The sequence below is a fragment of the Tasmannia lanceolata genome, unplaced genomic scaffold, assembly GCF_043159265.1.
Source record: "Tasmannia lanceolata isolate RefF3 unplaced genomic scaffold, GAP_Taslan_0.1 ptg000019l, whole genome shotgun sequence".
Classification (NCBI taxonomy): Eukaryota; Viridiplantae; Streptophyta; class Magnoliopsida; order Canellales; family Winteraceae; genus Tasmannia; species Tasmannia lanceolata.
The window spans coordinates 8,702,150-8,829,253 of record NW_027518696.1 but is presented as its reverse complement, the minus strand read 5'-3'; the positions used below and the strand labels follow the sequence as shown (position 1 = coordinate 8,829,253).

The window sequence follows — 127,104 nt, the reverse complement described above, 5'->3', positions numbered from 1 at the left end:
TTTCTGCGGGTGTTGTCATATGCGAGGATACCAAGGGTTGATTCGGCAAAATCAGTGGGACCGAAACCCAAGGTAATGGCAGTTCTTAATGGACACACATTCAACGCAGATCCATTATCGATCAACACAGATGGCACCTTCTTGCCTCCACAGATAATAGTGACATGAAGAGCTCTAGTATGATTCCGACCTTGAGGAGGCAGCTCCTGATCTGAGAAACTAATGGCCCTGGTGGCCTGGGTCAGAGCGACAACCTCAGCTAGTTGCTCTGGAGATATTTGTGAGGACACCTGTGTGGTATTCAATTCTTTCAACACAGCCTCTCTGTGTTTCTTCGATGCTATCAACAACCCCCAAACAGATATAACAGCCTGTGTTTTCTTCAATTGCTGCACAACTTCATCGTCCGGGTCTTTCACATATTGCGGCTCCTCTCCTCGAGCTAATGCCCCTGGATTCTCGACTCTCAATTCAACAGGTTTGAAAATTCTTCCGCCCCTTGTCACATGTCTGACTTCACTTAATTCAGGCTCATCATAAGTGATAATTTGAGGGACTTGTGGCTCATAGGTGATTACCAAGGGAGGTACAAACTCCCTCAGGTATGATTCATCACAGAAGACGATTTGGGGTTCAGGAATGGGTTCTAAAGCACATATGAGGGTGAGAGGGTCAAACTCAGGATCTCCTATGGTTATGGCATTAACGGCAGCGGGAGGATTAGCATGACCGGGTAGCGGGTTTTGGGTGACATTGGGTCTTGGCTGGAATGCAATGACTTTCTCATCAATAAGTTTCTGGATTCTATATTTCAAGGCAATGCAGTTGTCAGTAAGATGACCAGGACCTCTGTGGTACTCACAGTGTAGGTCAGCTCGCCAATTTGCAGGTAGAGGATTGGGTGGAGGCCGGATGGCAGGTAGGGTTATGCGACCTGAAGCCAGACACTGCTTAAGCACCTCTGAAGATGGAATGGGGAGAGGGGTAAATTCTACCCGGGTTTGTTGCCGAGGTGCGGTTGCGGTTTGAGCATAGTCCATTACTAGAGGTTCTTGGGACCTAGAGGATTGAGCACTGGAACGGGAAATGCTATTGACTTGGGCTGGAGGGGACTTTTTGAAATCTCTGGGGTTTGGGTTGCTACGGTTGAATACACCTTGAGCCATAGCCTCTTCTATCTGGGTACCTGCCACTATGAAGTGTTTGAAGTCTGGATAGTATTGCAAAGACATGTGATATTGGAGCTGGGGGGAAATATTTTTCATGATTATCTGGACTTGCTCTTCCTCAGACGGACGCTCCATCATCTGAGCTGCTAATCTCCTCCATCTTTTCACAAAAATCAGAAAGGATTCCCTCGAGTCTTGCTTTGTTCTCTCTAAATCCTTTCTGGTGATTTCTGTCCCATCATCATATTTGAACTGCCTGATGAATTGCTCGCCGATATCCTTCCATGTCCTGTAACGAGTTTTGTCCAAGACCATGAACCATCTTCTAGCAACCTTGGTTAGGGAAACTGGGAACAATTGAGCCATTTGCTCAGGAGATAAGCCTTGAGGCTGACACATGATGGTGAACATTTGCAAATGTGTGATTGGACAACCCACACCATCATATTTGTCGAAATCTGGCATTTGAAAATTAGCAGGAAGGCGGATTTCGGGAAATAGAGTAAGATCACTGGGATTGAAACCACCCTGGTCTTGAAACTGAATGTCTTGAACTTTCTTGGTAAGAGTCTCTAATTTCTCCATAACAGACTTATCAACCATGAACTGAGAAGGCTTACTGTGGTCCTGACTGTACTGCTCTTTTTCCAGATCTTCTTCAATTTTATCAGTAATGGGGATAAACGCCGGCTGGGCAGGTGCGACTGAAGTAGCTGTATGGTGCATGGGCCTTTTATCTTTGGACAACGATTGTCCGAACTTCTCAGAAAGCTGAGCCTTGATAACTTGGTTCTCTTCCTTGAGCTCTTGAAGCTGCCGGAGAATCAAGGTAAGAGTATCGGTGATAGCAGCGAGTGGAGGACTGTCCTGGTTTTCTGCCATTGGTGAGGATGAGGACGGGAAAGAAGGAGATACTGGGGTTCTCAGAGAAGGTGGCGGGGATACAGATTTCCTCTGCAACCGAGAAGAGACCCGAACCCAAGGAGTATTAGGGTTAGCTATGGTGTCTACGGCCCTGTAATATTTGAAAGACATATTTAAAATCAGAAAGAAGTAGACACTGATGTATGCATAGACGAAGATACTGAAAGAAAAAGGTGAACTTTTATTGATAGATCATTAAAGCTTGAGTACATGGTTCGATCTTTCAAAGATAGAATGATAAGAGAAAACATGACATTAAGCACTCTTTCTAGACTTCTTCTTTGGACGACTATCTTCCTCAACTGACTCCTTTAAAGATTTGATGACTCGAACATCCCAAGCAGATGAAACGGCTTTGACAATCTTGGGCTTGAAATCCTCAGGCGGATAGAAATGACGAAGGGGAGGCACAATGGATTGCTCTCTTCCATACTGACGCTGAATCCTGGCAGGAATATAAAAGGAAGTCTTTTTGAGGCCAAGAAGGCGAACGTAGTTAGCTTCTCCAGTATTGAAGACAGCTTCTTGGATTCCAGGGATTTGCCAATAAATCTGATCTTCATGGCGAGAACTCAACCACTCAGCCCAATCGCCTTTATGATTGAAAGAAACATCATGACGCCATTCACTGAAGGTGTATAACGTATGATCAAAATGCACAGGAGCTGCAATTTTTAGCTTGTGGCATAACCACACGTGAAGTAATGCAGGACATCCTGAGAAGGACCCAACAAAAGATCGAACATAAGAGCCTGGACCTGAGCTGGCACGAAGACGAGCCATCTCATCCAATCCATTAAAGGTTTCTGCAAGCATAGTAGGAATTGGATTGGCGCCACGATCCATCTGATCAACGAGGTCCAAGAGAACAGCTGACGCAAAGCGAGAAGGCTGGACAGTGAGGAACCTAGCAAAGGAGCAGAATCTCAGAGCACGACATCGGGCTTTTTGAATATCAACAGCACCAATATGCCCAACAGGAGGGTAAATATCAATCAGTTGTTGCATGGACACTTCCTGGTCTTTGATGAAAGAGTTCATGGATTCATCTGGATTATTCATCAAGCGAAGGAACAAAGGACGATAATCCGACACACAAGATGGCTTCACTAGAGGGCCATCTACAGGATATTCCAATAAGGCACACCATTCTTCAAAGGTGGGACACATTTCTTGGTTGCCAAAACGGAAGACATGATGATCGGGATCCCAACACTCTGATGCAGCATAGAGTAATCCCCAATCGAGCTTGATGGTAGCCACGTAACCGAAGAGATTTTTCTCTTGCTCCCTTATGGCATAGATATGGGATTCTCTTAATGTACCACGGATCCAATCAAGAATTGTACGAGTAGACATGATGCCTGTAAGCCAGGAGAAAGGATACAGGAATAATCAGGATTACATGAACATGAGATTGGGATGAGTTCCTGCCAGTATAAAGGAAGTATGGATACACGATCGAATCAGATAATAGAAGATTAAAAATCGTACGATCGAGATGAGAGGAGATAGCATAAGATTGTTTTCAACGGATGGATCATGAATGACTAATCCTATGAGATCTTTGGAAATGAATGGGATTTAAATCCTAACCCCAAAGGGAAAGTTTTTTAATCTTCGCACATTTTATCAGTGTTACCTGAAGGCATCAACCCTAATCCTAATCTAGCGGAGTGGAGATAGGATCTCAACTCATGACTTTGTTTGTGTACCTAGGACCGATCGTAGCCATTGGAAGATGGACTACGGCCTAATCTAGACACAAATGGGTAGGATATCCTGAACTAGGCTCACACATGTGGTGAACATGTGTTCGTATACTGCATGCATGTGTGGGTTAATCTAGGGGTAAGGCCAAGAGTTCCCTTAGCGCGAATCCATGTTCGATATACTGTACCAGTGTCCGGCGTATCAGTACGTGAACAAGAGATCCGTTTACGCACCATAAAGGTACTAGGCTAAGGGTGGAATGCTTCTCTAGCACAGAGGCACCAGGTGATGAAATCCCAGTCAACCATGCTAGATAACACTCCGGGTTCCTAAAATAGGACGTGTGTGCATGTGAGATGCAAGGGTTTAGATGCAAGTGATGTAAGTGTGTGCAATAAGTTCGCGCAATCTATGATGCCTTCAGGTTTTGTTAAATTAAGTTCGAGTAAAATGTGATGAGAAAATAAAACGAGACAAACTAATCTAACAAATATAGAGTTTTTATGAGCCAGTTAAATTAAATTCAAATGAATTATCTTTTGAAATTTTAATGAAGTTAGGTGGTCCCCAGCAGAGTCGCCAAACTGTGGGACCCGATCCCGCGAGAGGGGTGGGGCGCGAGCCGCCGCGCTCTCTCTCTTGGTCTCTCGTACCCACGCGATTGGCGTGTGCATTTTAATGTTGATTTGAATTAATCTTTCCTGTGAACTTGGGATCACTAAGGCAATCCGAATTCCACACGAAAGAGACTGACAGAGTCGCCACCTAGATGTGGGATCTAGGACCCGTAATTAACCAGAAATCTAGACTCGCTACCTGGTTACGAGAATGGAAGGTATGGGGAGTTATCCGCCACATGCACCATTCCTGCCCGATAATCGGTCTTCGATTCCAAAAGCTAATTCTTTTAAATTTATTTTAAATGGCTCATTCAACTCTATGTTAATGTGCGAACTAAGTGACATGCATCCTATGATCTAATTTTAATGTGAATCCTAGATGTGTATCTTGATTTATTAATTTGTCTGGATTCATTCTAAGTGAAAGTTCTCCTAGAATTCTAATTTCATGGAAAATCCTAAGTGATTTGATTAAGCATTTACAAGAAAATTAATATACAAAACACCACAATTTGTTTGTGGTGCCGACTCGCGGGTGGTATGCCATCAGACATCCAAGCTGCCTACGTACCCAAGCCTTACTGGGATCAGAGTCGACGTAGTTCGGTGCACCTAAGCTAAGCTACTTATGCCTAACTCAACTAGGACACCGACCTAGACAGAATTGACTGTTTCAACAGTTTTGAGAGAAGTTATTTAATTCAAGTTGAGGATTTTATTATCTTAGGATTTCATCTGAGATGCTATATGATTCTTATCTAAATGCAAATTGTTCCTTAGACTAATGCAGGTTTGCCTACATCCTAGTTTACTAGGCTTGTCTTAAGGAAAGATTGGGTGACTAGTGTGACTAGACCTATGGCACGGTTGTTATACATAACAAACGTTCGTGATGAGGCTGGACTCCTAACTCTAGGACTCCCTAAAACCTAGGACACGACCTGACACCAGGGTTCCTAAATTGGGCTCTAATGGTTCTTAGATCGGAAACCATGATCCAATGGTTCCGAAAGACACAAGATAAATCGATTTGAGTTCTTGAGGTTAACGAATTTCAGATTTTAAGGATTTTCAGTTTTTGGACACTTAAGGAATATCAATGGTTCTAGGGTTCACCAATTTCGGCCCAGAATGGCATCCAAAGGAGGGAATCGTGCGCTCTTTCCTTGTGCAATTTAGTACTTAGGTTATAGCATCTTATTGCCTGGCAAATCTCAGGATTTCCGTGGACAGTAACCTCGGAGCCAATAGCATGTTATAGCTTAAATATTCAAATTGTCAAAGATTGATTGCAATTGGGATACGATTATGGATACACTGGCCATTTTTCCAGGGAAATCTAAAGATCCTAAAATTTCTGTTTCAATGGATTAAGGAGTGAACATGTGACAGAATTTTAAAGTTCTTTGGAAATTTTCACAATGATTTTTAATTAATTTCGAATTTTCAATGGATTTTATCAATTTTAAGCATATGAGTGATTTTACAAGTGAAATTATTGCAAACAAATTCGAAATAAGTTGAACTTTTTACAGCAGCAAGATGGGAATGTATGTAGCTTACTGTATGAGTTTTGCAGATTTTTACATTAATTTCACATTTAATCTTGATTAAACAATTAAATGACCAGATTGCACAATTAACACAGAAACTAGTAGAAATATAAATCTAAATTCTATGAAATTTCTACAGAAATAAGATATGAATATAAATAGCATGCAGTGAGATTTTCATGAATTTTAGAAATTATTTACTACTGACTTCGGATTTTTCAATTTTCAGCCCAGATTATGAATTAACACTACACCACACATGAAACCAGATCCAAATCACTTGAAACTTTTACAGCAGAAAGAAATGTGAAATATAAGACTTCTGTAAAAAGTTTATGAATTTTAATGATGATCTGATGTTAGTACAAATTATCCTAAAATCTGATAGTTTTCAAAGAAAACATTAAATAATATACCAAATAAACTCCAAAAATCTTTACAAATTCATGGTAAAATGAATCAGTAACATATTATTTTCCCACGAAATTTCAGTATTTTTGGAATCTGTTTAGTATATCTTTTAGTTTTCTTCGTTAAAAATCATGTATACCAAATAATTCTGAAAAATTCCGAGAACATTGTACCTACCTGTGATGAGTTCCTTGCCGAATCCAAAAGCCGAAAAAAACACGAGAATCCCGCCTATGTGCGATCGCTTCCGCTCTTCTTCCTCTTGATCTTTTTTTTTCTTCTTCTTTGTTCTCCTCACTTTGAATGGGGAGAGAGAGAGAGAGAAAGGGTTTTTGTTTTTAAGAGAGGGGTATAGCAACTTTGTTAGAACACATCATAGAAGAGAAATGAGTTGTCCCTTTTACTCTCCCTCATTGAACTATTTATAGCAAAGGAATGGGAGGGTGGTGGCCACCATTGTGGACTTATTCCATGGTAGGTGGCCACCATTGTGGACATATTCCATGGTAGGTGGCCACCATTGTGGACATTGAATTTTGACATGTGTGTGGCCCCATGCATGTTTTTTAAAGTCCTTTTGAGTAGGTAAAAGATAACCCAAGTGGGTCCCATATGTGACCAAATTCCCAATTGTGCATAAAATCATATGCCCCACTCCAAAGTATGATTTGAACCGTTCATTTGATGGGCGACAACGTGATTTAATTTGTGCTCCGCTAATCAATCCTATGGGCTGATCCAAGCCATCCAATAGATCAAAATGTGAATATGTTACCCCATTTTTAAATCACTCCCATTTGATGATCCGAACTGTCCATTTGATGGGCGACAATTGATGATCTTGACCGTTCAAATAGTGGGCTGCGATGTGATTTAATTTGTGCTCCACTAATCAATCCTATGGGCTGATCCAAACCATCCAATAGATCAAAATGTGAATATGTTACCCCATTTTTAAATCACTCCCATTTGATGATCCGAACCGTCCATTTGATGGGCGACAATTGATGATCTTGACCGTTCAAATGGTGGGTCGCAATGTAAATTGGTTGTGCCCCCTCAAATCATTCCTCTATGACGATCCAGACCATCCAATTGATGGGTCCCCTACCTAAGTAGGTTGTGTCCTCCTAAATCATTTCAATGGGCTGACCTGAGTAACTCAACCTGATGATCATTTCAAAATTGGTTGTTAAAACGACTTCTCTGAGATCTTGACCGTTCTCTTGATGATCATCTTTAGGTGTTGGATCGAAGAAGGTTTAACACTTATTTTCATTGAAACAATATGCGGGCCCCTTGATTGATCCAAATTTAAACAAATATCCGATACGGGCCCACCGACGGTCCAAGCTCCAATAAATGTCCAATGCGGGCCCACCGAATGGGTCTGAATTCTCCCCTAGCTTGGATTCTCCTGAATAACCATCCTCAACACTAGCGAAAAGAAAAATGCGGAACATTGCAGAATAGATCGGAAAGATTGAGAAAGCATAAGGGACGAACACGGGAATGGAAAACACTAGAATTCGACAACATCACACTAACTTCTTTGTTGATTAAAACGAATCAAAATGGGGTGTCTACACTTCCCTGCTTAGGATCTTAGATTATTTTCTCTGTTCTTGGGGCACTATCTTTCTTGTTGTGGTTTGTCTCTTTGAGACGCCAGTTTCTTGTTGTGGATCGTCTCTTTGAGGCGTTAGTTTCTTGTTCGGGGTTTCCCCTTTGGATTTAGGGCTTTGCCCTAGTTTGTGGTTGTTCTTGTGTGTTCCCTGGAAGATTGAAAACATTTAAAGGTCCTGAGCATTGGAAAAGCTTTAAAATCCAAAAGCATTAGAAATTTAAAACCCAAAAACATTTGAAAACTTTAAAAATATCAAAAACATTTAAAAATATAAAAAACCTTAAAAAAAATATAAAGTGTTGAGTGTTTCTTTTAGAAGCGTAGTTTGAGAGTTCGTTTCGAACTACGTTGGCTTGATCCTCTTCCACGAGGTACGTAGTGCAGCTTGAGATTCTTATCTCAGGTCCAGCCAAACCTTTGTAAATAAATCATTTACCCATTTTAAGAAAAAATACCAAAAATCTTCAAAACCTTGTTTTCAACAAGATCTTCCTCTAGAGTTAGTAGTTTGTCCTAGATAAAGAGTTTTAGAGTTTTGAGTTTGTCTTTGATGTGTTGTGTGGTTTGTTTGTGTTTGTGTTAGAGTTAGGAGTTTGTCCTAGAGTTATAGGAGCGCCTCCGTCCGGTCAGTTGGCGATCCACATCGCCAATTGATGACTAGGTCTAAGATGCGATAGATCCTACTGTTTTCCTTAGGATATACAGCCTAGCTACACATAGATTATAGGAACCACCTGCATTAGCTTAGGGCTAACCTGCATTTAGTTAAGGCATATAGGGTATCCTAAAATCTACAATCCATTGGAATTTAAATAATCACATAAGAAGCTTTAAGAACTAGTCCGGTCTTTTAGATCGAGTCTAGGATAGAGGTCTAGATGTCTTAGGCATCATAGCTTAGAATAGGTGCGAAGAACTACGTTGCCTTGATTCTCGTGGAGGCGGGGATACGTAGGCTTCTTTGGATGAACATCAGATCATCTAAAGACTCGGGCCTAGGTATAGATTAGAGTCTTAGGGTTGTATAGTATCGAGTCATTTTTCTATGTTTTGCAGTGTTTTCTTACTTTATTGCGCAGACCTTATACTTTTTGGTGTGTCGTGCATGTGTTTGTTCATCAGAACTTAGACACCCATTAGGCATGTCACTTATAACCTAGCTATGCTTAGGTGACACATGTTTCTTTTATTTTATCTTGTGTGCCTTTGATTTCATCTCCGAGACATGCATGATTAGATAGACGTCTTCTCGGAGATATTCATTCCCATTCCATATGATTTTCGCCCAAAGCTCTTCAAAATTATTAAGTAAATGGCATAAGAGACCAGGTGTTTGCACTTGGGCGGATGAGGTGCTCTTTAGACCTTCCGAATTCGTAACCAGGCACGAACCTTATTTTATATCTCTGGTTATCCGTTGCAACAGAGCATAGTATGGGATCCAGGGCCCATTTGCCTTTTCCTTGGATGGCGACTCTTCTTTGTTTAAGGTACGCCTCGAATCTGGGCTAGTCCCCGAATCGAGAGGTATCTCACCTTTCATATCGCCACTCATGCTGTGAGAGGCACTTCTTTCGAGAGTTCCTTGGTAGAGCTCTCCATTCACGTGGATGATCCTGAGACTTAGTGTGGGGCCCGTTCCCCGCCTCTCTCTCGGATCGGGGTCCACACTCACTTACAATTTGCGGACGACACCCTTTTATTTTGTGAACCTAATAAGGATCAAGTGATCAATTTGAAAGCTACTTTAAGATGTTACAAACTTATCTCTGGTCAAAGATCAAATTTTCACAAGTCTAAAATGTATGCCCTAAATATTCCCTCGGCTGAGGCTTTAGAGATGGCCGGAATTTTAGGGTGTGATCTTGATTACCTTCCCGCTTCTTATCTTGGTTTACCTTTGGGAGTTAGTAAACCTGATAAAACTGTTTGGGAACCGATAATTGAGAAGATTGGGAGAAGGTTGGATACTTGGAAGAGAAATATTGTGTCTAGGGGAGGTAGGTTGGTATTGATTAAGGCTTTTCATGTGTCCGGTTAGTGTTGCCTTGCGTATTGAAAAAATCCGGCGTAGATTTTTGTGGGGTGGGAATGAGGAGAAGAAAGGCATCTCTTTGGTAAACTGGAGGGATGTATGTGTACCTATAAAGTTTGGAGGTTTGGGGATTAGGAGGTTTAGGGAGTTTAACCATGCCTTATTGGGGAAATGATTGTGGAGATTTGGGGAAGAGCAGTCTAATTTATGGGCTAAGGTGATCTGTAGTAAGTATGGATGTATTCCGGGTGGGTGGGAATGAAATGACGAATATAAGAAAAATGGGTTGACTGCGTGGAGAGATATCTTGAAACTAACTTGCTCCTTTAATCTAAAGGTGAGGTTCAGGGTCTATGGTGGTGATAGAATTAAGTTTTGGAGTGATGTGTGGTGTGAAGAGGAGCAGTTAAGGATCTTGTTCCCTAGGCTGTATCGGGTGGCTGTTAACAAAGAAGCCTTAGTTTGTGAATATTTTGATCGTAGTGGTGGTAAGTTGATATGGTGTCCTACCTTTAGAAGAATCCTTTTTGAGTGGGAAAGTGAGGATGAATCTCAGTTGCGGCGGCTCCTTAACAAGTGCTATGTAAAACGTGGGGGTGAAGACAAAAGAATATGGACGGTGGAATCATCAGGCATTTTCTCTGTTAAATCTTTTTATAATGGTTTGATGCCTCCTTCTGTTCCTGCATTTTCAGCAAAGGTATGGAATTTTCATTGCCCACCTCGGGTTAGTATCTTCGGTTGGGCCGTTTGTCGTCAAAGGATACTGTAATACCCGGTTCCAAGTAATAATTTTTTTTATATATAGTTGTCCTTATCAAATTAGGTATTTGCTTTCTAATGGGTGTCACTATCAAATCGTGTATCTCATGTTTTATTAAAAGTAGCTATGCTTTTAAACAAATGCCATAAATAAAGTAAGGACAAGATTTTTGTGTGCTCATTAGGGATTTCAATTTCGGTGACTAGAAATTGAATTAGAAGTGTTGTAACTTTTAAAGGCCATGATGATTATTGGACTAGTAAGGTACTGTAGGATCCAAAATAGAAGTTCTTAAAGAAAAGTGTAAAGAATGATATTCCCATATCAATCTTGTTTATAAAGGGAAAGTAGGAGAGATGACCAAATCCGTTAGTGCCTTCTTTGAAATTTGGATGGCCATGATTTGTTGCCATAAGAATAGCCAATTAATTTCTTAACTAAATATAGCATGGTGGGCAAGCAAGGCAATTTGGATTGGTGTGTTGGGTTGGCCATGGGGAAGGAAGGCAAGTTACCTAACCCAATTAAATTGCTTACCTTTTTGTCATATGCAAGGAAGGAAATTTTGCCAAATCAAATTTAATTGTTGCATGGTCGATCAAGGCAGTTGCCTTTCTTACAAATCAAGCCTTATGGAAAAATGAGTTACCTAGCATGTATGAAGAGGATTGACTTTGGACAAGAGACCATTGTTGGTCTTTTCTCTCAATTGAAGATAATATCAAAGACTAGATTAGTTCTCTTTCAAAGCATCATTTTTCCCCTCTTCCTTGAATGACAGCAACCACCTTGTGTTGTGCCCTCATCTACATCATCACCTATAGTTTAATGCTATTGGATTCTAATCCAATACAAGCAGCCCCTATTGCTAGTTGTTTCAGCCTCGTCCGCCATTCATTTGCATTGTTTAGCCTCCTCTCTTTGGGTTCTGAAATACCTTGGCAGTTCCGTGTCCTCTTTGGTGGGAATTGCAAGAGGAAGCTTGTTGTCTTTGGACCCTCTATCTCATACCTGTAGTCACCTTTATCACGACCACAATTGGTTGTCACCTTCCCTTCTCAACCGGGAAAAAGCCTACTATTGCTTGGTCTTTGCAGTGAGAGGTGAGTAACCTTCCACCTCAACAGTCCGATAACTCTAGGTTTCATTTCATCCACCAACCTCTTTCTCATCTCTCTATGCTTTAGGGGGGATCTTTTTGTTAATCTTGAGACTTAGCTTCAAAAAATGTAATTTGTCATAAAAATTAACAAATCCCTAGCCATTGTTTAAAGGTTGCATTTTAATTTAAATGTCTTCTTTGGACAGTACAAATTGATTGTAAAAGCCCTCTCAATTTCCACTATAGCTGAACATTAAGTTTTCATAAATGGAACCAAAAGTGAATTAATTTCACTCCATAAGGCATTTGGCTACCCTAGGCATGAATTGGACGGTTCAGATCATCATGTTATGCCTTATGGCTATTCTCTAATAATAGAACCAACATTGGTTATGATGTCTCCAATTGAGCTATGGGTACTAAAATGTCCAGGAAGTTGAATTCCTTAGTCTGACCTTTGGCTTTTATCATAAACTATGGAGCTTAGTGGTTTCGGTGATTATATTTGAACCATATCTGAGGCCTAAATGATTTTTACTAGTTGATATCTTCTAGAATAAAATCCTTACTGGAATTTGGTGCTACATAGGGTGTTCGACGGAATTCCTTAAAGAAGTTGATCCTTCTCTAGACTTGGGTATTAACTGAGCTAGTGGTTACACCTGCATCAATCTTGACTTTGCAAAGTAATTCTTGGAGATTGCGCTTAAGGTAGGTGATCCTACCCTATGTCAGTGTATTACGTATATTTCATATACTTAGATTTGTTGCAAGCTTTTATTACAGTCCATTATATGGAACTTGTTTTGGAAAGGTTTCTCACTGATATCTTTTAGCATGTCATACTAAATGGTTGAATTGTCATTATCCATGAAATGCTTTAGTCTTAACATGCTTTCTTATTTATACAAAAAAAAGAGCTTTGTAACTAACATGATTTTGGAAACTCAAATTCATGAAACACTATTGAAAAGCATTCTATTTATGACATGGTTTCAATGGATTTGAATGGGGGAGCCCCCCATGGTTTGAAACGTCTACAAAATTTATGGCACGGTATTGCAAACATTAAATTGCTTCTCTCTATATTTGTACACAGTCTTGGTATGGAATGGATTCCGCCAGTAAGGTTGATCTCTGGTGGGGATCTAGTGCCCAACCTGCCAGTGGGTGAGTACACTGGACGTTGTGGACCCCGATCCGAGAGAGGCGGCGGTGAGGGACGTGTGCCCCACGCGCTAAGGTCTCTAATGGATCATCCACGTGAATGGAGAGCTCTACCAAGGAACTCTCGAAAGAAATGTGCCCTCACAGCATGAGTGGCGATACAAAGGTGAGATACCTCTCGATTCGGGGACTAGCCCAGATTCGAGGCATACCTTATACAAAGAAGAGTCGCCATCCAGGGAAGTAGGCCCTGGATCCCACACTATGCTCTGTTGCAACGGATAACCAGAGATATAAAATAAGGTTCGTGCCTGGTTACGAATTCGGAAGGTCTAAAGAGCACCTCATCCGCCCAAGTGCAAACACCTGGTCTCTTATGCCATTTACTTAATAATTTTGAAGAGCTTTGGGCAAAAATCATATGAAATGGGAATAAATATCTCCGAGAAGACGTCTATCTAATCATGCATGTCTCGGAGATGAAATCAAAGGCACACAAGATAAAATAAAAGAAACATATGTCACCTAAGCATAGCTAGGTTATAAGTGACATGCCTAATGGGTGTCTAAGTTCTGATGAACAAACACATGCATGACACACCAAAAAAGTATAAGGTCTGCGCAATAAAGTAAGAAAACACTGCAAAACATAGAAAATGACTCGATACCATACAACCCTAAGACTCTAATCTATACCTAGGCCCGAGTCTTTAGATGATCTGATGTTCATCCAAAGAAGCCTACGTATCCCCGCCTCCACGAGAATCAAGGCAACGTAGTTCTTCGCACCTATTCTAAGCTATGATGCCTAAGACATCTAGACCTCTATCCTAGACTCGATCTAAAAAACCAGACTAGTTTTTAAAGCTTCTTGTGTGATTATTTAAATTCTAATGGATTATAGATTTTAGGACACCCTATATGCCCTAACTAAATGCAGGTTAGCTCTAAGCTAATGCAGGTGGTTCCTATAATCTATGTGTAGCTAGGCTGTATATCCTAAGGAAAACAGTAGGATCTATCGCATCTTAGACCTAGTCATCAATTGGCGATGTGGATCGCCAACTGACCGGACGGAGGCGCTCCTATAACTCTAGGACAAACTCCTAACTCTAACACAAACACAAACAAACCACACAACACATCAAAAACAAACTCAAAACTCTAAAACTCTTTATCTAGGACAAACTACTAACTCTAGAGGAAGATCTTGTTGAAAACAAGGTTTTGAAGATTTTTGGTATTTTTTCTTAAAATGGGTAAATGATTTATTTACAAAGGTTTGGCTGGACCTGAGATAAGAATCTCAAGCTGCACTACGTACCTCGTGGAAGAGGATCAAGCCAACGTAGTTCGAAACGAACTCTCAAACTACGCTTCTAAAAGAAACACTCAACACTTTATATTTTTTTAAGGTTTTTTATATTTTTAAATGTTTTTGATATTTTTAAAGTTTTCAAATGTTTTTGGGTTTTAAATTTCTAATGTTTTTGGATTTTAAAGCTTTTCCAATGCTCAGGACCTTTAAATGTTTTCAATCTTCCAGGGAACACACAAGAATAACCACAAACTAGGGCAAAGCCCTAAATCCAAAGGAGAAACCCCGAACAAGAAACTAACGCCTCAAAGAGACGATCCACAACAAGAAACTGGCGTCTCAAAGAGACAAACCACAACAAGAAAGATAGTGCCCCAAGAACAGAGAAAATAATCTAAGATCCTAAGCAGGGAAGGCTCTATATGACTGAGTTAGTCTCTAATGGAAAAACTCCTAACTAATAACACTAGAGAGGAGGAACAAATGAGTCAGAGACTCTCTAATAACACTACCGAGTCAAAGACTCACTCTAAAAGAGGAGGCCACTCTAACATGAGGCTAGGTAAGCCTCCTAAAGGGGAAACTCTCTACATGAGACAAGGCTTGTCTCCGAGACACAAATGACGTAAAAAAGGAATAAAAGACCCTGTGCATATTTGGCAAAGGTAAAACACCCAGCCGGGCCGGACAGCTACCTAGCCCTAGGGTGCAACAAATGTGCAACCAGATACCCATATAGGATAGGGGTATGAAGCCAAGCCGAGTAGGGTGTTCTCCCAAAACCAAACGACGCACAAAGAGGAGGGTTAGTAAGAGAATGAGACTGGGCAAGTCTCCTATATACAAAGGAGGGGTATGCAACTTGGACTGAGCAAGTCCCCTAATAATGGGCTTGGGCTATCGTCTTCATCGCCCTTTCAACGAAAGGGAATTCTAATATCAAAGAATTTTAACAAAATCTATAAGACTGAGTTAGTCTATCAAAAAGAGAAGAAAGGGTTATCAGATAATCGCAAATTTTATTCTAAGAATAAATCAAGTGCTAAGCAAAGAAGAATTTTCAAGAATATAACAATCATAAAATGGTAAACAACATTAATTAGTCCAGACCAGCCGCTGGATAGCCTAATAAAGTAAAAGTAAACAATATCAAACACTTCTATTCCCAACCATACACATCACCCCAATATGGGGACTCCAATGAAATCAGATGATGCTAAAGTAATCATCTGATATCAAATACACATAATAATATTTCTACATCCCACCTTGAAATCAGACAGTACTCATATCGATAATATCGAATAGAGTAGTCATCTGATCTCCTTCTTCCTATCTAAACAATTTATTTAAATAAAACTTCTAAAAAATGGGCTTAGGCTAGCGCCTTCATCGCCTTATTCTAAAAGATAGCAAGCAATGATCCATAATGAACAGCAGCTATATATTTGTAAAAACAATCAATGGGCAGCAGCTATATATTTGTAAAAACAACCAAGGGTAGCATTTATGTGCAAGAATAAACTTCAAACAATGACCCTCAATGAACAGCAGCTATATATTTGTAAAAACAAATAAGGGGCATCATTTATTATAAAATAATGTGCAACAAGTAATGAACTATCAATAGATAGTAGCTATATATTTGTGAAAACAATCAATGGGCAGCATTTATTATAGAATAATGTGTAGCACGTAATGAACTATTAATGGACAGCAGCTATATATCAATGGGCAGCATTTATTATAGAATAATGTGCAGCAAGTAATGAATTATCAATGGATAGCAGCTATATATCAATGGGCAGCATTTATTATAGAATAATGGCAGCAAGTAATGAATTATCAATGGATAGTAGCTATATATTCGTGAAAACAATCAATGGGCAGCAGCTATAAAAAAGAAAACTGTTCCTGACATTTTTATCTCTTGACAACTATGAAGAAGGCTGCTATACGAAATATAAAGGATGTTATTATAAGCTAAACTTATGCGAAACAAGGGTTAGATTGTGAGCCATATCAATGCAGAAACAGTACAGAAATATACAGAAAATGAATTGACTCAGTGCCAAAAGAGTGCAGAAAATGAGCTGACCATGTGCCTAAAATAGTGTAGAAGATGAGCTGACCCAGTGACACAATAGAGCAAAAGTGTGTAAAAAAAAACTATGAGGACAGCAACCGTGTGCTCATGAAACAAATCAGTGGTATAAGATAATGAGCAACAAGCAAAATTCAGTTTTCCATCATATGAACACAATCAGATAACGAAATAAAAATATGTCCAGAATAACAGAATGTTGACTCAGGTTATGGCAACTGATTCAGATTATGCTACAGCTCCTTTCACCCCAACAGATGTGAAGACAGACATAATTTCAAATATTTTACATTAATTTCCAAAAGAGGTCCTAAAAATCAATTTTTCGAAAAGGAATAAGTGCTTAGTGCCTAAAAGTGCTCTCTCTGTGATAAAGGAAATACCCATCTGAAAATCTTGACACTCTGTAACTTCTTTCTCTTATTTAAAGAGAAAAATGACTACTACTGGAGATCTAGCTCAAAATAGAACCAATCAAGTTCAACGATCATCAGGACACGAATGATTAAAGAAGTAAATAACTTGAATCAATTTGAATCAATTTACAAAGGGACAAAACATGAAAGATAAAAGTATGAATCCTTTAAAACAGCTAATGAATGCTTTTAATTGGGACACAATAGTTAGGATATTAAATGACTTGTCTGCATTTTCTTTAACTATTTTAATGACCCAAACTTCAAGCTATGATTCAAACAGTTATAAACATAACTCTAAAATCCAACAAAATAAATAGGGGTCTGAACATATGAATGCATTACCTATGGTCATCTCTTTTAAGTATATGTATGAGTATCATGATAAGACAAGTTTAAGTTTAAAACAATATGAACCTGATGACATTTGAGAATACCAATTTTTGTGCAACTATGAGAAACTTATAGCACATCAAAAATCAGTTTTCATTCCTCTATTTGAACCTGATAGCATGACAAAAACAGAGGGCCTCAAATCAAAAAATAAAATAAAAATTGGCAGATCAGCAACTAGTTATATTCCCTTTAAAAGCATAAAATACTAATTAAATGATGGCCTACTCTTACCATTTGCATATACTGCCATCGCCAAATGACCAGTTATAAACCAAATCAAAATTTTAGAATCTCTATCATATTACCTAGAGTTAATTGCCCAAGAATTAGACAAGTTTATGATCAGTGTTGAACTTGTGATGAAATATTTGTTTTATTTACAAGGACAAAATCAATCTCACAAATCAATCTCGCTAATTATCCTTCTTTATTAGAAAATGACAATAACAAAGGTAGATTCAACCAATCAAGCTAACAGATCTTAAGATTTTTGAAAAGAAAACAAAGGAAATGATGAAATTTTAGGATTTCTCAATAGAAAGCAGAGCATATCTTGTATTACAGATTCTGATAGAACAACAAAACCTAGAATTTGATGAAGAAAGGCTTGCCGGATAAGAAAAGAATAGGTTATAACTCCGGCGAGATAAAAAACTAAATTCTAGCTTATATATATATATATATATATTTTATTTATTTATTTACTTATTTTTATTTTATTTTTATATTTTTTTTTTTGATCAAACAAAATATAACTCATTCAGAGAAACAGAAATTCTATCACTTATTAAATATTCATTCATCACACAGCACAACAGAGGATTAAACTCAAGAGTAATAAATAAATAAATAAAAAATAAATAAAAATACCTTTAGGATAGATCCTCTTACTTTTCCTCTCTTTCTAATCTCAGATAATCTGAATTTCTTTCACTTCCGCTCGGATCTGAGCCCTTTGACCCTTTTTTTTTTTTTAGATCTAAGATCTAAGATACGAGATCTCTCTCTTTAGCTGGAAAAATCTCACCAGAAGCCGACCGGAGTATTGTCGGATTCTAGCCGGAAAAGAAGGGAAAGCAAAATTAGGGTTTCAACTTGAAAATTATCTGTATATTCTCCCTCTCTTTTTCCTTCTGCAGATCTAAGGCTTTCACAACCAGATCTATAGTTTAGAAAACCTAGATCTAAGAAAAAAATGAGAGCTCGAAGTAGGGTTTCAGCTTTTTGAAATTTTAAACAAAAGGGAAGATCTGCAACAGATTCGTATCTGAGAATAGTAGATGAAGAATGAAAAGAAAAGAAGGTAAAAAAAAATAGTCTGCTGGAGCTTGATCGGAGCTGACCGGAGCGTGAGCCGGAGAAGATCGGAGAAGAAAGGGGTTTTGGCGAATTTGGGGATCTCTCCTCTTTCTCTTGCGAAAATTCCTTTTTCCCTCTTTTCTAAAATGAGATAAAAAAAACAGTATTTAAAGACATTTTTGAGACTTGATATTGGCACTCCACTTGATGGGCGCGCGATTTTGCGCGTCCTATTCGGATAAAAAAAAATACATTATCTCAGAATAAAATCGCCCCCCTCTCAGGATAAACACACCCCCCTCTTCTGCTTTACACTACAACTTCGCCTGGGTTCGTTTGCTAGGCAAACGCGCTCGGATTCTGACGAAATTTTGCAGGGGCTTAGCTGGGACCCTAAGCTAGCTTGGGGTGAAATTTGGGGTTCTATCTCATTTATTTGATGAGGCTTTGCTCAAACATGAAGGGATTAGGGCACGGTCAAAATGGAGTGTCTACAGATGCCCCTCTTTGGCAGAGCGTGCTTGTCGCGCGAATGTCAAAGCTGAACTGACAACACATTTTGACTGGCCCAAGATTAAAGAGTTTAAAATTTATGATGATTTTTTTTTTTTTTTTTTTTTTTTTGAATTTTGAAAATGATATACATGGTGAAATAGCCTTTCACCAGACTCTGACTCTGCAAACGCTGGTGAGATAGCCTCTCTCCAACTCTTAACTCAGTACATATTGATGAGATAGCCTCTCTTGCAAAACATTAAATGACAGATTTGATTGTAAATGATCTTGAAATTTGGAGAGAAAATGGATTTGAATGCCGTGTAGAAACGGACTTGAATGCCGCGTGGAAACGGACTTGGAATGATTTGAATGCCGTGTGAAAACGGACTTAGAATGCCATGTGAAAATGGACTTAAATGACTTTGAATGCCGTGTGAAAACGGACTTGAATACCTTGAATGCCGTGTGAAAACGGACTTGAATACCTTGAATGCCGTGTGAAAACGGACTTGAATACGTTGAATGCCGTGTGAAAACGGACTTGGAAACCTTGAATGCCGTGTGAAAACGGACTTGAATACCTTGAATGCCGTGTGAAAACGGACTTGGAAACCTTGAATGCCGTGTGAAAACGGACTTGGAATGCCATGTGAAAATGGACTTGAATACCTTGAAATAAAATCTTTCAAATGATGAGAGAAATGACCAAACTCCAAATCGCGGAGCCATTGGCAAAAACATCTTTTAAAATCTTTCAAATGGTGAAAGAAATGACCAAACTCCAAATCGCGGAGCCATTGGCGAAAACAGCTTTTAAAATCTTTCAAATGGTGAAAGAAAGGACCAAACTCCAAATCACGGAGCCATTGGCGAAAACAGCTTTTAAAATCTTTCAAATGGTGAAAGAAATGACCAAACTCCAAATCGCGGAGCCATTGGCAAAAATAGCTTTTAAAATCTTTCAAATGGTGAAAGAAAAGACCAAACTCCAAATCGCGGAGCCATTGGCGAAAACAACTTTTAAAAATCTTTCAAATGGTGAAAGAAAAGACCAAACTCCAAATCGCGGAGCCATTGGCGGACATATATTTTTTTTAAATGAAAGGAAAATTCATTGAAACGATTGAAAAAATGACCAACTTTGATCGATTTCACAAGGTGAATAAGTCATTCTTTGCTAAGAATGATTGAAAATGCATGATCTTCGCCGAAGATAAAACTCAAGGAACTTGAAGAAAATTTCAGGTATTGACCCTTTTAGAATGAGTGAAAAATATTTTGCTGAGGATTTGACGATTGCAGGAGCAAATTCTAAACTCCGCTAGGGATAAAATTTTCTGAAAACTTGACTTTAAAAGAAAATAATTTGATTGAAGAGATTGGCTCAAAGATTGTACTCAAGCTTCTCTGGTTTTCATTTGCTGAGAATAGCTATCCTAGTTATTATCACGCTTGATATCTTTTATGACGTAAGTCATAAAAGATGCCCCTAGTATGAAATACTTCCATAACAGATTCATAAGAGAGCAAAACACAGGAAATGGTTAAAAAAAATTTCATTTCATTGAACATCTGAGGTTACAAAGCTTTCAGATTTACAACAGGCTGTATCTGCCCGACAATTGCCTTTCAATTCTGACGATCTCTGCCATTTCATATGGGCTTGAAAGCCTGCCATATGGACTGGAGAATCAATCATTTTCTGAACTTCACTCTGCTGCGCATCACCCTTGAGGGGATACAAATTCCTCATTTTTATTTTTTTATCACCCCAGCCTTGGGAAAGATACTAAATACACAGGACTTTGGAGTTTAAACTTGACTCGACATAGAAAAGACTTGGACAACCAGCAAACGGGGACTTCGACGGGCACAATGACTTAAACTCTAAGAGAGACTGAATCTGCTTCTTAATCTGATAAGTATTTTTAAAATGGTATAGTCTACCACTCTTAAAATCTTTTGAAAACCGTATTTAAAGATGTTTCATTCCTTTTTCCGGTATTTCCACCATGGTTATTATTCCCTTGGATTGCTTAGTCTTAACCCCCTTAGCCTTGAGAGTGTCAGAAGAATTCCTGTCGGTGCTTACTCAAACTTTGAAGTAGTGCCGCCGAAGAAATGAAAGTCTTATTGGCTTTCAGAGGTTCTGTCCTTTATGAAGTCACTGCCATGACCAAATTGCCTTTTCAGGTTTTCGATTTGGCGGACCGCACGCCTTAATTTTTGTCTAAGCCGCCCTTTCAGGTTTTCAGCTTAGCGGGCAAATGACCCTAACTTTTGCCTAGACTGCCCTTGCGGGTTTTCAGTCTAGCGGGTCTAATACTCCATTATTATTATTTTTTTCTTTCTGTTTCTCTACAAACCTGGGCCTAAGTACACCAGAAGGACTTTTAGGTAGGCTTGGGTTCAATCAAGTTAACATTTGGTAAGTTTTCATGTATTTGACCGAATCTGGCCTTCCAGACTGCCTACGTATCCCCAAAGAAATGAGAATCAGGTCCGCGTAGTTCGCCCATTTGGGTTTCAAAAATTGTTTGTTTTGTTTCTTTCTTTTTGGAAGATTTGAAAGTCTTGAAGGATTTGACCGAACCCGAATTGATCAGGCTACCTACGTACCCTGTAAAGAGGGATCAGGTCATGACGTAGTTCAGGTTCAATATCTTTTATGACGCAAGTCATAAAAGATGCCCCTGGTTTAAGTTTATCAAAGAAAGAATATTTTTATTTTTAGGCTCAAAGTGTTTGCAAATGATTTTTGACTTTGAGGTTGTTGGCTTTTAAGCTCTGATCGATCAAAGACGACCTCCTGGTGTATTTAAGCATAATACTTCTTTAGTTGGTCCAGGTTTGTGGGTTCTGTTAATTTTTCTCCATTTTCATTGAGGAGTCTTACGGCTTTTCCAGGCAGGACTTCATCAACAATATAAGGACCAGACCAATTTGGTCTGAACTTCCCTCTGGGATCAAACACCGGTGCCCTGTAAGACTTCAAGACGAGATCTCCTGGTTTCAGGTCCCGGACCTTGACTTTCTTGTTAAAGGCTCTTTCAATTCTTCTCTGATACCCTTGGATGTGATACAAGGCTCTCAGCCTCTTTTCATCAATCATCTGCAATTCCTGATATCTGGCTTTGGCCCACTCAGACTCTGGCAGATTCGCTTCCATCATAACTCTTAGAGACGGGATTCTCACTTCAACAGGGAGGACTGCTTCCATTCCATACACCAGAGAGTATGGAGTTACACCTGTAGAAGATCTGATCGATGTCCTGTAAGCCCATAAAGCAAAAGGAAGCTTGTTCGACCAGTCCTTATAAGTCTCGGTCATCTTACTGATTATGACCTTGATATTCTTATTTGCTGCCTCTACAGCCCCGTTTGTTTGCGGTCTGTAAGGAGATGACTTGTGATGCTTGATTTTAAACTCTTCGCACAGGTGCACTACCTCTTTCTTGAAATGAGATCCATTATCAGAGATCAATTCATGAGGTACTCCATATCTGCAAATGATATTCGCACGGATGAACTTCGCAACTGTATTGGAAGTTATGGAAGCATATGAAGCAGCTTCTATCCATTTCGTGAAATAATCAATGGCCACCAAGATGTACTCGTGCCCACTTGACGATTTGGGATAGACTTTGCCAATGATATCAATTCCCCATACTGAGAATGGCCATGGCGAGGTCATAGAATGCAGCTCTGACGGAGGCACATGAATAAGATTCGCATAGACTTGGCATTTATGACATTTCTTCACGAATGCAAAACCATCTGTTTCCATTGAGGGCCAATAGAAACCAAGTCTAAGGATTTTCCTTGACAGCATCTTACCATTTATGTGAGGACCACAAACACCTTCATGTGTTTGCTCTATGAGCTCTGCAGCCTGATCTTCATCAACACACAGAAGCTGAATACCGTCAAATGACCTTCTGTACAACTCTTCACCACAAATGATGAAGTTGGCAGCGAACTTCTGAAGAGTTTTCCTCTCTTTGCTGGAAGCTTCAGGCGGATGCCCCTTGCCTGAAATGAAATTTCTGATATCTGTATACCATGGTTTTCCATCTGGACACCTGGCAGATATTTCAATGGCATTCACATGTGCTGGAGCCCATTGCAACCTTACAGCTAAAGGTTGAACCTCCATTGTAGCAGAAATGTCCAACATTGATGCCAGAGTAGCCAGGGCATCAGCAAAGTGATTTCTTGTCCTCGACAGATGAGTGAAGGTGACATTCCTGAACTTTTTGACCAGAGATTCGAGATAAGTATGATATGAGATCAACCTCGCCTCTTTTGTTTTCCAATCCCCATTTATTTGACAAATGATCAGGATTGAATCTCCGAATACGTCGATGTCTTGAATTCGCAAAGCCAAAGCCGCCTCAAGTCCTGCGATGCATGCTTCATATTCTGCCATGTTATTGGTGCACTCAAATTGCAACTTGATGGATAATGGAATGTACTCCTTCTTTGGAGATACCAAAACTGCCCCTATTCCTTGACCGTGATTATTGACAGCTCCGTCAAAATACATAAGCCACTTGGAACTCGGAGTCTCTTCTTCAATGTCCATGATCTCCTCATCAGGAAAATCAGCTTTCAGAAAAGCATTCTCCTCAACAGGAGCATCAGCCAACTGCTCGGCGATGACCCGTCCCTTAATTGATTTCTGAGTGACATAAGTGATGTCAAACTCAGACAACAATAGCAACCATCTGGCTGTTCTTCCAGTAAGAGCGGGTTTTTCGAACAAATACTTTAACGGATCCATCCGTGAGAGCAAAAATATCTTGTTCGATAGAAGATAATGTCTAAGCCTTTGAGTTGCCCAGACTAATGCTAAACACGTCTTTTCCAAGACAGTGTATTTGATTTCATACTCTAGCATTTTCTTACTGATATAGTAGATGGGCTTTTCTTTCTTAGACCCTGCCTCCAGCTGAGCGAGCATACAACCCATTGCTGTATCTGTGATGGACAAATACATCAACAACGGTTGACCAGGAATGACTGGGGACAAGACAGGAGGCAAAGACAAGCACTGCTTGACCTTTTCAAACGCTTCTTGACATTCTTCATTCCATTTCTTAGAGGAATTCTTTTTCAATAACCTGAAGATGGGTTCACACGTCATAGTTAAATGAGATATGAATCTCCTCAAGTACTGCACTTTGCCAAGGAATCCACGAATCTGCTTTTCTGTCTTTGGTGGTTGCATTTCTTGGATAGCCTTGATCTTCTGAGGGTCCACTTCGATTCCTCTTTCACTGACCATGAATCCAAGCAACTTCCCTGACGTGACCCCAAATACACATTTATTAGGGTTCAAGCGGAGCTGAAACTTCCGGATTCGCTCGAAGAACTTTCTCAAAGCGATTGTATGCTCTGGCCGAGTCCTGCCTTTGACAATCATGTCATCTACATAGACCTCGACTTCTTTGTGAATCATGTCATGAAGAAGAGTAGTCGCAGCTCTCTGATAGGTGGCACCAGCATTCTTGAGACCAAATGGCATTACTCTGTAGCAATATGTCCCCCACTGAGTAATAAATGCCGTCTTCATCATGTCCTCAGGCGCCATTTTGATCTGGTTATACCCTGAGAATCCATCCATAAAGGATAAAAGTGCATGCCCAGCAGTATTGTCAACCAGGAGATCAATGTTCGGAAGCGGAAAATCATCTTTCGGACTGGCCTTGTTCAGATCTCTGAAATCGACACACATCCTGACTTTCCCGTCCTTCTTGGGCACCGGTACAATATTTGCAAGCCATTCAGGGTATTCAACTACTTCGATGAATTTCACTTCGAGTAGTTTCTTAACCTCATCATGAACTTTCAACTCCCATTCTGTTTTAAGCTTTCGGAGTTTTTGCTTCTTCGGCTGGATGCCAGGGATTAGAGGTAATTTGTGTTGGACAATGTCCTCACTCAATCCTGGCATGTCGTCGTAAGACCAAGCAAAAACCTCCTTAAACTCTTTTAGCAAGGTGATTAATTCTTCACGCTCCTCAGGAGATAAAATTTTGCCAATTCGTATTTCTCGAATTAAGGTTTCATCACCTATATTTACGGTTTCAATTTCCTCTTCAAGTGGTTTAGCGCGGCGACTCTCCTCTTGTTGAATCATATGCTTGATTTCAAGGGGAGTTTCGTCGGCTACCTCATTAGACGGGGAATCTTGATTATCATTATTAGTTACTTGATCAAGTTCAGAAGCAGAATCAACAGAAGAGACAAGTACAGGAATATAAGCAAAAGAGTCTTTTATTTCGTCAGAATCAATGATTACATCAGATGACTCGCCCACATCAGGCGTTACAGACTCTGAAACAGAATGAAAAAATAAGCCGACATCAGTATCGACGCGATGAGAAACATGTACAGCCAAAGAATCAATGAATACGCCCTCAGACTCGGACTCGACACCACCAAGGACTGACTCGTCACCCACTCCAGAGGTAGACCCGACTTCTACAGTACCTGCATCAAAAGAAAAGTTAGAAATGACAGACTCTGGGATGGACTCAGAAACTGACACATACTTTAAAATAACTGACTCTTTTGAAGGGACTGGAATGTACTGAGGGATTACTTGGGGTATAACCTGTGAGGTCCAGTTATCCAGAGGTCCCTTGGCTGGGGTGATATAGTCCTCTGGGTTCAGAAAAGGTGCATCTCTTCCAATCATAGCAATGACTGGTGCCTCAGTTTGAAACAAAGAATTCAGGAGTTCTGGCTCAAAGTTCTCAACCCAGTCTGAGTCTGGTTCCTCTGTCACTACTGCCTCTGCAATCTGCTTACTGTAAAATTCTGCTGGCAGCTCATCTGCGAAGAAGATCTCAAGACCAGGCAGCTTTAGCCCGCTCTCATCATACCATGGCTCTGAAAAACCGTAATAAGGGCAATCAGCTCCTTCTTTCCGGAATCTGCCATTCATTATCATACTGAAGGGTCCCATTGGAAATTCTAAACCCTTGCGGCGACACTCGGCCCATTTAAACATGTAGGCTCTCATTTCCTGCACCTCTTTGCGAGTCGGCTTGTATCCCAACCCAAACAACCCATCAGATGCTTTCAACTCGGGCCGCTCAATCGGGCCCTGCATATTCTTCCCCAAACCTGCCCCTGGGAGATATCCAAATCGGCGCATCATCTTGACTACCCGAGTATTGGTGCTAGAGAGAAACATAATTTCTTCACTCATAGCCTCTTTCATGGTGATAGCCGAAACCTCCACTGAAAATCCTGTCAGACTGATATCTCTTGTGTTTTCAGTAACAAGCTCTTGAGATATTTGTCCAACTTCTGGCTCGGGATCTCCTTTGACAGTGATCACCCGATTGTTTCGAATGAATTTCAGTTTTTGATGAAGTGTGGAAGGGATAACTCCAACCTTGTGCAGCCAAGGTCGACCAAGCAACAGACAAAAAGAAGTCTTGATATCTAACACCTGAAATTCAATGTCAAAGGTTTCTCCTCCAATGACAATCTCAGTAGCCAACGTTCCAATAACGTCTCTTCGGGTTCCATCATATGCCAGTATACCCTGCTCAGACGGAATGAAGTCTTCAGGCCCAAACCCCAGAGTAGTGGCAGTGCTCAAAGGACACACGTTCAAAGCTGACCCATTGTCTACCAGTACTTCAGAGACTTTCTTCTGGTTGCAAAGCAAGGTAATTTTGAGAGGACGAGTATGGTCCTTCCCTTCTGACGGCAAATCTTCGTCTGAGAAAGACAAAGCTTTTGAAGCTTTGGTCATGGCTACCAGGCCGACCAACTCATCTGGAGTAATCTCAACAGATACTTGGGACGAGTTCAGCTCACGAAGTACACCCTGTCTGTGCTTCGGCGATGCCATCAACAAACCCCAAATTGAAACATTAGCTTGGGTTTTCTTAAGCTGATTCAGTAGGTTATCTTCCTCTTCATCAAGTCTTTGTTTCTGCCTCTGACTGTCAACCCCTCTTGCAACTTCAGCGGGATTTTCAACTCTAAGCTCAGCTGGTTTGAAGACTCGCCCACCCCGTGTGACGTGGCGGAGTTCATCGCACTGATCGTTCAATAACAACAAATCTTCATCATCTATCTTAAGGATGTATGGGGTTTGTATTTCTTCTTCCTCATCATCACTCACCCTTAAGACATACAGAGATTCGCTTTCTTTCTTTTCATCCTCACACTGGAGAATGTAGGATTGGTTTGATGGCCCAGCCACATCAGGGTCATTCCAGGATAAGACATAGGGTTTTTCAGATTCTGAACACTGATCTTCTTCTTCAAATTTCCAAACATAGGGTTCTTCGGATTCCACAGCACATATGAAGGAAGCCGGATCAATGACAGACTCCTCGGCGCAAATGACATTGACCGAGGATGGAGGCGGCATTGCATGCGTAGGAAGGGGGTTTCTAGTTACATTTGGTAACTCGATTGACAGTTCCTTCCTATCAATCATGTTTTGTATTTGGTGTTTCAAAGCTAAACACCTATCAGTGATATGGCCTGTGTTACGGTGGTAATCACAGAATTGATCTTCTCTCCAGGATCTTGGCAACGGGTTGGGAGGAGGTTTAATGTCAGGCAACTTGATTTTCTTGTCCTTCAATAGCTTCTTCAAAGCTACGGACAAAGAATACGGAAGGGGATCGAAATGACGAAGAGGCTTCTGCTCCATTGTCGGCCTTCTTACTTCAGTAACTACTCTGGGTGGGGGCGGCCTGACATAATTGACATTATGGACCTCTTTCGGCGCCATCACAGGTCGCTTCCCTTCTCTGCCATCAGATGGTACTCTAGATCTCAGGCCTTTAGCCAATGCATCTTCTATCTGAGTCCCAGTCTTAATAAGATGGTTAAAATCAAGAAAATATTGGATAGCCATATGGTGGTAATATTGTGGTGATAGATTTTTCACCACAATCTTGATCTGATCCTCATCTGACAACCGATGAGTCATTTGGGCAGCTTTCCTTCTCCATCTACGGATGAAGGAAGTGAAGGTTTCATTATGGCCCTGTTTCAAAGCCTTCAGATCTCTCTTGGTCACATCGATCCCCTCCTCCATGGAGAACTGCTCGACGAACCTATTTGCAATGTCTTCCAAGGTTCGGATCTCTTCAGACTTTAGGCTCAAGAACCATTTCTTAGCCACTCCAACAAGGGATCTAGGGAACAGAAGAGCAACTTGATCTGGAGATAAACCATGTTGTTGAAGGAGCGGAAGGACAGACATTAAGTGGCTTCTAGGACAACCTGTCCCATCGTACTTATCCATGTCCGGCACCTTGAATCTAGGAGGTAGTGTGACTCCTGGGTATAACATAAAATCTGCCATGTTCAACTTTTTCGGGCCTTGGAATTTTATGTTTTCCATTTCTTGGGCCAGCCTATCCATCCTATCCGATATTGCTTTGCCCTTATTGGCTCTATCTAGATTAGGATGACAATTCTCTTCTTCATACTGCTCATTATCAAGATCGTCTTCGACGTTCAAGACTGCAGGCCCGGCCATTGCAGGAGGGGGAGGAGGTATAACTGATGGGTGCTGAGCTACATGCTCTCTGGAAGTAGACTCTCTGTCATTTTTCAGACGGGCTATCTCTTCATTCATGTTATTCATCTGTTGAAGCATAGCCTTCATCATCTCACTCATCTCAGCTATAGCGTTTCCAGAGTCAGCCATCTGTGCAATAGGAAATCGGACAGGCGAAGGGATTTCCTGGAGATTGGAGAAAGGTAATGCAGGGGAGGTAAAAGAAATTGGTGAGGAAGAAAAACGACTCAGCCTGGAATCAGCGGACTGACGGGACCAGGTTGATTTTGAAACAAGGATTTTCTTAGGAGCAATGGTTGCTCAATCAAGAATCCCTGAAATGGAAGTATAAACACTAGATTAAAATTTTGACAATCGAGATAAACTATTTTGATCAAACAATGACAAAAGAGGCAAAAACACACTTTCATTAATAAAATTCAAATTGTGATTACAACGGATGAAAAAAAAATTAATCTCTAATCACAACTGGATAAACAGACTGACAAAAATGGGAAATGCAGAAATCAGAATAACAAAACATGATACGGATCTTCAAGGCTCCTCAATCCGAGCCCTCCGACTTGCGGGCTCTTCCGATATTTCTCCACGTCGGAATTTGCGAGATAAGCCTAACCTCCTTTCTATATTTTTGTTTCCCCAAGCAGCCACAATGGATCGGATAAGGTCAGGAGTGAGATCTTCACAAAGAGGAGGGACTATGATTCCGGGAGGACACGGAATTCCCGTAATCTGGTGGAGAATTCGCATGGGTGCATAAAAGGAAGATTTCTCGGTACCCATGAGGTAAACAAATGAATGCGGGTAAGTGCTAGTAAAAACATGGAAACATGAATGACTTACCCAGCGAAACTGATTCTCCTCTACATGTTGCAACCAATTGTGCCATTCATCGATGGACTTAGGTTGATGGGCTATTGGTTTCCAGGTATGGAAATTCTTCAGGGTATATGGATTTTGGCTTTGTCGCTGAAGAATTTGAAGTTTTTCACTAAGCCAGACATACAACAACTTGACACATCCATAGAAATTGTCCTTGATCTCTTGGGAAGCAATAAGATCTAGTCCCAAGAAGGTCTCTGCTAACATGGTAGGGATAGGATTCCTCCCTTTGTTAATTTGGTCTACCACAGTTAACAAGGTTAACGGAGCAACACGAGGGTTTCTCCGAATGACATATCGCGCAAAGACACTAAAAATCAAAGCATTGCGTCGACAACTCTGAAAACGAGAGTTGGTAGGATCGACGTTTTCAGAAAAAAGGGTGATGAGGTTTTGAACTTGTACACACGTATCCGTTAAGCATGAAAGTGCATCAACGGTTTGATTTTTGAATAGCTTGCAAAAAATGGAATGAGAGGAATCTATGTTCGAAGATTGTATCCAAAGTCCATCTGTTGGGAGCTCTAATAAAGCACACCAATCTTCGAATATAGGACAAAGCTCGAATGATCCAAATCGAAAAACATGCAGATTAGGATCCCAGGATCTAGCGGCTGCTTGGAGAAACTTCCAATTTATATCGGAAACACTCAAATGACTGAAGGCACAGATGAACCGATCAGCCATACTCCTATCCGAGGATTCTAGCGGAAGAGCCCCAATAGTCTCGCTTATCCAGCCTTTCAACAAATTATTCGCCATGATTTAACCTAAACACAAAGAATAGGATGGGATAATTAGGGAATGGAGAATAACTTGGAATAAACAAAGAATAAAGATGGACTTAACCAATAATCACAAGAAGGATATAATTGGCGACATCAAATGTTCCATTGATGATCAAAGATGATCAGAAACTCAGGGAAGAGACCACGGTCATAAAATGACAAAAGTAGATCATAGACCGGATCTAAATCTGAAAGGTGGACGACAAAAATGTACGATCAAGAAGATCAATAATGATAGACTATGGTCATAGAGACAGCAGACAGGCTATCAACCATATCTAAGACAGGACGAACAATAATCTGAGTAATACAACAAAAGAATGGATAAATGAGGCTTGAATTTAAAGGATGAAAACAGGTAATACTTATCATCATTAGGTCAAGGAATAAACCATAGCTATGAGTGTGACAGGTAGAAGCCACTAGCTAGGTTTAGATCTGAGAGATGAATATACACGACTGATTGATTCAAGCTAGGAATCTCTACTAGAAAGTAGGTCCTAATCTTATAATCAAAAGATATATGGACAAAATCTCCATGACTAGAGCAAAAGATAGGCCACGACCATGAGAGGGCAAGTAAAAGCCACTGGTCGGGTCTAGATCCGAAGAACGGACTGATATGACTAATTTGATTAGATAAGGAAGCCTCACTAATGAGTAGGCTCTAATCTGATAATCAAAATATAGATATATACATATATATCCTAACCAGGGGCACCAGCCCTAAATATGATTCCATAGAGTCAAGAAGCTTGACTCAAGACAGACATGTGAGTGTAGGACTGCGATGTAGTCACATAAGGTGAGCTACAATAATCTAAGAAATAAGACATGGCTCCTAAATCTAAGCTCCAACATGTGTGAGCAACACATGTTCGTCCTTATATGAATGCAATATATATATAAGCACATGCAGATCCTAATTGGGTTTTACTAAATCAACATATATATCCATGTACATAATATATGTAAAATGAAAGTAGAGCTCCGGACTCAATCAGGTACTATGCATATGATCCATACTTTAAGTATATAACACAAGTACACCGAGTGTTATATACAGTATGCTTCATTGCTCACCGGCTGCTGTAAACACAAGTACACCGAGTGTTTACGACTGCAGCACTGGCGCATAGCTTGGTAATAGATACAACAGCACCATCTGGATAGTGATATCCCATGAGGCACGCATTATATCTATCCCGTGGAGCCAATAATAAGAAAATCAATAAAAGAAAATGAAGAACAAAATGATGTATGCTGTGCAATGTGTGAATCCCTTGTTTTAAGCACCTATCTGGTGCCCCTGGATTCTAAGCGATTAAATTCCCATTTATAATGATTTTAGCTCAAAATTCTTCAAAATTAATAACAAATGGCATTTTAACAGAGTTAGGCAATGTTCCAAGAAATCCCCAGCAGAGTCGCCAGCCTGTGGACCCCGATCCGAGAGAGGCGGCGGTGAGGGACGTGTGCCCCACGCGCTAAGGTCTCTAATGGATCATCCACGTGAATGGAGAGCTCTACCAAGGAACTCTCGAAAGAAATGTGCCCTCACAGCATGAGTGGCGATACAAAGGTGAGATACCTCTCGATTCGGGGACTAGCCCAGATTCGAGGCATACCTTATACAAAGAAGAGTCGCCATCCAGGGAAGTAGGCCCTGGATCCCACACTATGCTCTGTTGCAACGGATAACCAGAGATATAAAATAAGGTTCGTGCCTGGTTACGAATTCGGAAGGTCTAAAGAGCACCTCATCCGCCCAAGTGCAAACACCTGGTCTCTTATGCCATTTACTTAATAATTTTGAAGAGCTTTGGGCAAAAATCATATGAAATGGGAATAAATATCTCCGAGAAGACGTCTATCTAATCATGCATGTCTCGGAGATGAAATCAAAGGCACACAAGATAAAATAAAAGAAACATATGTCACCTAAGCATAGCTAGGTTATAAGTGACATGCCTAATGGGTGTCTAAGTTCTGATGAACAAACACATGCATGACACACCAAAAAAGTATAAGGTCTGCGCAATAAAGTAAGAAAACACTGCAAAACATAGAAAATGACTCGATACCATACAACCCTAAGACTCTAATCTATACCTAGGCCCGAGTCTTTAGATGATCTGATGTTCATCCAAAGAAGCCTACGTATCCCCGCCTCCACGAGAATCAAGGCAACGTAGTTCTTCGCACCTATTCTAAGCTATGATGCCTAAGACATCTAGACCTCTATCCTAGACTCGATCTAAAAAACCAGACTAGTTTTTAAAGCTTCTTGTGTGATTATTTAAATTCTAATGGATTATAGATTTTAGGACACCCTATATGCCCTAACTAAATGCAGGTTAGCTCTAAGCTAATGCAGGTGGTTCCTATAATCTATGTGTAGCTAGGCTGTATATCCTAAGGAAAACAGTAGGATCTATCGCATCTTAGACCTAGTCATCAATTGGCGATGTGGATCGCCAACTGACCGGACGGAGGCGCTCCTATAACTCTAGGACAAACTCCTAACTCTAACACAAACACAAACAAACCACACAACACATCAAAAACAAACTCAAAACTCTAAAACTCTTTATCTAGGACAAACTACTAACTCTAGAGGAAGATCTTGTTGAAAACAAGGTTTTGAAGATTTTTGGTATTTTTTCTTAAAATGGGTAAATGATTTATTTACAAAGGTTTGGCTGGACCTGAGATAAGAATCTCAAGCTGCACTACGTACCTCGTGGAAGAGGATCAAGCCAACGTAGTTCGAAACGAACTCTCAAACTACGCTTCTAAAAGAAACACTCAACACTTTATATTTTTTTAAGGTTTTTTATATTTTTAAATGTTTTTGATATTTTTAAAGTTTTCAAATGTTTTTGGGTTTTAAATTTCTAATGTTTTTGGATTTTAAAGCTTTTCCAATGCTCAGGACCTTTAAATGTTTTCAATCTTCCAGGGAACACACAAGAACAACCACAAACTAGGGCAAAGCCCTAAATCCAAAGGAGAAACCCCGAACAAGAAACTAACGCCTCAAAGAGACGATCCACAACAAGAAACTGGCGTCTCAAAGAGACAAACCACAACAAGAAAGATAGTGCCCCAAGAACAGAGAAAATAATCTAAGATCCTAAGCAGGGAAGGCTCTATATGACTGAGTTAGTCTCTAATGGAAAAACTCCTAACTAATAACACTAGAGAGGAGGAACAAATGAGTCAGAGACTCTCTAATAACACTACCGAGTCAAAGACTCACTCTAAAAGAGGAGGCCACTCTAACATGAGGCTAGGTAAGCCTCCTAAAGGGGAAACTCTCTACATGAGACAAGGCTTGTCTCCGAGACACAAATGACGTAAAAAAGGAATAAAAGACCCTGTGCATATTTGGCAAAGGTAAAACACCCAGCCGGGCCGGACAGCTACCTAGCCCTAGGGTGCAACAAATGTGCAACCAGATACCCATATAGGATAGGGGTATGAAGCCAAGCCGAGTAGGGTGTTCTCCCAAAACCAAACGACGCACAAAGAGGAGGGTTAGTAAGAGAATGAGACTGGGCAAGTCTCCTATATACAAAGGAGGGGTATGCAACTTGGACTGAGCAAGTCCCCTAATAATGGGCTTGGGCTATCGTCTTCATCGCCCTTTCAACGAAAGGGAATTCTAATATCAAAGAATTTTAACAAAATCTATAAGACTGAGTTAGTCTATCAAAAAGAGAAGAAAGGGTTATCAGATAATCGCAAATTTTATTCTAAGAATAAATCAAGTGCTAAGCAAAGAAGAATTTTCAAGAATATAACAATCATAAAATGGTAAACAACATTAATTAGTCCAGACCAGCCGCTGGATAGCCTAATAAAGTAAAAGTAAACAATATCAAACACTTCTATTCCCAACCATACACATCACCCCAATATGGGGACTCCAATGAAATCAGATGATGCTAAAGTAATCATCTGATATCAAATACACATAATAATATTTCTACATCCCACCTTGAAATCAGACAGTACTCATATCGATAATATCGAATAGAGTAGTCATCTGATCTCCTTCTTCCTATCTAAACAATTTATTTAAATAAAACTTCTAAAAAATGGGCTTAGGCTAGCGCCTTCATCGCCTTATTCTAAAAGATAGCAAGCAATGATCCATAATGAACAGCAGCTATATATTTGTAAAAACAATCAATGGGCAGCAGCTATATATTTGTAAAAACAACCAAGGGTAGCATTTATGTGCAAGAATAAACTTCAAACAATGACCCTCAATGAACAGCAGCTATATATTTGTAAAAACAAATAAGGGGCATCATTTATTATAAAATAATGTGCAACAAGTAATGAACTATCAATAGATAGTAGCTATATATTTGTGAAAACAATCAATGGGCAGCATTTATTATAGAATAATGTGTAGCACGTAATGAACTATTAATGGACAGCAGCTATATATCAATGGGCAGCATTTATTATAGAATAATGTGCAGCAAGTAATGAATTATCAATGGATAGCAGCTATATATCAATGGGCAGCATTTATTATAGAATAATGGCAGCAAGTAATGAATTATCAATGGATAGTAGCTATATATTCGTGAAAACAATCAATGGGCAGCAGCTATAAAAAAGAAAACTGTTCCTGACATTTTTATCTCTTGACAACTATGAAGAAGGCTGCTATACGAAATATAAAGGATGTTATTATAAGCTAAACTTATGCGAAACAAGGGTTAGATTGTGAGCCATATCAATGCAGAAACAGTACAGAAATATACAGAAAATGAATTGACTCAGTGCCAAAAGAGTGCAGAAAATGAGCTGACCATGTGCCTAAAATAGTGTAGAAGATGAGCTGACCCAGTGACACAATAGAGCAAAAGTGTGTAAAAAAAAACTATGAGGACAGCAACCGTGTGCTCATGAAACAAATCAGTGGTATAAGATAATGAGCAACAAGCAAAATTCAGTTTTCCATCATATGAACACAATCAGATAACGAAATAAAAATATGTCCAGAATAACAGAATGTTGACTCAGGTTATGGCAACTGATTCAGATTATGCTACAGCTCCTTTCACCCCAACAGATGTGAAGACAGACATAATTTCAAATATTTTACATTAATTTCCAAAAGAGGTCCTAAAAATCAATTTTTCGAAAAGGAATAAGTGCTTAGTGCCTAAAAGTGCTCTCTCTGTGATAAAGGAAATACCCATCTGAAAATCTTGACACTCTGTAACTTCTTTCTCTTATTTAAAGAGAAAAATGACTACTACTGGAGATCTAGCTCAAAATAGAACCAATCAAGTTCAACGATCATCAGGACACGAATGATTAAAGAAGTAAATAACTTGAATCAATTTGAATCAATTTACAAAGGGACAAAACATGAAAGATAAAAGTATGAATCCTTTAAAACAGCTAATGAATGCTTTTAATTGGGACACAATAGTTAGGATATTAAATGACTTGTCTGCATTTTCTTTAACTATTTTAATGACCCAAACTTCAAGCTATGATTCAAACAGTTATAAACATAACTCTAAAATCCAACAAAATAAATAGGGGTCTGAACATATGAATGCATTACCTATGGTCATCTCTTTTAAGTATATGTATGAGTATCATGATAAGACAAGTTTAAGTTTAAAACAATATGAACCTGATGACATTTGAGAATACCAATTTTTGTGCAACTATGAGAAACTTATAGCACATCAAAAATCAGTTTTCATTCCTCTATTTGAACCTGATAGCATGACAAAAACAGAGGGCCTCAAATCAAAAAATAAAATAAAAATTGGCAGATCAGCAACTAGTTATATTCCCTTTAAAAGCATAAAATACTAATTAAATGATGGCCTACTCTTACCATTTGCATATACTGCCATCGCCAAATGACCAGTTATAAACCAAATCAAAATTTTAGAATCTCTATCATATTACCTAGAGTTAATTGCCCAAGAATTAGACAAGTTTATGATCAGTGTTGAACTTGTGATGAAATATTTGTTTTATTTACAAGGACAAAATCAATCTCACAAATCAATCTCGCTAATTATCCTTCTTTATTAGAAAATGACAATAACAAAGGTAGATTCAACCAATCAAGCTAACAGATCTTAAGATTTTTGAAAAGAAAACAAAGGAAATGATGAAATTTTAGGATTTCTCAATAGAAAGCAGAGCATATCTTGTATTACAGATTCTGATAGAACAACAAAACCTAGAATTTGATGAAGAAAGGCTTGCCGGATAAGAAAAGAATAGGTTATAACTCCGGCGAGATAAAAAACTAAATTCTAGCTTATATATATATATATATATATTTTATTTATTTATTTACTTATTTTTATTTTATTTTTATATTTTTTTTTTTGATCAAACAAAATATAACTCATTCAGAGAAACAGAAATTCTATCACTTATTAAATATTCATTCATCACACAGCACAACAGAGGATTAAACTCAAGAGTAATAAATAAATAAATAAAAAATAAATAAAAATACCTTTAGGATAGATCCTCTTACTTTTCCTCTCTTTCTAATCTCAGATAATCTGAATTTCTTTCACTTCCGCTCGGATCTGAGCCCTTTGACCCTTTTTTTTTTTTTAGATCTAAGATCTAAGATACGAGATCTCTCTCTTTAGCTGGAAAAATCTCACCAGAAGCCGACCGGAGTATTGTCGGATTCTAGCCGGAAAAGAAGGGAAAGCAAAATTAGGGTTTCAACTTGAAAATTATCTGTATATTCTCCCTCTCTTTTTCCTTCTGCAGATCTAAGGCTTTCACAACCAGATCTATAGTTTAGAAAACCTAGATCTAAGAAAAAAATGAGAGCTCGAAGTAGGGTTTCAGCTTTTTGAAATTTTAAACAAAAGGGAAGATCTGCAACAGATTCGTATCTGAGAATAGTAGATGAAGAATGAAAAGAAAAGAAGGTAAAAAAAAATAGTCTGCTGGAGCTTGATCGGAGCTGACCGGAGCGTGAGCCGGAGAAGATCGGAGAAGAAAGGGGTTTTGGCGAATTTGGGGATCTCTCCTCTTTCTCTTGCGAAAATTCCTTTTTCCCTCTTTTCTAAAATGAGATAAAAAAAACAGTATTTAAAGACATTTTTGAGACTTGATATTGGCACTCCACTTGATGGGCGCGCGATTTTGCGCGTCCTATTCGGATAAAAAAAAATACATTATCTCAGAATAAAATCGCCCCCCTCTCAGGATAAACACACCCCCCTCTTCTGCTTTACACTACAACTTCGCCTGGGTTCGTTTGCTAGGCAAACGCGCTCGGATTCTGACGAAATTTTGCAGGGGCTTAGCTGGGACCCTAAGCTAGCTTGGGGTGAAATTTGGGGTTCTATCTCATTTATTTGATGAGGCTTTGCTCAAACATGAAGGGATTAGGGCACGGTCAAAATGGAGTGTCTACAGACGTGATCACGTAGACCGGTCGAGTTTATTTGCCCGTAAGGTTGATCTTGGGCGGCTAGTAGGAAGTCCTCTGGCTATTGATATTGTGATATTGCGCGCTTTAGGACCTGTGAGTCCTGCGAACGAGTGTTCGCCTTGGGTTACGCTACTTGCCAATAAGGTGAAACCGGCTGGGCTGTTAGCTCATTATGTGGTTTAACAATTTTCAGATACAGAGGAGCGGCAGTAGACTTGCTGAGATCAGGCACTTGGATTGGAGCCTAGGAGATTTCCTTCTTTATTTCATTATTCTAATTTAGAAACTTTTGTTATTTTATTAAGGTGATTGTCTTGGAATAATTATTGTTGGATTTATACTTATGGAGCTATAGATATATTTCATTGGAGCTTTAATTGAGACTAAAATTTCTGCATTTATTAATCGATCTGAATATTGAGAATAGTTGGTTGTGAGGAAGCCTTGCATGCTTGTGGGGGCGACCCCTTGGGCTTGCGGCGGCTGTCACGTGTGCCGGACCCTGGATTTTGGGTTCGGGGCGTGACAGATACAAACCATTAACTTCTTGAGAAACTGTGGGATGTTGCTAATTGATCACTGCCCTCTATGTCTTAATGATGGGGAATCTGTGGATCATTTGTTCATGCACTGTTCTTTCACCAGGATCATATGGAAATGTATCTTTCTGAGGTTTGGAATCACTTGGGTCTTCCCAAGAACTATTCAGAATCTTTTGATTATATGGGGGTTTGTGCCATGGAAAAAGAGAGGGAAATTATTGTGGAATGTGTGTTTGCTAGCTACGTGGTGGGTGGTTTGGAAGGAAAGAAACTCTAGGGTGTTTGAGGGTTTGGCCAAATCACCTTATTATTTGTACATGCGGATTATAGCATTGGTCATATCGTGGGTTAGATGTCTTCCATCCTTTCTTTTTGTATCGGCCATTGATCTTTGGGAACATTGGAGGGAAGTGTGCTCTAGTAGTGAGGGGAAAATTAACATAGTCCAAAGATGGGAGCCTCCGATGCCAGGAATGTTGAAAATCAACTTTGATGGTGCTTGTTTTGGAAACCCGGGTCCAGCGGGGGTTGGGGGACTTTGTCGTGATGAGTTTGGTGAGATACTTTGGGCTTTTTCTGGTCCTATTGGTGTGTGTGATTCTTTTGAGGCGGAAGTCAAAGCGGCCTATTTTGGGATCAAGAAGTTGAGTAGGGAAGGACCATATTGTTGTTGAAGGGGATTCATTGAATGTCATTCGGTGGTTGAAGGGTGGTGTAGCTCCTCCTTGGAGATTTTTGGCGTTTTTTGATGAAATTGAGGATTTTGTTGTGGATTCGGCTATTGTCTTTAAACACGTTTGGAGGTCGGCAAACGAAAAAGCGGATGTGTTAGCCAAGCAGGGAGTTGGGAGGGAGAGTATTCTCTGGTTCGATCATCTTCCCCCGTAGTTTAGTTTTGTTATTTTTGTTGTATCTTTTCTTCTTCTTCCCTATTTCTTCTTTCTTGTTTTTGTTCTCCGGGCTGCCCCTTCTCGGGTGCTCCCTTGTCATTTAATACAAATCACTATTTCAAAAAAAAAAAAAAATTCTTATAAATGAGAGCAGTGGCTAATTGAGACCCAAATATAGTTTTAAAAACAAACAAAAATCAACAACTCGACCCGGCTTGGAAGTGTACCAAGTTAGAGTTAACTCTCACACATTAAAAAAAAAAAAAAACTGCATGTAAAAAAACTAGATAAATAATATAGACATAAAAATAGCCTAAAAGTAAAAATAAAAAATAAAGAAGTAAAAACTACATATAATTAATTAAAATATAAAGTAAAAAATTATAAAATAATAATGTCATCATCACTAATGCCTTGGTTTTAAGATTATGCAGGTGGGTTGGCCACAAGCCAAGGTGCCAGTAGCTAACCTTGCCAGCTTTGTCGATGCCTTATATGTTGCCAAGAAACCCTATATAGGCTGTGGCTCTTGACCCTTAGTATATGGTGTCCATTGTTTTTAGGTGCTCTGGACCCATTAACATTTGCAGATAGGTCCATTGATTACCATCCGCGCGGGTTTCTTTAATAGTGGCCCGAGAATTCGGAGAAAAATCTTCTCTGGTCAATACATGAGAGGAGAGAAGGAGAGTAGGACGAAACGATGAAAGAGGCAAGAAGCAGAAATGAAAAATCTTCACCGGCAGACGGCTCTGTCTTTAACCTAGTGGTTTCTTTGGAAACAAAGAAGAAATGGCATAAGACATCACCATTAGACAGTTCAGAAGGAAAAAGACACTGAAAATGAAAAGGACAGCAGCATTAATGGTCTCCTCACTAGCAGCCAAGCAAGACTAAAGGTAGGGAAGACTAAAGGTTGCAAGTTCTGACGAGTCACATTCCCCCAAAACTAGCTTCTTGTTGGAAAAATCCATATCTTAAGAAGCCCAAATATTATGACTCTTAAGATTGTTGGATAAAATGGACGGATAAGATTTCTATAGATCTTATAAACAAATAATGAAGAAATGATATATGGCTTAGTCGAACCCAAAACAGAAAGTCGAAGTTAAAACAAGTTATTCGAACCCAAAATAGGTTACTTGAACTAAAAACATGTTACTCGACCTCAAAATAATGCAACTCGAAACCAAAAATTCATGTACTGTAATCAAACCATAATTGAAATAAAACATGAAAACATATTGCACTTATCTCTTTTGATGAAAACTGTTTGGAAAAAATCAGGTTTGAAAAGAGAAGGTTGAGTCGTGCCACGTGGTCACTCTCCTTAAGAATCGTATCCGCCCCCTACCGGTGCAGTCGGGATTCACGAATCGACGCTCCAAGATAAAACAGCCAAATATGGCTCCAGTCCACATGCACTCGCTGACTAGTCCACCCAGAACCACGTTAGAATTGTGCTCAGACACGGAAGGAATGGATGGAAGGAGAATAAGGAAAAACAGAAAAACAAAACCCATTTTCTGTATAAATCTCTGTCTTTTTCTGTTGGCAAAGGCCACCCCAAAACGCCTGTCCAGATGTCTCTGTGTAAAGAATTGTTTCTTAGCAATGTTGCTTCTTCCCCTTTATATAGACCCACGAATGTGACTGTTGGGGAGGAAAAAGCCACCATTAAAGCCATAAAACATTTCTCTCCCAACAGTCACATTTGATGTTGGAATGAAACGGTTGTGTAACTTTAATGGGTGTTATTATCACAACCGTTTGGGTGCCAATATAAAAAACGTGGGAATAAAAAAACAAAGCGGTTTTTTGCAATAAAAGGATCATTTTCTTTAAACTTGAACTTGGACCTCGGCCCGGCACACGCGTGTGTTTTTTACACATGGGCTTGTGATCTTCTAAAAGCCAAGGATCAAACAAATTCTAAAGCCCCTTGAAGGCCCAAGCCTTTCTCCAACTCTCCATCTTATATGAATGAGAAGCATTTTCTTCCAAAGCAATGTGGGACTATTTGTTTTTCTTTGTAGTTGAAAGCTCACTTTACACACAAACACGCACACCAAGGTCTTGGAAATCGGGTTGGAAAAATGGGTTCTCGGGTCTTGTTGACCTCAACCGACCCGAGTTGCACCCCTTGCCGAAATCCGAAATTTTTTTCATTATTACTTTCCATGACGTTTTTTTACCGTAAGTATTTAATACCACCTAAATCAGACCCACTATTAAGTAGAGGGTGTGCTGCATTATATTACCACGGATTGGACCAATTGTGACTCTAAAGTGTAAGCAGGGTCGGGTTGGGCAAGTCACGGTAAAGTGTAAATAGGGTCAGGTTAGCGCGAGGTATCAACTCTTAGCCCGACCCGACCCTGAGTCAGGGCCTAAAAAATGAATCCAAGCCCGCCCTTAGGGTTGGAAAATCTAGCTCTAACCTTGTTCGGGCTCAGGGCGGTCGGGGTGGGTCAGGGCTCAATGGGCCAAACTTGCACCCCTAATTCCAACAAGCAGAGGCGGATCCCCTGCCCCGCAAATATGCAGCTCGGGTCACGTTCAACCTGAAAAAAGGTCCGGTTGAGTTCGGGTTCGGGTTGACTTTTCCCAATCCGGGTTGAGTTTGGGGTGGAAAAAAGGGTTCCTCTGGTCGGGTCGGACTGAACCTCGTTGGGTTGGAAATCGGGTTGGAAAAATGGGTTCTCGGGTCTGGTTGACCTCAACCCGACCCAAGTTACAGCCCTACCCGAAATCCGAAATTTTTTTCATTATTACTTTCCATGACGTTTTTTTACTATAAGTATTTAATACCACCTAAATTATTGCCCCTCCCTTGTACCCTTACTGTCTCAAATTAATGCCCCGGCCCCACCTCTTTATCAGTTAGTGGAAACACCAAAAAAAGGATAAGGAAAGAATCCGGGTGTAAAGTCTCAGTTCCCCCCATTTTTACTGTTGACCAGAAATTTCTTTTTATGTACGGCGGTAATTTACTCATTTTTTTACCATTCTGTTCAGACTTTAGGGTTTATAAAATAGGAATAGGAGATTGGATGTTATTTGAGAAATTATATGATGTGTGGCCAAGCCGTATTTTTCAAAAAGTAAAGTACGGCCAACTCTAGATTATCCAAACCGTCCATTTGTTGGGCCACAAGGTAAATATGTTGTACCCTAAAAATCATTTCCATAGGATGATCCTAAACGTCCCATCTATAGAGGTTGCAGTTCCTTGATAGACAGAGGGTTAGGATCATCATACGGAAATGAATTTTGGGGTATAACCTATTTATGGCCCAACAAATGAACGGTTTGGATCATCCTATGGATTGGGTCGTACCATGCTTTTTGAAAATTACAGGTTTATACAGCGGCGCATCATATAAAATCTCACTGTTATTAAGGCATGTATGGGATTTGAGATTTTTAACACCGGAACAGCGTAGCTTAAGATATATTGAAGGTATTTGAGGCTCAAAAGAAACTGGTAGTAGAGAAAGGCTGATTTGGATTGAAAAAACCCTCTAGTTTTGTTGGAGGAGGAAATCTAGTGTTTTTTTTTTATCGTGGGTGGGAAGGGGTAGTAGAGAAAGGCTGATTTGGATTGCAAGAATTTTTTTAAAAGAATAAGTATATTCTGTAAAAAGGGGAATTTTAAGGGTACTTTTGAGAATTTTTGGAACGAGGAGGCCAATTTTGAGATTTGGGATTTTTGCTGACTAGGTTCAACCCCACAACATATTGCCTAAGGGTGGCAAAATCGACCGAGCTGAACCGAAACCGAACCAAAAATTCGGTTTCGGTTTGGTTAAACCAAACCGATTCAAATTTCGGTTCGGTAAAACCAAACCGATGATTGGTTCCGTTCGGTTTCGATTTCAGTTCGGTTTCGGATCAGTTTGGTTTGGACAATAATAAATACGGAAAATGATAAATGTGCCCCTTTTCATCGGTTCGGTTTGGAGTGTTTCGGTTTCGGTTTGGTTTCGGTTTGGAGGTAAGCATGTTCGGTTCGGTTTCGGGTTGGGAGTCAAACCGAACCAAGACTGAACTGTTGCCGCCCCTAATATTGCCCCCACTTTAAATCGTTGATCTCATCGATTCTGGGCAACGTTCAAAAACATGATTTTTGGCTCCGGGATTCAATTAGTATTCGATGATTGCTATCAATCCAAGCCATCATATCTTCTTAAACTAATGTCAATTGCTGGGGATTTTATTTTGAATACATGCTTACTTGTGATTAGGTGCTCGAATTTGATATATTTGTAGGTCTGGTAGGGCAACTGCATCATTTTAAGTGCAATAGTGATGTCGAATTCACTGATTAATATGCAATTTTTGAATATTTGGAGCCCTTGATGACGATTTCTGATCGATCAGAGCTTGATATCATCAATTGGCTCAATTAGATGCAACTTGTGGTCAATCATTTTATTCAGAAGCGCCATCAGATGATGTTAAGGTGGGTGGGCCCATTGATGTGGGCAAGTTTCCATAATTTTAGTGGTCCTTCATGGATTCTTTTCAATCTTGAGATTTGTGTGTGGGCCCATCGAAATTTGGTGCTAATGTGGCTCCGGGTGTCTGAATGACCCACTTGCCTGGTGCTTGAAGGAAAGCATGTGAAGGCAGTTCAAATTGTACAACTTGGGTTGGGTCAGGTTGAGCTTTTGCTAAAAAAATGAATAGAAATCAACCTGAGCCCGACCTAATTTTAAGGTAAAAGCTCAACCCGAATTCTAAAAAATCAACCCGAATTCTAAAACATCCAATCTCCTATTCCTATTTTATAAACCCTAGAAGTCTGAACAGAATGGTAAAAAATGAGTAAATTACCGCCTTGCTGGTCACTCCTCGCCATCATCATCAAATAATGTTTAAGAGCTGACTTGACCATTCACCTTACTTCGTGTGCAAGGCATTTGCTCACGCAATACACACGCTTAGTCAATAGAGTAGTGTGATGATTTTCATTTTCCATATATAGGGAGAAGAAGAGGAGAAACGGACGATGGCAAACAAAGATAACCAGAGAGAACATTCAACAGTAGATGCTGATGATGCATGGGTTACTGCCATGAGACAGAAACTTGAAGCCAGTAGTAGCAAGCCGGGGAATAAAGATCAACACAGCATCTACAGAGTCCCGAAGCACATTTACGAGACTGATGAGAACGCCTACGAACCCAAAATCATCTCCATCGGCCCCTTTCACAAAGGAAAGCCATGCCTGAAAGATATGGAAGAGCACAAATGGCGCTATCTTAATGCAATCCTCTCTCGAAACAGAGATCTCAGCTTAGAGAATTACTTAGCAGAGATAAAGAAAATAGAGATGCGAGCGCGAAGCTGCTACTCCGAAAGCATGGACCATCTTGAGAGCAATGAGTTCATTAAAATGATGGTGGTCGATGGTTGTTTCATCGTCGAGCTTTTCCTCAAGTACAAGGAACAGAAGGAAGGAGGGTTAGAAGCAGATCCCATATATGATAAAAAATGGATGCTCTCCCTTGTAACCCATGACATGCTCCTCCTAGAGAACCAAATCCCTTTCTTTGTTTTACAGTCTTTATTTGAACTTGTCGATAAGTCGAGCAACCCTTCTTCTCTCTCTCAGATCGCCCTCGATTTCTTCGATCATCTCTTGCCAAGAAACAATGAAATCCATCATGACCCTCAAAAAGTTTATCATCTCCTACACCTGTTTCACTCTAGTCTTTTGCCATCTAAGAAATCACACAAAATCTGCTCCTGCTGTTGCTGTATGCCCTCTAACAGGTCCCCGGAATCATCAAACAAAGGACTACCGACACCACCTATGTCAATCCCCACTGCAACGGAGCTCAAAAATGCAAGAATGAAATTCAAGCAGAAGAAGATGAAGAGGGGTAGTTTCTTGGATGTAAATTTCAGCAAAGGGGCAATGGAAATCCCACACCTCTTAATCTATGAATCTACCAATTATCTCTTTCGAAACTTGATTGCCTGGGAGCTGTGTTTTCCGATCTCCGGAGCTCACTTCACAAGCTACACTTTCTTGATGGCTTGTCTCATCAATACGCCAAACGATGTCACCATACTGAAACAGAAGAAGATCATTGAACATACGTTGGCTAATGATGAAGAGGTGGCCCTTGTTTTCAACCAGGTGAGGAAGAGGGTCGATTTCGAAAATTATTACCTCTCCTTGTTCAAGGATGTGAACAAATATTACGAAAGAAAGCACGTTTGGAGGGTGGTGTGCCGTTGTTTGGGCAGCGTGTGCTGTTGTTTGTGCAACTTGTGCCTATATTGTTTTCCGATTCTGGTTTAGCTACTATTATTCTCGCTCTCACTTTTATTTCAGCAATCCATGTATCATGATGTCTCTGATGGCAGCCATTGTTATTGTCACTCTCACCATCACACAGACCTTCTTCTCCGTCTTCTCGTATGCCCTGTTAGGAAACATAATTCAAACTAGAGGGCCTACCCAAGTTTAGTTTTTCAGAATTTGTATGGAAGTGTTGGATGTGCGGAAGATTTTTAGTTTATTCTTATCTGTTTAGTTGTTTTGCTTTAACCACTGTTTGGGCTTTAGAGTATTCTTAATATTCTTAGTTTCCTTGTGAAAGTCGAATACTATTTTATAGGAAGTTAGAGCTTATGTAATGTGAAGTTAGTATTGCTAAAGAGAAACGTGTGATTTTCTTATGGTTGTTGGACGTATGAAAATAGCCTATTTAAAGGACTGTTGTGGTTATTTTGAATGGAATGAAGATATGAAAAGTTACTTAAAAGAAAGGCCTCTTCTATTCTTCTTCTATTGTATTGTCTTTTTGTTCTTAAAATTCTACATGCCCGCCCTACTTAGTTCTAATTTCATTTGAGTCAGTTGATCGTTTAGCTAATTAAGAATAGAATTCTCATGTGATTGCTCTTTGTGCAATTATCATGTTTCAAGAAATGAATTGATTTGTAAGCCTTTATCTAGTCTAGAAGTTTATAATAGATGGGCACAGGTTCCTGTCAGAATTGTTGTGGTTCGAACAACCTATGGCTAGCCAGTTGTAGTAACATTGAAACTTGACAGGAGGCAAAGTACTCATGGTAGGTTTATCAATTAGCAAAGTATATGGAAATTATCATTATTATTTTTATTTATTTTGGATGGCAAGTTTGTGGAAATTATTAGAGCTGCACTAATGAAATTAGCACTGAGGCAAATTATTCATGGCTGTTTGATTTCAGCACAATCTATCCTACATAAAATCTCCAAGGTGTAAGTTATCCATTGTCTCTCTTTCCTACTAATATTGATGGTAAGACTAACCCCGGAAAAGAACTAAAAAAACAAGGACAATTGTAATTCCAATCAAAGTGGCATTGAGCTTACCTTGTTTTATTTTCTGAAAATTGCCTGTTTTCAGGGATTGAAATGATATGAGGTAGTACTTATCCGCGATTAACCGAAAACGGAATACAAGGCAAACTAAGATAGGGTCTTATCCATGAAATCTATCCTTCACTCAAACAGCCCCTTATTAAGAGTCTTATAAATGAGAGCAGTGGCTAATTGAGACCCAAACATAGTTTTAAAAACAAAAAATATCAACAACTCGACCCGGCTTGGAAGTGTACCAAGTTAGAGTTAACTCTCACACACATTTAAAAAAAAAAAAAAAAACTGCATGTAAAAAAACTAGATAAATAATATAGATATAAAAATAGTCTAAAAGTAAAAAAAAAAAAAAAAAAAGTAAAAACTACATATAATTAATTAAAATATAAAGTAAAAAATTATAAAATAATAATGTCATCATCACTAATGCCTTGGCTTTAAGATTATGCAGGTGGGTTGGCCACAAGCCAAGGTGCCAGTGGCTAACCTTGCCAGCTTTGTCGATGCCTTATATGTTGCAAAGAAACCCTATATAGGCTGTGGCTCTTGACCCTTAGTATATGGTGTCCATTGTTTTTAGGTGCTCTGGACCCATTAACATTTGCAGATAGGTCCATTGATTACCATCCGCGCGGGCTTCTTATAGTGGCCCGAGAATTCGGAGAAAAATCTTCTCTGGTCAATACATGAGAGGTTGGTGAGAGGAGAGTAGGACGAAACGATGAAAGAGGCAAGAAGCAGAAACGAAAAATCTTTACCAGCAGACGGCTCTGTCTTTAACCCAGTGGTTTCTTTGGAAACAAAGAAGAAATGGCATAAGACATCACCATCAGACAGTTCAGAAGGAAAAAGACACTGAAAATGAAAAGGACAACAGCATTAATGGTCTCCTCACTAGCAGCCAAGCAAGACTAAAGGTAGGGAAGACTAAAGGTTGCGAGTTCTGACGAGTCACATTCCCCTAAAACTAGCTTCTTGTTCGAAAAATCCATATCTTAAGAAGCCCAAATATTATGACTCTTAAGATTGTTGGATAAAATGGACGGATCAGATTTCTACAGATCTTATAAACAAATAATGAAGAAATGATATATGGCTCAGTCGAACCCAAAACAGAAAGTCGAAGTCAAAACAAGTTATTCGAACCCAAAATAGGTTACTTGAACTAAAAACATGTTACTCGACCTCAAAATAATGCAACTCGAAGCTAAAAATTCATGTACTGTAATCAAACCATAATTGAAATAAAAAATGAAAACAGGTTGCACTTATCTCTTTTGATGAAAACCGTTTAGAAAAAATCGGGTTCGAAAAGAGAAGGCTGAGTCGTGCCACGTGGTCACTCTCCTTAAGAATCGTATCTGCCCCCTACCGATGCAGTCGGGATTCGCGAATCGACGCTCCAAGATAAAACAGTCAAATATGGCTCCAGTCCACGTGCACTCGCTGACTAGTCCACCCATAACCACGTTAGAACTGTGCTCAGACACCGAAGGCATGGATGGAAGGAGAATAAGGAAAAACAGAAAAACAAAACCCTTTTTCTGTATAAATCTCTGTCTTTTTCTGTTGGCAAAAGCGACCCCAAAACGTCTGTCCAGATGTCTCTGTGTACAGAATTGTTTCTTAGCAATGTTGTTTCTTCCCCTTTATATATACCCACGAATGTGACTGTTGGGGAGGGAAAAGCCACCATTAAACCCATAAAACATTTCTCTCCCAACAGTCACATTTGTGACCGTTGGAGATGAAACGGTTTTGTAACTTTAATGGGTGTTATTATCACAACTGTTTGGGGTGCCAATATAAAAAAGTGGGGATAAAAAAACAAAACGGTTTTTTGCAATAGAAGGATCCTTTTCTTTAAACCTGAACTCGGACCTCAGCCCGGCGCACGCGTGTGTTTTTTACACATGGGCTTGTGATCTTCTAAAAGCCTAGGATCAAACAAATTCTAAAGCCCCTCGAAGGCCCAAGCCTTTCTCCAACTCTCCATCTTATATGGATGAGAAGCATTTTCTTCCAAAGTAATGTGGGACTATTTGTTTTTGCTTGTAGTTGAGAGCTCACTTACATACAAACACACACACCAAGGTCTTGGGTTCAAGTCCCCATTCAAGCAAAAGACTTTTGCTTTCAAAACAAGAGGAAACTTTAATTTGAATCTTCCCTCCAAAGTTTAAACACAAAGAAAAAGCATCTTCGAATTTTCAATTTAAAACTATTTAAAATTTCCAACACTTATGTTAGGAAGAGTCTCCTCAAGCCACGACCCCCAAAATCAGCGCAAAACTTGCTGAAGCGGGAAAGTTAGAAGTACTAGTTGGGCGCCCGATGGTGCTTCCGAGCCAAAACGAAAAATTTTCAAAATTTGAAAAATATTCCCCCCCTTGATTCATAACCCATTGGTCCTTCATAACCCTAAACCTCTTGGACAAATGGTTGCAACCCAGGTGGAGGCCTGCACCTTGGAAACCATTTCTAAAGACCAAAATGATTCTTTTGGGAACCCAGGACAGAACCCAGCACAAGAACCTTTGTTATCTAGCCTAAATCCCATAAGATATTGGGGACATCTCTTCACTCAGGCAGCTGAAAGTACCATGGAATCTCAGTTAGATTACATTGAGGAAGACCCTTTGGAAACCAAAGAAGATTTGATAAAATTTAAAGAAGATGATCTTATGGAAGCAAAAGGGAAATGATTAAACTGTCTAGTGGGATATCTAATGGGAAAAATACCTTATTTCTTGGCTTTTAGAGAATTCCTTCGAAAAAGATGGAGATTGAAAGGGGAATTCCATATGTTTGCTTTGGCAAATGGATTTTTCCTATTCAAATTTTCGAATGCTGAAGATTGTTCATATGCTCTTGAGTCAACCAAGAAGAGCTCCCATACTGCAAAAATGGGTTCCTGGTTGTGCCCTGGAAAGGCTTAAACTCACAACGATCCCCATTTGGGTAAGATTCCCAGGCCTCCATTTGCAATTCTGGACAAGAAGAGGGCTCAACAAGATCTCTAGCTCCATAGGTAAACCTCTATATATGGATATACAAACGACGGAAGCTTCCTAGCCTAGCTATGCTAGGGTCTGCATTGAGGTTAGTGCTGAGAAAGTTCTCCCGAATGTCCTCAACATCCAAACTCCAAATGGAAGATTGATACAGGTCGTGGAATACGATTGGAAACCTAAGATAAAATCAGTTTTAAAGTTCAAAAACAAGAGTGGGTTCCAAAAAAGAAGGAATCTCGGCAATCCAATTCCAATGTGCAAGAATTTTCAACAAAGATCTCCACAGAAGAAAGGATTATTGGAACTGAAAATGAAAAACAAGGTGAAGAAAATGCAGAGATTACTACAACAAATGCATTCAGTATCCTTACCAATGTTGATCAATATGAAAATAAAGTTGGAGAAAATTCCAATCCAATTTGTCACAAATCTAATGAGCCAGATAGACCAGAAAAGTAGAAAACAGGGGAATCTTTTGAAAATCAGGACTCATATTCAAAGACGGATGATGAAGATAGTGAAGAGGACACTAGATGTGAGGACTACTCCGACCCTAACGAGGTTTCCTCATTTGAATCCTCCTCTGAAAAGGAGGATGATCAAAGAAACACAAAACATCCCAAAAAATCTCCAAAAAAGAATGTATCTTGGGCGGATGAACGTAATCAAGTCCACCTGATCCTAGTCGAACATGAGGATAGTGATGGAGAAGAGAATCCAGAACTTGAGGAATCAAAGGAAGCATGGCAGGAAGTTCAGAAGAAAATTAGGCCAAAACGCCCACAAAGAGCCGAATATACCCAGCCATTCCAAATTAGCTGATTATGTAATTCGCTAGTGAGCATTTTGATCTCTTATGCTCTGTTTGATTGCTCAGGATGGCTCGGAAAGTAGTGGAATATGAAGTCAACAGAAATCAAACGGGAGGAGACAAGCATTTTGATTTGTTTAGAATTACCCCGGAGAATAGTTAAGAAGTGTTTGGTTGCACGGCATATCCTCGGAAAGTAGGAAAATAAGTAGGGGTGTCATCACCAATATAAGGATAGAGGAAAGAGCGAAGGAAGAGAGAGCATCATTCCCTAGAAAATTCAGCCAAATTTTTTTAGTCTTGGAAGGATTTGCTTTTAGAGGGGACAAGGAATCCACAACATCACACAAGTAATTATTACATGGGAGAAATCCAAGGGAGTCCAATGCTATTTTGGCAACCAAACATGGAATGGCATGCCGCATCCAAACCAAATTCCGACGGCTGCCGAGCTTTTGTGCAACCAAACGAAACATTAGGCTTAGTGTTTGTCGCTCATATGTACTGAGCCTTGGTGCTCCCTCTCTCGCATGTTCCGAGTTAGGGTTGGATTTGTGCTTTTATTGTATCATCTTTCTCTTTATCAAATAAATCGGTAGGGGTCCCCTCTAAACCTCAGCTTACCCATAAAAAAGGAAAAAAGAAAGAAAGTAGAAACGAAAGAGTAAAAAATCCAAAAGTCAAATGGCCAATAATTTTGGTAGATGGGTTATGCTCACTCTCTCCCATCTAACTCTCGGACCCAGCATGTATGGTAAGCACATGGATGTTCTGATAAGGATTGTTGGTTTTGTGGGTCACCACGAAACCATCTCGGAAAATTCAGTCCCACCCTGAACAAATGATATTCTGACGGGAAATTAGAAATGGGCCCCCCCAAAATGACATCAATCGAGCCCTCGATCGTCTAGATGGGATCTCCATTAAGCATGGGACCAGACAATCTTGTACCCACATGGTGAGAATGATGTGAGATGCGAGTGGTACTAGCTATACATTTACTTAAATCTATGGACTAGCGTGAACTGTGAAGCCCACATTTATGAATTCATTTTCATTTTCATTATATGAAGAAGAAGAAGAAGAAGAAAAGGGTGTGAGAGAGAGAGAGAGGAGGAGGAGGAGGAGGAGAAAGGGATAATGGAAAATGCAGATAACCATAGGGAACATACAACTGTAGATATTGATGAAGCATGGGTTATTACATCCATGAGACATAAACTTGCAGCCACTAGCAGCGAGGCTGCGAGTAAAGATCAACACAACATTTACAGAGTCCCCAAGCACATCTATGAGACTGATGAGAAGGCCTACGAACCCAAAATCATCTCCATCAGCCCGTATCACCATGGAAAGCAATGCCGACAAAGCATGGAAGAACACAAATGGCGGTATCTAAACGCAATCCTCTCTTGAAACTTGGAACTCAGTTTGGAAAATTACTTAACAGATATCAAGAAAATGGAGGCACGAGCATGAAGCTGCTACTCCGAAAGCACTGACCACCTCGAGAGCAATCCGTTCGTTCAAATGATGGTGCTCGATGGCTGTTTCATAGTCGAGCTTTTCCTCAATTGAAAGGAGGCAATGATCAAGTGGAAGAAGGCAATGGAGGAAGGAGATTTCTTCTTTCTAAAGAAAGAAGCCAAAGAAGATCCCATACATGGAGGTTCAGATCCAGATGGGGTTGGAGGAGGAAGATCAAGGAGAGCATCCAAGGTCTGAGGAAATTTTCGAGTCGGGAGAAAGTAATGCTCTTCCTTCTGAGGAACTGGACGAGTTGTTAGCTATAAAAGATGCTTTTGGGATAGGTTTTAATGATGATCTAGAATCCACTAAGAATCTATTTCAGTCCATGGCAATCAGAGATTTGAAAGAAAGAAGGTAGGTCTGCTTGGAGAAGGAAGCTGGAAAGAAGGGGGCCGAGGGTAGTAACCCTAACTGAAAGGCCTTCCAGCCCTGACAGTTGGTTAAAAAAAAAAGAGAGAAAAAAGAAAAAGAAATTTTTATATATAAAGAGAAGAAGGAAAAATAAGAAGAGTAAAATGGAAGAAAAAATGAAGACTAGCTTATAGTGTTGTGAGGAAATAGGTGTTTTGGGGTTGTTTCATTGAAAGTATCTTCTTTGGTGAGAAGTTGATTCCCCAAGGCTTGAGAACTCTCAGTGTCTCTCGTTTAGGGTTGACTCCTTCCTTAGTCTTTTGCCTGATGGTAGTAGTTTTTTCTTGATTAGTTTGTGTAGACACCCCATTTTGACCGTGCCCTGCACCTCCTTGTTTTGTACACAACTTTTTCAAATCAGTGTGTTAGGACCCCAAATTACACCCTAGGCTAGCTTAGGGTCCTGCCAAGGTCCCTGTTAAATTTCGTCAAGATCCAAGCGCGTTTGCCTGGCGAACGAGCCAAGACAGAGCCGGCTAGTGCAAATATCATAGTGTGGGAGCATTGATATATAATTTTCTTTTTATACATTGGAGAGGGTTGAATTACCCGAATGGGGGTGCTTTTAGGAAGAAAAGGTAGCAAAGTATATCCTAATGGGCTGTTCAAGGAATGAAGGGGGTACAAATTTGTTCTCTATATAAGCTAACAAGGATTAGGGCATAAAGGGAGGGGTGCTATTACCAAAGCTTGGGGGTGCAAGTATCAGCCCTCACACTCTCTTTAAAAGGGGTAATCGACTAGGGTTTTAGAGGGGATTCTTCTTCATTTTGTTCTCCCCAACAGGGGACCTCATTGGCAGCCGCAAGACAAAGAAGGAAGAGAGGGAGAGAAGAACTTTCCAGCCACTTTTCCACCACCCTCGCCACCACCATCTCCACCATTCGCCTCCATTTTTCCATCACCACTACCCTCTTCATTTTCCCCACATCATCACTACCATTTTCAGCCACCCAAACCCACTTCAAAACCCATTTCCCTACATATTATTCCCCCCATTTCCACCATTAAAACCACCATTTTTTCCGACCCCCATCTCCGATAACCCTCTTCATCCTCCTTCCAAACCCACTTCAAAATTCGGTCACCCTTTCCTCTGCAAATCACCACCTCCTACCAGATTCCGACCAACCCCCATTAGCATCACCAAAACCCCCTTTCATTTACCCATTCACTTCCAACCTCCATGGATTCCGGTGGCCTTGCCGGAATCCGGTCATTCCCCTCTACAGAACCACCATCTTCTCCAAACCCATCTATCTCTACCATCTCCTCCACCTCACTTCCAACTGCTTCTCCTTAATTTATTTTTATTTTTTAAAAAAAGAAAAAAAAACAGAGCAATAGAAGAGCAGAGAGAGAGAGAGAGAGAAGGTGTGGTTTTCTCCTGCAACTCCGATCATCGTCAGCCATAACCGCCATCATCTCCCACCATCTTCTCCGGTCGTGCCACCTCCTCCGACCACCAATACCACCAACACCACCACCCTAACTCCGGTCACACCTCCACCATAGTTGAACCCCATTATTTTCGCCCATCTCTCCACCGCCAAAACCCACCTCCATTTCTTAGCTCCGGCGAATCCCATCCCCACAACCACCATCCACCAAACCTCCATTTTTGTTTGAAACCCACTTCGAAAACCCCCTTTCTACTCCTTCCATTGCAGCCGGCTCTCTCTCTCTCTCTCTCTCTCTCTCTCTCTCTCTCTCTCTCTCTCTCTCTCTCTCTCGTGTTTTATTTTATTCAGATGCTTCCAAGTTCTTGAAAATGGAGCTCTCCGAGAGATTTCTAGATCTGGTAGAAGGAGACTGAAATTTCTTGTTTCGGCACGCGCACCGACTACAGGGGAGCTTCACAGGTGGCCCACTACTGAAAATCTGGATGGAGAAATAGAAAATGCCGAGATCAAGAGGTTCAGAAATGCCACAAAGACAATCTCCTCAGGTTCCTCTCCAATTGAGGACCTCAAGCTCCGAATCGGGCGGCCATCATTCCACGAATCGACCCATTATCGATCGGAGCTCCAAGCTCAGCGGCCGCCAATCTCGATCGGGTCCGACATCAAAGCATCCTTTTAGCTACCCTTGCTTAGCAGCCCAGGTAATGTACGTGGCCTCTCTTTAGTTCATTTTCACACATAATTCATGTCAATTAGTATGGAGTAGGAGTGGCAATTTCGATTTCCCTTTGATTGTGTGTTTTCTTTAAGAGAGGATTACCAAATATCAAGTGATTGGGCATGAAATTTCTAAGGTTTTGTTCGGTTTTTCAAGTAAATCATGTTTAGGCATGCCAGCTGCTTTGGGGAAAATTTCAAAAACCTACGTGCTGTAGACCCACTGTTGGCACAAATTTGCTTATATTTCACTCTCACAGTTTTTACATTTGAATATGCACAAGTTGATGCCCTGTTATGTATTAAAATTTGTACAAATTGAAAATATCATTTAATGTGTTTCTATAATCTGTTGGAAATTTAATACTTCTCTTTCATACTAAGCTTTGAGTTAGGGTTCGAAGACGGTAATAAATGGATTGTTCAGGTCAGCTTATTATACTCATTCCTTTTTATTTAAATAAATTGTTTAATAGGAAGAAGGAGATCAGATGACTACTCTATTCGATATTATCGGCATGAGTACTGTCCGATTTCAAGGCGGGATATAGAAATATTATCATGTGTATATGACATCAGATGATTACTTTAGCATCATCTGATTTCATCCCCATATTGGGGTGGTGTTTGTGGTTGGGCATAGAAGTGTTTGATATTGTTTTCTTTCACTTTATTAGGCTATCCAGCGGCTGGTCTGGACTAATTAATGTTGTTTATCATTTTATGATTGCTATAGATTGTGTATTTTTTTATTGAAAATTCTTCTTTGCTTAGCACTTGATTTATTTTTATAAGAATAGAATGGAATTTGCGATTATCTGGTAGCTTTTTCTTCTCTCTTTGATAGACTAACACGATCTTATAGATTTCTGTTAAATTTCCTTAGATACTAGAATCCCCTCTCATTGCAAGGGCGATGAAGGCGCTAGCCCAAGCCCATCATTAGGGGACTGGCTCAGTCTAAGTAGCGGTCTCCTCCTTTGTATATAGGAGACTTGCCCAGTCTCATCAGAGCCCTTGTTTGCGTCATTTGTGTCTCGGAGACAAGCCTTGTCTCATATAGAGAGTTTCCTCTTTAGGAGGCTTACCTAGCCTCATGTTAGAGTGGCCTCCTCTTTTAGAGCGAGTCTTAGACTTGGTAGTGTTATTAGAGAGTCTCTGACTCATTTCTACTCCTTCCTTAGTGTTATTAGTTTGGAGTTTTTCCATTAGAGACTAACTCAGTCATATAGAGCCTTCCCTGCTTAGGATCTTAGATTGTTTTCTCTGTTCTTGGGACACTATTTTTCTTGTTGTGGTCCGTCTCTTTGAGACGCTAATTGCTTGTTGTTTGTTCGGGGTTTCCCCTTTGGATTTAGGGCTTTGCCCTAGTTTGTGGTGTTGCTTGCGTGTTCCCTTTAAGAGTGAAAACATTTTAAAGTCCAAAAGTATTGGAATATTTGAAAACTCAAAAACATTAGAAATTTAAAATGCAAAAACATTTGAAAACATCAAAAACCCTTAAAAATCTAAAGTGCTGAGTGTTTCTTTTAGAAGCGTAGTTTGAGAGTTTGATTTTCGAACTACGTTGGCTTGATCCTCTTTCACGAGGTACGTAGTGCAGCTTGGGATTCTTATCCCAGGTCCAGCCAAAACCTTTGTAAATAAATCATTCAAACTCTTTAAAAAAAAGTACAAAAATATTTCATAAACCTGTTTTCGAAAAATCTTCCTTTAGAGTTAGGACTTTGTCCTAGAAAGAGAGTTTTAGAGTTAGGGGTTTGTCTTTGGTTTTAGTCTTTGATTTGTTATGTGCTTGTTTTCGTTTGTTTTAGAGTTAAGAGTTTCGTCCTTGGTGTGTTGTTTGATTGTTGTGCGTTTTGTTTGTGTTTGTGTTAGAGTTAGGAGTCTGTTGCGCCTCCGTCCGGTCAGTTGGCGATTCGGATCGCCGACTGATGACTAGGTCTAAGATGCGTTAGCAATCCTATTGTTTTCCTTAGGACATACAGCCTAGTTACACATGGGTTGTAGGAACCACCTGCATTAGCTTAGGGCTAACCTGCATTTAGTTAGGGCATATAGGGTGTCCTAAAATCTACAATTCACTGGAATTTAAATAATCGTTCAAGAAGCTTTAATAATTAATCCGGTCTTTTAGATCGAGTCTAGGATAGAGGTCTAGGTGTCTTAGGCATCCTAGCTTAGAATAGGCGCGAAGAACTACGTTGCCTTGATTCTCGTGGAGGCGGGGATACGTAGGCTTCTTTGGATGAATATCAGACCATCCGAGGACTCGGGCTAAATCATTTATAGTCTTAGGATTCGTTGTGTTGTTATATTGTATATTTTGTTGTGTTTTCTTACTTTCTTGTGCTGATCTTATACCTTTAGTTATAGCTTGCATGTGTTTGCACACCAGAACTTAGACCCCTGTTAGGCATGTCACTCATAACCTAGTTGTCATTAGGTGACACATCTTTTATCTTACTTTATGTGTGTTTATTATTTCATCCCCGAGTCATGCATGATTAGGTAGACGTTCACTCGGGGATATTTGTTCCCATTTCACATGATTTTTACCCAAACTTCTTCGAAGTTAATGAAAAATGGCATAAGAGACCAAGTGTTCGCACTCGGGCGAATTGGGGGCGCTCTTCGGACCTTCTCCATTCGTCATCAGGCACGGACCTTTTGTATCTCTGGTTATCCATTGCAAACAGAGCATTTGTTTTGGTTCCATGGCGCATCCATGGATGGCGACTTTGAGTTATTTTCAGATATATCTTGGTTTCGAGCTCTGGCTCCAGATCAGGATGTATCTCATTCTTTTCATATATCGCCACACATGCTATGCTGTGAGGGTGGCAACAGTTTCGAGAATTCCTTGGCAGAGCTCTCCTTCACTTTGTGGAGATCCAGAGGGTGTTAGGGACTTGTTCCCTCGCCGTCCTCGGATCGGGGTCCACAGTTTGGAGGTTTTAGTTGTTAACATAGATTTTCAAAATTGGGTTGTAGGTTGTTTGATGGTAAATATTCTTGACAATCATCCAAGATAGCTATTGTTTAAATAGCATTGTGAATTACCTGTCTATATCTAGAAGTACTCATCTTCAACAGTCATGGCTTGAGAGACTCTGTCTTTCGCTTAGGCTTTCCTGTCTGGATACTCTAGCCTTGCTATATTTTCTTGGAGTTTTACGTTAGATCTAGAGTTTTAGAGCTTCAGAATGCAAGTTTGGTATTCTTAGGAGAATTAGTTGATCCGCAGTTTCAGAGGTATTTGTTAGGAGAACCAATTTTATCTGCAGTTTCAGAAGGGTATAGATGAAAGATTTTAAAGGAATGCTACGGAAGTTGTAAAGAAGGCATGCTGTTGAAAAGAAGAATGGGTTGAATTGATCTCGGGTGTGCCCATGCCAATACTTCTCAACATTTTGTATTAGCAGGCTGGGACTCATGTCCCGAATGCTATCTTAATATTAATGAAATATATCAATTTTCAAAAAAAAAAAAGATCCCATATATGGCACAAATTGGATGCTTCCGCTTGTAGCCCATGACATGCTCCTCTTAGAGAACCAAATCCCTTTCTTTGTCTTACAGTCTTTATTCAATCTCGTCGACAAATCGAGCACCCTTTCTTCTCTGTTGCAGTTCGCCCTTGATTTCTTTGATCATTTCTTTCCTAGAAACAATGGAATTCATCCTACAGATGAAGACCCCGGAAAAATCCTTCATCTCCTACACTTATTTCATTCTAGTCTTTTGCCAGTTGACAAGAAAGCACACAATTTCTGCTCTTATTCTTGTTACATGCCCCATCTAGCTTTCACTGACAGGTCCCCCGCTTCGTCGGAAAAAAAGACCTCCCGCGCCACCCAAGTCAATCCCCTCCGCGATAGAGCTCAAAGAGGCAGGGGTCAAGTTCAAGCAAAAGAAGATGAAGATGGGTAGCTTCTTAGAAGTAGATTTCAGTAAAGGGGTGATGTAAATTCCACATCTCTCAATCTATGATTCCTCTACCAATTCTCTGTTTCGAATCTTTGTCACCTTCGAGCGATGCTTTCTAATCTCTGGAGCACACTTCAAAAGCTACACCATCTTGATGGATTGTCTCATCAATACCGCAGACGATGTCGCCATACTCAAACAAAATAAGATCATCTAACATATGATGGGTAGTGGTGAAGAGGTGGCGCTTCTTTTCAACCGGTTGGGGAAGGGGGTAGCTGTAGATTTCCAAGATTGTTACTTCTCCTACTTGTTCAAGGATGTGAACAAATATTGCGAGACCAATTGGCACCTCTGGAGGGCAAACTTGGTGCGTCGTTATTTCAGGAAACCATGGACCATCATGTCTCTGGTCACAGCCATTCTTATTCTCACTCTCACATTCACACAGACCTTCTTCTCCGTCTTCTCATATGCCCACCCTCCTTAGTTATAACGTCATTTGAATTAGTCAACCGTTTAGCAAAGAACAATTGTCACTTGATTTGTTCTAATTTTATTTGATTAAATTGCTTGTTTAGCTAGGAATGATTCTAATGTTTGTAGAAATGAATTTATTAGTAAACCTTTTGCCATGTTAAATGCTTTGAATTGATGAACCCAAGTTCATGTCAGAATTGTTGTGGTTCGAACCACCTGTTCCTGGACTGAGTGTTTTAGTAGCACCAGTTCATGGCATTTGTATCAATTGGCAAAGTTAGAGGCAATTAATATTTAATAGAGCTGCATTAATAAGAAAATAGCATAGAATGGGCATACTGCCTGTTTTGGGGATCCACAAAGTTGTACAAATATGTTAGAACTCCTCAATGGTCTTGCAGACTAATTCATTTTTGAACAAAAATGGATCTTCCGTGATTAGTCATGAATCTTTTGTCTTTTCCAGCAACATCTGTTTATCAAAACCGGTAGCTGTAATGCTGTTTATCATCTTTTAAGTATAATTGCAGATCTCCGTGGAGATCTTCGCTATTTCTAGTGCATCTTTCTTCGAGACTTCTGCCCCAGCGCAAGTTATTAGGACCCTGAAAATTCAATTGGGAGTGGATCCAACGGTAGTGATTGCACATCATTGTTAAGCATGTTACTGGTGAAAAGGATCTTCAAGAAAAGTTAAAGACGGGATATACAATATGCAAAAGTCCAGAAATCTTGACAGGAGTGGACCATATTCGATTGGCAAAAGTCCAAAACCTGCAGCGGCTAACCTTTCAAGCTTTGTCTATGCCTCATATGTTGCCAAGAAATGCTGGGATGTGGGCCAGTGGCTCTTTACCCATGGCATATGTGGTCCATTGTTTTTAGAAGCTCCAAGTCCACTAATATTAGCAGATGGAACTGTCGAGCAGGCCTGTTGATCGCTATCCACACGGGTTTCTTTAGGAACTTGTGTTTAAAATAGTGAATTCGGAGAAAAATCCTCCTGATCAAAAGAGGAAAAGGAAAGTAAAGAAATTACTTTTATTTTACATACATCAAAAAGGATCCTCGATACTTCTTAATTTTGCAATGACGCACGAAACCACCTCTCCTTAGCATTACCTAGCTTATGAATGACCCTTCAAACATTGCCAACCACAATCATATCCCGCTATACTCACTTGCATTACACATGTATCCACCTAATCTAATGGGACCAAACCAAGAAACATACCTAGGTAACATACAAAGTAAATCAGTGGAGGTAAAATAGGAAGAGAGGCTAATGCTGTGAACTTCATTATCTTCTAAGAATGATGAACATAGTAACCAAAACGGAATAAAAGGTCTGTGTGATCGTGATCCCAATAAGAAGGGTAGCAGCTAGAAGAGATACAATCGCCCATGGATGCCAGAGATACTCATGCCTCAAGCTGGCCCTCCAAGCATGCCATCTTCGATCAAAATGGAAATTCAGCTCGGCCGACACGCGGGAAAGATAACAATCGTTAACGTCTAAAGTGATCTCTCTACAAAGCCCGTTGAAGAGGCGTGCCACATCTTCTGTTAGAGTAATTAGGTCAAGCAAGAGGTTGCTTGAAGCATTACACCCAAGGTATCTAATTTGGAATACCAAGTTTGTTGCCTCCAGCCCCTATATATATTAGATACACTAGGGTTTTAATAGGTTAGTGGGCTCTAGCCCAAATAGGCCCACTACACCGGTCCATTATCTTATTGGGCTTATATTAGAACATACATGGGTTATATTATATACCCAACAATCTCCTCCTATGTTCTACATATAGCACAATCCAATAGATAGTTAATGTGATGTCCAAACAAAATTATTGAATCATCCATATCACCATATCAATAAAAATTTGTAATCCAACTGAAAACAAAAGTACTTTAAAGAATATCCAAGAGTTTTAGAAATAATCTAAACTTAAACATAAGCAGTTTCACATGTAGGTGAACTATTTAATCAACTGAAAAGAAAATAATAGTTCTCACTGCTCTATAAGGATTCACTCATCAAGATCCAAATTGAGGCAATCTCCTCCATTTTCGTCAATTCCTGTAAATTACCAAATATGAATTTTATTAAAAATGAATCCAACCATTTGTGTATTTTACTAAAAGTATCTAGTTCTACAGAAAGAACTTAGTACAATTTCATAATGGCTGAAAAATAAATATCAATATCAATAAGCATCAATGTCAAGTTTCAATCAAGAACAAGACCTGAACAGTTTCTTTACAAAGAACCATTCCATATTTTCATTTGAAATGTTACAGGCATCATATCCAAATTGAGTTAAGCTGTATCATCAAGTTTGGAATGAAACAACATTTCCCAAGAAGGACATGTCATCAAATGTGGAATGACATAAAGATAACTGTAAACATCATTGAAACATATCAAGTGCTTATCTTGGCCAAGATAGGGAGATTCGAAAAATTCAAAATAATATGAATGTAGGTTAAGACACGTCTACACAGTCTTTAACCCCATCTCCCTCACAGTTTTGAATATTCGATCTTTGTTTGGCCAAATTATCCTTCGATCTCACATCAACCAAAGTGATAATACCTCGTTCTATAAGATAATTCAGCGTGGCATGTTTCAGCCTGACATGTCTCCTCTTACCATTAAAGAGTGAGTTTTTCACAACCGTAATTGTAGCTTGATTATCACAGAACAAACTTAAAGAGTTAATCTTTAAATGGGTCAATGGAATGTCGAGGATCAGATCTCGTATCCACTCTGCTTCATCTCCTGTAGAAACTAAAGTATAAAGTTCTGATTCTATAGATGACAGAGCAATACAAGTCTGTCTGTTTGACTTCCATGCAACAGTGGCCCCACCCAGTGTAAATACATAACCACTAGTAGATTTACTGTCTCCTAATTCTGAGCCCCATGATGCATCAGAATACCCTTCCAGGATAGGAGGATGGCCATTATAACATAGAGCATATCCTTGAGTACCCTTAAGGTATCTCATCAGCCTCATAAGGGCATCCCAGTGCTCATGGCCAAGATTACTAGTGAAACGACTCAGCATGCCAACTGTAAAGGCTATGTCTGGCCTAGTGCAACTCATAGCATACATGAGACTACCAATCAGTTTAGAATAATCTAACTGATTCACACTGTCTCCTTCATTAGAGATCAGCTTCTTGGTATAATCAAATGGTGTCTCAATCGGTTTACACTCACTCTATCCCCATGTAGAAAGTAGTTTTTCAATATATTGGGCTTGGCTAAGAGTAATCCCTTGCCTTTCAAAACTTACTTTCATACCAAGAATGGTGTCAACCACACCAAGATCTTTCATGTCGAATTCTTGAGCCAAAGTGGTTTTCACGTCACTCACTACAGAGAGATCGGAACCAAGAATCAACATATCGTCTACATACAAGCAAATAATCGCAACCTTATTCGACACAGAATGAAAGTAAAGGTATTTATCTGAGTAACTGGTCTGAAAACCAAAGCTCTTTACTAACTTGTCAAATTTTTGATGCCATAATTTAGGTGATTGTTTAAGACCATACAAAGATTTGTGTAACTTACAAACTTTGTTGTCGAAACCTTCCATGATAAACCCTTCAGGTTGGCACATGTAGATTTCCTCTGTGAGGTCTCCATTAAGGAAAGCCGTTTTTACATCCATTTGATGCACAACATACTTCTCAATAGAAGCCAAAGCAAGAAGAATTCTTATCGTTGTCAAATGACAGACCGGTGAGTAAACATCAAAGTAGTCTATCCCACTGACTTGAGTATAGCCCTTAGCTACTAAACGTGCTTTATACCGACCGAGCTATGGATCCGTCAGGATTAAGTTACTTCTTCAAAATCCACTTACAGCCCACAGTCTTAGCCCTTTTTGGCAAATCGACTAGCTGCCAAGTTTGATTTTGTTACGGAGAGCTCATTTCATCATCAATGGCTTCTGCTCACAACAAAGAGTCCCTAGATCTCATCGCTTCCTTATAGGTTGACGGATCAATCTCTACATGGTAGGTCACAAAATCCTCACCAAAGTTCTTGGGTACTCTATCTCTTGTAGAAACTCTTAAAGGTTCTGATGTAGAAATCAGTTTAGGACAGGTGTCAGAAATATTCTGTTCAAACTCTACATGCGATTCTGTAACCATCTCAGTATCGCCAGGTAGGTTCAAACCATGATCTCTAAGAAATTTATTCTCAAATAATACTGCATCTCTAGATTTTATAACCAAATTGATAGATAGATCCAAAAACCGATCAGCAGCACTATCTTCTGCACCACCTAGATAAACACAAGTGTTGGTTCTAGGCCCTACCTTAGGTCTCCTAGGGTCTTGTATCCTCACATATGCAATACAGCCCCAAGTCTTAAGAGTGTCATATCTACAAAGATGTTTATGCCATAACTCATGAGGAGTATAGGGCAACTTAGAGTGTGGTACTCTATTCAAGATGTGATTTGCAGTTAAAGCTGCTTCTCCCCAATAGCTAGTAGGCATGCCAGCTGTCAATAACATAGATTTAACATTTCAGTTAACGTCCGGTTCTTACGTTCAGCTATGCCATTAGATTTAGGTGAGTAAGGAGCAGTAGTTTCAAGTATTATGCCCTGAGAGGCACAGAATTCCTTGAACTCTGTCAAAGTGTATTCTCCTCCTCTATCACTCCTAAATCGCTTAATTTTCAAGTTCGATTGATTTTCAGCACGATTTTTGAAAATTTTAAATTTATCAAAAGCTTCATCTTTCGATTTTAGGAGATAAATATGACAATATCTAGAAAAATCGTCTATAAAAGTGATTAAATACTTCCGACCACCTCAAGTAGTGAAACTTTTAAAATCACAGAGGTCAGAATGTATTAACTCAAGAAGTTGTGTGCTCCTAGAAACCGAATGAAAAGGTTTTCTAGTGATCTTGGTTTGTGCACACACTTCACATCTGTCAAATCTAATCGATGTATCTAAAGGTATATTATAACTTTTAGCAAGTTTGACCATTTTTCTATAGTTCACATGTCCCAATCTAGTGTGTAACAACTTAGGATCAATCAAAGTGGAACTAACCTGACTAACGGTTTCATTTGCTAAACTCAGTCTATACATACCATCGATTAAGAAAGCACAACCAAAATAATAAGAGTTAACAGTTAAAGTTACTCTACCACCCAAAAAAGATGAACACATGCTAGCATTGTCTAAAAGACTAATAGAAATTAAATTCTTTTGAATAGCAGGAACTACTTTAACATTTTTTAAAGTTAGTATTTTACCTGAAGAAAGGACCAGGTTCGCAGTTCCAATGTGAGCCACCTCTGCCTCAGCTCCACTAGCCACTGTAACGGTCTCTTTCACGCCAACAGCATCCGTAAGTAGTTTCTTCGAGTTGCAAACATGGCAGGTAGCTCCTGTATTTAACCACCAGGCTGAAGAAGTACTGGCCTTACCATTGCCTAACATGGCAATAAAACTCTTAGGCGCAGCACTGCCCACTATCATATGAGCTTCCTTTTGTGGTGTGTCAGATTTAGCCTTCTTAGGTTGTTTACACTCTGCAGCAAAGTGACCCCATTTCCCACAGTTGTGGCACTTGCCCTTCTTTTTCTGAAAGATAGTCTTTTTGGCCTCCAACTTGGGATGTTCACTTTTAGGTGACTTGGATTTTCGAGGAAATTTCTTGGGATATATTACCACGTTAGCAGCAGACTGTTGTTGTCTAACCATCTCCAAGTTATTCCTACCTCGATTCTCATCTTCGATTCGAATGAATTGTTTGAGATCATCTAGTCCCACTTGCACCTTTTTCCGATACATCTCGGTTTTGAAAGAGTGCCATGCAGATGGTTACTTGTATATAATTACACCCACAAGAAATGAATCACAGACAACTATTTTTTCATTATGCAACTTAGATCTCAAATTCTCTAGATCAGTAACTTGAGGAGTGATTTCCTTGTCTTCTTGAAACTTGAAATCCATGAATTTGTCCACTAGATGAGTCTTGGACAATTCCTCCTCTTTCTTGAATTGAGCATCTAAGTTGTCCCATATTGCTTTAGCAGTGTTATATTTACTGTAGGTTTCTGTAAGACGATCTGAATGACAATTCAACAAATAGTCTTTGCAGAAATCCTCATCTCTAAGCCATTGAGATTCATCAACTTCTTCATCCGTCTCAGCAAAGGTACTCAAAACGGTATAAAAAAAGTTCATATATTTTAGATCGAATTGAGTCTTTCGCTTCCATGAGTTAAACTCAGATCCTCCAAACGATTGAAGTTTGACCATCTCAAACGGCATAGCATTCTTATCCATTGTATATTTAAAATGAAATAAAAGTTGGAAAGAGTGCACCTGAATGGAGAGAATTCAACCACGAAGAATTCGACCAAAGCAATTCGGCCACCAAGATTAGCAGCGACAATTTTGGATTCAGCCAGCAACGTCCAAATTCCAATAACACCTAAATGCAAAAGTCGAATAACACCCAAATTGCAAATAGCAACCACTGGCGGCCAACAACAAGGTGTCCAAGTGCCACAACCTCCTCCCAAAAAATGTTTCTGCCGTGAGATGATCCTTCACCAAAGAACCATTTTGCTTCAGTTGTGGGTTTCAACCCAAAGAGTGTCTGAAAGATGGGTTTCAACACAAAACATCCAAAAAAGGGGTTCGAAACCCACTGTAATTCTACCCAACTGAGCGAAATATCAAGGGTTTGAATAGGCCAGAAAACATATCCCACGCCCAAATTAAAAAAAAAATATGTGGGTCTGAAGAAAACCACGCCCAATACGATTGAGAGAGGGTAGGATTCAGAGTGGATCCAATGTTTCAGCCTCCAAGCAAAAATCGTATTTGCAGCAGATGAAGTCTTGGCTTTCTTCAATGAGAAAGAGAGACCGACCAAGGTAGGAAAGACAGACGTGTCCTTTTTGGCAAAAAACCAACGATGGAGAGAGAGACACAAGTCTCTTACAAGAGGCTGGGTTCACCACCATTTCTTCCAATAGCGTGAGAGAGAAATCACAAAGGGATTTTCAAATCTGAAGAGTTATTGAAGAAGTTCCAGACGTGTGGTGATATGCAGCCAACGGTGAGAGAGAAGCCGATTAGGGGATGAGACACGATCTCTCAAACCGTGAGAAAAGTACTGATTATTTGAGTTCGAAAAGAACCCCAAAAATAGGAATCGAACAGTGTGATCCCTTCCCCTGACCTTGACGAAAAAGAGATCAAAACGAGAGAGAAAGAGAGAGAGTCGATCACAAAAAAAGATTTTTTAAGGTTCTAATGCTTCAAGATTGTTAGAGTAATTAGGTCAAGCAAGAGGTTGCTTGAAGCATTACACCCAAGGTATCTAATTTGGAATACCAAGTTTGTTGCCTCCAGCCCCTATATATATTAGATACACTAGGGTTTTAATAGGTTAGTGGGCTCTAGCCCAAATAGGCCCACTACACCGGTCCATTATCTTATTAGGCTTATATTAGAACATACATGAGTTATATTATATACCCAACATCTTCCTCGCTCCCTAGCCCGTGATCAATGATCCCTTGCCGCCGCAAGTAACCAACATCTTTTGGGCAATTGATCAGCCCATCCATGAAGCTGATGTAAGAGGTAACATGGTTGTTGCAATGGGGGTAGCACTGTTCGAAGGCCATCAGGTTGAGGAAGATGGATTTGGTTGAGTCGTGGATTACCAAGGGAGGGATTTCGAGAATGCTCTTATGGAATTTGATGTCCATGAATTTGTCTGATTTTCCCTTTCGAAATTTGATTCCACAGCTTCTCAGGGCTAACACGCAGTGCACCATGAGTTGGTTCTTGTGCATCTTAACCGTACACCACTCGAACTCGAACGTGGTTCGCTCCTGTTGACGTATAAATGATTAAATAAAACCAACTTAATTGGTTGTTTTGACATGGTGCCAGAGCTATTGCCTTACGGTGGTTTGGCTACCATGATTTTTTTTTATGATAAATAGCTATGTTTGGTTGCTCGGGGGTGGCTCTGAGAGTAGTGGAATAAGAAGTCAAAAGGGGGAGGCAAGCATAGATGTCTAGAATTAAGATTCAGAGAATAGTGGACTAGTGGTACGTAGTGTTTGGTTGTGCGGCAGTCCAGAGAGTAGTGAAAAAAGTAGGGTATCGTTATGAATATAGAGGTGAAGAGAGAGAGAGAATAAGACAAGACATTATTTCTTCCATCAAAATTTTACCATTTCGGTATAATTTGGTTTGAATATGAGAAGGGGGGGCATTAGTGCCACATGGGCGCCACATGGGCAAAAAAGCAATGATAATGTTCCAAGCATGTTGGGGAGTGGAGTTTTAATGCAATATTGGCAACCAAACAAAGAATTAGCATTCCCATGCAACCAAACAGGTTAGTGTCTCCAAGTAGTGATAGAGGGGCCGGGGGGCGTAGGAGAAAGAGAGGTTTGAAAGGCGCAAGATGGGATTGAGAAATGGCTAAAAATGAGGAAACTTAAGAATAAAAAGAAAAAAATCTACTCAAAATAGGATCAGCCTTTTTGCTGATTTCTACCCACTTCTCACCTTCGTCTGCTCAAATCTCTCTCCTTCTCCCATCCACGCTCCTCCTCTCTCACCACTTGAAGACACTAATTTATGAAAATATAAATTCATGGCTGCCAGAATTGTTAATACCTGGTAAGGAAGGAGACTCTGGTGGATGACATGGAGCAGATGAAGGCCTTCTTCGTCTAATTCATGGGATAGAGGTGTACCACCTTCCACCAAATACGAGAACTCCATCTGCGCTCTGATTATGTCAGGAAGGGTATTGGGGTCTTTTTTCCACCCGTTTTTGAAGAATCGTGCGGGTTTCGTCCATAAGATGAAAGGTACCCCGTTCAGTACCATGTTGCAATAAATGCCCACGTTCCGTAATTTTCTCTGAAAAAACAATGGGGTCTCGGGCGGGTTGGGTTTCAGATTGAAAAACTCTGAGAATTCTGGGGTTGGATTTGAGTTAAAGTTTAAAAACCCGACCCAAGCTAGATATTTATGTTTTTAGGAGTTCTGGACCATTTACATTTGCAGATAGGATTGTTAATCAGTGCCGTTGATCACTATCCACGCGGGTTTCTTTAGTAACTTGTTGTGTTGAAAATAGTGACATGAGAATTCGGAGAAAAATCTTCTCTGGTCAATAGATGGGAGGTTGGTGAGAGGAGAGAAGGAGAGGAGAGAAGGAGAGTAGGACGAAACGATGAAAGAGGCAAGAAGTAGAAATGAAAGGGGGAAAACTCCAAAAGTCAAATGGACAATAATTTAGTTAGATGGGTTATGCTCACTCTCCCATCTAACTCTCGACCCACCATGTATCGTAAGCACATGGATGTCCTGATAACCATCTGGGAAAATCCAGTGTCCCACCCTGAATAGATGATATTCTGACGGGAAGTTATAAATGGGTCCCCCAAAAATAAGTTCGATCAAACCCTTGATTGTTCAGATGGGATCTCCATTAAGCATGGGAGCAGACAATCCTGAACACACATGGTGAGAATGATGGAGATGCGAGTGGTGCTAGCAATACATTTACTTAAATCTATGGCCTAGTGTGAACTGTGAAGCCCACATTTATGACTTCATTTTCATTTTCCTTATATGAAGAAGAAGAAGAAGAAGAAGAAGGGTGACAAAGAGAGAGAGAGAGAAAGGAGGAGGAGGAGAACGGATGATGGAAAACATAGAAATAGAAAACCATAGAGAACATACAACAGTAGATATTGATGAAGCATGGGTTACTTCCATGAGACAGAAACTTTCAGCCACTAGCAGCGAGCCCGCGAGTACAGATCAACACAGCATTTACATAGTCCCCAAGCACATCTATGAGACTGATGAGAAGGCCTACGAACCCAAAATCATCTCCATCGGCCCGTATCATCATGTAAAGCAATGCCTACAAACCATGGAAGAACACAAATGGCGGTATCTAAACGCAATCCTCTCTCGAAACATGGATCTCAGCTTAGAGAATTACTTAGCAGAGATCAAGAAAATGGAGGTGCGAGCACGAAGCTGCTACTCCGAAAGTATCAACCACTTTGAGAGCAATCAGTTTGTTCAAATGATGGTGCTCGATGGCTGTTTCATCGTTTAGCTTTTCCTCAATTGCAAGGAGGCAATGATCAAGTGGAAGAAGGCAACGGAGGAAGGAGATTTCTTCTTTCTAAAGAAGGAAGCCAATGAAGATCCCATATATGGCACAAACTGGATGCTTCCCCTTGTAGCCCATGACATGCTCCTCTTAGAGAACCAACTCCCTTTCTTTGTCATACAGTCTTTATTCGAACTCGTCGACAAATCGAGCACCCCTCTTCTCTGTTGTAGCTTGCCCTCGATTTCTTTCATCATTTCTTGCCTAGAAACAATGGAATTCATCCTACAGATGAAGACCCCGGAAAAATCCTTCGTCTCCTACACTTGTTTCATTCTAGTCTTTTGCCAGTTAACAAGAAAGCACGCTATTTCTGCTCTTATTATTATTACATGCCCCGTCTAGCTTTCACTGACAGGTCCCCTGCTCCACCCAAGTCAATCCCCTCCGCGACAGAGCTCAAAGAGGTGGGGGTCAAGTTCAAGCAGAAGAAGATGAATATGGGTAGCTTCTTAGAAGTAGATTTCCGTAAAGTAGTGATGGAAATTCCACATCTCTCAATCTATGATTCTACCAATTCTATGTTTCAAAAATTTATCACCTTCGAGCAATGCTTTCCAATCTCTGGAGCTCACTTCACAAGCTACACCATCTTGATGGATTGTCTCATCAATACCGCAAACGATGTCACCATACTCAAACAGAATAAGATCATCGAACATGTGATGGGTAGTGATGAAGAGGTGGCGATTCTTTTCAACCGGTTGGGGAAGGGGGTGGTCATAGATTTCCAAGATTGTTACTTCTACTACCTGTTCAAGGATGTGAACCAATATTGCGAGACCAATTGGCACATCTGGAGGGCAAACTTGGTGCATCGTTATTTCAGGAATCCATGGACCATCATGTCTCTGGTCGCAGCCACTCTTATTCTCACTCTCACATTCACACAGATCTTCTTCTCCGTCTTCTCGTATGCCCGCCCTCCGTAGTTTTAATTTCATTTGAATTAGTCGATCGTCTAGCAAAGAACAATTATCAATTGATTTGTTCTAATTTCATTTAGATTTATTGATAGTTTATGTGATTGCTATCAAGTTTGAAGAAATGAAGTTATTAGTAAACCTTTTGCAGTCCATAAGTTTTTAATTAATAAACCCAAGTACTTGCCAGAATTGTTGTGGTTCGAAATCACTTGTTCATGGCCAGAGATTTGTAGTAACAGTGGTTGTATCCACTGACACCTTGACTGGAGGCAAAGTAAGTACTCATGGTAGTTGCATCAATTAGCAAAGTTTGAAGAAATTAATAGAGCTGCATGGATGAAATTTAGCATGGATATGGAATTCTGCCTATTTTGGGAATTCTCAAAGTTCTTCTACAAATCAGTTAAAACTCCTTTTAAGGGTCTAACAGACTCATTAATTTTTGGACCAAAGATCGGATCTTCCGCGAATACTTATGAACTAATGATTCTTATATATTTTCCAGCAGCATCTGTTTATCCAAACTGGTTGCTATAATGCTGGTTATCATCTTTTAAATATAATTGTAGATCTCCGTGGAGATCTGCACTATTCTTGCTATGAGATTTTGCACTAGCACTAAGTTATTAGGACCCAGAATATTCAATTAGTGGATCCATTGGCAGTGTGACTGCACATCATTGTTAAACATATTTGCACAATCCTTAAGCATGTTCAAGTTGAATACTGGTGAAAACTTCCCAGGTAAAAATCCTGTAGACAGTTTTATTTGTAGCCCTGTTCCTTTCCATGGGTACAGTAAATAGTTCAACTAAGAAATCCCATTTGACTCGTACCCATCCCTAGCTATGAGAAAGCATTTAGTTTAAAACTCTTTGCCTTTGGAAGCGTGTCTTGATAAAATTTGAACATTGATGCAGGCAGAGACTCTTTCTTCAAAACCACCTAAAATTATTGACTCCTTAAAATTCAATTAAGAGAAAAGCGTCTTAACACCCATCTAAACTAACACACTTTCTTCAAGACGACCTAAAAGTATTGACTCCATAAAATTCAATTAAGAGAAAAGAGTCTTAACACCCATCTAAACTAACACAGCCATTTACAAACTGCAACTAGGACTGAGAAAAAACTGCCATTTAAGGGAGTTTTTATATGGGTCCGTGTGTATCTGCAGCCGATTTTATAAGAGGTTGTCATTGGATCAAACACCAAGGGCAGCAACTATGTTGTACCCAATAGTCAAACAATTGGCCGTGGCCCACTTACATTTTCTGGTTGGACCGTTGATCAAGGCTGTTGATCGATAGGACTTTGGTGAGAAGAAGAAAAGCGGGAAGAATTGAGGAAAGAGGGAAGAAGCCTACATTTCTGACTAGATTTTCATTTTCCTTATATAAGAAGAAAAGGGTGAGAGAAGAAGGGGGAGAAAGAGATGATGGAAAACACAGATAACCATATGGAACATGCAACAGTAGATATTGATGATGCATTGGTTACTTCCATGAGACATAAACTCGCAGCCACTACCAACTATAGAGAAAGACGGATTTCACAACACCGGAAAATCCTCTTCTCAAATAGTGAAACCAAAGTTTACACTAGCCCAAGAACAACAACCAAAGTAGAAGAAGAACAATGCACAAAAAAGATGTGCTTCAATATATGAGAGAAGAACAAAACATACAAGATAAAGAACACACACAAAAAAAAAGCTTCAAGAGGAAAGCTTGCACACAAGAGAGCTTCAATGGAGGTCTAGGTGGTGGAGAATCTCTACCAAAATTGAAGTAATGAGAATTATCCTTGATCAAGGAAAGTAAAGAGAAGATAGCTTAGGTAAGTGATAGTGGGTATGGGAAAGTGGTGTCTTAAATGCTTAGGGAAGTAGTGGGTTTGGAGTTCCAAGTAAATGTTTGAATTTGAAATAGGTAGGTAGTGGGAAAAGATGGAGCAAACATGTGTGGCTCACACATGTGCAAGCTAGGCAAAAAGACCAACATGCCCATGGACACAAAAGTACATATTTGCCCTCACTACAACACTCAAAATAAAAATAAAATAAAGCTACCCAAAAAATACACTTTAAAATTTAACACTCCCCCTTAAAGTGATTTTTTGGAAACTATTTGAAGCTTATCCCGAAGTAGATCAAATGGTCCTTTGGAAAGTGACTTAGTAAAGATGTCGGCAATGTTCTCTTTGCTCCTCACTTCCGCTACACCAATTGTACCATCTAACACTTTTTCAGGAATGAAATGATGCTCGATCTCAATATGCTTTGTTCTTGCATGACAAACCAGATTTGTGGCAAGTTTGAGCTCACTTTGGTTGTCACCAAGAATAGTCGTCACCTTGTGGATATGTAAATTGACATCTTCAATCAACCGCCGCAAGCAAACACATTCTTGAGACGCAAGAGCAGGCGGCCTTATATTCCGCTTCCGTTGTTGAAAGAGACACCGAGACTTGTTTCTTACGACACTAAGAAACACCCACCGATCCACACAAAAACACATAACCGGAAGTAGATCTTTGATCATCCAAGTCCCCTCCATAATCGACATCGGTAAATCCATTCAACACAAAATCAACTCCTCTCTTGTAAAGCAACCCAAAGTCAAAGGTAGAATTCACATACTTCAAAATTTTCTTTGCCGCTTCCAAGTGTGGTTTCCGTGGCGCTTGCATATAATGACTAACAAGCCCAACGGAAAATGAAATATCGGGTCTTGTGATAGTCAAGTAGATGAGACTACCCACAAGAGCACGATATGGCCGCGAACCAAGAAGAAGCTTGCCTTCTCCCCACCTTATCTTTATGTTGGGATTAAGAGGAGTAGAAGATCTTTTACTTTGACTCATCCCAAATCTTCCAACTAATTTCTCCGCATAGCCTTTTTGAGAAACTAGCACATCATCCTTCAAGGTCTCCACCTCCAAGCCAAGAAAGTGACTTAGCTCTCCCAAGTCCTTCATCTCAAAATGAATAGATAGCTCCTCCCTTAGCTTTGCAACCTCAACATCATTGTTGCCGGTAACTATCATGTCGTCGGCGTAAAGAAGCACAACGACAAGCAAGCCTTTGTCTTTCTTCACAAATAAACTAGAATCGGAGTTAGAAGCAAAATAACCACAAAATTGCAAGTATTCGGCAATCTTACCATACCACACCCTTGGAGCTTGCTTCAACCCATAAAGAGCTTTCTTGAGCTTGCAAACATGAGTCGGATGATCACTTGAGTTGTAACCCGGCGGTTGCTCTATGTAGATGTCTTTGTCAATCTCACCATACAAAAATGCATTTTTCACATCAAGTTGAAACAATTTCCAACCATGACAAGCGGCCAATGAAATTACAACTCAAACGGAAGTCATCTTGGCAACGGGACTAAAGGTCTCCTCATAATCCTCTCCATATTTTTGAGAGAACCCTCTAGCCACCAACCTTGCTTTGAACCTATCCACACTCCCATCCGCTTTCCGCTTCAATTTGTACACTCATTTACATGTAACCGGGTTCACACCATTAGGCTTAGGAACAAGATCCCAAGTCTCATTTTTCACAAGTGCATTCATCTCTTCATCCATGGTATCCCTCCATTCTCTCACCCCTTTTGCTTCATCAAAGCAAGAAGACTCATTGTCATCAAATGGACCAGAAAGGAAACAAGAATAAGTGCTCACCATGTTCTCATCCCGATACCGTGTCGGCTTGACAATATTTCTTTTTGATATTCTAAGATGTGTTGTACTACACTCCTCTTCATTAGTTTCTTCATTTTGCTCATCATCTTGATCATGACATGTAACAACACTCCCCTTATCACCTTGCTCCCCCATCGGCAAAGAAGAGGAAGACCCAAATTCCATTGGAACATTTGGTGTCACCGGCAAGTTCATTGTTGCTTGAGGATCAACCTCAACAAGGATGTGCTCACCTACACCCACGCCATTAGTGGAACCACTATCCAAACCATAATAGGAAGAGACTTCATCAAACACAACATCTCTTGAGACAATGGACTTGTGAGTTGTAGGATCCATACACTTCCAACCTTTCCTCCTTTCATCATACCCAATGAAAATACACTTCTTCGCCTTAGCATCCAACTTGGTTCTCTTTTCATCCGGCACATGCACATAGCAAATTGAACCAAAAACCTTGAATGCTTGACACTAGGCTTCACCCAAAACATCAACTCATAAATATTAATCGGACTAAGATGCACCCGATTAATCACATAAGTTGCACAAGCCATACCTTCCACCCATAAGGCCTTGGTTAAATTCTTTGCATACAACCAACTTTTACAAGTTTCCACAAGATGTCTAATCTTCCTCTCCACCACTCCAATTTGTTGAGGCGTATAGGCACAAGTGAGATCCCTTTGGATACCATGCTCACGACAAAAAGCGAAAAATTCATCGAAAGTAAACTCCCCACCATTATCGGTTCGCAACCGCTTGATCTTCTTGTGAAGTACACCTTCAACGGTCTTCTTGAACTCAACAAACTTAGATAATGCATCGGATTTCTCCCTCATAAAATACACCCAAGTGAATCTAGTAAAATCATCAACAAATAACAACATATAGCGGAAGCCGGAAAGTGAAGGTGTCCTACAAAGTCCCATTACATCACTACGGATAAGCTCCAATGGGGCCTTGCACCTTGAAAGAGACTTATCAAATGGAAGACGATGTGCCTTATCATATTGACAACCCTCACACACCTTTCCACTACCAAAAGAATTCACATTTGGTAGCACATTCACTAGATTCTTAATCACCATGACCTTCAATTTATCCATGCTAGCGAGCCGGCGAGTAAAGATCAACATAGCATTTACAGAGTCCCCAAGCACATCTATGAGACTGATGAGAAGGCCTACGAACCCAAAATCATCTCCATAGGCCCCTATCACCATGGAAAGCAATGCCTACAATCCATGGAAGACCACAAGTGGCGCTACCTAAATGCAATCCTCTCTCGAAACTTGGATCTCAGCTTAGAGAATTACATAGCAGCGAGCAAGGCATTGGAGTCGCAGGCGCGAAGCTGCTACTCCGAAAGCATTGATCACCTCGAGAGCCATGAATTGGTCCAAATGATGGTGGTGGACGGCTGTTTCATCGTTGAGCCTTTCCTCAAGAGCAAGGAGACAATGATCGAGTGGAAGAAGACCATGGACGAAGGAAATTTCTTCTTTCCTGACCGAAAGAAGGAAGCAGAAGATCCTATATATGGCACAAATTGGATGCTTCCCCTTGTAGCCCATGACATGCTCCTCCTAGAGAACCAACTCCCTTTCTTTGTCTTACAGTCTTTACTCAAGCTTCTCAACAAGTCGAGCACCCCTTCTCTCTTACAGCTCGCCCTTGATTTCTTCAATCATCTCTCACACGGAAACAATGGAATTAAAACTACAGACGAAGACCCCAGAAAAGTCCTTCATCTACTACACTTGTTTCATTCTAGTCTCTTGCCGGTTAACAAGAAATCACGTGAATTCTGCTCTTACTATTGCTTCATGCCCGGTCTTGCTTTCACAGACAGGTCCCCGGCTTCGTGGAACAAATGACGGCCCGCACTGCCCAAGTCGATCCCCTCGGCAACAGAGCTCAAAGAAGCAGGAGTTAAGTTCAAGCAGAAGAAGAACATGGGTAGTTTCTTGGATGTAAATTTCAGTAAAGGAGTGATGGAAATCCCACATTTCCCAATCTATGATAGTACCAATTCTCTCTTTCGAAACTTTATTGCCTTTGAGCAATGTTTTCCAATATCTGGAGCTCATTTCACAAGCTACGCCATCTTGATGAATTGTCTCATCAATACACCGAACGATGTTGCCATACTCAAGCATAATAAGATCATAGAACATATGTTGGGTAGTGATGAAGAGGCGGCTCTTCTATTCAACCAGTTAGGGAAGGCAGTTGGCGTCTATTTCGAAAATTGTTTCTCCTCCTGCCTGTTCAAGGATGTGAACAAATATTGTGAGACCAATTGGCACGTCTGGAGGGCAAATTTGGTGCGTCGTTATTTCAACAATCCATGGACCATGATGTCTCTGGTTGCTGCCATTCTCATTCTCACGTTCACATTCACGCAGACCTTCATCTCAGTCTTCTCGTATGCCCACCCTCCTCAGTTCTAATTTCATTTGAAATAGTAAATCGTTTAGCAAAGAACAATTATCATATGATTAATTCACGTCAACAAATGTAACTGATTTTTCTTTTTCAACCGATTTTAAAATGTAACTGAAAATGACGTGATCCAATGAAGAGCCCTTCTCCTGCTCTTTATGCAAGGGCTCCCTTGTATTTATCATTGCTCGTATTATTTTTTTTCAAAGATCTAAACAAGAAAATGATATATTTGCCCCCTTGTTCTTTTGTGGACAACCATTTTCCAATGTAAAAAAGGCTATAGTCATAACACAATAGAGGGGGTGGCCCGAGGAAGAAAAGGGGTCGAATATATCACTCCCCTAAACCATTCGGTTGCTGGCTACACCAAGTGTTCACGTTACAAGAGTGGAGAATGGATAGAGTGTGTGTGCAATGAGAGAAGGTTGAGGGTAGTTTTATTATTTTAAAAATTTTAGGGGAATGGTATTTTCCCTCCTCTGATGGATAAAATCCCCCTTTAACGTTATTCATTAAGTTTTAAAGGCAAAGAAAAACGTTTAAAGGGGTGAATTTATCCTCCTGAACCATTCCCACAGAAACAGTTAGGGGGGGGGGGGATTTTATCCATTTAAGAGGGGGAAAATATCATTTCCCAAATTTTAATGGAAAAATAACTGCCGTTTGTTGTTTGTTTTTTGAGGGTATGGCAATTATATTCGAAAAGCAGGTACTAAAAGACAAGGAATGATAGATTGAAGGGCCCTCTTTGTGCAAGGGCTAAAGAAGGGCCCTTGAATAGAAACACGTCATTTTTAAAGTTGGTTGAGAAACTGAAATATGAAATTCTTAAAGGAGAAATGATAGATACAAGGGAGCCCTTGCATAAAGAGCCGCAGAAGGGCTCTTGATTGGATCCACGTCATCAAATGTAACTGATTTTACTTTTTCAACCATTTTAAAATGTAACTGAAAAGGACAGTTTAACAATAATTTTGCAAAGCAGGACTAATTGGCAAACATCCTTCCTTTCTGTTTGCCACTGGTGGAGCAAAGATGTCTGGAGATTGTCATTGTCTTTGCCAAAGTAACCTTTTCTCACTTGATTTATGCTCTGATTTCGGCCATTAACAATGACCATGAAGAAGGAAATTAGGGTTTCTTCCTGACGACAGTAAGTAGGAAGTAAGACTTTCAGAGGAGAGAAGAAGAAGAAGAAAAGGGTGAGAGAGTAGGAGGAGGAGAAAGGGATAATGGAAAATGCAGGTAACCAAGTAGATATTGATGAAGCATGGGTTACTTTCATGAAACACAAGCTTGCAGACACTAGTAAGATGCCGGCGAGTAAAGAGCAAAGCAGCATCTACAGAGTCCCCAAGCACATCTATGAGACTGATGAGAAGGCCTATGAACCCAATATCATCTCCATTGGCCCGTATCACCATGGAAACCAATGCCTACAAGCCATAGAAAACCACAAATGGCACTATCTAAATGCAATTCTCTCCCGAAACATGGATCTCTGTTTGGAAAACTACTTAACAGTGATCAAAGCAATGGAGATGCAAGCACGAAGCTGCTACTCCGAAAGCATGGACCACCTTCAGAGCAATGAGTTTGTTCAAATGATGGTGGTCGATGGCTGTTTCATTGTCGAGCTTTTCCTCAAGCACAAAGAGGCAGTGAAGGCAAAGGAGAAAGGAGGGTTCAAAGAAGATCCCATATATGGCACAAATTGGATGCTTCCCCTTGTAGCCCATGACATGCTCCTCCTAGGAAACCAACTCTCTTTCTTTGTTTTACAGTCCTTATTCGAACTCATGGACAAACCGAACACCCCTTCCTCTCTCTTACAGCTCACCTTCGATTTCTTCGATCCTCTCTTACCAAGAAACAGTGGAATTCATCCTCCAAGCAGCGAAGTTCTTCACCTCCTACACTTGTTTTACCGGCGTCTTTCTCCACCTATGGATATTACTTTAGACTACTGTGAAATCCAATGCTTCAGCTACAATCCCACTCTTTCTTTGGAAAGCGAGTCCTCAGTATCAGGCAGCGAAAGACCACGTAAACCATGCAAGTAGATCCCCTCAGTGACAGAGCTCAAAGCGGCTGGAGTAAAGTTCAAGCAGAAGAGGATTGGTATCTTCTTGGATGTAAATTTCAGTAAAGGGGTGATGGAAATCCCACATATCTCAATCTATCATTCTACCAATTCTCTCTTTCGAAACTTTATCGCCTTTGAGCAGTGTGTTCCTACCTCAAGAGCTCACTTCACAGACTACACCATCTTGATGGACTGTCTCATCACTACACCGAAAGATATCGCCATACTCAGGCAAAATAAGATCATCCATCATATGTTGAGTAGCGATGAAGAGGTGGCGCTTCTTTTCAACTGGTTGGGGAAGGGGGTCGCCATCAATTACAAAGATAGGCACCTATCCAAAATGTTCAAGGATGTGAATAAATATTTCGACACAAATTGGCATGTCTGGAGGGCAAACTTGGTGCGCAGTTATTTCAGCAATCCATGGACCATGATACCTAAATAGAAGTTCTTAAAGGAAAGTGTAAAGAATGATATTCTCATATCAATCTTGTTTATAAAGGGAAAGTAGGAGAGATGACCAAATCCGTTAGTGCCTTCTTTGAAATTTGGATGGCCATGATTTGTTGCCATAAGAATAGCCAATTAATTTCTTAACTAAATATAGCATGGTGGGCAAGCAAGGCAATTTGGATTGGTGTGTTGGGTTGGCCATGGGCAAGGAAGGCAAGTTACCTAACACAATTTAATTGCTTACCTTTTTGTCATATGCAAGGAAGGAAATTTTGCCAAATCAAATTTAATTGTTGCATGGTCGATCAAGGCAGTTGCCCTTCTTACAAATCAAGCCTTATGGAAAAATGAGTCACCTAGCATGTAAGAAGAGTATTGACTTTGGACAAGAGACCATTGTTGGTCTTTTCTCTCAATTGAAGATAATATCAGAGACTAGATTAGTTCTCTTTCAAGGCATCATTTTTCCCCTCTTCCTTGAATGACAGCAACCACCTTGTGTTGTGCCCTCATCTACAGCATCACCTATAGTTTAATGCTATTGGATTCTAATCCAATACAAGCAGCCCCTATTGCTAGTTGTTTCAGTCCCGTCCGCCATTCATTTGCATTGTTTAGCCTCCTCTCTTGGGGTTCTGAAATACCTTGGCAGTTCTGTGTCTTCTTTGGTGGGAATTGCAAGAGGAAGCTTGCTGTCTTTGGACCCTCTATCTCATACCTGTAGTCACCTTTATCACGACCACAATTGGTTGTCACCGTCCCTTCTCAACCGAGAAAAAGCCTACTATTTCTTGGTCTTTGCAGCGAGAGGTGAGTAACCTTCCACCTCAACAGTCCGATAACTCTAGGTTTCATTTCATCCACCAACCTCTTTCTCATCTCTCTATGCTTTAGGGGGGATCTTTTTGTTAATCTTGAGACTTAGCTTCAAAAAATGTAATTTGTCTTAAAAATTAACAAATCCCTAGCCATTGTTTAAAGGCGGCATTTTAATTTAAATGTCTTCTTTGGACAGTACAAATTGATTGTAAAAGCCCTCTCAATTTTCACTATAGCTGATCATTAAGTTTTCATAAATGGAACCAAAAGTGAATTAATTTCACTCCATAAGGCATTTGGCTACCCTAGGCATGAATTGGACGGTTCAGATCATCATGCTATGCCTTATGGCTATTCTCTAATAATGGAACCAACATTGGTTATGATGTCTCCAATTGAGCTATGGGTACTAAAATGTCCAGGAAGTTGAATTCCTTAGTCTTACCTTTGGCTTTTATCATAAACTATGGAGCTTAGTGGTTTCGGTGATCATATTTGAACCATGTCCGAGGCCTAAATGATTTTTACTGGTTGATATCTTCTAGAATAAAATCCTTATTGGAATTTGATGCTACATAGGGTGTTCGACGGAATTCCTTGAAGAAGTTGATCCTTCCCTAGCTTGGGTATTAACTGAGCTAGTGGTTACACCTGCATCAATCTTGACCTTGCAAAGTAATTCTTGGAGATTGCGCTTAAGGTAGGTGATCCTACCCTATGTCAGTGTATTATGTATATTTCATGTACTTAGATTTGTTGCAAGCTTTTATTACAGTCCATTATATGGAACTTGTTTTGGAAAGGTTTCTCACTGATATCTTTTAGCATGTCATACTAAATGGTTGAATTGTCATTATCCATGAAATGCTTTAGTCTTAACATGCTTTCTTATTTATACAAAAAAAAAGAGCTTTGTGACTAACATGATTTTGGAAACTCAAATTCATGAAACACTATTGAAAAGCATTCTATTTATGACATGGTTTCAATGGATTTGAATGGGGGAGCCCCCCATGGTTTGAAACGTCTACAAAATTTATGGCACGGTATTGCAAACATTAAATTGCTTCTCTCTATATTTGTATACAGTCTTGGTATGGAATGGATTCCGCCAGTAAGGTTGATCTCTGGTGGGGATCTAGTGCCCAACCTGCCAGTGGGTGAGTACACTGGATGTGATCACGTAGACCGGTCGAGTTTATTTGCCCGTAAGGTTTATCTCGGGCGACCAGTAGGGAGTCCTCTGGCTATTGATATTGTGATATTGCGCGCTTTAGGACCTGTGAGTCCTGCGAACGAGTGTTCGCCTTGGGTTACGCTACTTGCCAATAAGGTTGGAAATTGGCCACAGAGAAGACTGTTAAGTATTTGTTTTCTAAATGGAAAACTGCATAACCGAGTGGTTGGAACCGTTTTTGTAAAAGCATGTATTTTTCTTATATAACTTATGTAGAAATGATTTTCTTGCTTCTTATCAATTTTTGTATAGACTAAAATTTTATGGCATGTTACTTATTTTCTGCACCAGCATTGTTTTCGTTTTCCTATTAGCTGGCTTAGATTTGGAAAACCGGCTGGGCTGTTAGCTCATTATGTGGTTTAACAATTTTCAGATACAGAGGAGCGGCAGTAGACTTGCTGAGATCAGGCACTTGGATTGGAGCTTAGGAGATTCTTGCTTTCTTTCATTAATCCAGTTAGAGACTTTTGTTATTTTATTAAGGTGACTGTTATCGAATAAGTATTGTTGGATTTAGACTTATGGACCTATATATGTATTTCTTTTGAGCCTTAATTGAGACTAAAATTTCCGCAATTATTAGTCGCTCTGAATGTTGAGAATAGTTGATTGTAAAGGAGCCTTGCATGCTTGTAGGGGAGACCCCTTGGGCGTGTGGCGGCTGTCACGTGCGCCTTACCTCAAATTATGGGTTCGGGGCGTGACAGACTTCACCCACATCTCTACTTGGAGACACAGATTTATCATGAAAAAAATTCACCTTAGCCAAATGGGCCCTTAATCCTTTATTGTTTTTCCCCTGGGCCAACCCGAACCCTACCAGACAAGTTGGGTTAGGGTTGAGATATTTTGAGGCAGTAGTGTTAGGGTTGATTCTCCTCGACCTGAGGCTCCGGCTAGGGTTGAGGTGAGGTTGGCCTCAACCCAATCCAACCTAGCCCAAGTTGCACCCCTAGTACATTGCATCGATACTGTTTCTCAACATCATCAAATAATGTTGAGAGCTGGATTGACCATTCACCTAACTGCAGGTGATAAGCATTTGCTCCATTGCCCCATTGCCATATCTGGGTGACCATGAGGCCGTGGTTCTTACCTAACCCAAGATTAAAAGGAAAAAAAAATATTTTTAGGCCATGTTTGGCAATCATGAATTTATTTTTCACGATAAATTTAGTTTCTCATGTGGTGAGGGAGAGGTAGGGCACTAGGGCGGGTGAGAGGAGGATAAATTTTTTTCATGAATGCTTTACTGAAGATTCAAGGTTTCCTGGTGCACCTCACACATGTTGACATATGAAAATGGTTAGCTACTTTTTTTTTTCTTAAATGATGGTATTTTATTAGATAAGAGAGGCCGAGACCAAGATGGCCATCAAATCACAGGCACAAGAAGGATACAAAAGAGAAAAACCTCAAGGCCGTAAGAAATAACTTTGAATGAACTCAGGAAATTAAGGAGTTAGTAGAGATGTGTCTACATGTTTGGTGTGCATCTTATCTTCAGACCTTGGATCGTATTCCTCTCTATAAACAAATTAGAAAAGCATGAAGAAAAAAAATGGAGGGTCGTTATTGAAGCAAGGGAGTGCAGGTATCAATTCTGAAGCTAAAATACTTCTGGCTTCCAATGTTTAGAAAATTCTATTCACCTCATTGATTCTCTTGGAGACCGATGTGAGTGAAAATTCATGAACTATACAAAACGAGATTTGCTAGGGACCATCACAAAAGGCATTTCGCAGGATGGCTGTTGCACGAGAGAGCAGCCACCTCACATGAATTGAATGAATAAGACGAAATCAGTTGAAAAGTGAGCCTGGGTGGCTGCTCTCTCGTGCAACAGATGGCGCGCGAAATGCCTTCTGCGGTGGTCTCTAGCAAATCCCATACAAATCAAAGGGTAGAGGTGTCCCTATCAATAAACTAGGATAATATTCAGGGAAATTTTGAAAATATTTGAGCACAAGTACAACCCTTTAAACAGAGTAGTGGTCTATAGATAGACCCAAATATGGCTCAAATACCCTACAACTTGAGTAGGCTTCAAAGAGAGCCAAGTAGAGTTAACTCAAAAAATCAATAAAAAATCCAAAAAACTTGGTGCATAAAAACATGATAATTAAATATAAAAATATAAAAGTAAAATAAAACTCAATAAATCAATAAAAACTAGTAAAAAATCCATATAATTAATTAAAAGAAAAGGTAAAAAAATTTATAAAATTATAATTTTATCATCACTAATGCCTTGGTTTTAAGATTGTGATGGTGGTTTGGCCCAAATGTAGGGTTCTCAGCCAAATGCCTTGGTTTTAAGGAGGAAAAATGAATAGACGTTGCTAACAGAAAACTTGAAGTCAATCAATAGAGTAATAATAAGCAATACAATTATTTCTAAGTATCCATTATTTCTAAACCTTCTTTCTGGTGTAAAAGGGAAGCATTAATCGCCAAAAAGTGCAGTGGCTAACCCTGCTAGCTCTGTCTATGCCTCCTATGTTGGCAAGAAATGCAAGGCTGTGGGCCTGTGGCTCTTGACCGTTGGCATATGTGTTCCATTGTTGTTAGAAGCTCTGGGCCCACTTACATTTGGAGGTGGGACCATCGATCAAGACTGTCGATCGCTCGCTATCCACGCGGTTTTCTCTATCAACTTCTTGTGTTGAAAATTGTACTGACCCCAGATTTCGGAGAAAAATCCTCCTTGGAAAAAATGTAGTTCGCCCATGAGAGGGAGAGAAGACTAGGACAAGACATTGGATCGCTATTCACGCGGGTTTCTTTATCAACTTCTTGTGTAGAAAATCAAGACATTGGATCGCTATCCATGCCCGGGTTCGTTTATGAACCCAGAATCTCCAAAATCCTCCTTGAGGAGACTAGGAAAAAACGATAAAAGAGGGAAGAAGAAAGGAAAGGAGGAGGAAGAAGAAACGAAGGAGGAAAAACTCAAAAAATCAAATGGCCAATAATTTAGTTGGATGGGTTATGCCCACTCTCCCATCTAACTCTCAGACCCGCCATCTGTGGTAAGCACATCCATGTAATGATCAGGATAGTTGGTTTCTCTTGGGAAATCCAGTCCCACCCTGAACAGATGATGTTATTGGGGAAATTATAAATGGGTCCCACAAAAATAACCCAATTGTCGTCGATGTTGGATCTGGAAGCATGAAACCAGTCAATCATGTGCACACACATGGTGAGAATGATGGAGATGCTAGTGGTACTAGCAGTACACACTTTTTATCTATGGACTAGTATGACTGTGAAGCCCACATTTAGGACTTCATTTACATTTTCTTATATAAAGAACAAGAACAAGAACAAGAAGAATAGAAGGGTGAGAGAGTTTCAAAGGCTATCCGTGAATAGTGAGGCCGATAGACTAGCCAGGAGGGAGTTTCAAGGGCGGGCTTGGAAATTTCGATTTCCCACCACCTTGATTTATTTTGTGTATTTTTCTTTCTTGGTTGCCTTTTACTTGATCATCCTGATCCCTGGGTTGCTTCCAGCTTCTTTCTTTCGTAATATAATTCTTTGCCCCTCAAGAGAGAGAGAGAGAGAGAGAGAGAGGAACGATGGAAAACACAGATAACAATAGAGAACATGTAACAGTAGATATTGATGATGCATGGGTTACTTGCATGAGACAGAAACTTGCAGCGACAAGGAGCGAGCCATCGAGTAAAGAGCAGAGCACCATCTACCGAGTCCCGAAGCACATCTATGAGACTGATGAGAAGGCCTACGAACCCAAAATCATCTCCATCGGGCCGTATCACCATGGAAAGCAATGCCTACAAACCATGGAAGATCACAAATGGCACTATCTAAATGCAATCCTCTCTCAAAACTTGGATCTCAGCTTAGAGAATTACTTAGCAGTGATCAAGGCAACGGAGACACGCATCCGAAGCTGCTACTCTGAAAGCATTGATCACCTCGAGAGCAATGAGTTGGTCCAAATGATGGTGGTGGATGGTTGTTTCATCGTCGAGCTTTTCATCAAGAACAAGGAGGCAATGATCAAGTGGAAGAAGGACATGGAGGAAGGAGACTCCTTCTCTCCTGATCGAAAAAAGGAAGGAGATTCCTTCTTTCCTGATCGAAAAAAGGAAGCCGAAGAAGATCCTATATATGGCACAAATTGGATGATTCCCCTAGTAGTCCATGACATGCTCCTCATAGAGAACCAGGTCCCTTTCTTTGTCTTACAGTCTTTATTCGAACTCATTGACAAATCGAGCACCCCTTCTTCTCTCTTGCAGCTCGCCCTCGATTTCTTTGATCATCTCTTGCCAAGAAACAATGGAAAGCATCCTAAGCATGATGATCCAGGAAAAGTTCTCCATCTCCTACACTTGTTTCATTCCTGTCTCGTGCCAGTTGACAAGAAATCACACAAATTCTGCTGTTACTATTGCTACATGCCCTGTCTTGCCTTCACCAACAGCTCCCCAGCTTCATGGAACAAAAGACTGCCCGCACCACCCAAGTCGATCCCCTCCGCAACGGAGCTCAAAGAGTTGGGAGTCATATTCAAGAAGAAGAAGAAGGGTAGCTTCTTGGATGTAAAATTCAGTAAAGGAGTGATGAAAATCCCGCACCTCTCAATCTATGATTCTACCAATTACCTCTTTTGAAACTTTATTGCATTCGAGCAGTGCTTTCCGATCTCCGGAGCTCACTTCACGAGCTACGCCATCTTGATGGATTGTCTCATCAATACGCCAAACGATGTCGCCGTATTGAAACAGAATAAGATCATTGAACATTGGATGGGTAGTGATAAAGAGGTGGCGCTTCTATTCAACCGGCTGGGGAAGGGGGTCAATTTCGAAAATCGTTACTTCTACTTGTACAAGGATGTGAACAAATATTGCGAGACCAAATGGCACTTCTGGAGGGTAAAGTTGGTGCGTCATTGTTTCAGCAATCCATGTTCGACCATGAAGTCTTTCATGGTAGCCCTTTTTCTTTTCTCTCTCGGCTTCATTTCAGCAATGTATAAAATATTTAAAACCTCGTATCCCCAAGCTGCATTCCCACCAACAAGCTACTAAGTTCTAATCTCATTTGAATCAGTTGATTGTGTAGCTAATTAAGAATAAAATTCTCATGTGATTGCTCTTTGTCCAATTATCCGGTTTCAAGAAATGAATTGATCAATAATTAAGCTTTTCCTAGTCTAGAAGTTTTTAATAGATGGACCCCAAGTTCATGTCAGAATTGTTGTGGTTCCAACCCCACCTGTTCATGGCTAGAGATTTGTAGTAACACTGCAGCTTGACAGGAGAAAAAGTACTCATGGTATTGTTTCATCAATTAGCAAAGACAATAGAATTGAAGAATACCCATTTTTGACATGCATTTCGTTTTAAACTCTTTGCCTTTGGAAGCATGGCATGATAGACTATGGACGTTGTTGCAGGAAGAGACTTTCTTCAAAACCAACTTAAAATATTGACTTTTTAAAAATTACTTAAGGAGAAAAGAGTCTTTAACAACCATATAAGACCTTCTCCGTCTTGTTATATTCCCGCCCTCCTTAGTTCAAATTTCAATAGAATTAGTCAATCGCTTAGCAAAGAACAATTCTCAAGTGATTAGTTCTAATTTCATTTGAATTAATTGATTGTTTTAGCTAAGAAGAATTCTCATGTGATTGCTTCATGTTTGAAGAAATGAATTTATTAGTATACCTTTTGCCAGTCTAGAAGTTCTCTGATCGATGAACCCAAGGGCCCGAACCACCTTTTCAGGGCCAGAGAATTTTAGTAACACTCGTTATGCCCACTGAGATCTTGACAGTGGGCAAATACTGATGGCAGTTGCATCAAGTAGCAGAGTTTGAGGAAATTAACAGAGCTACACTAGATGAAATTAGGATGGAATGGGCATTCTCCCTGTTTTTATGGAAATACTCAAAGTTGAACAAATCTGTTAGCAAGTTTTGTCCATAAAGGACTTTGATGGTTGGACAATCAAACTAGACCGTCCATTAAGTAAACTCCAAATTATAGAAGAATCACATCAATCTTTTCTCACTTCGACCATCTGTTTGCAAACCACCAATCAAATAGTACACCTAATCAGCCACCAAGGGAAACTTTAGATCAGCAAGTGATCCATCCAAACCATTTGCAATTCGCACTAGATCATTAATCAAAAATTATCTGTGCATATGGAATTGTAAATCATGTCATCCTTGTTCAATTACAAAAGTTTAAAAGAACAACAATTCATAAGCTAACCCCCCAAGACCAACCATTATTGATATCCTTTAATATTCCTTGCCGAGTGCATCATATAACTTTTTAATCCTATGCTAAAGCCCAACGCATGCTTGGAACCTAAAATTGTCTGAGAAAAGTTAAGATTTTGACATTGCCAGCTGAAATTTTTCATAAAAACGAAAATAAAGAGAACAACTAATAATCTCATGTTCTCAATCTATAAAACTCTTTCTAGTGCAAATTACTATAGCTGAACTGGACCAGTTCAAAAAGGGCCAGACTCGCTGAAATTTTTCATAAAAACAAAAATAGAGAGAATAACTAATATTCTCAAGTATATCCTACAAAACTCTTTCTAGTGCAAATTACTATAGCTGAACTGGTCTGGTTAATGTTTATCAAAAGGGACCAACTTGCCAATTTTGCACCCATCCATTTTTTCAAATATCAAAAGGCCTGCAATTGAATCTCAGTCCTTGAAGGAATATACCTTATTATGGATTGAAAAAGGACAATAAATAAAAGAAAAGAGAAGAAAAGGAGAGTAAAAAAATTTCTCTGGCAGTAGGCTTAAAACATCTTCTCTATGTTGGTTAATTTTTGTCATTTTTGAGGAACTTATAACCTGGGGAAGATTCAAAGCTATTCCAAGCCTAGCATGACCAATCAAGTAATCAACTTCACCAATTAAGTGGTAAAATGGCTGTACACAATATTTTCAAGATTGTCAAGGCCCAAAACATTAGTTTTACCTGCATTCTAGTAATGCAACTGTGCTACCTTTCTGTAGGTGTGCTAGTGCTGAAGAAAACTGAAACCACATGTGGATACACCTCAGGGGATTGAGTCATGGATATGGGTTGACCCTTGTGGTAGCGGTCCACTACCTGCAAGGATTGCAATGCTTGAGGAGCTAACCCAGCACCAAGAAAGTAGAAGGTATCATGGTATGGAACAAGGAGAACACAATTGATGACCAACAGCTCTTGAAACTAAATTCAGTATACCCACCAACACATTGAACAACTTTGATGAGCCAAGCTGGCCTCGATCATGAACTCATAGGTTCCTCTTCACAGTACTGGCAGGAGAATTCTGCTCAGAAAGGATCTTTAAGACATTAACCAACGCCCGCAGTCGGTCCCACACACTCAAGCCATAGAGAACTTCAACAAGAGACTCCTGAAACTCAAAGCAATTCTCCGCGACAGGGTACTATGGTTGGCCAACAAAAAAAGAAAAAAAAAACAAATAAATAACATCAGTAATTTTCGAGAAATTTTGTTCGTGTTAAAACAAAATTCTCCTGTTACAGACCTGAAGCGGCTTTGGAATCTTGGTTTTGATGTATGGCCACCATCTATCCTCTACAACTGACTTTACGAGACAGCAAGCTCTCAATCCTTCTACGCCAGCAAACCTTCCAAATCCGCTGTGTTTCACACCCCCAAATGGTAGGGACTACATTACCAAAAAGAAGAAAACACACAATGATTATTCAGTGGATAAATGCGTTAAACTAAAAGCAACTATCAAGGATGGTGTGATAATTAGATTTCTATAATATTGACAAATTAGTGTCATGAAGGTACATCTAGTAGGACTCCACCACAAATAGAGAAGTTGCAAGGAAGTTAAGTAAATGTTCAAAACTGCAAGAAAGAGTGAGAGACACCCCCCTCCAAAAAAAAAAAATCCCAATCCAGTGTCAGGAACTTGTCTGTGCTCAATCAGTTCAGTACACATTCTTAACACCCCGCTTACTGTGGAAATAACGGTCACATTAGCTCAAAGGATGTTCAATAATTTACATCAATCGCATGATGGACATTAAGGTATGCAACATAAAATGACTTCCAAGGCCACATAAAATCCCAACATCTCCCATTTGGCCTAAAAGACCAGTTTTCCTCTAACTTAACAAGACCCATATTCATAGTATGCGTTTCAAACACTTTCACTTCAGGATTTCTATTTTTAATAATTGGTGTCGTTGCTTGATTACCACATCAGTGTAATAGGTACCAGTATTTGATTCCACGACCTTTTAATTCTCCATGAACGTTTTCAACCAGTGTAAGAGACTCTAGAATATAGAAGATTGTACCTTTTGGTGTGTGTGTGGGGGGGGGGGGGGGGGGGGGAGGCGTGTGAGTTGAAGAGCAAGAAGCAGAATGCCATTGCAAGTTCTAGTGAGTCGGCTCATGTTGCATGTGTGTTGATGTGGTTGAAGACACTTATGTGATAGATGGGTTTTACAGTTGACAAGCCAATGTAAAAGTTTGTGTGTAGTTAAGATACATTTCATTTCAAAGTTAGTTGTCCAATCAGTGTAGCTGTAGTCTCAAAAACAATGTTCAGCCCCATCCATCACAATGGGCATGGTGCTAGTTGGGAATTATGGACTCTTTCCCCTAGTACACTTCACCAATCCAAGCCAAAAAAATATCTATAATTTGTGGACATGGACACGAGTGTCGCGTGTCGACACGGACACAGCAAACTCCAAAAAGTTAGAAACGGGGGCAGGGCTAAAAGAGAAAGTACATATAATCATGATTTGTGGACACGGATTTGTATGCCGAGTTTCGACACAGATACGAGGTATCTGACATGGCAACCCCTAAAAATCTAAAAATAGTGTCACACGCATACACTTACTTACATATAAAGTTACTGATACTTCTAGCAGTGCACTTAAAAGTGTCTAACGGAATGTCAACACGTGAGGACACGGGTGTCGTGTCGGCAATAAATTCAACATGTCGGCCAAATCATAGAAAAAATATGCTTTCCCTACTTAGGAAATTTCCAATTTAGAAAGATCTTGAATTACACTTAAAAAATATTTTTCACATGTTCCTTTCACATGGCCCAGATTTTGATTTAAACTACTAAAATAATTATATATAACAATGAACCTGGTTGCCATATTTCCAGACAAAAGGAACCTCATAGTCCCACTATGGACGTTCGCATGATGTTTCTATCAGTTTCAGGCATACTTTTGGTTTTCAGTCAACCATCATTGCAGAATTTACTTAACCTACTTGACCATAAACTTCACTTGCATAAGAATGTGTTGGAATTGGTAACCAATATGATGAAAATAGTGGGGGACAAGAAATGAGGAAGATTGAATAAAAAGGAAATAACGAACATGAAAGAAGAAGCCGAGACGTACACGCGTAGTGATCAAAGAGCCACTGTTCTGTTGATAAACCAGATAAATTGCTCCAGATGTTGCTTAAAATCAAAACCCTGTTCTTTCTTTCCAATGGAAAACAACGGAAATGCATTTAGTTGCTACTACTTTCTTCACTTGATTTTGCACAATTCCTAATAAAGACCTTGAAATTTTCCGAGCTGTGTATACACTGTTGTACCATGAAAACCGAAGACAGAAATGTGCATCTATTAATCATTTTGAAAACGTGTGCATTTACAAGATGGCAGACATGAGAAACGCCGACACATACTCTTCAGGCTTGTAAAGGCAATATGTAGTGAATCAAGGGAACAGTGGACCAACTGCAATCAAAACTCAAGGCTAGTTTTGACCATATAATAAGCTTCAAAGTTTTGACCCTATAAAGCCTCAGCTTCTTTGGTACTCTGAAGTCCGGAAAACCCTTGTTCAATTAAACATCAAAAGCAAACTTTCTTTTCATGAGTGAAGAAGCACGGAGAACCATTTGAAATAAATTATATTTGAGGAATAGACGGACCTGAAAAGTAATGAAGAAATGGAGAAACTGTGCAGCCATGCACTAGTATCAAGGACTTACCTGACACATGTAATTTGATGCAAAATCATTGATTGCGGCAACTCCACAATGTAAGCGGGAGGCTATTTCTTTAGCGCGGTGTTGGCTGCCTGAAAACACCGCACAACCGAGCCCATATACTGTGTCATTTGCAAACTTAATAGCCTCTTCATCAGAGCTGAATTTCATTATTGGAATAATTGGTCCAAAGGCCTGTGGAGAGTCAAATCCAACTTTATTAAAGTGCACTTTCATGGAACCATAATATGAATAAGTTTATAGCAATAGAAAGCTACCAATTATTCAAAAAAAAAAATTAGAAACTACCTCTTCTTGCATCAACTTCATCGTGTGGTCGACATTCACTAAAACTGTAGGTGGAAAGTACTGATCAACAGCATCTTCACCCAAGTTGCCAAAGCTTCCTCTACCAACAATTACAGCACCTTTTTCCAAGGCATCATTCACAAGATTTTGAAGCTTGTCAGCATGCCCTTGCAAACATATTGCTCCCATATCATACTTTCCAGCTAGTGGCGGACCCTACATAGGTGATCAGTTAATGAAAATATTTTAATTTTACTCACGAAAATGAATTTAACTATGAAGTCTGCACATCCTATGCAAATATGTGTGAAGTAGGTTGATTAAGATCCTACACAGTTCTACAACCTCCACATACAAACAGTTACAAAGACATGGTTGAAGCAAATTGGAATGGAACCAATCCACTGGTGTGACCAGATTAAGTATTGACTAAACACCCTTATGCAGTTTCATGGGACCAGTGGAGCTGAGAATTCACAATTAAGAGAAGAAAAGTTGATGTGCTCATCGAACGAAATTAGCTTTATGTATTACAAAGCTGCAAAATGAACCTTTGTAAAATGTCAAAAAAAAATGTTGGGCTACCACTTTACAGAAAAACAAATGTTTGAATACAAAACCTAGTAGTTTTACAAGAATAAAGGTTTAGCATCAGAATTTTGGCACGGGATGATTCTCTTTTACTTATCAGCCCTTTTTTTTTAATTATCCCAGGCAATGTAGGGTTCTGTTAAAATTTCAGTGCATGAAAACTTGGAGGTTTGAGGGTTTGTAAAAAAAAGATATTTCATTAAGAATTAGATTACGGCAATAAAAGCATAATTGAAAGAGAACATAAGAATTGGGTTCGCATAACAAACTTGTTTATTTATTTAAAAAATGCAAAACCTAAAACATCAACAGAATCTCCTATAAAATGAGGCAGAATGGAATACTTACAACACAGACAGATTTTACGATTTTGACAACTTGAGCAACAAAAGTTGAATAAATGCCACTATGCACATAAAACCTCTCAGCACCAGCACAGTTCTGCCCACTAGATTGAAGAGCAGCTCTAACTGCTATTTGTGCAACCTACATGACGGAAGAAAATTTGTGAAATTCTACCCACAAGAAAAACAATCAGTGAAATTCTACCAAAAGATGTTTAAGCAAACAGAAAGAAAAAATATATCTTGATCCAAAAGTACTAGAAATTTCAAATATCTCAAGGGCACAGGAATATCCATGACTACTAGGTACTGGTACAAGACTATAGGAAAAGAAAATTTCATACATGAGGCACATCAACATCCTCACACACAATGAATGCATCTTTTCCACCAAGCTCAAGGGTAACCGGTATCAGTGTCTCAGCAGCATTTGCCATGATCTGTGGGATAAGAAAACTAAATGTCAGTGAAAATAATAAAGAAGTATTCACCAACTCAAGAAATCTAATCAATAGCATGTTGATGACGTATAAAATCAACAAGCTACCAAATAATCATATTGGGTAAAAGGGTATCATGCCCCAATATTACATTCCTTTTTTTCTTTCAACAGCCATAGAATGTGTCATTGACCATAGAAAAGAAAAAAGATAGAATTCAGACCCCCTGATATCTTACCATATTACACTAAAGCTTCGCAAATCTCTGAATATGACCAAAACTACCTTAAGAGTAACCAGATGGCATTGCCCCTTTAAATGATTTCTTTAATAGGTCAACCTAATTGACAAATCAACTGAAGGGAGTCGCAGTCATCTCCTGCTAGGTTTTAGCAAGCTCAAAATTTTTTGGTAAGTTTCAATCAATTATCTATAGGATAGAAGCAACTAAGAAAATGTCAATTGACATCAGAATTTTGCCCAATGCGGGTGATCCGGAAAAAAAAAAGTTGCATAAACATCCCTCATTTGCAAAATATTAATTAGTCATTGAAAATTATGAAATGGCCAAAAAAGTTTAATGTTTTCAAAAATATTTCCTAAAGGTCCATAAATACTATACCAAACTTGTTTTGCCGAAAATGCCCTTCAATCAATTCTAAAGTCATTAACCTTTTTGCCTAAAAAATTTTAGTTTGATGCTTTCTCATTTTAAAAATGATCCTACTTTTGTTAGAATAAAAAATAATTCTTTGGGGGGGGGAAAACATGGTGCTTTTAGAGTATTTAAAGGGCAATTTGTAAAACAATAATGTAATGTAGATGAACAAAAGAAGATTTTAGGGCCTAGTTGAAATATTTTTTTTAATATCATGATTCTCTATGACTAATTAGAATATATTTCATAGATTAGGGCTATATAGAGGGCGAGCCTTGGCGCAACAGTAAGGTTGCTCCATTGTGACCTGGTGGTCACGGGTTCAAGTCACGGAAACAGCCTCTCTGCAAAGCAGGGGTAAGGCTGCGTACTTCTAGCCCTCCCCAGACCCCGCAATGGCGGGAGTCTCGTGCACTGGGCCGCCCTTTTTTTAGATTAGGGCTATATAGGTACAAAAAACCCATAAATTATAGAACAAGAGAGACAAAAAAATATCAATTGGAATCAGTCAAAATAGTACCATTTTGCCCACAGCAGGTGATCCAACAAAAATAATTTTGTCAACTGCAGAGACTAGAGCTTCTCCTGTTTCAGCAAATCTAAAGAGGGAAAACACAAGCAATATTAGAGCTAGTAACTATTTTAAATATGGAGCCAAATTTTTTATTTTTTTTCTGAATGATTTAAATATCAAGCCAGTTAACATTTTAAAAAAAAAAAAATAAGCCAGTTAACGTGTTAAACCCACAAACATGAAACTATAAGGTAAAAAAGCATACCCTGTTATTACATGGACCAGATTTTCTGGAGCTTCTACAGCAGCAAGAGCTGCTTGAATGATTCGGATATAGAAGCATCCAGACCAAGTTGCATGTTCTGAAACCTGCATTTGCAAGTGGCAGGGATTTCCTATCAAATTAGAGGCTACTATTCAAAGACATCAGAGAAAACTTTAATATAGTTTGAGAAGTACTTAAATCGATGAGCTATAACAAGGAAAGAATGAAGAGAGGAGAGGAAGAGACTAGTGTTTTTTTTTTGGGTTGGGGTTGGGGGGGATATAGAAGCATCCAGACCAAGTTGCATGTTCTGAAACCTGCATTTGCAAGTGGGAGGGATTTCCTATCAAATTAGAGGCTACTATTCAAAGACATGAGAGAAAACTTTAATATAGTTTGAGAAGTATTTAAATCGATGAGCTATAACAAGGAAAGAATGAAGAGAGGAGAGGAAGAGACTAGTGTTTTTTTTTGGTTCGGGTTGGGGGGGATGAAGTATGAAGTTACAGTGTGTAGCTTTCTCCCATTTATTATTCATAAATCATGATATATAGCCGAAATGATAAAAACACCCTTAATACGTAAAATTCATGAAAATAGTCTATACCAAGTTTCCACCATTCCTTGTAAAGAATATCTCCAAGTCGTTTGTCTGTCATTACGATGGTGAGAATATCTGCCAACTGATTTTCAGAACTGACATAAAGAATGCCTTTTCCAATTTTTTTGACAGGGTATCCCCACCCCTCGTGCACTGGGCCGCCCTTTTTAGGGTATCCCCACGCCAATTTTTAGGGCGGGACTATTCCCTACGAATGCACGCAATCACCCATAAACTACTCCCTTTTCCAATGATAACTGAGAATCAAGGAGAGAGCTTCAAGATGAACTGAACAAGGAGCATGCTATGATACTCGGATACACTAATTTAGATCTGCTCCCAATAAACAAAAGCACTAATTGAGACTATTCAAGGTAATATGTTTTGTCTAATCTGACAGTAGTAATCTGAACACACGGGTGGTCCATGTGAAAATTTAGTTGTGTCTGAACCTGACCCGAATTGATAACAGTTTTTCCTGATGACTTCCTTCTCTCAGACATGATCAAAGTGTATGATGATAAAAAAAATTCCAAATATAAAATTCCAACAATCCAATTTATTGTTTTTTGAATTTCATTGAAACAACCAAAAATAGAGGTGTTGTACGCCCAAAAATAATGTCTATTACGCCCAAAACAGAATCCCCAAAAAATGATGTCAACTCTTCAAACCTCATTCAATTTCTACACAATCACTTTTATAAGATCCCATATGAAAAACGATGAAACCCCCAAAGAGATCAGATCAAAATACTCCAAATCTGATCTTTATTATTTATCAAAAATATTAAAAAAACCAAATCCCTATAAATCACACTGTAACTCAATCAAAATATTGCACAAATAATGTTTAAAATACTTCTTAAGGTCGACCTACTCAAATCTCCATGGAAAGATCAAATCTAATGGATTGTGAGCCATACGGGCTGACGGAGGTGCAATCTAGGCTCCCTTTCACTCGATGCCTTGTTTTGAGGTTTTCTAGAGTGAGGAGTAGTTGTATCTTCTCACCTGACATTATGTAAGGATTTATAAGGAGGGCTCGAGCTCATCAATTTTAGGATTTTTTTGTTTATGAAAAGAGAGAAATCTCTCTTCTTGGTTGCATCTTCCAATTCGTAGATTTAGATTGGAGCCCGAGGCTAGATTTTAATTGTTTTCCTTCAATTAAGCTGTTGTTCTTTTCTTTATTCTCTCTTTTCTTGATTAGGGTTTATTTATTGTTGTTCAAGTGAATTATTTCTACCCTAATCTCATAGTTTCTGCCTTAGATATGTCCTTTGGGCTGTTTTGGGATTTTTACATGCATTATTAGTCATGTGACTAGATTTTTAAATCTGTGGCTCTTTGGATCTGTTCCAACAGTCACCTTGGACTACTTTAGCCTGTAAAACCCTTCCTGAGACTGCATCAAACTTGCATAACATTAACTTTAGGACATGCAACTTGTTAAAGTGTTAGATACAGCAACAATGTACACATACAGATATGGTGTATGATAATTTGAGCAGTATAACTTGGATTTTCATATCTGTTATCTAGATCGACAGTGAAATAATTTATGTGCTTATAATTTGGCAGTGAAATAATTTATATGCTTATAATTTGGCAGTGAAATAATTCTGTACTGACTTGTCAAAACTATGAAATCATGCAGTCTCCCTCTTCAACAAAAGCATTTGAATTAAGAATGGTATAAATATTCATAAATATGCATTTATCAAGAAACTTGCATACCGGTGGCATGCAACTTGGTTAAGATGGGAATTGCTAGAATCCATTGCAAAAGACATTTCACGGCTGGTCTGTCGCATGTCAGACCACCCACCTCGTGAATGGAAACAAAAGCTGTTGTCTTCATTCACGAGGTGGCTGGTCTGACATGCGACAGACCAGCTGCGAAATGCCTTTTGCGATGGACCTTAGCAAATCCCCAAGTTTTACAGATAGAAACACTGTATCAAACATAGTAACCACAGAAAATAGCAACTTCCATGCAGATATAAATAATTCTCTATCAATAATGGAAACCTCATTGAAGAAAACAAAAGACAATTGAAGGAGACGCATACATTGCCCAGTAGCCACAGTTGTCCTAGAAAGTAGAAACTTCATTTCTCAATAGGTATCTACTGGAGTACCACATAGAAATAGTCCAGACAACATATCAAAACACAATAAATAATATCGGCAATCAAAAAAATAATATCAGTCATTTCCATGCTTTTCAATAACTAACACACTTTGTTAAGATGTTTAAAAAGCTACCTTTATTACAACACTGTTTCCTGAGAATACTGCGGCTAGCATGGGATTAAAAATGTTATGGAATGGATAATTCCAAGAAACAATCGCACCAATCACCCCAAGAGGTTGAAATTCAACTTTTGATCTCTTGTGCAGCATAGACCATCCAGAAGACCTAAATATAATTTAAAGAAAAAGAAAGAATCACTTATTTATTCACTCAGATGCAGTTCATGCCATCTACAACAAGAGCTCGTTTGGCTTCTGAGCGCCCTAACAACTGCATAGAGGTTGCAAAGAATACAAGAACCTATAAAAAAGATGAAATTGCAAGGGAAAAATTAAGGTAAGTGAGCATATTAGACAATTTGTACCTGCCAAAATAAAACAAAAAAAAGGAACAGAATGAAGATATTTTTTAACAGATAAGCTGGATTTAACTCATATCCTCATGGTTGCGACATAAAGCACATTCCAGTATATCACACGAAATTGTCTCCAATTAGGAATTCAACAATGCAAACTCAAATGTTTCAATACAACTAGCACAAGTGTCACATTTTCAAATTTTCCAAAGAGAGAATGACAATGTTTTGCATTCGTATGCATCTCAAATTTCGGACCCTAGTTATGTCCAAGACTAGTGGGATATTATACTGAAGCATCAAATTGAAGATTGGAAATTTCACCTCAGAGAGACCATCAAAATCAGAAATTTGATCAACTTAGAACTTAAATGGAGGAAATTTCCCAAACAAGCCGTAGCTTCTCCTAAATGCTACCAGCAATCTCCTCCAACAATGACCCACCATGTAATCCTTGGAGAAGCCCAATAGAACCATGCATTAGAAACTTACAGTTGACTTGGTTTCTTCTCAATGGAACTAATTCATCATTTTTTGCAAAACTCTGCCTACGCGCAAGGGTAGTCCACTAATGCTTCCTTATATTTTGCTCTTTTTTTTCCTTTTCTGACATGGAAAATTTTACCTTTGACCCTTTCCTTTGAATTAGTAAAAATTTACTCATTGTGTTCCATGGTATTTAAGCGAACATGAGAGATCAGGTTATATATAATTTCCATGTAGGGTGTTAGAGAGATTTCAAGAACCTTTTTCATTAATTCTTAAACTCTAAAGAAAAGTCCATCATAATTTTAGTCCACTAAGGATATTGGATCCTATGGTTTTTCATTAAGGATATAATAATTAGCTATCCTAACTGTTGTACTTGTAAAAACAATAATGTTTTCATGAACCCAAACTTTGAGACCACTTGCAGCCCTTGCTTCTTTCAGGTTATCAAAGTAGAAAGTCATGACCTAGATAATCAATTCAAGGGATCATGGCATTCTTGAAGAATGCTTAAATTTCGAAGTCAAAGAAAGCTTGTGACTGTGGAATAAGTAAACCTTAAATATCTTAGGAGTATATGGAAGATCCCCCAAATTGAAGAAGAGAAGAGAATAAACTTTATCTCTCGAAATTTGGTGCCAACTTCCATGGAAGAAGTCCAATTTGAGACATCACCGAAGTATAGGCTCCATAGAGTAAAGCATGTAGGACATGGTAGATCAGCTAGAAACCGTGCCATAGCTGGACTCTTTTTTTTTTCATAACCAGATTACCAAACAATGTACAGGCTCCATTGAGGGCAGCATGTGGGACATGGTTGATCAGCTAAAAACCATACCATGGCGGGACTTCATTCATTTTTTTAATAACCAAAACTTTGGGAAAGATGGAAAGTTTACAATCTAAAAAAGGTTATGGGCTTTAAAATAAATAGTCTGCAAGATCTTGTAAGCAGAGATATCCACAAACATGAAACATGACCTTTAAATGTAGAAGAAAATTACTGAAAGTCAACCTGTATTCAGGCTTTAGCCACCTCTCGCCCTCTGCCAAAAGCCAAGTGATCTTCTCACATGTAGTCATTATCTCTCCCAAAGAAGCATCTACCATTGTCTTTCCAGTATCTCGAGAAGAAGCTCTATTAAACATAAAACATTATTTAGTCTACCAATACAATTATTAAGAAAGATTCTATCACATAATGAAAGATTATAGAATCAGAAATTTTCCAACTTACCAAAAACACCCAATTACAATACATTTCATAGTAAGCTTGGATGTCCCTTGAGGTTTCAAAGTTTGATACACAAGCATCCAACAAGTCTTGTTATCTGGCAACAAGCTTATCTCGAAGAGAGAGAAAAAGCTAATCTAGAAGAGAAGATCACTACCAATTCTGTAAGTGAAGTATTGTGGTTTTACTTGTCCACGATGAAAAAATTGGAAGTGAGGATGATTCAAGTAGAATTTAGTGCTAAAGAAAATGATCAGGAAAAAGTAACTTTGAATAATTGAGGGAAGCCACTCACACTAGATGGTGCACAAATTTACCAACCATACAAGAGAAATGTGGATCGAACGTTGGAGTAAAGATTGTCTCACTATCAGTAAAACTGGAGATACAGCTTGGAGCTAGTGTGAATCCATGTTTCTTCCAACAACTTCATGGTGACCAAAATCTTTTACATTACAGTATGTATGAAACCCAAATTTTATATCTACTTCCGAGGCAGCTCCATTAAGATTCCAAGCAAGATTTTGTTACATTAAATTTTCAATTCATAACTATCTAATATGCGATCTAATAACAAATGTCTAAAGAAAAGCTGCAATTTTTAAAACAGAAAAGAGAAAGTTATCAAGTGTGCAATGTAAGATATCATTCTAAATTATGTTATTTAATTTTGAGCAACTTTCTCTAAAATGGAAGATCAACACTAAGGGGCCGTTTGGATACGCGGATTTTAGAATCCGGGATTTCTTCAAAATTGTAGCTAAGAGACAAGAGAAGAAGCTGATCAGCCATCGTTTTTGACTTGTTTTTTACTTCTCGCCCTTCTTTCCATCAGCAAGAGAGTAGCAGATCCTCCCATATTTCCAGGTTCTAGAAATCTCAGGATGCAGGAGAGATTTTTCAAACCTGAATTTCTCACTTAAAATCCAAGAAACGCTGTCAGGACAGCATACAGCAGCTGGATCATGAACCCTCTTTTACATTGTTTTCAAACTAAAAGCCTGGATTCTAAAATCCGCGTATCCAAACGGCCCCTAAATGAATGTGGGATTTAGAAAAGATCTATATGTAGGTATTAGATGTGTAAATACCACTCAAATATGTATGATTGCAGAGTGTGGTATTAGGCTCAGAAGGAACCTCAAAGATGGAGAAATTGCCAATTTCTCATTTTTGCTTGGTCTTCTCCACGATGAGTCTGATCGTAGAGTGCAGATTGCTGATTCTGGTGGTTTTTCTTTGAGATCTTTTTTCTACGGGTCGAACATGGGCGAATCAAGCCGAGCAAGAATTTAGAAGTTTATTGCCCCGCCAAGGGTAATAGCTTTTGCATGGACAGTCATACACGAGAATAGTTTATTGCCCCATTTTTGCATGGTAATAGTTTATTGCCCCATTTTTGCTTGGGATAGATTACCAAGAGACCTTTTCTTTGGCTACCAAACTAAATTTGGTCAGAGGGCTTCTCTCTCTAGCTGCTAATAAAGATTGGCCCCTCCATCGGTTTGATATTAAAAATGTTCTCCTTCATGGAGATATCCAGGAAGAAGTTTACATGGCCTTACTACCTGGAACTCAGCCTAAAGGAGATAACAAGGTGAGGAGGCTATATCATTCCAAAAAATACAAGGTGTGGCGGGTAAAGAAGGCATTCTATGACTGAAATAGTCACCTCAGGCATGTTTTGACCGGTTCATGTCAAATATAGATCACACAGGCTTCAAGAGAATTTGTTCAATCACTTTGTCCTCAATTGAAGTATGGTAACAACACCACAAGTTTAGTGGTAGATGATATAGTTGTAACAGATGATGATGTTAAGCCTATCTAAAATCTAATGAATTACCTTGGATGTGTCTTTGGCATAAAAGAATTGAGTTCCCCCATACTTCCTAGGAATCAAGGTAGCGAGATCACTGGGGATTCTTGGAAATATGCATCTTCATATCACAAAGGAAATATGCTCTTGATCTGTTGAGAGGCATAGGTAAACATGGGGGTTATTGCACATTCATTGGGGGAGCACTTAGAAAAGGTGTTCTATATGCCAGGAAAGGGCACATGAACGTAGAAGGGTATGCATATGCTAATTGGGCTCGCTTATGTACTAAACGCAGATTTAGTAGCGGTTATTGCATGTTCATTGGGAGGACTTTACTCATCTGGAAAAGCAAGAAACAGGTTACAGTGGCAAAATACAGTGATTGACTCTAGTACAGAGCTATAACTCATGTTATATGCGAGCTTATCTAGATCTAAACGCTTCTAAGAAACATGTGAATGAAAGTTGATGGTCCCATGAAGCTCTATTGTGAAGGGGATGTGTGTGTGTGTGTGTGTGTTGGGGGGGGGGGGGGGGGGGGAGGGGAGGCGCTGTCGGGGTTGTTCACTCTTGAGAAGGGGATGGGCCAACTTTTGAGCTGGAGCATACCTCCCTCGCTCCATGCCATAAATCGAATGATGAAACAAACCTGAAAGAGGGTAGAATCCTCACCAAGAGATGGTTAGGGCTAAGATTTTACAAAATAAGTGGGATCCTTTTGCTATCCCTCTAGGAGTAACAATTTCCATACGATCCCGCCTTTCTTTCGCTATGGAACCGAGAACCACGCCGGCAAAAGATCTCGGAGGCTGGCGGGCATGACCCATAAAATACTGAAACTTAAGAAAACGATGCTCCATATCCCTTTGGCCAAACTGCAATGAAGGAACATATAATCTACTGACTCTCCTGATTGGATACAGAGAGCACAATGATCGATAATCCACATATTATGACTGTGGAAATGGTCCACTGTCTAAGTCTTGTCCAGGAGGGCCATCAAACCAAAAGTAGTTACAGGAGGCAGTGCTGGAATGTCCCAAACTCTGGCTACGGGCAAAGTGATAGGAGAGGAGGCAATTTGGCAATAGAATGATTTGACGTAGAAGACCCCGGATGCGTTCAAGATCCAAACCCTCTTGTCCTTGCCTGATCTTTTAATATATTGAGATTTCAGAATCTGAGTGAGGCTCGCTACTCGTTCAAGCTCCCTATCAAAGAAGTTTCTCCCGAACTCTACCCAATTCTATATTGACTTTACTGTTCAAGACATGTGCGACAACACATGTTACTATGTGTTCAATGTGATTAAGCCATTATGAATGACTTTCTTGCGTATGTGATGGTTTCTAAGTACGTATTTGTGCTTATTCTAGTATTTCCAAAAGTTTCATCTTAAAATTTCATCATTTGAATATGTTTTCATACGTTTCCGTGATTTTACAAGATTTCCACCGAAACCGAAATGTTTCCATTTCCGTGCCGACCGAAACCGAGACTGAAACTGAAATTTAAAAAGTTGGCGACAATCAGGCAGTCTCGCTTCCCGAGGGGGTCGTCCACTCTTGAGAAGGGGATGGGCCAACTTTTGAGCTGGAGCATACCTCCCTCGCTCCATGCCATAAATCGAATGATGAAACAAACCTGAAAGAGGGTAGAATCCTCGCCAAGAGATGGTTAGGGCTAAGATTTTACAAAATAAGTGGGATCCTTTTGCTATCCCTCTAGGAGTAACAATTTCCATACGATCCTGCCTTTCTTTCGCTATGGAACCGAGAACCACGCCGGCAAAAGATCTCGGAGGCTGGCGGGCATGACCCATAAAATATTGAATCTTAAGAAAACGATGCTCCATATCCCTTTGGCCAAACTGCAATGAAGGAACATATAATCTACTGACTCTCCTGATTGGATACAGAGAGCACAATGATCGATAATCCACATATTATGACTTTGGAAATGGTCCATTGTCTAAGTCTTGTCCAGGAGGGCCATCAAACCAAAAGCAGTTACAGGAGGCAGTGCTGGAATGTCCCAAACTCTGGCTACGGGCAAAGTGATAGGAGAGGAGGCAATTTGGCAATAGAATGATTTGACGCAGAAGACCCCGGATGTGTTCAAGATCCAAACCCTCTTGTCCTTGCCTGATCTTTTAATATATTGAGATTTCAGAATCTGAGTGAGGCTCGCTACGTTCAAGCTCCCTATCGAAGAAGTTTCTCCCGAACTCTACCCAATTCTGTATTGACTTTACTGTTCAAGACATGTCGACAACACATGTTACTAGGTGTTCAATGTGATTAAGCCATTACGAATGACTTTCTTGCGTATGTGATGGTTTCTAAGTACGTATTTGTGCTTATTCTAGTATTTCCAAAAGTTTCATCTTAAAATTTCATCATTTGAATATGTTTTCATACGTTTCCGTGATTTTACAAGATTTCCACCGAAACAGAAATGTTTTCATTTCCGTGCCGACCGAAACCGAGACTGAAACTGAAATTTAAAAAGTTGGCGACAATCAGGCAGTCTCGCTTCCGGGAGAAATGTGAATGAAAGTTGATGGTCCCATGAAGCTCTATTGAGATAATAGGGCAGTCATCCATATAACCTCTAGCCATGTGTATCATGAGAGAACGAACGAAACACATCAAGGTTGATTGCCACATTGTGAGAGAAAAGGTTGAGGTTAAGATCATCATTGTTTCTTACGTCAAATCAGTGAACCACCTAGATGACATTCTCACCAATGTTGTTCCCAAAATTCATCTTCATTAGATTCTTGATATTTTGAACATGTTTGACATTCACGTGCCGGCTTGAGGGGGAGTATTGAAAGTCACAGTTTATGTACTCTATGTATGATACAAGGATCTTACAATGTATATCCTTTTCTTTATGTCACTTAAGTTTCACGAACCCTTTCCTTAATATCGGCAAGATAGTCAAGTACAAACCCCATCATAAAACACATGGAAATCAAAGATTCATATGCCACCTTGCAGAAAGCATAAGCTGCTTTTTTGTACTTCAAAATCGAGATCTATGAGGCCAATAACTCTTAAAGCAGCATATAGACACGGGTTAATTGAAGAATTGTACTATGTTATGAGTAAGAACTAGGAATTTAACAATCCTGAGACACCTAGGTAAGTTTGTTGAGGCCAAAAAGCATCTAACTAAGTTTTGGCAGAGTTTTGAGAGAACAAATGTAATAATTAACATATGAGAGATCTTGGAAGATTTCTCAAGTGTTCTCTAATTCATGGGAGGAGTCCTATCATTTAAGGAATGGAGTGTAATGCACCTTACAATTAATCAGTTAAGGTAAATTCTGTTAAATTTCAACAACAATGAGAAGCGTGTGCATAAAATTCTTACTCGCATATAAGTTCTTGATGTTCAATAATATACTTTAAAAGTATCCGCAGAAACAGGCGCCTTTGTTTGAAGCTACTCTTCGCCCATATCTTTTGTGCCTTCCTGGCCTGTGCCACATGCTCCTTAACCTGTCCAAACGTTTCATTTATACTTGTTAGAAAACAAACAAGACACAGATCAAGGAAGAAATCAAACACATTTCTCATGGACAGTAAAACTTTTGAGTATCACGGGAAACAATTTTGAAAGAGAAAAAATGTAGAAGTCCCAAAAATGGAGATTATGCTGGATGTAAGTACCAATTAGTAATATGCCAACATAAAAAAAAATGTTGATTTTAATCTAGTGGATAAGAAGTCTGATTTTCTATCTTAATGAATGCTTTGTTTCACCCGTGATCCTGTTATCAGCGGCATCATAATTACCATTTGTCATCGTACATATAAAGCTATGACTAACAGGAGGTTCTAGTGACATTTTGTTTAAAAGATTTGGGTAGTACATTGGATCCTTGAGCTAAAGGAAACTGTAATTTGATTACAAATGCAATTGAAATCATGATGGACAGAATAAGACAATAAGAAAGAAACAAAAAGAAGAACTAGTTGCTACTGAGCTTGGATGCACAAAAACACCATATTTAATTGGAATGAGAGTATTATTAAAATATCAAACAGAAGATCACTAATACATTCAAGGAGACCCAGCTGACCATAATTCTGTAATGAAGTACACATATCGCAACTGGACTAATATCCCGATTTCAACTGACTGGGGAAAACCACAAATCTCAGAAAACCCAGCTACAATCTAATATCCACACATTCATCACCAACCTCATCGGGAGTCAACGCAGGAAAATATCCCAAGTACTTCATGGTCGCAGGTTCATAACACTGAACTCTATCCGATTGAGCTGGCTTTCCCCTACTTGGTATCTGCCTCGAAATTTAGTAACAAAAGAAAATGATAAGATGCTTCAAAGAGAACCCAAAACATATCAAAAATGCATCCATCCGCTCAAAGAACAATTCTGACTAGATCACATTTAACTGCAAAAGTACAAAGTGCATTACAACAACAGTGCCCACTGAGATCAGGTTCAGATGTTAATTTCCTAAGAGATAATTATGAATTTGTTGAATCACTAATTCACAAAAACGACTAAAAAATGTTCTAAAATATATAAATGGGTTCTGCAGTTCTGCTAAGGTGCATTGCTAAGGTGCATTGGAAACATAATTTTACGCACATTTTGAGAATGTTTTGTTTTCAAGACTTTTTCATTGGAAACATATGTAAAATTATGCTTCCAATGCACCTTAGAGAGTGCCCTAAACAAAACCCTATATAAATCTACACCGAGAACGAATGCAGAAAACCCTAAATAAGAAAAAGAAACCCTAAAAAACCTCTAAAATAAGCAGCATTAGCTGATACTTACATAAACCTCGAAATTATGTTTCCAATGCACCTTAAAGAGTGCCCTAAGGAAAACCCTATATAAATCTTCACCGAGAACGAATGCAGAAACCCTAAATAAGAAAAAGAAACCCTAAAAAACCTCAAAAATAAACAGCATTAGCTGATACTTACATAAATGTAGCTGTTCTCCTTGGTCTGACTCCCATCATCCAACACTGCCATTAAACAAAACTCATATAAACACCCAAAAAAACCCAACAAAAAAATCTAAAAAAAATATCGAGAAGAGAAAATGAGGGTACCATCTGAAGCATCGACATCGATGGAAGGAACATTGGGAGGAATGAGCATGAGTAAGAAGCGACAAATGGCGTAAGCGAATGCGAGAACGATGAGAGGCCACCAGAACGCCATTGTAGAGACAGGGGGGAGAGATTTGAGAAACCCTAAGGTTTTGCAGGATGGGAGATAAAGAGAGGAGGAGAAACCCTAGTGTTTTTTAGATCCCATTTTGTTTGTCTCTTTTGCTTGTTTCGAATTTTTAATACGATGGCTGGAAATGGTAAATTGGAGAGGGAAATGAGGGTAGTTTGTCGGTAAGTACGAGATGGGAGATCTTCAATCCTTTCTTTTAAAAACGGAAATATTATTAAAAAAATGCGAAGTTTTGTATAAATTGTGAATAAAGGGTAGTGATTTGAAAATTATAAAAAAGGTGTTGCCAGGTGAGAGAAGATGGCTTTTAAGACAAATATACCCCTCATGTCTCTTTTTTCCCTCCACCTTTTTCACCTATCCCTATACACTTATTATCTTCTTCTTCCTCAAGGCTTTTCTAACGTAGAAAACTCCATAAGAGGGCTTTGAAGGTTGCCATTTACTTACCACCTTCTTCTTCCTCAAGGCTTCATGGATTGAAGCTTGCCATTGCCATTATAGTTTTGGAAAAAAACTCTATTACCAACGTTTCCAAGCTCCATTGCTAACGTTTCCAAGCTCCATTACCATTGTATTATTGAAAAAAAAAACTCCATTTGCAACGTGATAAAGCTCCATTGCCATTGTACTTTAGGAAAAAAGCCCATTGCCAACGTGATATAGCTCCATTGCCATTGTAGTTTGGAAAAAAATCTTCATTGCTTTATTGGGTGATAAACATAGCTTCAGTTAGGTTTAACATCTTCTCTTCATGTTTTCATGTTTTTTGTGCTTTGGTTTTTTCACCCTCTTTATGAGACTTTTTGTTTTGGTTGCCATATTTATCTTGACCTCTCTCTGTCTCTCTCTATGTATACAATCATGTTTGGTTACATGTTAGAACCTAGTGGTTTCGGGGTATAAAATGTGGTTCCGTAGTGGTTTCGGGGTAGAAAATATGGTTCCCTAGTGGTTATGAGGTATAAAATGTGGTTCTGTAGTGGTTATGGGGTATAAAATAGTGGTTTCGGGGTAGAAAATGTGGTTCGCTAGTGGTTCTGGGGTATAAAATGTGGTTCCCTAGTGGTTCCGAGGTACAAAATTTGGTTCCCTAGTGGTTCCGGGGTAGAAAATGTGGTTCCCACGCCGGGCTTGTACGAGCCGGGTCGACCCGTGGGTCACCCGGATTTTTGCCGTATTTTTTAAGATGTTTTTGAGAAATGTTATCCGCACTACTGTATTTTGATGAGGACACTCCTCACTTTATTAAAAGTACGGTATGGCCCGCACCATAGGATGATCCAAACCATCCATTAGATGGGCCACAGCCTAAATAGGTTGTGCCCCAAAAAGCATTTTCGTAGGTTTATCCTAACCCTCTGATCAGAATGTTAGAGGGTTGATCCTAACCCTCTATAGATCGGAGGGTTAGGATCAACCTATGGAAATGATTTTTGGGACATAACCAATTTAGGCTATGGCCCATCTAATGGACGCTTTGGATCATCCTATGGGGGGGCCATACCGTACTTTTAATTAAATGAAGAGTGCCCTCATCAAAATACAGTAGTGTGGATAACATTTCCCTTGTTTTGTATGGGAATTTGCTAGCCACCTTTGCCTAGGCAACTTCTCGGCTTGTGGCCCATCCTTTGATGCAAAGATTGGTAGAAGTAATATGGGTGCAAAGGTGGCTAGCAAAAACGTAATTGCAAAAAATAGTAATCATTACTTGCAAAAAATAATAATCATTATGGATTTGTGCTGAAGTGCTAAGTTTTAAATGAAAAATTACGAAAAAATGAAAGTAAAGTAGTAAAATTATGAAAAAAATACCAAAAGGATGCATTAACATATGACAATTACCGAACTACAAAGTTCGACTGTCTTCCGTCGGAAGTCTGAACGTTTGTTCGGAAGTCCGAACAAACCTTCGGACTGCCGAATGGAACCAGTATTTTAGTTACGTATACTGGCTTCCATTCGGAAGTCCGAAGTTTTGTTTGGACTTCCAACGGAAGCCAGTAGAATAGGGATAATTCCAAAGATTTTTATTTTCAAATTGAGTAAAAAATCGAAGATAATAGGGATATACATTGTGATCTTAGTGTCATGCGGGCAATCATAAATTGAAGCTTGGTTTTGATGTTTTAGAATCCAAAAATGTAAAGAAAAATGAATTTATCTTGAAAATGGGGAAAACAACAAAATTCAGTTTTAAGCTCAAAATTCATTTTCTTTGCATTTTGTAACACTGCTTCGATAAGTTTATCATGAATAAACCCTCATGATTACCAAACACTGTTGTAAATGGCAACCTTCAAAACTCTTCCATAGAGTTTTCCAAGTTGGAAAAGTCTTGAGGAAGAAGAAGGTGGTAGGTGAGAAGGTAATAAATGCATAGGGATAAGTGCAAAAAGGTTGAGAGAAAAAAGAGGTAGGAGGGGTATATTTGTCCTAAAAGCCATCTTCTTTCACCCGACAACACATTTTTTATAAATTTCAAATCACTACCCTTTATTCACAATTTAGACAAAACTTTGCATTTTTTTAATAATTTTTCCTTTTAAAAATAAAAGTGGCTTTCATAGTTTCATTCCCCACCTCTAAAGAGAGGTCTTCTTGGGAAGTAAAATAATTAGGCAGCTGATAATTGCACCAACTCTCCTTGTCTTTTAGTATTTAATCAGGGGTCAATGGTTACCATAGTTTCCAAAAAAAAGGTTTTTCACTCGTTAAGGTGCAATCATTTTGATAAGTACATTAAGTAAAATACCCTTCCAAAAAAGTGTATGTTACAAACATACATTAAGTAAAAAGAGACAATAATCAGTTAGCACCACCAAGGGTTGGTCTACTTGGTAGCCATGGTTAATGTAAACCAAGTTGATCAGCGTTCAAATCTTGAGTGGCAATGCAAGGATTGGAGAGGTTGTTTATATTAATTAATTGGGCGCTGATATTACCCCTCCCCCACCCCCGACTGCTGGCTAACGTTAAAAGTTAGGATATGTCACTTTCCCACTATTTGACCGGTCTCTCTCTTCACACGCACACAACAAGAACCGATGGTGGGCCCATCTTTACACAACGTAGGCCCCGCCCATACCACTGTAGGATAATCCAAACCGTCCATTTGATGGGCCATAAACGTAAATAGGTTGTGTCCCAAAATATCATTTCCATAGGCAGATTCTAGCCCTCCGATCTAAATAGAAACTACATCTTATACAACCTCTATAGATTGTAGGGTTGTGATCATCCTATGGAAATTATTTTTGGGGCAAAACCTATTTACATTGTGGCCCATCCAATGAATGGTTTGGATCATTCTATGGAGTTGGTCGTAAAGTAACATTAAGGCCCATCCACAACATAGGACAATCCAAGCCGTCCATGGTTTGGATAATCCTATGGAGTTGGTAACATTAAGGCCCAATCATAGGCCCCACCGATTTTTTTTCAAATTGAAGCGTACCGTCCAGAACATAGGATGATCCAAGCCGTCCATGGTTTGGATCCTCCTATGGTGTGGTTCGTACAGTAACATTAAGGCCCAATTTAGGCCCCACCCATATTTTTGAAAATGATGTGTACCGTCCAGACCATAGGATGATCCGAGCCGTCCATTTGATGGGCCATAACGTAAATGGGTTGTGCCCCCCAAAAGGGTTGGCCCATCAAATGAATGGTTTGGATCATCCCGTGGTCGTACAGTAACATTAAGGCCCATCCACAGCATAGGATGATCCAAGCCGTCCATGGTTTGGATCATCCTATGGTGTGGTTCGTACCAATTTAGGCCCCACCCACATTTTTGAAAATGAAGTGTACCGTTCAGACCATAGGATGAACCGAGCCGTCCATTTGATGGGCCACAATGTAAATAGGTTGTGCCTGAAAAATCATTTCTGTTGGATAATCACAACCCTACAATCTATAGAGGTTGCATAAGATGTAGTTTCTATTTAGATCGGAGGGCTAGGATCCACCTATGGAAAAATATTTTGGGACGCAACCTATTTATGTTTATGGCCCATCAAATGGACGGTTTGGATTATCATATGATGTGGTATGGGCGGGGCCTACGTTGTTCAAAGATAGGCCCAACATTCCACCAATGGTTTCTGTTGGGCCCACCAACTGTTCCTGTTGTGTGTGTGTGTGTGTGGAGAGAGAGAGAGAGAGAGAGAGAGAGAGAGAGAGAGAGGTCAAATGGTGGGAATACGTTAATGGCAAAACTACTCCTCCTATTGCATGTGGTATGGTTGCAACTTGCAACTTGAGTCCGCAAATAACCTGGTCAGGTTTAGAAATCATGGGTCTTGGGTTGGGTTGGGTCGGGATTTTAGTTGAGAGGGAAAAAAACGAAACACCGCCCCCCAGAGTAGGACCTAAAAGAGGACCGAACAAATTGTTTCCTGTCACAACATGCCAAGTGACGTAAGAAATCCCTAAGATTTAGGAAGATCGAGGAGAAGTAAATTTTTTTGTACACATGGCATTTTCTCATTACAGGTCCTATGTTCGGTGCTACTCTCGGTCTCCTTATCAATTTCCAAAATGAAAATCCGACTCAGGTAGGCTCGGGTTTATGAATCTTAGGTTTTCTCATAAAAAAATTAGACCTTACCCCACCTGAGATGATTTCTCTGGTAGGGTAGGGTTTTGGAAAGCCCGATCCGTCTGATATGTGTTGCAACCCTAGCATGTGGCATGCATTGATTTGATCGCACCCGATCTATGCAGCAGCACACTTTATTTAAAGTTGGCATCAATCTTAACCACACGTTGGATCATCTACCAGGCCTCCTTATTACGGATTTATGGGTAATTGCTCCTTTCATTTGTTGTTTTAATTATTAGAAGGAGAGCAAATAACAAGCTAAGCTGCATTGATTTCTACCCTACATATTGTATCTCTACAGTGATTAATCGAGTTATTTATTGGGGTCTCTACGCGAGTTTTTGTATGGTGTAAGTCCGTATAATAAAGTATTTTTCAAATAGTATTGTATGGCTTACACCATAGGATGATCCAAGCCGTCTATTTGATGGGCCACAACATAATGGCCCAAAATTATTTCCATAGGATGATCCCAACCCTCCAGTCTATTGAGGTTTCCAAAATATTCAATTCCTCTATAGATCGCAGGGCTAGGATCATCCTACAGAAATGATTTGTTGGGCACTGCCTATTTACGTTGTGGCCCATCAAATGGACGGTTTGGATCATCCTGTGTGTAAGCCATATGGTACTCTGTGAAATTATTGGAGACTATAGGGGCTTACATCATATAAATCATCGTTAACAACAATGAGTTTTCATGTGGTGTAAGCCCGTGTAGTCTAGTATTTTTCAAAAAGTACTGCAGGACTTACACCGTAGGATGATCCAAACCGTCCATTTGATGGGCCACAACGTAAATAGGTTGTCCCTGAAAAGTCATTTCCATAGGATAATCTCGACCCTCCGATCTCTTGACGGTTCCATAATATGCAGTTCCTCTATGGATCAGGGGCCTAGGATCATCCTATGAAAATGAATTCTTAAAGTGTTTAATAATTTAATTATAAACATATAAATACCTCTACATATCAAAGGTCAGTTGGGTAGAGTGTTGGTCTTATGAGCCCAATGGTGGTAATCCCATTCATTCTATGACATCAACTTTACCTAAAATCCCATCAAAAGGCTTATAAATATCAACCGCCGATATCTTTTTTGGCCCCACCTCGATGGATCATTGATAGGACAATCCTGGCCGTTTGATCAGTGATGAGGATCATGTAATTTGTCGGACTTTAGATTAGCCATGGTGTGACCACAATACACACATCCAGGGATGACTCACAATACAGAAATCTCACTAATTGGGCCATCCGAGACATCAATCTCTAGATAGAAGGATAGGATCATGCGACATGACACGTTCTATACACATGTCCCTCATTTCTTGGAGATTGGAGTGGGCTATCAACATTGTGGTCCCTATCAAATGGGTCCACCATAAAGAACGGCCAGGATTCAGAAATGCGTGGAACATGTAATTACTGAGATCTGATTCTCCACATCAATGTAATTACTGAGGTCTTTTCACCCCCAAGATCACGTCATGCTCTAAAATTGCTAGCTAAGGATTTGATAATCCAAGTTTAACTCCTATCCTAGAAAGTTTTGATAACGACCTTCAAATCCCAAAAAGAAAAAGGGATCAACCCTCCCACATTCAGATCGGAGGGTTAGGATCAACCTATGGAAATTATTTTTGAGGCACATCCTATTTAGACTGTGGCCAATCTAATGGACGGTTTGGATCATCGTGCAGGCCATACTGTACTTTTAATAAAGTGAGGAGTGCCCTCATCAAAATTCAGTAGTGCTGATAACATTTCCACAAAACAAAAAGGAAAATGATCCTGAGGAGGAGTTATAAAATGAAATACGAGGAACGCTTCTCATTCTTGCCTAAAGAATCGGGCTGAAACGGAGTGATGAGAAACTTTAGAAACAGTTATTTATCGCTTCAAGGAATCCTATTTTTTTGGAAACGGACCTTAGCTTGTGTCACCCAGCCGAACAAGATTTTTGAGATTTTTTTGGCTTTCTTCATTCTCCACCCCTAAAAAAGGAGAAAATCCCATAAAAGAATAGTTGCCGAACAGGACCTAAATGAGGTGGATTATCAAATCATCTAGATCGTTGTGGACCCCGATCCGAGAGAGGCGGCGGGGGACGGGCCCCACGCTACAGTCTCAGGATCATCCACGTGAATGGAGAGCTCTACCAAGGAACTCTCGAAAGAAGTGCCTCTCACAGCATGAGTGGCGATACAAAGGGAGATACCTCTCGATTCGGGGACTAGCCCAGATTCGAGGCGTACCTTAAACAAAGAAGAGTCGCCATCCAAGGAAAAAGGCAAATGGGCCCTGGATCCCATACTATGCTCTGTTGCAACGGATAACCAGAGATATAAAATAGGGTTCGTGCCTGGTTACGAATTCGGAAGGTCTAAAGAGCACCTCATCCGCCCAAGTGCAAACACCTGGTCTCTTATGCCATTTACTTAATAATTTTGAAGAGCTTTGGGCGAAAATCATATGAAATGGGAATGAATATCTCCGAGAAGACGTCTATCTAATCATGCATGTCTCGGAGATGAAATCAAAGGCACGCAAGATAAAATAAAAGAAACATGTGTCACCTAAGCATAGCTAGGTTATAAGTGACATGCCTAATGGGTGTCTAAGTTCTGATGAACAAACACATGCATGACACACCAAAAAAGTATAAGGTCTGTGCAATAAAGTAAGAAAACACTGCAAAACATAGAAAATGACTCTATACCATACAACCCTAAAACTCTAATCTATACCTAGGCCCGAGTCTTTAGATGATCTGATGTTCATCCAAAGAAGCCTACGTATCCCCGCCTCCACGAGAATCAAGGCAACGTAGTTCTTCTCACCTATTATAAGCTATGATGCCTAAGACATCTAGACCTCTATCCTAGACTCGATCTAAAAGGCCTGACTGATTTTTAAAGCTTTTTTTTTTGTGATTATTTAAATTTCAATGGATTGTAGATTTTAGGACACCCTATATGCCCTAACTAAATGCAGGTTAGCCCTAAGCTAATGCAGGTGGTTCCTATAATCTATGTGTAGCTAGGCTGTATATCCTAAGAAAACAGTAGGATCTATCACATCTTAGACCTAGTCATCAATTGGTGATGTGGATCGCCAATTGACCGGACGGAGGCGCAAAACCCCTAGCTAGGACTCACTCCTAACTCTAACACAAACAAATAAAACACACAACGAACAAAGACAAACTCAAAACTCTAAAACTCTTTATCTAGGAGAAACTTCTAACTCTAGAGGAAGATCTTGTTGAAAACAAGGTTTTGAAGATTTTTGATATTTTTTCTTAAAATGGGTAAATGATTTATTTACAAAGGTTTGGCTGGACCTGAGATAAGAATCTCAAGCTGCACTACGTACCTCGTGGAAGAGGATCAAGCCAACGTAGTTCGAAACAGAATTCCTAACTACTCTCCTAATGACTCAAGATTTTTGAGATTTTTGGTTTTTCAGATGTTTTTGTTATTTTTAAGTGTTTTTGACTCAAGGGGAATAAATCCTATCATCATAAGGGGAGGACAGACTCCCGATATCCCGCAAAGGTTGGACAACATCCTATGCTTTGCGGGGGAAAAGAACAGAAACACAGCTCTGCAAGGGTTGGACAGCATCCTATACCTTGCAGGAGCGGATAGAAAAACACAAGATTTGATGAGAGGTTGGATAAAATCCTAACCCCTAGGACGATAGGACTGACTCCTGAAAGAAAAAAAACAGACTCTCTAGCTAAGGACAGACTCCTAGGCTAAGGACTGACTCTGAAAATAGGATTCTAAGAAGGAGGTGCTAATGAGACAAAGCCTGTCTCCTAAAAGAAAAAGAGATAAAGAAGGGTGTTAGTGAGACTATCAAGCTAAGATAAAGCTCGCAAGTAATAAGGAAAAAGAAACCTTGTGCATATTTAGCAAAGGTAAAACATCCAGCCGGGCCGGACAGCTACCTAGCCCTAGGGTGCAACAAATGTGCAACCCAATACCCATAGGGTAAGGGGTATGATGCCAAGCCGAGTAGGATGTTCTCCCAAAACCAAATGATGCACAAAGAGGAAGATGCTAATGAGACTGGGCAAGTCTCTTAGACATATAGGTAGGATAGAGAAAAATGCTAACAAGGAAAAAGAGACCTTGTGCATATTTGGTTTAGGTAAAACACCCAGCCGGGCCGGACAGCTACCTAGCCCTAGGGTGCAACAAATGTGCAACCCAATACCCATAGGGTAAGGGGTATGATGCCAAGCCGAGCAAGATGTTCTTCCAAAAACCAAAAGACGCACAAAGAGGAGGTTTAGGAAGAAAAATGAGATTGGATGAGACTCCTAAACAAAAAGATGAGCTCCAAGAGAGGTGCTGACGAGACATGGCATGTCTCCTAAGGATAGACTCACTAATGAGACAAAGCTTGTCTCTAAAGGATACAACTTTCTCTGTCTGAGACATAGCCTGTCTCCCTAAATTGAGGCTTTAAATGACAAAATTTAAGGGTATCTCAAAAGACTGGGCACGTCTTAAAAACAAACGAGGGAAGGGATACTCGGACTAAGAGAGTCCCCTAAGGATGGGCTTAGGCTAGCGCCTTCATTGCCCTACAAGAAAAGGGGATTCTAATATCTAAAGAAAATTAACAGCAATCTATAAGACTGTGTTAGTCTATCAAAGAGAGAAGAAAAAGCTGCCAGATAATTGCAAATTTCACTCTATTCTTATAAAAAATAAATCAAGTACTAAACAAAGAAAAATTTTCAATAGAACAATACACGATTTATAGCAATTATAAAATGATAACAACGTTAATTAGTCCAGATCAGCCGCTGGATAGCCTAATAAAGTAAAAACAATATTAAACACTTCAAAAACCAACCACAAACCCCAATACGGGGACTCCAATGAAATCAGATGATGCCAAAGTAATAATCTGATATCAAATACACATGATAATATTTCTAATCCCGCCTTGAGATCAGACAGTACTCATGTCGATAATATCGAATAGAGTAGTCATCTGATCTCCTTCTTCCTATTAAACAATTTATTTAAATAAAATGGGCAGCAAGCAGTAAACTAATCAGTGGACAGCAATTATGTGCTAGTGAAACAACCAATGTGCAGCAATTTATGCAAAATAAGGGGCAGCAAGCAGTGAACCATCGGTGGACAGCAATTATGTGCTAGTGAAACAACCAATGGGCAGCAGTTTATGCAAAATAAGAGGTAGCAAGCAGTAAACTAATCAGTGGACAGCAATTATGTTCTAGTGAAACAACCAATGGGCAGCAGTTTATGCAAAATAAGGGGCAGCAAGCAGTGAACCATCGGTGGACAGCAATTATGTGCTAGTGAAACAACCAATGGGCAGCAGTTTATGCAAAATAAGGGGCAGCAAGCAGTGAACCATCGGTGGACAACAATTATGTGCTAGTGAAATAACCAATGGGCAGCATTTTAGATAGAAAAATGAGCAGCAGCTATGCCTTATGGAACAGAATTAATGAGCAACATTTTAGATAGATATAATGAACAGCAGCTGAGCAAGAAAATTAATAAATAATGATAAAAATGATCAAGTTAATTATATAAAAAAAAATACTAAAATTTTAATAAGCAAAAGAGTATCTTTCTATTCTTTCCTTTTGCTCTTTTCAGTCTAAAATATATTTTTCTCATTACTCAGCCATCTATTTCTACAAAATTTTTCAAAAGTAACGATGAAGAGATAAGCAGAATGGGGATCGGATCTAAAAAAACAAATTTAATCAATGGATGCTATAAAAAGGGTTTATATACATCAAAACCAAATGAAGATTGCACATGCCAAAGCGAAGTAAGGGCTTCCATTATCAAAGATGAAGGGGTTGCTAACATTAAAAATGAGGAATGTGAGGGCTGTTAATTATAACAAAGGCATGGAAACCATTATCAAAAGCATAAGGGCTGTTAATATCAAGGGTATGGGGTGATAGCACAAAAGGGGTGAGAGTAAAAATAGTACCATTATCAAAGGACGACAGTGCAAGTATCAACTGCTTAAGGAACAATATTATCTCAATCATATTTATCCCATGGGACAAACTCACCTTGTCTTTTTACTTAAACAAAACAATTCTAGAAGCTAAGAAATTGAAATAAAAGAAGTAAGTTGAGCACGAGCAGTTCTATAAATGGAATTAGAAGAGTACCATTTTGCCGGGATCTGAAGAGTAAAGAGCAATGAATTAGGGTTTCAAGAGAGAGATCTAAGGTTGAAATACAAAGAAAACAATGGAGAAGAAGAAGACCGGAGATTTGACCGGAGATTTGCCGGGATCTGACCGGAGATCTGCCGGAGAAGACAACGGAGAAAAGGTGGGTTTGGAATCTCTCTCTCTCTCTCTTTTCTTCTGCCGATTTCTCTCTTTTTTTTCCTTTCTCTTTACAGATTTTTCACTTTTATAAAAAAAATGGGGCTGATAATGGCACTATCATTTGATAGGCGCGCGGTTTTTTTGATAAAGCGCGCGCGCAATCCGTGCCTTATTCAGATTTGTATTGCGCTGTTCCATGATTAATTCGCCCCCTCTCAGGATAAACTCACCCCCCTTTCTGGTTTACACTACGCACACTATCTCGGCTCGTTCGCTAGGCAAACGTGCACGGATTTCGATGAAATTTTACGGGAAGCTAGATGGGACCCTAAGCTAGCCTAGGGTGAAGTTTGGGATCCTAATTCAATCATTTGATGGGGTTTTTTTGCGCAAAATCGGAAGGATTAGGGCACGGTCAAAATGGGGTGTCTACAATCGTCCATTTTGTGGACCCCACAGCCGATGGTGAAAAATAATAGAAAATTATATTAATCTTGGATGATTTACAATGACAATCAATTAGTGCTTTTATAGAGTACTTACATGATAAACATAGAAATACATCAAGATAACTTGGAAAGAGATATGTAGAGAATATTCTAATCTAACCTAATTACTAATTCAATCTTTTTTTTTCTTTTTTTTAATTACAATTAACCCTAACTATTGCTTATATATAGCACTTTAGGAGATAAACAAGGAAAGAGAGATTACTATGAAAAGAGATATCCTAATCTTAGCAACTATGCTAATCTTTTTTTTTTTTTTTGAAATGGCACAATATATTAGATTAGAACGGAACCGAGATGGTCCAATTACGAAGAAGCAAATAAAAATAGAGGAAACAAATAGAATAACAATATATCTCAAGGCGGAAGATCGTCAAACCACTCCAAGTACTGCCTATTCACACCAGACTTTGCCAAAGCATCTGCTTCTTCATTAGCTGTTCTTCGGATATGGAGAAAGGAGATCGATGAATTAGCCACCCAGTCAGCAATTTCATCAAAAAAACTAAGAAATCTCCAAGGAGGAGGAGCTAGACCCGCAAGCCATCTAACAACATTTGAGGAGTCCCCTTCCATTATCACCTTATCTAGCATAGTTCTTTCCACTTGAATAATACCGTAGTAAACTGCTTTCACTTCAGCCTCCGAAGAATCAGATATTCCATTTGGACCAGAAAAGGCCCACTTCACAGCACCATCATGATCTCTCAACAACCCTCCAAAACTTGAGGCACCAGGGTTCCCAAAGGATGCCCCATCCACATTTAACTTACAGAATCCCTCAGGAGGCTGAGCCCATTTTTGAACAACCTTGGACCTACACACCCCTTCCTTACAGATTGTTTCCCACCTCTCCCATAAATCATAGGCTGACACGAATCTAAACAATGAGGTACTCTTAGCCCATTGAATAGAAAGAGCAATGATTTTCTGGAAAATGGAGAAAGCATAACTGGCTTTTCCTTCAAATACTCTTCCATTTCTTTTCTTCCAAACTGACCACCAAAGAGCTAGAAGGCAAATTCTCCATAATGTCTTTCCTTTCTTCTTCCAAGGAACAAAGTCCCAGCTTTCCAATTGAAGGGGAATCGACTGAGGAAAGACCCAATTAATGCCAAACCTTGCCAAAATTAAACCCCATATTTGCCTTACTATTTTACAATGGAGGAACAAATGGTTTATAGATTCACCGTCCTCTAAGCAGAGAGGGCAATGATCAATAAGGAAGAGACCTCTTTTCCTCAAGAACTCGATAGTTTGAATTCGCCCACTGCAAACAGACCAGCCAAAGAAGATCGGCACTGAAAGGACCATACCTTAGCCACCCAAGAATCTTCCCCCTCCGGAACCAGCTTAGAGTAAGCCGATTTGACAGAGAAAAAACCGAAAGAGTTCCACATCCAAATCCTTTTGTCCTCACCTGACTTCTTTATATAGCACTTCTCAATGATCTCAAACAATGCAGAGAGAGCCTCTAATTCTCTGTCAAAAAAGTTTCTTCTGAATTTCGGGTACCAAACCACTTTGTTATCCACCCTTTCAAAGCACTCACCCACCATAGCATCCTTATCAGCAGCAACCCTCATTAACTCCGGGAAAAGGATCTCCAAAGCTTCATTTGGACACCAGACATCTCTCCAAAATTTGATACGATTACCAGAATACACTTTAAATCGGCAACCCTTTCTAAACTCGGATCTTAGTTTCAAAATATCCCTCCAAATAGTCAGGCCTTTTCTTTCATAGATATCATCCGATTCCCAAGTGCCACCAAGAACCCCGTACTTACTTCCTATAACTCTAGCCCGCAAACCCGAGCGCTCCTCCCCAAAGCGCCAAAGCCATTTGCTCAACAAAGCTGCATTGAAGCCTTTAATTCTCCTAATGCCCAGACCACCCTTCCTGATTGGTACACAAACCTTCTCCCACTTAGTCAAAGGGATGCCCCTCTTCTCACTCGAACCCCCCCACAGGAATCTTCTTTGAATCTTTTCAATCCTCAATTCAACACTAACTGAACATTTAAAGAGAGATAGAAAATATACATGGAGATTTGCCAGAATCGCCTTTATTAGAGTCATTCTGCCTCCTTTGGACACTAGTCTTCTCTTCCAGGAATCCAATCTTTTTTCAAGCCTTGCTACAATAGGTTCCCACAAAATCTTACTTGGTCTTCCTACTCCCAAAGGCAAACCCAGGTAAGAAGAAGGAAGAGATTCTACTTTGCAACCCAAGGAAGCAGCGCACTCTCCTGCATCAGCTGAAGACATGTTGAGAGAGAATAAACTTGATTTTGAAAAGTTAGACCTCTGACCTGTAATCAGCTCATAGCATCTGAGGGTTGCTTTAAGATTCTTAACTTGAGCAAAGTCCAGCTCACAAAAACTCAACGTATCATCAGCGAATTGAAGGATCGACACCTCTACCTTATTTCTTCCAATTCTGAAACCTTCAATCAAACCCTTTTCACAGCTTTTCTGAACTAACTTGCTAAGAGTTTCTGCCATGATCACAAAGAGAAAGGGAGACAAAGGATCACCTTGTCTCAACCCTCTAGACGATTGAAAAAAACCTTTAGACGTGCCGTTGATCAATATAGAAAACCTGGCAGAAGAAACACAGCGTCGAATCCAACCTCTCCAAACATTCCCAAAACCCATTCTGCCAAGAAGATAGTCCAAACAATTCCACTCAACCATGTCAAAGGCCTTCTCCATATCTAATTTACAAACCACCCATTTTTCTCCATTTCTGCGATAGTAGTCAATGGCTTCTTTGGCAACGAGGGAACACTCCAAGATCTGCCTCTTGTCCACAAAAGCACTTTGACTATTAGAAATTAGCAAAGGGAGCACCAATTTGATTCTATCTGCCAATACCTTCGCCAGAACCTTGTAAAGACAACCTACAAGGCTGATTGGTCGAAAGTCTGTAATTTTCGAAGCTCCTTCCTTCTTGGGAATTAGGGTTATAAAGGTAGCTCCTGTTCCTTTATCCAGATACAACCCCTCGTGAAACTCTTTGAAGAATTTAAGAATATCACTCTTTACTGCCAACCAACAGGCTTGGAGAAAAGCCAAACAAAAACCATCAGGCCCAGGGGCCTTATCTCTTGGCAGAGAGAAAAGAGCCTTTTCAATCTCCTCTTCCCCAAAAGGAACTTCCAATTTAGAGCTATCTTCTAGGGATAAGCTGCTAAAGGCTACATCCTCCGGAATAGGGCGGGATAAATCCTCTGAAGAATAAAGATTTGAATAAAATTCAATAATAACAGAGGAAATGCCCTCCTTTGAGGACACCATTTGGCCTCCTTCGTTAATCACCACAATTTTATTCCTCCTCCTCTTGGCACTAGCTACAGCATGAAAATACGCCGTGTTCTTGTCCCCTTCAGCCAACCATCTTACTCTGGACTTTTGTTTCCAGGAGATTTCCTCATGCAACAAAATGGTCTGATATTCTTGCTTGATTTTGCCCAACTCTTCACGCTCCTCAATCCGCCCCAGACCGCTATCTTCTAACGCAACCAGCTCAGATAATCTAGACTCCAACCCTTTTTTCTTAGCAAGCACCTGTTCTTTCTGAACTTTAGCCCACTCCCTCACCTTATTCTTCACAAACCTTAATTTCTTTCCAATAACTACATCAGCTGGCCCTTCAAAGGAACGCAATCCTCACCATTCACCCAGAGTTTCCTCCATTTTTGGAATTTCTAACCATGCTATGTCAAATCTGAAAGGGTTGGGGCCCCAAGACTCCCAACTAGGGTCAAGTAAAATGGGGCAATGGTCCGAAACTGAATGGAGTAGAGCCTTTTGAAAAACATCCGGGACCACCTCCATCCACTCCGAAGAAATAAAAAATCTATCAATCCGACTTCTACTTTCGCCTCTTGCCCAAGTGAAAGCTCTTCCAGACATAGGGAGATCAATTAATTCATTCTCTGCAATAAAGTCAATAAAAAGTTGCATGTTTTGGGATACTCTGGAACACCCAATCCTCTCCTCCACAGCCCTGATTTCATTGAAGTCCCCTCCCACACACCAGGGAAACTGACAGAAGCTTCGCACCCTTCCTAATTCTTCCCAAAATTCCAACTTAGCCTCCCTAGAACACGGCCCATAGACTCCAGAATAGAGCCAATGAGAGCCATCCTCTAACTTTTTACAAGCCACAAAGAGAGAAAAGTTACCCTTCCACACATTCACCAGCTTCCAGGCGCTCCCATTCCAGGCCACTAATATACCACCAGAAGCCCCTTGAGAAGGAATAAAATCAAAATCCCACTCCTCCCTAAAACCCAAACCCCAAAAGACCCCTCTAGAAATCAATTCCAGTTTGGTTTCTTGCAGACACATCAGATCCGGCTTAGAACTATTAATCAACTCCTTTACTTGCAATCTCTTCCCCTGCGACCCTAACCCATTAGAATTCCATGATACTATCTTCATTGGACGAAAGGCTTAGGCGAACTCCTCCCCTTACGACCCCCAGTGACCCTTCCTCCCACCTCACAACAATGCCTATCCTCATTCGACCCTCCGTCATAGTTAATCCCTGATTCTAATCTTCTCAACTCCCTTTCCTTCTTTTTGGCTGATTCCGCTGCTCTCTTGGCGGCCTCAACAACTTCTAAATCCTTTACTTCTGCGGCCCTAATTTGAGCCTTCAAATTTTCCTCCCCTCGAGAAGCCACCACACCCAAACTGTTGAAAACCCCATAAGTATGATTGACAGATTCATCCAGCCCCCAAAGGCTTGGAGGCTTACTCCCCTCCCCTTTCCAGAGCTCCCTACCGCACCTCTTACCCAGAGACAAGGCTTAGAGTCTTGACAATCTGCCTTCCTGGTCACACACTCTAACACTTTTGGCCCGCCCCTCCCTACTACTGAAGAAACCAAAAAAATTTGCTAGGCATTGACGATCCCAGAAATATCCTCCAATGATACTCTCATCAAATTATCAACAGAGATTTTCATAATTGGGCCATCTTTTACGGCTTTCACAGAGAAAGTGCACATACTACTCTTTTTATGCCTTGACCTGGCCTGGATAAGAGCCTCCGCACAGAGAGGCAAATGACCAGGCTCACCATCCCGGGCATCACCACCCCCGATTGGATCAGACCCTCTGAAAGAATTCTCCCCCCTCCCTCTCTGTCTTCCTCAACAATTGGACTCCAATTAGGATTAAGATCCTCTTCCTCACAGGTCAAGTTTGAAGCAATTCTAGTAACTCTTCTACTCCATTTCCTTATGGCCGCAGAGCTTCTCCCCCTATAAGGCTCAGGAGCCTCTTCTCTGGCCTCCATCTGAGAAACAGAACCAGTCAAAGGGAGGGGGTAACAATTCCAAGATCTAGCGTTGACAAGGCTTAAGAGCTGATCAGAATTTGCATTTGAGGCCCCACTAGCTTGAAGTTGTTGAAGGACCGGATAAAAATCATATCCGTCGGATGCTAAGCTGATTTCTTCAATTTGGTCATTAGAAGCCTCACTCGAGTCCGAGGCCCAGTGGTTACACAACCCCACTGGACTCCTAACTGGAGAGGGCCAAGCCCACATTGGATTAAGGAGGCCCACCAACTGAGAATCCGAGGGACAATCATCAAAAGATGAAAAATATCTATCCATTACTGATGTAGGGTCCACCACCATCTCCTCGATAGGACAACCTCCATGCAAACTACGCCACCAGTATCCACAGGGGACCCACAGTTTTGAAATTCAAAAAGGCTGCCAGGTGGTAGATTGCTATCATGATCCCTTTGATGCGCATGATAGCAGCCACCACTAACATGCACCTCCTCCTCATCTTCTCCGTAGCCCTCGGGAACGAGCGCAGAGCCACCGTTTTCCACACCAACCGCCATTAATTCTTCCTCTAAGTTTTGAATGGATTCTTCCTCTAAGCTACCCAATAAATCACTACCCTCTAAAGAAGTCTCTTCTGAGACGCTCAGCTTCCAGGCGCTCCCATTCCAGGCCACTAATATACCACCAGAAGCCCCTTGAGAAGGAATAAAATCAAAATCCCAAACCCCAAAAGACCCCTCTAGAAATCAATTCCAGTTTGGTTTCTTGCAGACACATCAGATCCGGCTTAGAACTATTAATCAACTCCTTTACTTGCAATCTCTTCCCCTGCGACCCTAACCCATTAGAATTCCATGATACTATCTTCATTGGACGAAAGGCTTAGGCGAACTCCTCCCCTTACGACCCCCAGTGACCCTTCCTCCCACCTCACAACAATGCTCATCCTCATTCGACCCTCTGTCATAGTTAATCCCTGATTCTAATCTTCTCAACTCCCTTTCCTTCTTTTTGGCTGATTCCGCTGCTCTCTTGGCGGCCTCAACAACTTCTAAATCCTTTACTTCTGCGGCCCTAATTTGAGCCTTCAAATTTTCCTCCCCTCGAGAAGCCACCACACCCAAACTGTTGAAAACCCCATAAGTATGATTGACAGATTCATCCAGCCCCCAAAGGCTTGGAGGCTTACTCCCCTCCCCTTTCCAGAGCTCCCTACCGCACCTCTTACCCAGAGACAAGGCTTAGAGTCTTGACAATCTGCCTTCCTGGTCACACACTCTAACACTTTTGGCCCGCCCCTCCCTACTACTGAAGAAACCAAAAAAATTTGCTACGCATTGATGATCCCAGAAATATCCTCCAATGATACTCTCATCAAATTATCAACAGAGATTTTCATAATTGGGCCATCTTTTACGGCTTTCACAGAGAAAGTGCACATACTACTCTTTTTATGCCTTGACCTGGCCTGGATAAGAGCCTCCGCACAGAGAGGCAAATGACCAGGCTCACCATCCCGGGCATCACCACCCCCGATTGGATCAGACCCTCTGAAAGAATTCTCCCCCCTCCCTCTCTGTCTTCCTCAACAATTGGACTCCAATTAGGATTAAGATTCTGTTCCTCACAGGTCAAGTTTGAAGCAATTCTAGTAACTCTTCTACTCCATTTCCTTATGGCCGCAGAGCTTCTCCCCCTATAAGGCTCAGGAGCCTCTTCTCTGGCCTCCATCTGAGAAACAGAACCAGTCAAAGGGAGGGGGTAACAATTCCAAGATCTAGCGTTGACAAGGCTTAAGAGCTGATCAGAATTTGCATTTGAGGACCCACTAGCTTGAAGTTGTTGAAGGACCGGATAAAAATCATATCCGTCGGATGCTAAGCTGATTTCTTCAATTTGGTCATTAGAAGCCTCACTCGAGTCCGAGGCCCAGTGGTTACACAACCCCACTGGACTCCTAACTGGAGAGGGCCAAGCCCACATTGGATTAAGGAGGCCCACCAACTGAGAATCCGAGGGACAATCATCAAAAGACGAAAAATATCTATCCATTACTGATGTAGGGTCCACCACCATCTCCTCGATAGGACAACCTCCATGCAAACTACGCCACCAGTATCCACAGGGGACCCACAGTTTTGAAATTCAAAAAGGCTGCCAGGTGGTAGATTGCTATCATGATCCCTTTGATTAACATGATAGTAGCCACCACTAACATGCACCTCCTCCTCATCTTCTCCATCGCCCTCGGGAACGAGCGCAGAGCCACCGTTTTCCACACCAACCGCCATTAATTCTTCCTCTAAGTTTTGAATGGATTCTTCCTCTAAGCTACCCAATAAATCACTACCCTCTAAAGAATTCTCTTCTGAGACGCTGCTATAAATCTCTTCCACTTCTCTTTTTGCTTTAACCCATCTGGTCGCACCCGGAGGGAGACTTGCGAGGCGATCTCTTTGTCCACGATTCCTTCCGTACAAATAAGCATTCTTGCTACAGAGTACCCAAATCCCGCCATGCACGACTCATCCAACTCTATCACCTTTCCGATCCTCTCCCCAATTTTTGCAAAGTTCTCTTCACTCCAAGCCTCAGGCGGAACCCCATAGATAGACCACCACTGTGAACTTTGGTCCCCTTAAAAGTTCACAAAAAAAAGGAGAGTTGATGGCTTTCTTCCAGTTTTCCATAGAGCTTTTTCTGTCTACCCCAGCCTGAAGGATAATCAAAATCTCCGGGGCAGCTATCTTATACACCACAACCTTTCCGGCACCACCACTTCTTTTAGAGAGCCAGACCTCCATAGCAGGAAGATCCCCAGAACACCCAGGGCTGATCGATCCCCAAAAACCCAGATCCGCATTGCTAATGGATTATAAGGGGATAACCTCTAAGTTGATGGCTATTCCTTGAGAAGTTAGGGACTCGACCACCCCCTGACTTATTCGCTCTTTCATCCACCAGATCTTCCCCTGGCCTCAGGATTTTTTGCTGAATAGGAAAATTGAAATCCCTTCTTCCAGACCAGACCTTTTTACATTCCCCGCACTCCATTCGTTTTTTTAAATTCCTAAAACCACACCTACAACACCTCCAATCCCCAAAACCACCTTCAACCCTCCTTCTAGCCACTCTGTCAGACCTTTTAGCTTTCTTCCCTTTGAAGGTTACCCACCTTTGCTCCTGCCTTGTCCTAATAGTAGCCTCATCCAGGGTACTATTTGCCCCAACCCTTCCAGCCCCCAAAGGGATAGGCTCCACTTGCTAATCCAGGAGGCATCCAGAGAGGTCTCTTCTTCCCACCGGAACTGCGTTAGCAACACTTGCGAAGGCAGGAGGGATCCAGAGGCCACCTCTCAGTTCTCTCATCTCCCTCGATCCTCCTTTTTTTTTTTTTTTTTTTTTTACGAAATCAGATGCAGCAACTATGCTAATCTTAGTTGCCTGATCTAATCCTACTACAAATCCACCCCAATCACTCCAAGAATCAATTCTTAGAAGATCATATCTGATCTTATTCTCTAACACCATCACATCGATTAGAAAATCATATTCATGCCCAAAAACACTGCCCCTCTTCCCCTTACAAAAACCCTCTGCAAAACCCTCTCGAGAGAGGGAAAAAATGGCGAAGAAAAGTAGTAGTTGGGCATTCTCGTTGCTGTTTGAGTTAGCAACAACGAGAAGAGAGTGCAGTACAATGGCGAAGACGAGTGGGACTAAGAAACGCGTTTCGGAAGACTCACTCTACCGTCGATTATCTCCCTTAGGGGGAATGAGAGATGGGAGCGTGGATAAAGTTCTAGACCAATGGCAAGAAGAGGGCAAATACTTAGACAAATACTACATCGTTGGCTGCATCAATCAACTCCGCAAGTTCAAGAGATTCCGCAACGCCGTCTTGGTTAGTACCCTTCTCTTCCATCTTTCCCTTAAATTACCCAAATTGCCTGTCACTCCTTGACAAATAACCCCAGAAAAATCCTCCAATCAATTTCTTGGTGCATTTGGATCTACACCCAAGTTTCATATTGACTGTATTTTTCTGGCTTTTTTTTTACACATTTCTTGATTGAGTTTCCCACAATGGTTCCAAATTTCTATTTGGGTGTGCATAAAAAGCATCATAAGATGAACAGCAGTCAATTTGGATGCACACCCAATTTATGACTTGGGTGCAGGTTGGGTATTTTTAGATTGCAGGTTAGGTTTGTAAACTGCAGTCTAAAAATGTTACAACCCATATTGCAATTGGGGATTTATCAAAAAACGCACCCAAAGAGTGTATTTTGAATTTAACAGTCAATATATGATTTTATATGTTCATATTTAGAATT

General features: G+C 39.9%; 7 protein-coding genes and 3 pseudogenes across 15 annotated transcripts in view; 7 read left to right on the top strand and 3 right to left on the bottom strand.

Moving 5' to 3' along the window:
* Positions 1 to 25,601: 25,601 nt before the first annotated feature.
* On the bottom strand, positions 25,602 to 28,464 carry LOC143853289 (uncharacterized). Its single transcript, XM_077363008.1, has 6 exons — positions 28,214 to 28,464; positions 28,045 to 28,108; positions 27,077 to 27,957; positions 26,633 to 26,968; positions 25,828 to 26,056; positions 25,602 to 25,610 (listed from the first exon to the last, which is right to left on the bottom strand). The coding sequence occupies exons 1-6, from the start codon at positions 28,462 to 28,464 to the stop codon at positions 25,602 to 25,604; spliced, it is 1,770 nt and encodes a 589-aa protein (XP_077219123.1).
* Positions 28,465 to 44,221: 15,757 nt separating this feature from the next.
* LOC143852261 (UPF0481 protein At3g47200-like) lies at positions 44,222 to 46,033 on the top strand (annotated as a pseudogene).
* A 5,563-nt stretch (positions 46,034 to 51,596) lies between these two features.
* Positions 51,597 to 58,937, top strand: LOC143853288 (UPF0481 protein At3g47200-like; annotated as a pseudogene).
* Positions 58,938 to 66,452: 7,515 nt separating this feature from the next.
* On the bottom strand, positions 66,453 to 67,734 carry LOC143853287 (UPF0481 protein At3g47200-like). Its single transcript, XM_077363006.1, has 2 exons — positions 67,627 to 67,734; positions 66,453 to 66,827 (listed from the first exon to the last, which is right to left on the bottom strand). The coding sequence occupies exons 1-2, from the start codon at positions 67,732 to 67,734 to the stop codon at positions 66,453 to 66,455; spliced, it is 483 nt and encodes a 160-aa protein (XP_077219121.1).
* A 931-nt stretch (positions 67,735 to 68,665) lies between these two features.
* On the top strand, positions 68,666 to 70,080 carry LOC143853286 (UPF0481 protein At3g47200-like). The gene is made up of 3 exons (XM_077363005.1): positions 68,666 to 68,995; positions 69,092 to 69,270; positions 69,357 to 70,080. The coding sequence occupies exons 1-3, from the start codon at positions 68,666 to 68,668 to the stop codon at positions 70,078 to 70,080; spliced, it is 1,233 nt and encodes a 410-aa protein (XP_077219120.1).
* Positions 70,081 to 74,777: 4,697 nt separating this feature from the next.
* Positions 74,778 to 76,235, top strand: LOC143853285 (UPF0481 protein At3g47200-like). The gene is made up of 3 exons (XM_077363003.1): positions 74,778 to 74,839; positions 74,894 to 75,566; positions 75,663 to 76,235. The coding sequence occupies exons 1-3, from the start codon at positions 74,778 to 74,780 to the stop codon at positions 76,233 to 76,235; spliced, it is 1,308 nt and encodes a 435-aa protein (XP_077219118.1).
* Positions 76,236 to 77,462: 1,227 nt separating this feature from the next.
* LOC143853284 (UPF0481 protein At3g47200-like) lies at positions 77,463 to 78,293 on the top strand. The gene has a single exon (XM_077363002.1). It carries the CDS (start codon positions 77,463 to 77,465, stop codon positions 78,291 to 78,293), a length of 831 nt encoding a protein of 276 aa, XP_077219117.1.
* Positions 78,294 to 83,795: 5,502 nt separating this feature from the next.
* Positions 83,796 to 86,017, top strand: LOC143853108 (UPF0481 protein At3g47200-like; annotated as a pseudogene).
* A 1,722-nt stretch (positions 86,018 to 87,739) lies between these two features.
* ALDH22A1 (aldehyde dehydrogenase 22A1) lies at positions 87,740 to 106,126 on the bottom strand. Of its 6 annotated transcripts, none has more exons than XM_077362035.1 (15): positions 105,848 to 106,115; positions 105,717 to 105,760; positions 104,957 to 105,058; positions 104,121 to 104,248; positions 98,699 to 98,821; positions 96,851 to 97,004; positions 93,980 to 94,083; positions 93,721 to 93,799; positions 92,447 to 92,542; positions 92,107 to 92,244; positions 91,168 to 91,383; positions 90,862 to 91,053; positions 88,391 to 88,534; positions 88,085 to 88,288; positions 87,740 to 87,986 (listed from the first exon to the last, which is right to left on the bottom strand). In XM_077362035.1, exons 1-14 carry the CDS (start codon positions 105,957 to 105,959, stop codon positions 88,133 to 88,135), a joined length of 1,788 nt encoding a protein of 595 aa, XP_077218150.1. In that variant the 5' UTR covers positions 105,960 to 106,115; the 3' UTR covers positions 87,740 to 87,986; positions 88,085 to 88,132. The 6 variants fall into 6 exon arrangements, with proteins under 6 accessions (XP_077218150.1, XP_077218149.1, XP_077218148.1 ...); XM_077362034.1 differs by having other exon boundaries at positions 87,740 to 87,960; positions 105,848 to 106,114; XM_077362033.1 differs by having other exon boundaries at positions 87,740 to 88,288.
* An 18,831-nt stretch (positions 106,127 to 124,957) lies between these two features.
* The window catches only part of LOC143853427 (large ribosomal subunit protein mL101 (rPPR4)-like), a 14,384-nt gene continuing 12,237 nt past the window's right edge, over positions 124,958 to 127,104 (top strand). For 2 of the 4 annotated variants that reach the window (XM_077363186.1, XM_077363184.1), the window contains exon 1: positions 126,538 to 126,671. Coding sequence is in view for 1 of the 4 variants with exons in the window: in XM_077363187.1 (XP_077219302.1) it covers positions 126,393 to 126,671 (279 nt within the window). In the remaining 3 variants the exon portion in view is untranslated. Of the gene's footprint in view, positions 126,672 to 127,104 lie in introns of all 4 variants that reach the window. The other 2 variants (XM_077363187.1, XM_077363185.1) reach the window with 2 other exon arrangements.

Coding starts and splice junctions, on each gene's coding strand:
- LOC143853289 (XM_077363008.1), bottom strand. CDS start 28,464: ATGGCAGATTTTATGTTATACCCAGGAGTCACACTACCTCCTAGATTC. Junction 28,109..28,213: donor TTGGAAGACATTGCAAATAG/GTTCGTCGAGCA, acceptor CTTCATCCGTAG/ATGGAGAAGGAAAGCTGCCC. Junction 27,958..28,044: donor AGGATCAGATCAAGATTGTG/GTGAAAAATCTA, acceptor ACTGGGACTCAG/ATAGAAGATGCATTGGCTAA.
- LOC143853287 (XM_077363006.1), bottom strand. CDS start 67,734: ATGGAGTTCTCGTATTTGGTGGAAGGTGGTACACCTCTATCCCATGAA. Junction 66,828..67,626: donor AGAGTCTCCTTCCTTACCAG/GTATTAACAATT, acceptor ATACGTCAACAG/GAGCGAACCACGTTCGAGTT.
- LOC143853286 (XM_077363005.1), top strand. CDS start 68,666: ATGGAAAACATAGAAATAGAAAACCATAGAGAACATACAACAGTAGAT. Junction 68,996..69,091: donor CAGAGATCAAGAAAATGGAG/GTGCGAGCACGA, acceptor TTCATCGTTTAG/CTTTTCCTCAATTGCAAGGA. Junction 69,271..69,356: donor CTCCCTTTCTTTGTCATACA/GTCTTTATTCGA, acceptor TTTCTTGCCTAG/AAACAATGGAATTCATCCTA.
- LOC143853285 (XM_077363003.1), top strand. CDS start 74,778: ATGTGCCTTATCATATTGACAACCCTCACACACCTTTCCACTACCAAA. Junction 74,840..74,893: donor ACCAAAAGAATTCACATTTG/GTAGCACATTCA, acceptor TATCCATGCTAG/CGAGCCGGCGAGTAAAGATC. Junction 75,567..75,662: donor TTCATTCTAGTCTCTTGCCG/GTTAACAAGAAA, acceptor AACAAATGACGG/CCCGCACTGCCCAAGTCGAT.
- LOC143853284 (XM_077363002.1), top strand. CDS start 77,463: ATGGAAAATGCAGGTAACCAAGTAGATATTGATGAAGCATGGGTTACT.
- ALDH22A1 (XM_077362033.1), bottom strand. CDS start 105,959: ATGGCGTTCTGGTGGCCTCTCATCGTTCTCGCATTCGCTTACGCCATT. Junction 104,249..104,956: donor CTGCGTTGACTCCCGATGAG/GTTGGTGATGAA, acceptor ACGTTTGGACAG/GTTAAGGAGCATGTGGCACA. Junction 92,245..92,446: donor AGGATGTTGATGTGCCTCAT/GTATGAAATTTT, acceptor TCCGTCATGTAG/GTTGCACAAATAGCAGTTAG.